The 112,918-nt window shown below is 51.7% G+C and overlaps 7 protein-coding genes and 4 long non-coding RNA genes across 25 annotated transcripts; 4 read left to right on the top strand and 7 right to left on the bottom strand.

Moving 5' to 3' along the window:
• The first annotated feature begins 10,726 nt into the window (after positions 1-10,726).
• LOC148129365 (uncharacterized) lies at positions 10,727-14,733 on the top strand. Its single transcript, XR_015745479.1, has 2 exons — positions 10,727-11,515; positions 13,106-14,733. It is a non-coding gene; the product is annotated as an uncharacterized LOC148129365 (long non-coding RNA).
• A 2,553-nt stretch (positions 14,734-17,286) lies between these two features.
• LOC148129364 (uncharacterized) lies at positions 17,287-20,627 on the bottom strand. Its single transcript, XR_015745517.1, has 2 exons — positions 20,427-20,627; positions 17,287-19,423 (listed from the first exon to the last, which is right to left on the bottom strand). It is a non-coding gene; the product is annotated as an uncharacterized LOC148129364 (long non-coding RNA).
• Positions 20,628-21,603: 976 nt separating this feature from the next.
• On the top strand, positions 21,604-22,705 carry LOC148129363 (complement C1q subcomponent subunit A-like). Its single transcript, XM_087944702.1, has 2 exons — positions 21,604-21,810; positions 21,939-22,705. Exons 1-2 carry the CDS (start codon positions 21,648-21,650, stop codon positions 22,508-22,510), a joined length of 735 nt encoding a protein of 244 aa, XP_087800828.1. The 5' UTR covers positions 21,604-21,647; the 3' UTR covers positions 22,511-22,705.
• Positions 22,549-23,953, bottom strand: LOC148129362 (uncharacterized). Its single transcript, XR_015745518.1, has 2 exons — positions 23,828-23,953; positions 22,549-22,756 (listed from the first exon to the last, which is right to left on the bottom strand). It is a non-coding gene; the product is annotated as an uncharacterized LOC148129362 (long non-coding RNA).
• Positions 23,954-32,548: 8,595 nt separating this feature from the next.
• PHC2 (polyhomeotic homolog 2) lies at positions 32,549-52,734 on the top strand. Of its 5 annotated transcripts, XM_087944463.1 has the most exons (14): positions 32,549-32,724; positions 35,952-36,110; positions 36,306-36,404; positions 36,495-36,638; positions 37,463-37,612; positions 37,710-38,028; positions 38,148-38,467; positions 38,654-38,760; positions 48,116-48,344; positions 48,460-48,583; positions 49,065-49,179; positions 49,986-50,127; positions 50,603-50,894; positions 51,470-52,734. In XM_087944463.1, exons 1-14 carry the CDS (start codon positions 32,563-32,565, stop codon positions 51,622-51,624), a joined length of 2,517 nt encoding a protein of 838 aa, XP_087800589.1. In that variant the 5' UTR covers positions 32,549-32,562; the 3' UTR covers positions 51,625-52,734. The 5 variants fall into 5 exon arrangements, with proteins under 5 accessions (XP_087800589.1, XP_087800587.1, XP_087800586.1 ...); XM_087944461.1 differs by lacking the exons at positions 32,549-32,724; positions 35,952-36,110; positions 36,306-36,404; ... (3 more) ...; positions 38,148-38,467; positions 38,654-38,760 and adding an exon at positions 42,209-42,458 and having other exon boundaries at positions 48,136-48,344; XM_087944460.1 differs by lacking the exons at positions 32,549-32,724; positions 35,952-36,110; positions 36,306-36,404; ... (3 more) ...; positions 38,148-38,467; positions 38,654-38,760 and adding an exon at positions 42,209-42,467 and having other exon boundaries at positions 48,136-48,344.
• On the bottom strand, positions 34,872-35,746 carry LOC148129361 (uncharacterized). The gene is made up of 2 exons (XR_015745478.1): positions 35,028-35,746; positions 34,872-34,991 (listed from the first exon to the last, which is right to left on the bottom strand). It is a non-coding gene; the product is annotated as an uncharacterized LOC148129361 (long non-coding RNA).
• A 2,900-nt stretch (positions 52,735-55,634) lies between the features above and the next one.
• Positions 55,635-72,254, bottom strand: ZNF362 (zinc finger protein 362). Of its 10 annotated transcripts, none has more exons than XM_087944457.1 (10): positions 72,196-72,254; positions 66,631-66,665; positions 64,366-64,571; positions 61,635-61,698; positions 60,724-60,970; positions 60,106-60,427; positions 59,246-59,470; positions 58,137-58,215; positions 56,701-56,859; positions 55,635-56,190 (listed from the first exon to the last, which is right to left on the bottom strand). In XM_087944457.1, exons 4-10 carry the CDS (start codon positions 61,695-61,697, stop codon positions 56,074-56,076), a joined length of 1,212 nt encoding a protein of 403 aa, XP_087800583.1. In that variant the 5' UTR covers position 61,698; positions 64,366-64,571; positions 66,631-66,665; positions 72,196-72,254; the 3' UTR covers positions 55,635-56,073. The 10 variants fall into 10 exon arrangements, with proteins under 10 accessions (XP_087800583.1, XP_087800580.1, XP_087800581.1 ...); XM_087944454.1 differs by lacking the exon at positions 72,196-72,254 and adding an exon at positions 68,274-68,790; XM_087944455.1 differs by lacking the exon at positions 72,196-72,254 and adding an exon at positions 67,382-67,676.
• A 1,389-nt stretch (positions 72,255-73,643) lies between these two features.
• Positions 73,644-78,783, bottom strand: LRRC47 (leucine rich repeat containing 47). Its single transcript, XM_026685557.2, has 7 exons — positions 78,019-78,783; positions 77,420-77,854; positions 77,136-77,252; positions 76,738-76,853; positions 76,109-76,211; positions 75,625-75,714; positions 73,644-74,894 (listed from the first exon to the last, which is right to left on the bottom strand). Exons 1-7 carry the CDS (start codon positions 78,706-78,708, stop codon positions 74,688-74,690), a joined length of 1,758 nt encoding a protein of 585 aa, XP_026541342.1. The 5' UTR covers positions 78,709-78,783; the 3' UTR covers positions 73,644-74,687.
• Positions 78,784-80,004: 1,221 nt separating this feature from the next.
• On the bottom strand, positions 80,005-94,692 carry CEP104 (centrosomal protein 104). Its single transcript, XM_087944576.1, is given in 24 exon segments — positions 80,005-82,318; positions 82,829-82,858; positions 82,861-82,918; positions 83,685-83,752; positions 83,841-83,979; positions 84,158-84,266; positions 84,602-84,683; positions 85,186-85,222; positions 85,505-85,621; positions 85,885-86,091; positions 86,511-86,687; positions 87,162-87,335; positions 87,516-87,683; positions 88,025-88,228; positions 88,743-88,979; positions 89,411-89,569; positions 89,909-90,077; positions 90,198-90,274; positions 90,924-90,986; positions 91,656-91,794; positions 92,266-92,439; positions 93,070-93,200; positions 94,160-94,235; positions 94,565-94,692. Coding segments are annotated over 22 exon segments (2,844 nt in total). The 5' UTR covers positions 93,183-93,200; positions 94,160-94,235; positions 94,565-94,692; the 3' UTR covers positions 80,005-82,175.
• Positions 94,625-98,002, top strand: DFFB (DNA fragmentation factor subunit beta). The gene is made up of 7 exons (XM_026685566.2): positions 94,625-94,898; positions 94,992-95,121; positions 95,525-95,713; positions 95,904-95,983; positions 96,605-96,775; positions 97,156-97,256; positions 97,498-98,002. Exons 1-7 carry the CDS (start codon positions 94,680-94,682, stop codon positions 97,838-97,840), a joined length of 1,233 nt encoding a protein of 410 aa, XP_026541351.2. The 5' UTR covers positions 94,625-94,679; the 3' UTR covers positions 97,841-98,002.
• Positions 98,003-98,342: 340 nt separating this feature from the next.
• C16H1orf174 (chromosome 16 C1orf174 homolog) lies at positions 98,343-100,844 on the bottom strand. Of its 2 annotated transcripts, XM_087944563.1 has the most exons (4): positions 100,723-100,844; positions 99,687-99,827; positions 99,420-99,539; positions 98,343-99,216 (listed from the first exon to the last, which is right to left on the bottom strand). In XM_087944563.1, exons 1-4 carry the CDS (start codon positions 100,735-100,737, stop codon positions 99,097-99,099), a joined length of 396 nt encoding a protein of 131 aa, XP_087800689.1. In that variant the 5' UTR covers positions 100,738-100,844; the 3' UTR covers positions 98,343-99,096. The 2 variants fall into 2 exon arrangements, with proteins under 2 accessions (XP_087800689.1, XP_026541354.2); XM_026685569.2 differs by having other exon boundaries at positions 99,420-99,827.
• Positions 100,845-112,918: the final 12,074 nt, after the last annotated feature.

Below are 112,918 nucleotides of genomic sequence, written 5' to 3'. Positions count from 1 at the left end.
TCTTTCTTTGTCTCTTTATCTTTCTTTCCCTTTTTCTTTTCTTCCTTCTCTCTTTCTTTTCTCTGTCTCTCTTTCCCTCTCTCACCCCATTGACTTGGTGCACCGCTTCGCTCAGACTTGCTTGGGCAGGTCCCTTTGGTGCAGTGGGGTGGACCTGTGGGGCCGGCACCTAGAACACGCCAGTGGCGGCATGTTTGAAAAGTAGAGCAAAGCCAGAGGTCAGTAATTTTTGCTGCAAAGAATCAAAAGCTTCTGAGTTGTGCACAAGAAGGGACACACATGTCAATGCAATTCAGCAACATAAAATAAATACAAATAAAAATCAACAAGAATTGGCAAAGCATCTCTGATTAGATTCTATTCACTACTAGAATCAATCAGAGATGCTTTGCCGATTCTAGTGCAATGACCTGCTGCAGCAGGGTTAGAAGGGAGTGTGTGTGTGTGTATGTCTGTGCATGACTGTCAAAACTCCAAAAACAGGCCAAGTAGCTCTGGGGAGGCCAGTGGTATATTAGAACACTTGCTAAACAACTGGCCATTAAGTGAGGACCACTTGTATTTGGTTTGCCAGTTACCTGGCCACGCCCACCCAGTCATGTGACCTGCAAGTCATGCGCTCAAATTAGGTCACGCCCATAGAAATTTGAATCCCACCCCTGGGTGGGGGGCACCGAGGATGAGTTTGTAGCACCAAGGGGTGGTGGACTGAAAAAGTTTGGGAACCACTGGTTTATGGCTTTAAACCTGATTTTTTTTCAGCTGGTGGGAAGACAGCGGTTGCTGAGGGGTTGCCAGAATTATTCTTTAGGAAAAAAAAACTTTGAAAAGTTGAGAAGAGAGAAATCAGCTGGAATTAAGCCAGATTTCATGTTCTAATAGGTTTTTTTGGGGGGGGCGGTGTTCAGGATAAATGAAAGGCATAAGGAATTTTTCTGTGTGTTGGTTTTCTGCTATGTTTTCTTTAAGCCATTAAATCAGAGTTGAACTGAATTAATTCTAGAGATTTCTCATGAAATGGGGACAGAGAGACTTAAGAAAATGTTTATTGAAAAATTACGGCATAAATTTGATCCATAAATTTCTTAAAAAGAGCGGAAGTAGAAGCGAAGGGATGGAAAAAGAGAAAGGAAGATGACAGAGAAAGAAAGAGAGGAGAGTGAGAGAATGAGAAAAAGAGAAAGAGTGAGACAGAAAGAGAAAGAAAAAGGAGGATAAAAAGAAAGAGACAGAGACAGAAAAAATAGGATTTGGAAAAACAGCCATTCATTTAGCAAAAAATCCCAACATCTCTCTTTCTCCAACCCTTCCCTGCTGTCAGGACTTCTGACAGCCATTTATCAAGCATGTGTCGGGCAGTTCCGCAGGCGCTCTGTGAATTTTTGGATGCCGCCTTCCTTGTGCACTGTCACCTCTTTCTAGAAACAACCTGTAATTGCTTTTTGATGGCTCACTTGGGAGGTTTCAAAAGCAGACAGGTAATTAATTGCCTTGGGCAGAGAACCGCACCTCTCTCTCTCTCTGTCTTTCTCTCTCTCTCTCTCCTTCCATTTCTCTGTTTTCTGTCTACTGTCTCTCTCTTTTTCTTTCTTTCTTTCTTTCTCTTTCTGCCTCTCTGTCTCTTTCCATCTCTTTTTTCTATCTTTTCTTTCCTTTTTCCTCTTTATCTTTCTGTCTCTCTTTCTCTGCCTCTTTCTGTCATTCTTTCTCTACCTCTGTCTTTTTCTCTCTTTTTTCTCACTCTTTTTTCTGTCTTTTTATCTTTCTGTCTCCCTCTGCCTCTTTTCCTGTCATTCTTTCTCTGTCTTTCCCCCCCTTTTTCTTTCTGTCTCTTTCTCTGCCTCATTTTCTTTCTTTTGCTTTTTTCTCACCATTTTTTTCTGTCCCTCTCTTTATTTTTCTTTATCTTTCTGTCTTTCTTTCTCTGCCTTTTTCTCTCATTCTTTTTCTTTCCGTCTTTTTTCTTTCTCCCTTTCTCTCTTTGTTTTCATCTCTTTCTCTTTTTTGCCTCTCTTTTTTCCTTTCCATCTCTTTTTTCTATACCTCTCTCTCTTTCTTTTTTCTTTTTATCTTCTTGTCTCTTTCTCTGCTTTTCTTTTTTTCTTTCTCTTTCCTCACTATCTTTTTTGTTTTTTATCTTTCTTTCTGCTTCTCTTTCTCTGCCTCTGTCTTTTTCTCTCTTTCTCTTTCTTTTTTCTCACTATCTTTTTTCTGTCTTTTTATCTTTTTTTCTGTCTCCCTCTGCCTCTCTTTCTGTCATTCTTTCTCTACCTCTGTCTTTTTCCCTCTTTCTCTTTCTGTCTCTCTGCCTCTTTTGCTTTTGCTTTTTTCTCACCGTCTTTTTTCTGTCTCTTCCTCTCTTTATCTATCTTTATCTTTCTGTCTTTCTTTCTCTGCCTTTTTCTCTCATTCTTTTTCTCTCCATCTTTTTTCTCTCTCTCTCTTTTTCTTCCTCTTTCTCCCTCCCTGCCCCCTCTCTCCGTTGAACAGCACCTGGGCTGCTCGGATAAGTTCTTAAGGAGATTCAGACAGTCCTTGACTTAGAACAGTTCATTTACTGACTGTTCAAAACTACAACGGCATTGAAACAAGAAGACTTAGGAGTGCTTTTCACACTTATAACCGTTGCATTCCTCCGTGGCCACGTGGTTAATATTGTGGTCGCAAAGTGAGAACTTCGTGTTTTGAGCACACATAAAACAAATTGGAGCATTGCTTCCACCCTGAGATTCCATTCGAACCCGGAGCCCCTGAGGCTCCAGTCTCATTTTTTGGGGGTGGGGGGATTTTTCCACTGTCTCAACAGGAAAGCCTCGCAGCCTGCAAAAGTTTTTGCAGCTGATTTTCAGGACCGACCCCGCTCATTTTAAAGGCCTTTCAGAAAACCTGGTGAACCCAGAGCCAGGGGATGTTCCAAACGTCCAATTAGCGGCTGCCAATCTGGTTCCTCTTAATTGGGACACCGAGGGATGACTGCAGCCAAATGACAGGGAGATTAAAACACCCGGCAAATATTTTTCTCCCCCTTCATGTAAATTTGTCGCCGGATCGAGCGCCGGGAAAGAGAGTCACAGTTGTTTAATTACTGACTGGAAACCCTGGGTTGGCTGACGCAAACACATTCCCCAAATCCAGAAAGGCAGCAGGGAAGGAGCCGAACCTGTTGAAAAGGATTAGAAAATTAAAAGTTAAAAAAGAAGCTCTCATCAGTCCCCGAAAGGTCTGGGCTTAAGGAGCGATACTCTTTAGGCAGGGATTCCGAGGCAAGCCCTCTCGGCCACGGCAATTTTCGATTGTGTGGAATTTGCCTTGTCTCGGTTTGGAGGCCAGCGGAGGCTTTGGTGTTGGAGATCGGGATCCTTAGAGAGAATGAGAGAAATAGAGAGAAAGAGGGAGAGAAAGAGGGAGAGAGAGGGAGAAAGAAAGAGAGGTGGGTAGGTAGGTAGGTGGATGGATGGATAATGATAGATAGATGGATGGATGATGATAGATGGAGAGATAAGAGAGAGTGATGGAGAGATAGATAGAGATAGAGGGAGAGAGAGATGGAGAGAGAGTGCTAGATAGCTGGATGGATAGATAATATGACAGATAGATGATATAGATACAAAAATAGACAGATAGATAGATAAATAGATATGACAGATGATATAGATAGATGATGGATTGACAGATAGATGACACAGAAAGTCAGAGAGAGTGGATGGATGGATGAATAGATGATAGAAAGAAAAAGAAAGAAAGAAAGAAGGAAGGAAGGGAGGAAGGAAATAATACAGGGTCTCAGGGGGATCCTCCCTGGTTTCTTGGGCTATAAAGGAGAGGGGTGGGGGAGAGAGGGACTTTGAGACGTTCTGTCCATGCAACCTCCCCATAAAAATGGCCTTTCCACCCTCCGTCTCAGAGACCAGGAGTTTCTCTTCAGCTGTCTGCCAAGTGGAAGGAGCCCCAGAGACCCCTCAGGGCAGGGAGAAGCATCTCAAAGGTTGGCCTCCGGTTGACGCCTTCCTCTTTCTTCTCTGGAGCTCCAGGAAAATACTTGAGCCTTTTTGTCAGGCTGAGTTTCTCCCTTCAGCGAAGGAAAAAAAAAAAAACCCTGGGAGGTTTTTTGTTTTTTTTTAAAGGCTGGCATTTTTATTAACCTTCCCAGGGGACTATCCTGTAAAGTTTTAAAAAAAAACTTTTAAAGAGTTTTTAAAAAGTTTTTTAAAAGTTTTAATGAAAGCAGTTTAAAGTTAGTTTAAAAAAGCGTTTTAAAGTTCGTTTTTAAAGTTTTAAAGTTTCAAAAGTTTTTAAAGTTTTTAAAAAGTATTTTTTTTAAAGTATTTTCTAAAAAAGTTTTAAAGAAAGTGTTTTAAAATTACTTTAAAGAAGTTTTAAAGCTTTCAAAAGTTTTAAAGGCTTAAAAAAAGTTTTCAAGCCATTCGAAAAGGTTCAATATTTTTTAAAAAAGTTTTGAACTTTTTTTTTTAAAAAAAGGGTTTGCTCGTCACAAGGTCGCAAAAGGGGACCACACAACTCTGGGACGCTGCAACTGTCATAAATATGAGTCAGTTGCAAAGTGTCTGAATGTTGGTCTTGTGCTGCAACAGTCAAAAGTGCAAAAAACCATCCCAAGTCACTTTTTTGTGGTGTTGTAACTTTGAACGGCCACTAAACAAACAGTTGTAAGTTGAGAACCACCTGTACTTTGCAGAGCTGCTGAACCAAGACACAAACCTTGTTTGCAGAGGGGCGTGTTACCCCAAGAAACAAACCATGGTTGAATGGTTCTGCTTGAATCATAGCTGACTAAGTGCTGACTTTGGAGAAACTCTCCCTATCTGTTGCTGGTTCCTTGACGGAAACCATGTGAGGGCTGGAAACTTAGCTTTTGCCGAAGGTAGAAAGCAGGACCCTAGAGTGGGGCCCCTGGAGATCATCTAATCCAACCCCCAACTTTGAGCAAGGGGGGTGGGCTAGAAGGCCTCCCAGGTCCCTTCGACTGCTGGGTTTCCACTAGCAATCAAGCCAAGATAGTAGCATCTCCTTGTGGTTTTTGCTTTTTTTTCCCCCCCTGACCTTGGGGAAACCGAGTCACGTGCCTGAGCCACAACACACAAGCCAGCCAGCCGCCTGGACTTGTTCCACACAAACCCCGTGCTCAGCTCAGCCACCCACCTGGCTCGCGGCGGGGTGAATAAGCAGTTTCGCTGAGTGGTTGCAGAGACCGGGCGAGGCCTCCAAGCCCTGAGGAGCCTGGCATCCGACGGCCGCCGTGTGGTGCTCCTGCCCGAGAAGCGTGGGAAAAGGGGCCCTTTGGCCCTCCGTGGGGCTGGGCGGAGGCCTCGCTGGGATGGCCCCAGGCCAACCCTGTGCTCGGCATTCCTGGGAGAGAGTTATGGGGCTGCGATCCAAGGCCTCGGGCATCCTGCTTGCAAAAGGGATTTACCGACAGCTCAGAAATAGGTGCAAGGAATTGTTTGCATAGTTTCTCTGGGTTTTTTTTTTTTTTTTTTTGTTGTTGTTGTTTTGCAAGTCCCTGGGTGGGTGAGCAAGTTGCAAATGAGAATTTTAAAAAGGCAAAAATTGGTGCTTGCACCCGCCTGCATTTTTGTCCGTCTCTTAATTCGCTCTCTGAAATTAGCAAAAATAAAAAATAAAAAAAATCCCAGCTGGAAACAGCAGAGAGTTTGGTTTCGCTCCTTTTGGGATTTTCCAATTCTGACCTTCCAGCCGGAGACTCCAGAATGAAAATGTTGGTTCGAAGGGGTTTCGCTGAATCTTAGAAAGCAAGTTGTGCACAAAACATGGTTGGTTTGTTAAGGGAAGCACCCAGGGCTGGTGGTGTCAGGGGGGAAAAAACGATGGAGAAATTTCAAACGGAAGGATGGATTGGATGGTGGGGAAGCGGTACCAGAAGAATCTCTTGTAGGGTTTGGCATGAAGGTGGAATGAAAAGCTACAAAGACAAAGTGTTTAAATTTGAGATGAAGGAAGGAAGGAGAGATGGGGGAAAAGAAGGGAAGGGAGGGAGGGAGGGAGGAAGGATGGATGGATGGAAAGAACAGAAAAAGAGAAAATGAAGGGAGGATAGAAGGGAGGGAGGAGTAAAGGAAGGAGGAGGGAGGAAAGGAAGAGAGAAGGAAGGAAAATGAAGGGAGGGAGAGAGGATAGAAGGGAGAGAGGAAGGAAGACTTGAAAGAAAGAAAGGGAGGAATGAAGAAAGGAAAAAAGGGAGAAAAAAGAAGGAAAAGAAGAAGAAAGGAAGGAACCAAGGAAGGAAGGAAGGAAAAGAGGGACAGAAGAAGGAAGTGAGGGAGGAGGGAAGGGGAATAGAGGGAGAGAAATGAAATAAGGAAAAGAAGGATAGAAGAAGGGAGTACAGAATGAAGGAATGTAAAAAAAAGAACGGAACGAAGTGGGTGAGATGAAAGGAGAGAACACACATCTCCAGGTAAGTGAAAGGAGAAGCTGAAATGCAGAGATTTGTAAACACAAAACAAGGAAAATAAACAGGTATTTTTGCACCAGCCCAACCTCCAACACGGGAATGTCCCCCCCACACACACACCCCTCCGGAGAGCCCCTGCCCACCCCAAGTCAGAGGCAGGGCCCCCTACCCCCCCCACACACCCTGTGGCTGCCCCGGGTGCCAGCTGCTTCCCACCAGAGGCGGGATGAGGTATGCGCCCTGCAGCCCGAGAACGTCTCCCCGGCCCCGGGGGCCAGGGCCGGCTCCCAGTTTCGATCTGGCTGCAGCCCAGCAGGTGCTGTGAGTCATTCCAGGCTTCCTCTGGCTTCCCCACCCGTCTCCGGGCAGTGTGGCCATCTTCGCTGCTCTGGTTTGCCCAGGACGGGAGAGAGGAGGGTGGGAGAGGGCAGCGAGGAGAGGGAAGTGGGTGGGAGGAGGGAAGCCAGCTTACAATTTGAGGAAAGTCACCCCTGGTTTCTCCCAGGGCCTGGGGAGGAATTGGCGTCTTTGCAGGATCCTCAAGTGTGAACGAAAACGTTCCTTTTGCCAGCTCAGATCTTCCCGTGGAAATTTCCATGGGGTGCCCCTTTCCAAAGAATTGGGGGACTTGGGGAGGCAGAGCGGAACACGCTGCTTCCTCATTTTACACACACACACACACACATATATAGTCAAGCCGCTCCACCAAGCAAAGGGGAAATCCCAGCTGGGATAAAGTTAGTTCATTTGGGGTTCAGCAGATCCTGGGTTCTAATCAAGGCCATGGATGGACCCTAAGAGAGCCTAACTTTCTTCTCAAATCAATAAAAGAATGATGCAATAGGTAGGTAGGTAGATATAGATGATATAATAGATATAGATCATACATACACAGAATAATAGAAATAGAAAGATGGATAGTTAATCAGATAGATAGATAGATAGATGATAGATAGATAGATAGATAGATAGATAGATAGATAGATAGATAGATAGATAGATAGATAGATAGATATGGATGGAGGGTGATAAGTAGATAGGGATAGATACTGGTAGATAGACATAGAGATGATAGATGGATAGAGACAAGATGGATGGATAGATATAAATGTAGATGGATGTTGATAGGTATAGATAACTATAGATAAATGATATAAATACACAATAAAGATGATAGCTAAAAGATTAGATGGATACATAGATATAAATGCAAGAATAGATGGATAAATCGATAGAGATAGAAACTTCCTAGTCGGATTTCGCCACATTTGTAACGCGATTATTTTTATTTATATTAACTGTTGCGATTCCTTCCCTACACCTGCCATAACGAAAAACCCCCACCAGGTGGCAGGCTGTTATTTCTGTGCAATTTCTTTACTCCACCTGCAATGACGCAATTTCCCATAGACTTCGTTTTTCGTTATGGCAGGCGCAGGGAAGGAATCGCGAAAGTTAATAGAAATAAAAATAATCACGTTACAAATGTGGCGAAATCCGACGTGGGGTCTTACTCTGAGTCCCCCATCACTCTAGGGGGAAAACGGGGTGAAAATAGACCTCAAATTACGTGAAAACCGCGGTTTTCTAAGTCTATGGGAAATTGCATTGACAATAATAGCCCGCCGTCTCGTGGCCATTTTGCGTCATTGCAGGTGGAGGAAAGAACTTAATAATAATAGCCCGCCGTCTCGTGGCCATTTTGCGTCATGGCAGGTGGAGGAAAGAACAATAATAATAGCCCGCCGTCTGGTGGCCATTTTGCGTCATGGCAGATAGAGGAAAGAACTTATAATAATAGCCCGCCGTCTCGTGGCCATTTTGCGTCATTGCAGGTGGAGGAAAGAACTTAATAATAGCCCGCCGTCTCGTGGCCATTTTGCGCATGGCAGGTGGAGGAAAGAACTTAATAATAATAGCCCGCCATCTCGTGGCCATTTTGCGTCATTGCAGGTGGAGGAAAGAACTTAATAATAATAGCCGCGTCCGTGGCCATTTTGCCTGCAGGAGAAAACTCTCGTGGCCATTTTGCGCATGGCAGGTGGAGGTGAGGAAGAACTTAATAATAATAGCCGCCGTCTCGTGCCATTTTGCGCATGGCAGAGAGGAGGAAAGAACTTAATAATAATAGCCCGCCGTCTCGTGGCCATTTTGCGTCATTGCAGGTGGAGGAAAGAACTTAATAATAATAGCCCGCCGTCTCGTGGCCATTTTGCGCATGGCAGGTGGAGGAAAGAACTTAATAATAATAGCCCGCCGTCTCGTGGCCATTTTGCGTCATTGCAGGTGGAGGAAAGAACTTAATAATAATAGCCCGCCGTCTCGTGGCCATTTTGCGTCATTGCAGGTGGAGGAAAGAACTTAATAATAATAGCCCGCCGTCTCGTGGCCATTTTGCGTCATTGCAGGTGGAGGAAAGAACTTAATAATAATAGCCTGCCGTCTCGTGGCCATTTTGCGTCATTGCAGGTGGAGGAAAGAACTTAATAATAATAGCCTGCCTCTCGTGGCCATTTTGCGCATGGCAGGTGGAGGAAAGAACTTAATAATAATAGCCGCCGTCTCGTGGCCATTTTGCGATTGCAGGTGGAGGAAAGAACTTAATAATAATAGCCCGCCGTCTCGTGGCCCTTTTGCGTCATTGCAGGTGGAGGAAAGAACTTAATAATAATAGCCTGCCCTCTCGTGGCCATTTTGCGTCATTGCAGGTGGAGGAAAGAACTTAATAATAATAGCCGCCGTCTCGTGCCATTTGCGCATCAGGTGAGGAAAGAACTTAATAGCCGCCTCTCGTGGCCATTTTGCGTCATTGCAGGTGGAGGAAAGAACTTAATAATAATAGCCTGCCGCTCTCGTGGCCATTTTGCGTCATTGCAGGTGGAGGAAAGAACTTAATAATAATAGCCCGCCTTCTCGTGGCCATTTTGCGCATGGCAGGTGGAGGAAAGAACTTAATAATAATAGCCCGCCATCTCGTGGCCATTTTGCGTCATTGCAGGTGGAGGAAAGAACTTAATAATAATAGCCCGCCGTCTCGTGGCCATTTTGCGTCATTGCAGGTGGAGGAAAAACTTAATAATAATAGCCCGCCATCTCGTGGCCATTTTGCGCATGGCAGGAGGAGGAAAGAACTTAATAATAATAGCCCGCCGTCTCGTGGCCATTTTGCGTCATTGCAGGTGGAGGAAAGAACATAATAATAGCCGCATTCGGGCCATTTTGCGATGGCAGGTGGAGGAAAGAACTTAATAATAATAGCCCGCCGTCTCGTGGCCATTTTCATTGCAGGTGGAGGAAAGAACTTAATAATAATAGCATTCGTGGCAGGCATGGCAGGAAAGAACTTAATAATAATAGCCCGCCGTCTCGTGGCCATTTTGCGTCATTGCAGGTGGAGGAAAAACTTATAATAATAGCCCCCTCTCGTGGCATCTCGTGGCCATTTTGCGCATGGCAGGTGGAGGAAAGAACTTAATAATAATAGCCTGCCGTCTCGTGGCCATTTTGCGCATGGCAGGTGGAGAAGAACTAATAATAGCCTTCTCTCGTGGCCATTTGCGCATGTGGAGGAAAGAACTTAATAATAATAGCCTGCCGTCTGTGGCCATTTTGCGCATGGCAGTGGAGGAAAGAACTTAATAATAATAGCCCGCCGTCTCGTGGCCATTTTGCGTCATGGCAGGTGGAGGAAAGAACTTAATAATAATAGCCCGCCGTCTCGTGGCCATTTTGCGTCATTGCAGGTGGAGGAAAGAACTTAATAATAATAGCCGCCGTCTCGTATTGGCGTCATTTTGCGTCATTGCAGGTGGAGGAAGAACTTAATAATAATAGCCCGCATTTCGTGGCTTTGCGCATGGCAGGTGGATTTTGCGCATGGCAGGTGGAGGAAAGAACTTAATAATAATAGCCCGCCGTCTCGTGGCCATTTTGCGTCATTGCAGGTGGAGGAAAGAACTTGGAATAATAATAGCCTTCCATCTCGTGGCCATTTTGCGTCATGGCAGGTGGAGGAAAGAACTTAATAATAATAGCCCGCCGTCTGGTGGCCATTTTGCGCATGGCAGATGGAGGAAAGAACTTAATAATAATAGCCCGCCGTCTCGTAGCCATTTTGCGCATGGCAGGTGGAGGAAAGAACTTAATAATAAAAGCCCGCCGTCTCGTGGCCATTTTCCGCATGGCAGGTGGAGGAAAGAACTTAATAATAAAGCCCGCCGTCTCCTGGCCATTTTGCGTCATAGCAGGTGAAGTACAGAAATTTCTACACCTGCCATAACGCAAAATGACCACGAGATGGCGGGCTATTATTGTTAATGCAATTTCCCATAGACTTTGAAAACCGCGGTTTTCACGTAATTTGAGGTCTATTTTCACCCCGTTTTCCCCCTAGAGTGATGGGGGACTCAGAGTAAGATATTTTCCCCGAGTCCCTTCGACAAAAGCTCCGGCTGTCCCTTTAAAAGGCGGGTTACAATCAAGGCGCGACGTCTCCCCCCTTTAGGCCCCCTTGCAATCGCCCTATCTTTTCCAATAGAAGCGAATTGAGGCGGCCGGCTGACTGCCTGCAAGGGACAACCGGTTGGGGCAGGGAAAATATCCAATTGCCGGGCCCGGGGAGGAAGGGAAGGGAAATTATCATCACGCGAGAGAGAAACATCAGCTTTGAAAACGGTCCAGCTAAAAGTGTATTGGAGCGGGGCAGGCAATCGGATAGACACCTCCTTGCAAGGGGCCTTTCTCTCCAGCAGCCTAGAGCGTCGAACAAAGTCCTATTAGGGGGAAAGGCAGCAGCTGGGAGATTGCCTGGCTTCGCTAACAATCCACTTTTAAGGGCAAAAAAAAGGGGGAGAAAAGCATTTTTAGAGGCGAGGCTCCACATTTGCAAAGCGATACTTCTTTTGCTCGAGCCAGAGCCGCTTCTGCCGCCCCTGGGCATGAGTTTCTTTTCTTTTTTGCAGGTGCGACTATCAAGTCGAAATTGCCATTTAATTTTTTTGGGCGGGGTGCAAAGCTGCAATGAACTGGGCCAGAACCCGCTGCTGAATTAATATTCTTCCAGGGCTTCGGGGCCAAACAGAGGTAAGTGAACAGCTTGCATGCACAGGGCAGCCTTTAAAATAATGGGGTGGTGGTGGAGGGAAATAAAAATACTAGAAATGGGGGGTGGAAACACACAAAGAAAGGCAAGAAATGGAAGTTTTTCATGGCAAGTGCATTAAGGGCCCTTATTCTCTTGTGCTCTATTCTATTCTTATTCCTATATTCTATTTAATTCTGTTCTATTCTTATTCTTGGGGTAGGGTGGGGTGGGGTGTAGTCTGGTCTGGTCTGGGTTTAAACCTTGGAAGGGCCTCCCTGTGTGTCTTAAGACTGGATTTCTGGGGGTGCCACCCCCCAAATCTTCAAAGGCCTTTGTCCTTTGCCCCACAATCCCAATTTCTCCTTGTGTGCTGTTAAAACCCACCCGTGCAGGTGCCTTGAGCCAATCTCTGCATGCCAAAAAAAAAAGGGCTTCCTGGTTGTTTTTGTCCTATTTCTCTTTTTAAATGCTCTGGCTTCCAAATTTCTTCCCACTTCCCCCCTCAACAAAACCAGATAGAGATTCCCTTCTCGGCCTGTTTTAGATCCTGTAGACCTCTCAGTTCTCCCTCCTTTCTCTGAATCGGGTTTATTTCCAGCACAAATCGTTCCCCAGGGAACCATGGCCCAAAGAACCTTTTTATGAGATCCCTGGTAAAGAGCCCAGGTTGGGGGGGAAGTAATAGTGCTGCCCTGATCCGTTTAACATAATAAAACAAATGCGTATGATGGGGAGGGAATTGGGTGGGTTGGAGAGCAAGGTTTTTTTGTGTTTTTTTTTGCATTGGTAAACAATGTTTATTGCTCTGTGCGTGGTTTGCGACCATTTAGAGAGGGCCAGAAACTGCACCATTTGAGATGCAGGCAGTACGACATGACCTGGAAGTCCCCCCTTCACCTACAAGCGTTGAAGGGTGGCAGTTCCCAGGGCCCCTTCACCTGTTCAGGTATAAGACCCAAGAAGGCACCAAGAACTCCACAGTCCTCCTCCTCTCCTCCTCCTTCCCCTCCCCTCCTCCTCCTCCCCTCCTCCTCCTCTCCACAAACCCCATTTCCTTCCAACACTGATGATGTTACTTAGTTTGGTTTTGAAACGTCTACAACGAAACCACCCAGCTTGGCGAGCCCCAAGGACCTCTGAGCTACAAATATTCTTGTCAATATCCCAAAGTTGCTTTTCCAAGGGAGAACTGAACTTTCCTGGGTTTTCTTTGAAGACGTTTCGCTTCCCATCCAAGAAGCTTCTTCAGTTCTATCGATGTCCTATCGATACCTTCCTTCATTCTCCACTTGGAGGTTGAGTCCCTTAAGGTTTGCTCCTCCCTCTTCTTCCCATCAAGCTTCCCGTCCTGCAGGGGCCACGCGTAAGGCTTTAAAGCCCGTGGCACATACCACGCAGGCTCCTCCTTAGTGCCAGGGCTGTTAACTCCTCTGTGCTCTGGAAGAAAGGTTGCATTTCAGCTTTTCTTTTTGAAATGGTTTGCACCCTCCGCTTGGTTTGGCTCTCGGTTTCCCAAATCCCCGGCTCTCGGCCCTGTGCTCAAATCCCCCCAGGTGCTTCATTTGCTTTCCTTGCTGTTTCTCCTCCAGGTAGCCAAGAGGTGGGCCGGGTGTTGCGTATGCCCAGTTTCCTGGCGGCTTCCCCAGTGCAACCTTCCTCCCACGGAGCTTCACTCAACCCTCCACCGGAAGCGTGGCCTCGTCCCCCTACGGAGGGAAGCTTCTCCCCAGCCGGGTCTCCCCCAAGCAGGAAAATGGGACCTCTCTCCCTTGGAGGCCCTGGGCGATGCCCCCAAGCCCCCTTCGTAACGCCTGGATTCTCCGCCGTCGGACATCTCACTGAAGAAGGAAGTTCCCTCCCCAAAGAGGCCTGTGGAAATCTGCTAAAATATTCGTATTGGGGGAGGAAATAAAGACTCGGCGGGATGGGGTTTTAAAAGTTTATTTATTAGGAAGACACACTTGGAGAAGGAGAAACGGCTCTGCAAACCAGCCATGGAGGGGCAAGGACCCCCTCCCTCTTCCTTTTTTGCAGGGGGGAAACACCTCCTGGCTGGAACCGGTACAGTGTTCTTTTCTTGTGGGGGAGGTCTATGCATCGCTAGCAGCTTTTGAGACCGACAAAGTGATCCAGTGTCTAAACTCCATGTCCTTTTTTAAATTTTTATTATTTTTATTTGGATGGTAGAGCACAGCCTGTCTGTGTGGGGCTATCTTCTTCCCTTTTTTCCTCTCCTTTGACTTCCTGTGGTTTCTCTCTCTGATGGGCATCGTTGGTTGGTTTGCTCGCTCGTTTGTTTCCATCCTGGCCTTTCTGGGCATTTGGTTGACTCGGGACTCCCGTCCTTCCGAGGTCGGTAAAACGAGGACCCGGATTGTTTGGGGGGTGCAATGCTTTGCTGACTGTGTAAATCACTTACAGACGGCCGTAAAAGCCCTGTGAAGCGGCATTAAGTCTTTTTAAGTGCTATTGCAGCTTAGAGGCTGCAGGGAGGCCCATCAGCCGCGGGTTTGGCTGCCTGGGAATTGTTGGGAAGGAGGCAGAAAGGAAGCAGGAAGGATATTGTGCTTGGGGGAATGGGGGTAACCCATTGCTTCCCTTCTGGAAGTCTTTCTGTGTGTGTGTGGGGGGTCCTTGGTGCTCTCTGAGCTTGGTTTTCTTGCAGACGTCTCATTACCCAATTAGGTAACATCATCAGTGCAGTGAGGATGGGATGATCAGGGCACTGATGACGTTACCAAGCTGGGTGATGAAATGTTTGTGAGAAAACCCAACTTTGGAGGGCACCAAAGACCCCACAGTTCAACCCTGAGCTGTATTCTCCTATGTGTGTGTGTGTGTGCATACAAAACACAGATATGCTCCGTTTTAATTGGCTTTTGTGCCCAAAGGATGCAGTGTTTTCTTTTAAGGCAGGGCAGCCTGGGTGAGGATACAGAATTGCACATTTCCACACCCAGGCAACCAACATGGGAGCCCTTGCCAGCTTTCAACCAATGTGTGTCTGTGTGTGTTTGTGTGTTTGCCCAATTTGGGGTGGGGGAAAGAATGCAGGGGCCAAATTTTGAAGACACCCCTGCTGTGTCTGTGTTTGTTCCCTCCCCTGGTGCATTAATCCAAGATAGCTCAGTTGGTATCCTAGCTTCTTGTTAAAAGCTTCCTATCCACTTGAAGGCTTTCCAGCAAAGCAGTTGAAATAAAACAAAAAGAGAATTCACTCCCTTTGTAAAACAGGTAGGGGTGTCGGGGTGAGTCCTTCAGAACTTACAATTCCTTTTTTGGGTGGGTGGGGAGACATTAAAGTATTGGTGGGTAAACAGCCCAGCTTATTAGATGAAATCCTGGCCTCATCAGCCAGCAAAGGGGTAAGTATGAAATAAAAGTGCGACCAGTTGTGGGAACCACCAGATGGCAAGGAGGACAACGAGGACAGGTGACAACAGGTAAGAACAGGTAAGTGGAGGGCACAGGTGCTGGGAAGATGGGGGCAGGCAGGCCTTAGCCAGAGTGGGTTGGCAAGAGCCCCCAAGAGCTGGCCTGCCTGCAGCCCCCATCTTCCCAGCGCCTGCATTTCCTCCCTCCTCTTGGCCCCCATCTTTGGCCTCAAGGGGGACCGAGGTAGGGAGGGGCAGGCCCTGGGTGCCCCCCTTCCAGGTCTGCAGGGTTGGGGTGGCCCCTGCCATCTTCCCAGGGCCATCATCCTCTTCCTCCTCCCCCCGTGCCCCAGGAGGGCTGCTGGGGGCTGAGTGGAGGTGGGGAGAGGAAGGCACTTGGGAGGATGCTAGAGGCTGGCTGGGGAGGGGCTCCTTGGCAACGCCCCTCCTCTTCCCTTCCCAGCTCCCCTGGTGCCAGGCAATGGGGGAATGGGAGGTCCTGGGCTGGAGGGTGGGGAGATTGGCAGGCCAGGGGCAAAGGCCTCCCTTGAAAAGCCAGGGAGAGCCTGCCAATCCCCCCCCCTCTCTGGGCCTCCCTTTCCCTGCTGAGCCTGCCAGCATGGCACCAAGGGGGCTGGGAAGAGGAGAGGAGGAGGGCAAGGAGCCCCTCCCCAGCCTCCTCTGACGTCCTTCCAGGGCCTGCCTTGCCCACCTCCTCCAGCAGCCCTCCTGGGGGAGGAGAAGAGGAAAGCCCTGGGAAGATGGGGAGGGGCCCCTCAGCCCAGTAGACCGGGGGCACCCAGGGTCTGCCCCTCCCCCCCTTGGGGTCATAGATGGGAGGGGCAAAAGGAGGGAGGGAAATGGGGGAGGGGAGGGTTGGAAGGGGAGGGGTGTAGGCGGGGAAAGAAACACACCCAGGATGGCAGAAGAGACAAACTTTATTAAAGTTCAAAAAAACAAGCAATACACCCCCCCTCTGATCCCAGCCCACCCACCTGCCCCCCTCCCCACACCCACCCCCATCCCCCACCCGCCCCCTCCCCTATCCCCCCACTGCCTTTGGCTTCAGTCCTGGCTTAAAGGGGCCCAGGGGGAGGGAGGTCCTAGGAAGAGGGGGGGTTATATGCTCCCCCCTCCTCCCAGGGCCCCCCCTTACCCCCCCCAGGCCCCTTTTAGGCCAGGATTGAAGCCAAAGGCATTGATGGGGGCTGAGGGAGGCCCATGGGACATGGGTGGGTGTGATGGGCCAGAGAACGGTCGCCCAGTCTCCCTTGGCTTGGAGTGGCCAAACTGCCACCCTGAGAGCCAAGGACATTGGGCAGCCGCTCTCTGCCCAGCCCACCTGCACCCCAGCCCCATCTCTCGGCCTCCCCCAGTCCCCACCAACCCTCAGCTTCAACCGTGGCACAAGGGAAGCTGGCAAGAGGCTCTGGGGAGGCCCAGGGCTGCTTGGATGCCCAGGCCTCCCTAGGGCCTCCCTGCCAGCCTCCCTGATGCCATGGCTGGCTCCTGGCCTTTCTCCCCCCTCCTGAGGGTGACCCACCATGCACAGAGATTTTCTCTGTGCACCCATTGCTATAAGTAGGCATGCACAAATGTATATTATTTGAAATTAACTCCAAGATTTGGAATAAATTGTGCACACCTGCTTAGAACAAGGGGAGGAACTGCAGACTTGACACACCTGGGCTTTCTGGCTCACCTGCCTAGGTGCCGGGAAGATTGGGGGAGGGAGCATGCATGACACCCAATGAAGCACAAGGAAGACCTTACACATAAAAAGGTTTCAACTTTGACAAGTTTAAGTTGTGCAGACTTCTAACTAGAGCTGAAGTTTGCCAAGGCCAAGAACCACTGGAGACCCTAAAATGGGGGTCTTCAAACTTGACAGCTTTAAGACTTGTGGACTTCAACTCCCAGAATTCCTCCTCCAGTTGTGTTAGCTCAGGAAATCTGGGGGTTGAAGTCCACAAGTCTTAAACTTGCCAAGTTTGAAGACCCTTGATCTATCTCTATCACCTATCAATCATCTATATCATCTCTCTATCCTCTACATCGGGGCTCTTCAAACTTGACAGCTTTAAGACTTGTGAACTTCAACTCCCAGAATTCATGTTAGCTCAGGAATTCTGAGCCAAGCTTTGCTGGCTGAGGAATTCTGGGAGTTGAAGTCCACAAGTCTTCAAGTGGCCAAGGTTGGAGACCTCTGCTCTAGGGCATCCTATGGAGATAGGATTCTGCCCTCTGTGTGAAGAACTCAACACAGAATCCAGAAGAACTGGAGACCCAACACCTGCAGGGCCTGGCACTTGTCCCAAGTGCCAGATTTCTGAACACAGGACTGAGAAGAATTGGGGGCCACCACCAAGTGAAGGCATGGAGCTCTCTGGTCTCCAAAGAATGGTGAACTTCAGTTTCCAGAAGTCTCCAATCCACGGGATGGAGAACGCTGGGAACTGAATTGCAGCTATCTGGTGTCTTGGGGAGAAAGGGGACATCTTAAGCTTCTCTAGCCACCATTGCTAAGGATTCTGGGAGCTAAAATCCCTCCCTTTGAAAGTTGCACCTTTCAATGGATGGACTACAGCTCCCCAAACTCTTAACTGTTTTAAATGGGAGTTGAGTGGGAACCATCTAGTGCCTTCCACTCTGGAGGACTCCAATTCCCATAATTCTGAGAGTTGAAGTCCACACCCTTCTAAAGGCCAATTGGCTTTCTGAAAGCAAGTCCAGACCTACTTAGGGGGAGGTATAGATGACCCTCTTAGATCAGGGTTTCCCACCCTTAGCAAGATGTGTGGATATCAACACCCAGGATTCCCCAAACCGATTGGCTGGGGAATTCTGGGATTTGCAGTCCACACACCTTCAAGTTTGAAAAACGCTGATCTAAGTTCTTCCAACACCTCAACTCTGTCCAAACATCTGAACTTGCTCTACACGATCCTACCAGATAAACACTCCTGGTCCTAAAGGCTGACAACAGCCATGATTCCTTGACCCTACCAGCCACAGCTTAAAACTTACCACTTAAATCAAATTTACCACTTAAGGGCTCTTGGGCCTCAAGAGTATCTCCACAAACCACCAAACATTGTTAGCCAACCTGAAGACTTGACTCCCTTTACCTAACTTGCAAATTACAGAGAGATCCTGGCTACGTTGTGGATCAATAATAATAATAACAATAAGACTTGCTAACTCCTTATCCACTCATGACCAACAATAAGACTTGCTAACTCCTTATCCACTCACAACCAACAATAAGACTTGCTAACTCCTTATCCACTCACAACCAACAATAAGACTTGCTAACTCCTTATCCACTCATGACCAACAATAAGACTTGCTATCTCCTTATCCACTCACGACCAACAATAAGACTTGCTAACTCCTTATCCACTCATGACCAACAATAAGACTTGCTAACTCCTTATCCACTCACAACCAACAATAAGACTTGCTAACTCCTTATCCACTCACAACCAACAATAAGACTTGCTAACTCCTTATCCACTCATGACCAACAATAAGACTTGCTATCTCCTTATCCACTCACGACCAACAATAAGACTTGCTAACTCCTTATCCACTCAGAACCAACAATAAGACTTGCTAACTCTTATCCACTCACGAGCAACAATAAGACTTGCTAACTCCTTATTCTAGACCTGATCTGTCCGGTGACCTCAAGCAACAAGTGTGTGTGTGTTGGGGGGTCTCAGTTCCTGGTGGGCACCACCCAGGCGGCGAAGAAAGGCGTGCGTGGGTCACAATGCAGTAAAAGCCGCAGGGAAGAACGTTTCTCCATCGGGATCTGGCCGTTTTGCCCGCTGCGGTTTCGGTGCAGAGCGATCCAGGCCTCCGAAAGAAATGCACAAGAGGCTGTTTTTACAAGCCGAGAACCGACACACACGATCCCTTCCCATACAGAGATAAAAATAAGAGGAATTGGGGGGAGTGGGGGATTCAAAGCATGCATTGTGCTGCCAGTCCAACTCTTCCTGCTGTTGTTTGGTCCCAAGAGTTTTAAATAAGGTCACTTGCAGGAAAAGAGCCAAGCCACAAAATGTGGTGGCACGTTGGTCTTCCATCACTCCGTCTCCAGCGCTGGGTGGGTGGGATTGGCCTCCCGAAGAGGAAGGGGCAGCATGGAAGGCTGGCCTGGCTTTTTAATTTTTAAAGAAGGTTTTGTTTTGAGATGGTTTTAAGAACCCACATTATTATTCTTCTAAAGAGGCAGGGTTTTTTTTCCAGCCATCATGGTCTTTTTAGGCTCCCCTGTTGTAGGATAAAATTTTCTGGAATTTCCCTCCAGTGCCCTCAGGACCAGCTGGAACAATGCAGCCCCTTCCTCGGCCCTCCACAAGTGGCAACAGCTGTCCAGTTAACCCCCCCCAAAAAAATCTGTCCATCCATCAGTCTCATCATCGGAAAAATCCAAGTCTTCCACCACGTCCTCTTCTCCTCTTGCCAGCTGTTGCAACTCTGCCCGAGGCAGCGGTTTCTGACGGGGCATGGCCCTCTCGCCTCCTGGAGAAGGAAGAAAAACAGGGGTGTCAATCCATCTGGGTGCTAATTAATCATCTGTGCTAATTAAAGGATCGTCTGCAGGGCGCAGGAGGGGGCGAGATGGAAATGGGAAGGTGGGCCGGATACAAGTTTAATAATAAGTAAAGCAATAAATAAACCAAAGCACCTGGGTGTTTACAATGGGGATGGAGGATCAAGGAGAAGAAAATTTTTATTTCCCTTTCCCATTTTATTTGGGGGGGGGGACACAACAACTCTATAAAGGCTTCCAAAACTCACATCCTAGAAATAAGGGGGGAATTGGGCTCTTCTCCAAACTGACCAGAATTCAGATGTTCGGCAACCGACTCGTATTTATGACAGTTGCAGAGTCCCCGGGGTTACATCATCCCCTTTGGTGGCCTTCTGACAAGGAAGCCAGATTCACTTGACAAACTAACAAACTGCAGTGATTCACTTAACAAATGTGGCAAGGAAGGTTGTAAAATGGGACAAAATTAACTTTATATGCGTCTCTCGCTTAAGCAACAGATATTTTCGGGCTCAACTGTGGTCATAAGTCAAGGACTTGCTATATGACATTAACTTCTACTTTAAAATAGATACACTCCCTTCCCAGGCCATGTTTCCATAAGGACTGCTCATAAAACAGCCCACTTCCAAGTTTGCAAAGCTTTTCACGCACACAATACATTTAAATCAACTTTCCAACAGGCCCATAAATGACCCATAAACTGCACACAAAAAAAACCCCACAACCCCCCATCCCTTGGACAAGGCCTGCAAGAAGAAATGACGCAACACACACACACACCCACCCACCCAGGGCCCCTGGTCCCCCTCACCCACCACCTGCAACCCCCCAGCCCCTCACCTGTGCAGCCCCCTCCCCCCCCACAAACGAGGCAGGCGAGCCAGCGCCATTGCCTCCCCGGGCGCCACTCCGAAGCGGCTCCCGTTGGCCAACAGAGGGAGGGGACGGGACGGAGGAGGCCTCCCTTACCGGAACCGGGCCCGGGAAACCCTCCAGGCGCTTCCCGAGTTCCACCGACCTCGCGGCCGTCGCGGAAGGCAGCGAGAGGCCGCCCACAAGCCGCGCACGCGCCTCTCCAACCGCCACCGCCCAGCAGCTGCGCCGAAGGCCGGGCACGCCTGCGCAAGGCGCACGTGGCTGCAGGGGGGGTCACGTGGCTTGGTGGGCGTGGCTTGGTGGCCATCTCACGGGGTGGGCGCGGCCTGGTGGTCATGTGACGGGATGAGCGTGGCTTGACGGCCAGGTCGCGGTGGGCGCGGCCTGGTGGTCACGTGTTTGCGTGGGCGTGGCTTGTCGGCCATGTGATGGGTGGGCGCGGCCTGGTGGTCATGTGGCTGGGTGGGCGTGCCCAACTTAATGATTATTCATATTTCTATTAACTGTTGCGATTCCTTCCCTGCGCCTGCAATGACGCAAAACGACCACGAGATGGCGGCCTATTATAGTCAATGCAATTTCCCATAGACTTAGAAAACCGCGGTTTTCACGTAATTTGAGGTCTATTTTCGCCCCGTTTCCCCCCCTAGAGTGATAGGGGGCTCAGTGTAAGACCTCTCGTCGGATTTCACCACATTTTTAACCTGATTATTTTTATTTATATTAAATTTCGCGATTCCTTCCCTGCGCCTGCCATAACGAAAAATATCCATCAGGTGGCAGGCTGTTATTGCTGTGCAATTTCTTTCCTCCACCTCCACCTGCAATGACGCAAAATGGCCACGAGACGGCGGGCTATTATTATTAAGTTCTTTCCTCCACCTGCAATGACGCAAAATGGCCACGAGACGGCGGGCTATTATTATTAAGTTCTTTCCTCTACCTGCCATACGCAAAATGGCCACGAGACGGCGGGCTATTATTATTAAGTTCTTTCTTCCACCTGCAATGACGCAGAATGGCCACGAGAGGGCGGGCTATTATTGTTAATGCAATTTAGTGCAGGGAAGGACGACCCCCCGCCTTATTCCTTATGGTCGTAACTTGTAAAGCGGCTTGTCCAGAAAATAAATCACCCACAATTGCAAACGGGAGGTCTTGAAAACTGTCTCTGGCCCCGTGTGAGAAGTTCCTGGGAGGTGGGGAATTCCCCCCCCTTTCCTCCCCCCACCTCCATAGAAGGGAAAAAAGGTGGGGGGGGTTGGAAAGGAGGGCCTGACACCCCCTTTCTCTGCTCACAGCTACAGAGTCAAGATGGGGAGCCCCCTGTGGTTTGCAGCGGCTGCCCTGATCCTGACGTTGGAGATCGTGGTTGGCCAGCAAAACGTTTGCAAAGCGTCCGACGGCAGAGACGGCCATCCGGGAGCCCCGGGCCGGAATGGAAGACCGGGCCAAAAAGGAGACCTGGGTGCCCCAGGTAAAATTAAAAACGACGCCCGCCTCCCCTCAACTTGGCTCCAGCAGGGGGGGTTGGACTAGATGACCTCCGAGGGACCCTTCCCACCTGATTTTTCTCTCTCTCTCTCACTTTTTCCCCTGTTCCAGGCTTGGGGACACGGAGCAGCGGCATCCGGGGCCCGAAAGGAGAACCGGGGGAGCCCGGCCTCTCGGGAGAGCCGGGCAGCCAAGGTTTCCGAGGCCTGGATGGCCCCCCGGGCCCCCCCGGAGAACAGGGGGACCGTGGCCCCAAAGGCCAAGTGGGGAACCTCCAGGACCAGCCCAAGACGGCCTTCTCGGCGTCCCGCAAGAACCCGTCTCCGGGCGTCTCCCCCAAAACCGTGGTGTTCGACCACAGCATCACCAACCAGGATAACGCCTACAGCACCCAGACGGGGAAATTCACCTGCCGGGTGCCGGGCTATTATTACTTCACCTTCCAGGTGGTCTCCAAGGGCAGCCTCTGCCTGGACCTGATGCACAGGGACCAGTCGGTGGCCACCTTCTGCGACCAGAGCCAGGGCCTCCTGCAGGTCAACTCGGGGGGCAGCGTCCTGAACCTGGCTCCGGGCGACCAGGTGTGGCTGGACAGCAATCCGCCAGGGGCGGCCAACATCTACGCCGGGATGGAAGCCGACAGCGTCTTCAGCGGCTTCCTCTTGTTCCCCACCAAGGCTTGATCGGCCTTCGGAGGAGGAGGAGGGGGCTTTCATTTCCTTTTCAGGCTGGGGTGGGGGGTAGGCCTTGGGCTGAACTGCCATGCTTCGCTTGCCTACGCTCCCCCTGCGAGGGAGGCCGCCAGGCCCCCCCCGGATGGAGCTGCGGGGTCCTTCTTGCTGCCCAATAAAAGTTTTCTCCAGGTCAAAAGTCAAAAAGTCTGCTGTTTTGCGGTGTGTGGGTGCCTTTCGGTGGGCTTTCAGCTCCCCCTATTTCGGAGGCCCTTAAAGGGGGAGGGAGGGAGGGAAGGAGGGAGGGGCACGTAATTATAGGTTTTAATTCTGTACGTCTTGCTTGTTCTTGTTTGAGAGGAAGGAAGGAAGGAGGGAAGAAAAAGAAACAAAGAAAGAAACAAAGAAAAGGAAGAAGGGAGGGAGGAAAAATGGAAGGACGGAGGGAGGAAGAAAGAAAGAGAAAGAAAGAAGGGAGGGAGGGAAGGAAAATGGAAGGAAGGAAGGAGGGAGGGAGGGAGAAAGAAACAAAAAAGCAAGAAAGAAAGAAGGGAGGGAGGGGGGGAGGGAGGGAGGGAGGAAGAAAGGAAGAAAGAAAGAAAGAAGGAAAGAAAGAAAGGGAGGGAAGGAAGGAAAAATGGAGGGAGGAAGGAAGGAAGAGAGAAAGAAAGAAGGGAGGGAGGGAGGGAGGGAAGGAAGGAAGGAAAAATGAAGGAAGGGAAGGCTGAGGGGGGCCCCTGAAAACAGCCCCCTCCTCCCGGCTGCTTGGCCACACAATGGAAAACCCACCAAGGGAAATGGCTGAACACGGGGAAAGCTTGCTCAGCCCTCCCTCCCTTTCTCCTTCTTTCTTTTCTTCCTTCCTTCGTTCCATCAATCCCTTTTTCCCTCCCCTCCCTCCCTCCTTTCCTTCCTCCCCATTACTTAAGGGTTGTTAAGCGAAACTGCAGTAAGCCACACAGTTGTTAAGTGAACCCAGCTTCCCCCTTGCTCCTCAGGTCACAAAAGGGGATCACCTGACCCCAGGACACGACAACCGTCGTAAGTACAGGTCAGTGGCCAAGCATTTGAATTTTGATCACAGGATCAGACAGAAAACCCACCGTTGCATGAGCCTCACGCCTCTGCTGGGAACCTTAATGCTGCTTAGAGAATTGGGGGTCTGTGCCCCCCGCCCCCCAGGTTCTCACTGGGGGGGGCACATTCTGCTTTCAGGCTTTGGGGAAATGAGGCGTGGATGGAGTTGGCTTTTCTTCCTTTCCTCGCTTTCTCATTATTTGAGAATTAGCAAATTCTTGGCAGTAATTCACTAATCCTGCAATTTTACACACACACACACACAGACATCGGGTTGACCTTCAGCCTCCCAGCAGGGCCAGGCTCCGAAATGGGTGGAGGACGCCCACCTGTGCCAGCCTGGCCAGAAGGAAACGGGAGAGCCGGGTGAGGAGAAGAGGCTCCAAGAGGCTCCTGCGGGAAAGAGGGCTGGGGAGGCACCTCTGCTCTCTGGGATGAGTTTCACCCCTTGGCAAAAAAAGGAGGGGGGAGAAAAGATTTCTTTTTTAAAAAAAAGGGGGGGAAAGGTGATTTTTTAAAAGAAAGGCAGGTGAGCTCATGGCTATGAAAATATTCTATCGCCACCTGGTGGTCAACCTTGGCAGGGGAAAAAGAGAGACAGACAGAGAAGATATTTTTTGATTTGATCTGATTTGATTTGTCAATCGCTTAGAAGATAATAGGTCTAAGTATAAACATGAGGAAGAATACAGGAAATAGGTACAAATAAATGGGGACAATAGGACAGGGACGGGAGGCAGGATGGTGCGCTTATGCACGCCCCTGACCGACCTCTTAGGAATGGGGTGAGGTCAACGGTGGATAGTTTGAGGTTAAAGGTTAAAGTTTTGGGGGTTAGAGGACGTAACAACAGAGTCAGGTAGTGCATTCCAGGCATGGACCAGTCGCTTGCTGAAGTTGTACTTTCTGCAATTGAGTCTGAAACGGTTTACATTCAGTTTGTATCTGTTGTGTGTATAGATAGATGGAGGGAGGGATAGATAAAGGGATAGAGAGATAAGGAGAGATATGGATAGAGATAGATAAAGGGATAGATTAGATAGAGATAGAGGGATGGATAGATACAGTGATAAAGGGATAGATAAGTAGAGAGATAGACGGATAGATAGGTAATAGATAAGTACATAAATAGATATAGATATATAGTTACAGTGATAGATGAGAGGCTGCCAGCCAGGCGTGGGTGTGTTTGTGTGTGTGTGTGTGTGTGTGTGTGTGTGTGTGTGTGTGTGTATTTGCCTGGGCATTTCCCATGAGCCAAATTGGGGGTCCATTGGGGGTCTCTGCCTCTCCCCCTTCTAGTCCTTTGTAAATTAGAAGTCAATTCAAAGGATCATTTTTTATCCTTTTAGCAGCCGGTTGGGACCAAAAGTATCGAACAAAAGGCTCTGTCTCCCTTAAACGCCTCTTGGGGGAAACCTGGAATTATCATCAGAAATTTTAAATGTTGCAATGGTCGTAAGTGTGAAAAACGGCCACAAGTCGGGTTTTTTTTTTCAGTGCCGCTGTAACTCTGAACGCTCACTGAATGAACGTCGGTGAGTGGAGGCCTACCTGTAGTCCTTAGGTTACGACCATCAAGGGAGCCTGCTCATCACGGTCGTCCCCCACATAATGGGCTGGCTCTAAGTCCCTTCCTTCTGCGTTGAATGGTCCCTAAACGAACGGTTATAAGTCGAGGCCTCCCTGTACAGGCGGTCATATAGGTGAATCCATAGGGACGCCTCCTGGCCTTGGCTGCTCTGCAGGGGCGTCGTTGGGTAACCTGGGGGCGGCTTTCCTCCAGGACTCCCCAAGCCCCCCCCAGCCCTCCCAGCCCAGCCCCCCAGCTGCACCCCACATCTGGCGCCCGCCCCTCCCTCCCTCCCTCCCCCGCCTGCTTGCAGCCTCCCTTGCCTTTGCACCGCCGCCCCCCCCGCCCCACTTTCATTTTCGATCTGGCCCGGACTCTCCTCACCCCCCCCCCAGGATGCCAGGCGGGCGGAGACGGCGCCCCCCCGTTTCTTCGTTGCTATGGCAACCGCCCGGGTCATGCCTGGCCTTCCCTCTCCTCCCCCTCGGCGAGTCCCGGGCGGGCGGCTGCCATTGGCGGGGGCGCGCACGTGACGGCCGCTGGAATGAGCCCTGGCATTGCTCCGCTTTGCGGCGGGGATCGGGGCTGCTGCTGCTGCTGCTGCGCGTCCGGCTGGCCGGGCTGGCTGGCGGCGGGGGCGATCGGGAGGGCAGGTAAGCTCCAGCGGGGCGGCCGGAGGGGGGCGGCGGGCGGCGGGGCGCTGCGGGCTCCCGGGGCTGCTGCTCCGGGCCTGGCACGGCCAAGGCGGGCGGCGGACGGGGGTCCCTAGCGGAGATCTCCGGGGACCGGGCTGCCAGCTCCATCCGCCGCTTCTTCCCTGGTGGGGACCCCGATTCCCATCAGCCGCGGCCTGCCGGCGGGAAGGGACGATCCCCATCTCGGCGCCGGGCGAGAAAAGCCCCTTTGCCAGCAGCTGGGAGAAACGGCGACACGCGGGTTGGGGGCTTCGCACGAGCAGAAAAGGGATCGACCCCCCGTCCCCGGTTGGCCTCCGTCCCTAGCGGCGGGGGAGGATGATGGGTGTGGAGGTCCGGAAGGTGGAGGTTGGGCAGAGCAGCCGAGGAGCAGGAAGTTGGGGAGAAGGAAGAGGGGTCCCTCCTCCTCTGCAAAGGAAGACTGCTCTTGGACGGGGAGGCTCTCCATAGAAGGCAGCCCGAGCAGTCGACGGAGGAGGGTCTTTGGGGGGGGGGTGTCCCAAATGCAGCGTGCAATGGGGGGGGGCAGCGGGAGGAGGGATTGAACCCGACCCCCCCCCCAAGAGGCTGCTTTTGAGGTCCAGGAAGCTGCAGGTTCTAATAGATGCCCATCGACTTTTGCCCCCTGGCCCTTGAGGGTAGACCCTGACTGACCTTGGAGGATCCACCCTGCCGCCTTGAGCCCACAGCTCCCTCCAGCTCAGCCAAATCAGAGGAGGAGCTTGAACCCCCTTTTGCCAGCTCTCCAAATGTGGCCAACTACAATACCCAGCCTTCCCAGCAGCTGGGAATCAGGGGGGGCTGTTGTCTCAACGTCCCTGGAGGGTGTCAGGGAGGTGCCCCTCCTCTCGACCTCTCTCCCTTTGTTTCTCTTGGATGCCTTGTGGCGGGGAGTTCCACTGATGAACGAGCCACAAACGGGGTCCCTTTCCTGCCATGTGGCCGAATCGTCGGTTGTTCTTAACCAGAGACCCCCACACACCCCCTGCCATCTCCCGAAACCTACCTGTGTGTGTGTGTGTGTGTGTGTGTTTAGTGGCTAACCAGAAACCAAGAGTTGGCCTAGCTTTGGTGTTGTGCATTTGTTTCAAAATGAGACACCAGCCAACCGACTGGAAAGTCCCTTTTGAAGTTCTTGGGTGGGGGGGGCTGTTGCTGGGCCAGCCACTCACTCTTAGCCTCCCTGTCCCGTCTGCATCCAACCCCCCCACCCTTGACTGCCAGGGCTCCCCAGAGGGATTGGGACTACATATCCCAAGATCCTTAGCCAGGTGGGGGATTCATAGGCCCCTCTCGTCTGGGGTGTCCAACCTTGGCAACTATAAGACTTGTGGACTTCAACTCCCAGAATCCCCCAGCCACGCAGGCCTGTTTTCTCGGTCTCCCCCTCCCCACCGTGGAGGGATGGCAGAGGAAGGGGCCACAAGAGAGTCGGGGGGGGGGGATGCTCAGCAAAAGGGATTCTGGGAATCGAAGTCCACAAGCCTTTTAAACGTTGCCAGGGTTGGGCAGGTCGGTTTTGAACCAAAAATGAGGGAAAATAAGGAAACCCCAAGTGAAAAATAAAAACAAACCAACAGCAAAACCAAAGTTTACATCAGGGTGTCCAACCTGGCAACTTTAAGACTTGTGGACTTCAACTCCCAGAATTCCTCAGCCAGCAAAGCTGGCTGAGGAATTCTGGGAGTTGAAGTCCACAAGTCTTAAAGTTGCCAGGTTGGAGACCCCTGGTTTACATTTTGAAATAGATACAAATAGGTGGAGAGAAAAAATACAAAGACATTTCAGGCCCATTTTTAAAGAGGAAAAAAAAGTCAGACCAACTTTGCTCTCACACAAGAGGAGCTCGCATCATAACACAGGCCTGTCTCTCTTAACGGCAGTAAGTGGGACTGACGACTCCATCATACGGCCTGCAGTTGCCGTTGTTAGGTGAACGCTGCGCAGTTGCAGCGTCCCACAGGCAATCCTCGACTTACAACGGTTCATTCAGTGACGGTTCGAAGTTCCAACGGCACTGAAAAAAGGGACGTGGGGCCACTTTTCACGCCGCAGCAGCTTAAAAATGGCAGCGAGCCACTTAACAAACGCGGGAAAGAAAGCTTGTAAAATGGGGCCAAACTCACTGAACGACGGCCTCGCTTAGCAGCAGAATTTTTGGGCTCATTTGTGGCCGTAAGTTGAGGACCCCTGAACTAAACTGTAGTGCCCCTTGGGATGAAGTGAAATGGAGATGAGATTGGGGGGGGAATTTTTAATTTTTTCCAGATGCTTCCCCCCCTAAATGGAGAGCTAATTGCACCAAGGGACCACAACCAAGAATGCTGCGGCGCCTAGAAAACCGCCATGCTGGCGGCCCGGCACCCACTTTGGGGACTGCGGGAAAATCGGGCCCGGGAATTAGCGGGGGGGAGGAGGGAGACTTCAATTCCCAGCATTCCCCAGCAAGGGGGGGGGATTCTGGGAGTTGATGCTGCCTCCCACGCCGCCCCTTTGAGTGGCCAAGGCTGAGGGACAGAATTCTGGATCCTCCCTTTCGTTCTTTTCAGCAAATCACTGCCGTTGTTAAGTGAATCAGATGGTCATTAAGCAAATCCAGCTCCCCCTCATCGATTTGGCATGTTGAAATCCGGCTAGGAAGGTCGCAAATGGGGATCACGTGACCTGGAACGCTGCAACCGTCCTAAGTACATGCCAGTTGCCAAGCGCTGGAATTCTGATCCCTCCACCGTGGGGATACTGCAGCGGTCGTAAATGCGAGGATTGCTGGTCCATCGGTCACTTTTTTCGGTGCTGTTGTAACTCAAAACGGTCTCTCAACGAACGGTTTGTGCATCGAGGTCTGCCTGCTTTAGGGCAGAGGCCTAATTCGTATCCTGGGTGGGGGGGTCAGTTGGATTTGTAATCGTTCACCATAATTCCTTTGAATGGCAAAGCTCAGAGCGGAGACGCGTGCAGAAATCGAAAAAGGGCTTTAGTTCCAAGGTGGGGCAGCGGATTTAACCCCCTCGAAGCGCATCCCCCTTGGAGAAGGGGGCCTCTGGGGTCGTGTGTTTCATTGCTTCACTTCACGGCCCGGAGGGTCTTCAGAACAGCCATCCCAACAGGGATCCATCCATCCATCAGCATAGAGCTGGAGGGGACCTGGGAGGTCTTCTAGTCCAGCCCCCGCTCAAGCAGGTGATTCTATCCCGTTCCAGACAGGCGGCTGTCTGGTCTCTTCTTAGAAACCTCCAGTGGTTTTCTTGTTAGGGGATTCGGCTCGGCCGGAGTGTCCCCTTGCGTCGTAACTTAGGAACGGGGGGCACGGAGTTTTCCTCTGCTCCCCCCCCTTCTCCCTTCCATATCCTGCTTATTGAACCCTGTGACTGTCCTGAGGTTTTTGTACCTGATGAGTCTGGACTCTTGGCAAGTGTGCCCTGAGAGCATTTGCACCAAGACAAAGTCCTTGTGTGTCCAGTCACACTTGGCCAATAAAAGAATTCTATTCTATGGCTCTTAATTTTCCTTATATTCTCCTTAATTTTCCTTAATATTCCTTATCTCTGTGTCTGCTCATCCTACCCTCTTGGGGGCTTGTGGGGGGGTGTCATATATTCAATATATACATACCAATCCCCCCTTCTACGTCCAGCAGTGTTTTTCTTGGGCATCTCCCTCTTCCTAGGATGTAAACAAAGGCAGAAGACGCGGCATCTGGCTTGGATCAGGGAGCTACCCTCCATTTCCCTGATGTTTAATCATCATTAAATTGCAGGAGCAGCTGGCCAAGCACAGAGGCTCCCCCGTTTGAGGTGAACGGCTTTTTTTTTTGCAAAATGTACAGGCGGGGGTGAGGGGGGTCCCCCCAAAGGAGAGGCTTGGCAGGAAGGCAGAGAGCTTCACCCCCCCTTAAGCCTCGTCTCGTTTGCCTGCATTGGGGGGGGACCCAGGACCACAATTTCCGTGGCTGAGCCTGACCGTTGTTCACAACCCCTCAGACTTCACAGGGACGCTGAAGAAAGCGAGTTACAATCTGTCCTCGCAATTATGACCGTCACGATGTTCCCCTTGATGGCGATTCCGTCGTTGGGCAACTGGCACGTTATTGGCCAAAGGGGAGGCGTCCCAGCCTCCCCTGATCCCCTTAAGGTCTCTCTTTAACGACGGTGGCCAAAAACGTCGCCCAATCGGACGCGGGGATGACCCACTTAACAGCAGCCTTGCTTAGCGACAGAATGTCTGGTTCCCAACTGTGGTCGTAAGTCGAGGACTTATTGCGTATTGCGGTCGGCAGACACAGCTCCCTCCTGTTCAAAGGGCCTGTTTTGCTTTCAAGACACCTGTGTCTGTGTGTCGGGGTGTCCTGCGCCTCTCCAAGCCCCCAGCCTCCATTCCCCGATGGGGTGAGAAGTGGGGGTGCCCCGTTTAGGGGAGACATGGAAAAGTCCCCTAAATCCACCTCAATTTACCTCTGGCGGGTGCCCCTCCCCCCTCCCTCATATCTTCCCTCAAATGGCTAATTGATATGCTAATGAACCTGCTGGAAATAGGAGGAGGAGGAGGAGGAGGAGGAGGGAAGATTCGGCCACCCCCACGAGTGACCAGGGGATCCTTTCCAGGCGACGCCAGCCGTAAAAACGAAACCATTAGGGGAGATAAATGGGCTGGCATGGGGGAGGGAGGGGGGGCTGAGCGCTTCCTGTTCCAGTGGTCGGAATTAATGCAGGACCCCCCCCCCCGTCTCCCACCGCCGCCGTCTCTTCCCTCTTCATTTGGTGACGCCTTCTCCATACTTGCCCCCCAGTGGGCTTCTCCCCCCCCCCACCTGTCCTGTGGCAAAGTGGGGAGGGGGATGAAATCCATCCCACGGCTGCCAAACTTTGAGAAACCTTCAGGCTGCTTTGGAGGCATTGCTGGGTGGGTATTTATTTCTGCAAAACGGGGGTGGGTGGGAATTTGTCTGAAAGGGTCCAGGGTCTCTTGCTGGGGCAAGGGGTTGGACTAGAGGACCTCCGAGCTCCCTTCCAGCTCGGTTGTTTTGTCATTCTGCCGTTCTGTTGTTATTCTCTCATTCGGTCGTTCTATTGTTCCGCCGCTTCTGTCATTCATTCTCTTGTTCGGTTGTTCTGCTATTCTGATGTTATTCTCACATTCTCTTGTTCTGCTGTTCTGTTCCTCTGTCGTTCTATCGTTCCGCTGTTTCTGTCATTCTCTTATTCTGTTCTGTTATTCGGCTATTCCGTCAATCTGCCGTTCTGTCAATCTGTCGTTCTGTTGTCCCTCTGTCCATTGATCCGCGAAGGTGCCCATCTTTGCCCTGGCGTGGGCTTTTAAAGGGGGCGCCCGGTCCGCCAAGGACTTTTTGTGGGGGGTGGGGTCCTCCCGCCCCCTTTCCCGCATCCCCATCCATGCCCCCTTGCGTCTCCCGGGGGAGGTGCATAAATTCCCTGGCATGCAAAATCCCCTCTTGGTCTCTGGCAATCGTGCCCAGGCGATGCCGCTTGGCTGACCCGGCGTGATTAAAAAAGGGGGTGGGGGAGTGGAGACCCCCCAGAACTTATTTGCATGAAATACGGCAGGCAAAAAGGGGCCGGCCCTGATTGGCCGTTGCTAGGAAATGCCATAATCATCAGGAAATTAGTTCCCACCCGCCGCCCCCCTGTCGCCGTCTTTCTTCCCAGCCTCTATTGCCGGCTGGGGCTGAGCGGAACAAAGGCTTGCTGGGGGGACGGGGGGACGGACGAGCCCTGAGACAGACCCCTCCCCAAAAGGTGGCCGGGCACAGCCTCTGCAGCATCCCTGGTTGGAGGGGGGTGCCTGTGTGTGTGGCTGCTGGAATTTGGCCGGGGAGGGGGTCCAATGGGGGTGCGGGATGCCTTGGAGCCCCCTTTGGGGGTGCAAGATTGAGGGGTCTTGCCAGGGGGGATGAGCGGGGGTCTTGCCCCACCCCTCTCGGCTGCACCCGCCTTCTGCAAATGCCCAGATCCCTGACAATGGCCGGGTCCTGAAGGTAAGGGGGCAAACAGGTGCTGGGGGAGGGGGACGAGGGGGTCGGGGAGCAAGGCCATGAGACCCCCCCCCACCACACACCCTCTTTCCCATAATTGTCCTTCTAGCAATGGGGAGGAGGGGGCTTTGTCTTGCTCTGGCATTTCCTGGATGCGCTGGACTTGCTTTTGGGTGGATCTGAGAGGATTTATCTTATCGGACTGGGCAAGTTTGTAGTCCTCATGGCCGGGAGAGCAGATGCTTGGGGTGGCGGAGGGTCATTTCCAGGGGGGAACTTCTAGGCTCCAGGTGACCAGGTGATGCTGGCTACGGAGGGAAGAGATGGCGTGGGAAGAGCCGGGTTCTAGTCCTCCCGTTGGCACCGGAGATGTGGGGCCGGTCCCTATAAACATGTCCCAAAGGGGGTGGGTGGGTGGAGAGTATCTGAGCCCATCCTCCCTTTTCTCTGGGGCTTTTGTGGAAGGGACAACCTCCCCCCTCGTGGAGAGGGTCAGGTTGTGGCTTTACAAACTGTGTGTGTTGTGTGTTTGTGTGCGTTTGTGCGTTCACTGTAGACCAAGCCCCACCTAGGTGGAAAACCTGCAAATGCTGTGCGTCTGCAATGGGGCTTCCTTTCCAGGCGGCATCCACGGGGCGGGATTCAAACTCGGGACTGAACTCTTGCTCCACACACACACCCTTTCCTCTTTCCCGCAGGGTCTGCTTGGCCGTAACTCCTGACGGTCACCATGGAGAACGAGCAGATCCAGACTCCGCCGCCGCTCAGCAACCCGGGGGCCACCAGTACCACGGCCACCACAGCCCCCAGCAGCAGCGGCAGCAACAGTGGCCGGCAGGCAGGGGCCCCCATCTCCGTCTACAGTGGGATCCCCGACCGGCAGACCGTCCAGGTGAGGGGGAGAGCAGCCGGGCCTGTGACTGGGGGGCGGGGGGGGGCAGAGTTCTGGAAGGAAACCAACTGCACGTTCCCACCGCTGGGACCGGTAGCCTTAAGGGCGGGTCAGACTAGATGGCCTTGGAGATCCAACCTCCGCAGTTTCCGACAATACAATTCCTGCATGCTCTCCAGCCCCCTGACACGATTAGAGGGGATTCTCTCTGCCACGGGGGCATTTGAATCAAGGTTAGAATCTGAATCTCTCTGGTGGGGCTGGGCCAGATGACCTCCAGGGCCCCTTCCAAGGATCCTGTAACGGGTTTGGAACCTTTTGGTGAATATCGCCCTCTAGTGGCTTTTTGGGGCAAACCCGTGTGACAAACAGAGGCTAATGAACCCTTGCAGAAGTAATTAAATAACGTTAATTAAGAAGCTGCCCAGGTGACCTTATTATTACCTTCCTGACGACCTGCGGGGGGGGGGCTGTCGCCACGCTCCGCCCGAGTTCCCTTTCGGGACGGGCCTCCTGGTTAGAAAGAGCCTGGCATCATCCGGCTTGTAACGTTGCTGGCTTAATCGTGGCTTGGTGCAAATCACACGGTATGCAAATGACCAAGGGTTACAATAGGCCAAATCACTGCCGTCTATAAACCATGGTTTGTTATGGTCTCTTGGGTCCCTCTGGCTGATTTTCAAATCACGCCATACAGAAAGTCCTCGACTTACAAAATTCATTTAGTGACTGTTGGACATTACAATGACCCTGAAAAAAGGGGGACTTGGGGGCGTTTTTCACTCTGGTGACTGATGCAGCATCTCCGCCGTCACACGTGATCCACGTTTGGAAGCTTGGCAACTGGCATGTTGTCAGTAGGGTCCTATTAACGACCGTGACACTTAACGACCGTGTTAGTAGCTTAACAATCCCAGCCTTTCCCTTAAGGATTGTGGCAAGAAAAGTTGTAAAACGGAGCAAACATCCAACCTGTTTTCTTGATTCCCGCAAGCTCCACAATTAAATTGTGGAAACTTTGAAGTTGCATATCCGTTTGAAGCGTTGGACGACTCTATTTAAGTTCCTGGCCTTGTTTTTTTGTTTTTTTAAAGGCGTCAAAACTGGATAAAACTGCCCCAGATTTATCATTCTCACACACCCGACAAAAATGCTTGCGACAATCACTTTGCGTTTTTCGTCTGGTGTCCCCCCCCAAATCCCTCCAGCCCTTTGGACGGTGCCAAACGCTAAACCTTCAGGCCACAAGGGAGGGTCCTTTCCACCCCCACTCTTCCTCAGCCTGTTGGACTACAATTACCATCATCCTTCAGCAGGAAGGACGGAGGAACATGGGAAGGATGGAGAATGCAGCCCCCCAGGTGGAAGGAAACCCCTGGTTGGCCGGAAGTTTTGGAAGGGATGCAGAGGAGAGGAGAGGAGAGGAGGGGAGAGGAGGGGTGCGCTTTGAGTATGTGTTTGTGTTTCTCTGTGTGTGTGTGTGTGAGAGAGAGAGAGGGGGTGTGTGTGTGTGTGTTTCTCCAGGATCTGGCAGGGGACGGGCGGGCGGCTCCTTTCTGATGCAGAAACTTTATTCCAGGAGCAAACCTTTGTCCTTCCGGATTTAGAGAGCCCCGTAGCCCCTCCCTCCCTCCCTCCACAAGCCCCCCCCCCCAAGACTTACTCCTTGGCAGTGGATCCCCATCCTCGCCTACGCGAAGGAGCTCTGCCTCCAAGGACCAAAGCGAAGGTATTTTTTTTTATCCCGAAGCTCTTTTAAAGCCAACAAAACCCACAATCTGAGTTTCTCCCTGCAGCGTGGGAACGGCCTTGTTGTGTTGCATTGTTTGTGAGCCCCTTTCGGGGTTGCTTTTCATCCCGGGGAGATTCCGCTGGTTCCTTGGGGTGATCTCCGGAGTTTGCAAGGACTGTGTAGGGAATTTCCCATCCAGGTTTCGGTTTAATCGGGGTTTGTGTTGTTGTGGTTTGTTATGGGAGAACGAGTTCCCTGCTCTTGCACTCTGGGGCTGAATTCGCCCACCTTCTGGGTGTGCACGGCAACCAAACTTGACACCACAAGCTCAGCCAGGGACCTTTGCAGGTGCGCTGCCACACCCCCAAACTTACACACACCTGCTGACTGGGCTCAAAAGCCACCGTCCTTCACCGGTCGGGTTCACACACATCACACCAAGTGTGCTTTAGGGCGGAAACCGGTCTTGTACACCAACGGATGTGCGTTAGTTTTGTGATTGTGTCTCAAAGTTCTCTGCTTTTATGGTGTGTGACTGTGTGTGTGTGTGTATATGTGTGTGTGTGTGTACTGATGATGATGATGATGCAAAAGAAAAAATAATAATTGAAGTTACAGCTGGAATTCTGTAACTGAAGTCCAAGAAAACCCCAAACAGCTGGTCCTTGACTTAAGACCGCAATGGAGCTCCAAATTCATGTTGCTAAGTGAGACAGCTGTTAAGTGAGAGCTTTGCCCCCTTTTACAAATGTTAAGTGAATCATGGCAGTTCTTAAGTTTAGTAACATGGTTGTTTACCGAATCCGCCTTCCCGCTCGTCGGAAGGTCGTAGATGGGATCACGTGCCCCTCAACCATCATAAGTACATGCCAGTTTCCATCACCTGACCACGGGGTGCTGCAATGGTCATAAGTGTGAAAAAGTCCCTTGTTTCAGTGCCGTTGTAACTCTGAACGAACGGTTATAAGTCCAGGGCTGCCGCCCTTATTTCCTGCCCTGAGGGATTTTCCTTCCCCAAAATCATTTAAAGGTATATTCATTTCAGGGGTGGGAAAAAGTCAAAATAAAAACGGGGTGTGTGTGTGTGTGTGTTTCCTACCACTGAGGGGAAGGCAGAGCGTCCCACCGGTGTTGTGTCCCTCGAAGAAGAGTCGTGTGCCGCTGTGGAAACAAAATGCACAAAGTTGTTTAAGTAGCACTGCGAAGGATTCCTTTCGGGTTTCTCTGACACACCCGTGAGGATGTCAGGGGGATGATTGATGACTCCTTTTGATGGCTGCCCCGGGACCCCTTGCAACCCCCCCCTACAAGGTCAAAGCATTGAGGCCCCCATTAACCTTTGATCGGACCCCCTCCTCTCCCTCCCCCCATTTATGGGGAGGGGGCGAGGATGCCGTCAGGTATTTAGATAGCAGCAACTTTTCTTTTGCCTTCCCTTCCTCCGTTTGCAAACTTCTTCCTTCTTCCTTCCTTCCTTCTCCTCCTTCCTGGGCAGGTGATCCAGCAAGCTTTGCACCGGCAACCCAACACAGCTGCCCAATACCTGCAACAGATGTACGCTGCCCAACAACAGCATTTGATGCTGCAGACGGCCGCGCTCCAGCAGCAGCACCTGGGGAGCAGCCAGCTGCAGAGCCTGGCCGCCATCCAACAGGTCTGTCGCTCTGGGGGGGGAGGGGGGGAAAGGGGGGGCGAGGCCACCCAAAAAGGCAGGGACTCAACCACGCCGAAAGGACACGGATTTAGTTTTATTTTCCTGGTTGGTTTATTGGTCAAGGGTTTAACCGGGGTTGCGGGAATGCCCCCTTGACGCAGTGGGGGTCCCGCTGCCCCCTGCCCCCTTTTGCAGGCCAGCTTGGCAGCCAATCGGCAGGGCGCCTCCCCCTCCTCCAACGGGGCCACGCAGAGCCCCCCACAGCAGCAGCCGCAGCCGCCGCAGCCGCCCACGGTAAGACGGAGCCTGCCTCGGTCCCTCCCTAGCAGCCCCCCTTTCCTCCGGCGCAGCCGGGCTCACTGACTCGCTCGTCTCTCGGTCCAGATCAACCTGGCCACCTCTCCGGCGGCGGCCCAGCTCATCAACCGGGCGCAGAGTGCGAATTCTCAGCAAGCCGTCCTTTTGGGCAACACCAGCAACCCGACTCTGAGTGCCAGCCAGGCGCAGATGTACCTCCAGGCCCAGATGGTAAGCGAGGCTCCGTTGGGGGTGGCCACGGGGGGAGGGGGGGGTCCCAGTCTGGCCCGAGGAGGGGAGGGGTCCTTCCACAGCGGGTTGCCTCTGCCTCCAGGGAGGGTGCCAAGCTGCGTGGCCAGGGGGTCTGTGAGAAAATGCAACCACAGATTCCTCCGAGTGGCTTAATTGCAGGCAGGCCTCGACTTACGGCCACAGTTGAGCCCCCCCAACTCTCCGTCACTAAGTGAGGCAGTGGTGAAAATGAGTTCTGTCCCGTTTTTTGAGCTTCCATGGTTAAGGGAATCCCTGCCGTTGTAAGGTTAGCCACACCGTCGTTAAGTGAATCTGGCTTCCCCATTGCCTGTCAGAAGGTCACAAAACGGGATCCTGGGACAGTGAAGAAGGTAGAACAGAGGAAGCTTCTTGGATGAGAAGCGAAACGTTTTAAGAAACACCAGGACGTCCGGTTGCCTTTTGGGATAATCACGGCCTGGATGACTGAGAGCCTCCGCAGACGTTTGTCTGGAAGGGCCGAGGGTCCCCTGCTTGGACGGGGGGTTGGACTAGGAGACCTCCAGGGTCCCTTCCAATTCCACTTTACTGCCTTCTGAGACCCCCACTCCAAACAATTGATCACGGCGGCTGCTCCACCCCTGGAGGCTTTCGGCTGGGCAGCCCTTGGACCGGGGGTGGCATAGGGTCTCCTGCTGGAGCTCGGGGGCTGGACTAGAGGGCCTCCGGGGTCCCTCCCAGCCCGGGGGCCCTGTCTTCTGGGCTCTGCTGGGCTTGGCTGGCTGGGACCCGCAACGGGGGAATCCCATTTGCTGTGATTTCAGGCCCAGCAGACAAGTTTAATGCAAGTAGCTAGGAGCCTAGGACGTGCTGTTCCTTTGTCCCCCCAGCTCATCTTCACGCCCACCGTGGCCGCCGTCCAGCCCGAGGGCAGCACCAGCACCATGCAGCCTCCCGCCCCCCCCGCCCCCCAGGTAAGGGCGGCTTTGGGCTGAACGGGAGGCGGGGAGTCCGGGAGGGACGGGAGCCGGAAGCTCCCCCTGACACGGAGCCCCCCCCTTCTCCCCCCAGGTGCAGAGTTCGGCCCTCCGGATGCCTCAGCAGCCAGGGGTGGGCCAGGCGCTCAGCTGCCCGCCGACTCAGCCGCCCGGCCCAGTGGCTATCAGACCCGCTCTGAATAACGGCGGCCACTCCTGCCCGGCCCCCTCCTTCGTGGCCCCCTCCACCCCCCCTGCCACTCAGGTGAAGGGCGCCAAGGAAGGCCTGGCCGAGCACCTGAGGAAAGGGGGAGGGGGCGGCAGCAACGGGACAGCGGGCGCCTTGGACGGACGAGGCGGCGCCCCCAACCGGACAGGCCCCCCGGCCTCCGCTCACTCGCTGATTGCCCCAGGTGAGCACGTCCGACCGGGGCCTGGCCAGAGGGTGGCGAAAGGACCAGGGGAGGGGGCCTTCTGTGGGGACCCAGGCAGCCCTGGTGGGAGAGTGATGGTCTCCCCCGTTCTTCTCCAGCCTTCTCCCAAGGCCAGACTCAGCCGCAACAGCCACCGCCTCCAGCAAAGCCCCTCCCACACCAGTTGGTCATCCAGCAGCACCTCCAGCCCAAAGCGCCCCACCTGCCAGCCTTCAGCCCCCGGCCCCCGCTGGCCTGCCAGCCTCCCACCCAGCACAAGCCGAACGCCAGCCGCACATCGCCCCCCCTTCCTGGCCCTCCGGCCCTGGGGCTGCAGCGGACGGACGGACGTCCCACCGGGTGTCCGAACCACGCCACTCCGCACAAGTTCCAACACACCTCGGCGGTCATTCTCCAGCTGCAGCCGCCCGTTGGGACGGTGAGTGCGTAAAAGAGGCGCGGGATTTCCAGGTGGGGCCCCTGCCTTTGGCTTCCAGGGAGCTTCTTGCTTGGAGCCCTGAGTTGGAAGGGTGCCTTAAGGCCATCCAGTCCAACCCCTGCTACAAATTGCCCTTGTCTATTTTGGCCTCTGACGCTTCTCTTTGCTTCCTTTCTCCGTCTGCAGCTGCCCCTGAGCGTCCCGGAGGGTCCCCGGAAAGAGGCGGCCCTTGTGCCCCCCGAGGCTGCCTGCCCGTCTCCGTCAGCCCCTCCCAAAGGTCCAGCTCCCGAGGGCACCGCCCCCCCCGCCACACGGTAGGACCCCCCCCCCTCCCGGAGGAAGCTCCTTCCCGTCATTGGGGACCCCTCGGAGGAACCTCCCCGTTCAGGGCAGTCCACCTGCAGTTAAGCCAGCCCCCTTGGCTCTGGGGAGCTTTGGACGGGGATTATGGGCTCTAATGGTCCGGCCAGAATGGGGAGCCCTGGTCAGAAGGTTGCAAAAGGGGACCGCCATTAAATGCGAGTCCGTTGCCAGGAGTTTTAACCACGTGACCTCGGGGAGGCTGCCATGGCCATTAAGTGTGACAAATGGTCATAGGTCCCTTTGGTCACTAAGTGAACCGGTGTATGTCCAGGGCTGCCTGTGATTTGCTTTCTTTCTTTTTCCTCACAATTTGAGAGCCTTGTTTTTTTAAATCCAGCTGCTCAGGGTGTGATTTGCGGGGGGGGGGCTATAAAACCCCCATTTTGGGCTCCGTTGTGGTCATAAGTCGAGGACTATCTGTGTCCAGGTGGTCCTTGACTTATAACCATTCATTTTGGGACCGTCCGAAGGGGTGAAGTAAAGGGGCCGTGCCCCACGGAGGAGGAGTTGGGCCTTAGCCACCTTAAGGAAAGAGCGAAACGGGGCTCCTTGAGGTCCTCCCCCCACCCCTGAGGAAAACCGGGGTCCCTTTTGCCGCTCTTTTACCCAGCTTCCTGTGGGGCTGCCCCTCCCCGGTCCCTGGGTGGGGAGGGGCCCCGGAAGGCCTTTGTCTGCTCTCCAGACGTTTTTCGGGGAAGGAGGGGGTGCGACCGTCCCAGAGACAATGGGGCTGCCCTCTGCGCTTCACCCCACGGTTGGACCCCTGACCTGCCTCCCCGTCCCCCCTTCACGGCCAGTTCAATGGAGCGGAGCCCCCAGGAGGGGTGAGGTCACATCTGCATCCCCCTCCCCAACCAGGCTGGACAATACGACTTGCAAGGAGGACCAGGCCTTTGTGGAAAATGGAAGGGGAGGGGGCCCTGCTGAGAAGGGTGGGTGGGTGGGTGGGCCCTCTGTGTGGCATTCTGGGAGTTGAAGTCCTCCAGGCTTAAAGTTGCTAAGGTTGCGGGCCTCTCTGACATATAGAGCGTATCTGCCCCCCCAGCAGCAGCTGTTTTTCTCTCGTGCAAACTCCCATTTCACACACACACACACACACACACACACACAGCCTCCTCCCTCGCCTCCAGCTGCTGCTTGGTGGAAACACGCAAAGACATCTGGGGAAAGCTTTACAAAGGCGGTGGCGTCCTGTTCCCCCCAAACCCCCCAAAAACCTCCAACCGGTCGTCTTTGCAACAAATAAGATTATGGGTTTTGCAGGAAAGACGGCGAATTTTTGCACCCGTAGTAGCCACGATGCTTGGGTGCCACGAGGCGAAAAATAGCCCCCTCCCTGAAGCCAATTGGGCCCTGAGCGTCATTTCCCCCTTGCGGTAGTCCTCGACTTACGACAGCGCTGGGGACAGAATTTCCCTTGCTAAGGCGGTTCTGCCCGATTTACGACTTTTTCTTCCATGGATGTTGAAGTTCTCACTGCTGTTGTTGTGATTTACGGCCGCAAAAGAGCCTCAAATCTCCGTTGCTAAACAAGGCGGCTGTTGTCCAATAGGTTTTGTTTGCCCTGTTTTACGACTTTGGCCAAGGTTCTCAAAGGGATCACCGCCGTTAAGCAGATCATGCAGTCGTTAAGCAAACCTGGCTTCCCCACGGACGTGCCTTGTCAGGCAGGCGCTTCCTTCGGTGCTCCCGTTCACTTTTAAATGTAAATCTGAGAAGAAGGAGAGAAACTAAATTTAACCTTAGATTTAAATATTTAGGTTAAGGTTAACTCAGCCCCCCCTGCAGAGCGACAGAAAAAGTCAAACAATTTCCAGAATGAAGCGGAATAAATATAAAGTATTTATAGGGTTTGCCTGCTTTGTTTGCCTTCCCAGCTCAGCCCTTTGTCCTGGATCCTGGGAGGGGGCACGTGTTTGGGCAGGACCCCCCCCCCCGTTTGGAGGCAGAGGGTGACCTTTGACCCTCCCCAAACAAAGGAGGTTCCTTCTTGCTGGATTCGCTGGCAGTGTTGGGATTTGTAGTCCCGATGTGAGATGGGTGTCATTTGGAGGGGGGAGGGCGGGGGTTACAATTTGGAAACTGGTTTTTTTGGTGGGGGGGGGCTCTTTAGGGGGAGGGCTCAACAAGGCAACCCTCCCTCTCATTCCACCTGGTTCAAATGCGTAGGTGGGTTACAGACCCTCCAGAACTGTTCTTGGCTTTTGTTGCAGTGCAAACCCTCCCCCCCCCCCAAATGTCTGTCTGTGTGTGTGTCTGTCTGTGTGTGTGTGTATAAAAAAACCGGCATCTGTCTTACCGTGTGGAGGGCAGAAGGTGATTGGCGGGCCTAATAAGATTAAGCCAAATGGAGACAAAGGAGAATTTACCGGCCGTTCCTTCTGCGAATCTCCCCCCCCCCCCTCCAAAAATCTAAAATTTAACCCCCCATGGTTGAAATCTGGTTTGGAGCAACCAGCCCCCTCCCCCTGCCCCCTCCCGTACCATGAGTCCAGCCCTGGCACTTGGGGAGGGGGTCTTTCCGTTGTTTGGGGCAGCCCACCACACTGCAGGAGTCCCAATAAGGAAGTTTTCCGGATAGGCGAAAGTTTTCCTTTTCTTTTTTTTCTGCACAAAAATGGCCGGTCTAGGAAAGTCTCCTGCTTGAGCAGCGGGTTGGACTAGAAGACCTCTGAGGTCCCTTCCAGCCCTGTTATTCTAATTGAGGGCCACCCCAAGTGAGGGATGGAGGGGAGCAATGGGTCCTGCGAGGGTTTCCCCTAATTTTCCAGCCGGGATGGTCTGGGGGTGTCTCTGCCAGACCAGGAAGGGTTGGAATGAGGGTCTCTGACCTCGGGGGTTGCAGACGTTTCACGACCCAACCAGATAACATGGTCAGTGCTACAGTGGTGGTGGGGTGGGGAGGTTGCGAAGAGGAAGAGGACTGTGGGGTCCTTGGTTCTTTCTGAACTTGGTTGTTTTCTTGCAGGCGTTTCATGACCCAACTAAAGAACCACTGAGGGTGTTACCTAGTTGGGTCATGAAACGTCTGCAACCCCCCAAGTCCCTCCCAGCCCTGTTCTTCTAACCGGGACCCCCCAGTGAGGGACAACGCAGCCTGAGGGGACCTAAGAAGGGTCCCCCTTAACTCTCCAGCATAGCCTGTGCTGCGGGATGGACTAGAAGACCTCCAGGGACCCTCCCCACCTGCTCAAGGCGTCGCTGCCCCCGGTTTCCCGGCGCCGAGGGGAAAGAGGCCCGGGGAAGCGGTCCGAGGAGGCGGAGGCGGCGGCGGCGGCCCCGGGAGGGCTGTCCGGCCAGGGCGCCCCTGTGGGCGGCGCTGCGCGGCGCTGGATCCGGGCGCGGCGGCCAATGAGCGGCGGCGGCGGGGCGGGGGCGGGGGCGGAGGGGACCGTCGGCCCGGCGCCTCCCCGTCCGGCTTCTCCTCCCGCGGCGCGGCGGGCGGCATTGTTCGCGCCCCGAGCCCCGAGAGCCGGCCCCGCCGAGCGGCCGCGACGCCCCTTCGCGCCTCCCTCGCCGCGGCTGCCCCCGCGGCTCTTCTGCTGCCGCCGCCCGGGCCGGGCCCGACCGGAGGCGGATGGGGCTGGGCGGGCCGGGCGGCGCGGCGGCGGCGGCGCAGGTGACTCAGGTAAGGCAGGTGAGCGGCTCCCGGGCGGGGCGGGGGGGCTTGGCCTCGCCCCTTGGGGTCCCCCTTTGGGAGAGGCCCCCACGGGCCCCTTGCCGCGCCTTCGGCCCCGGGGGGTCCCGGGGATCCCAGCCGGTTCTCTGCCCCCACCCGCCTGCTTCACCTGGCTCGTGAAACGGTCGTCTCCCCCACGGGCTCCTTTGGGACTCCAGCGCCCATGCTCCCCTGCCAGCCGCCTTCTGGGTCTGGGTCTCCCGAATTACGCGGAGGGCGCGCCCGGTTGCCAGTTTGGTCGCGGGGCCATTTGGGGCTCTTGGAAATGCGTGTTTGAGGACCGGCAGTTCTGGGTGTGCGACTTGGGGGACCCCGTTCGGGTGGCTTGGACTACAAATCCCATCCCAGATGCACTTGGTGTTATCCTGTTAGGGGGCAAGAGGGGGTGATGGGGGATATGGTTTCAAACGGCTTTCGTTTGGCCCAGGAATTCATCTAATGTTTTGAGACTACAAGTCCCATTGTGCTTTTCTCGAGCCTTCTCTTGGGCTGGAAGTGCCTCGTGGGGGTGGATCATGGGTTGGTGGGGGGTGTAGCCGGTCGGGGTCCCTGCCCCCAGCTGTGCTGCCTGTAAATCTCCCCCCCCCCATCTGCCTAACCTTTCACACAGCCCCCCAGGCCTAACCCAGGTTATCAAAACACCCCGGTGTTGACATTAGTTGCAAAGGGATCTACCAGATGGCGTCCTTGTTCTTTGGAGGCTTATAACTGAATCGTCTCCCTTGAACTCTCCGCCAGCCCTTTGAGGTAGGCCAAGTTGAGACGCTGGAGAGAATCGGGGTGTGTGTGTGTGTCAGGAATGTCGTTTATTGCGGGTTACAGAAATTTGCAAGCCTCTTTCTCTTTATTCCCTCTTACACCCAGCAGATTCTAGGTGGGTAAGATTGTTTTGGGTTTCTTTTGCAAACTTTTTGGCTGGGAAATTCTGGGAGTTGAAGGCCTCCCACCTGAAAGGTGGCATAGCAGTGCTGCTGAGGGGGGGGGGCACCCTGGGTGTGGGAATGGGTGGGGGGGCTCAGGGCCCCACGGATTTCCCTTCTCTCCCTTCCTGCCCAAGGGAGCCCCCTCCCCCCAGGGGTGGAGCTCCCCCTTCGCCTGGTTTGGCTTCCAAACTTCTTCCAGTGGTTCCTGGGAGTAGCCCTCTTTCCTTCCCCAAGGGACGGGGGGGGGCTGCCGGAAAAGGAAACGGGGAAGGGGGGGTCGTTTTCTGGTGACAGATGGTGTGTGTGTGTGTGTGTGCGTCCCTGTTGTGCATCCCTCCACAAGTTGTCTCTTAAAAGAATGTGAAGGCAAAGTTGCTTTTGAGTCCCCCTATGGACGAAGCTCCCTCTGCAGAGACCACCGGGAAGGAGGGAGGGGTGGCTGGCTCAAAATCGCCCTCCTCGCCCTCCTTCGTGGCTGAAGTTTGCTTGGCTTTCCCGGAGGGAGGTTGTCCCTCCGCTGGCTGCTCGTCTTGAGGGCGACCCCCCGATTCAATATGTCCAGGGCTGGGTGTGGGTCAGAGGACTCTGGTTTCCAGGAAGTGGCGTGTGGCGGAGGAGGGCGGGAAGGACACAAAGGCAGCTGTTTATGGCTGTAAACTGTCGCTCAGCAGAGCCCCCCCCCCGGGGTTTCCCTTCCTTCTGCTCCTCTACTCCGGAAATCAACCTTGAATTCAGTTCCAGCAACCTGGAACCAGGGAGAAGCTTCCCAAGAGGCAGGACGATTAACCAGGCGGGCAGCTGCCTCCAGAAGCTCCGACACTGGAGCCTTTCACGAAGAGGCTGGACAGGCCCCTGCCTGAAATGGTCTGGGGGTCTCCTGCTTGAGCAGAGGGCTGGACTAGAAGACCTCCAAGGTCCCTTCCAACCCAACTACTTGATCGTCTTAAGAGATGGCCCTGAGAGGATGGATGTTCCCAGTGGCAAGTTAAGTGGGGATGAATCCTCCTCCTCCTCCTCCTCTCAGAAAAGAGACCCTCCCCCCATTTCTTTTGGGGGTCGCTGCCTGTGAGATGCCTTCAGCTACCCCCCCAGATTCCCTCCGCAGATAAACAGTAAGAATCGGTGAGGGGGCGGTGACTCCTGCAGAGAGGCAGCGATTAGGAGGACCCTGGAAAAAATCACCCCAGGGCTTATTTTCCAGTTAGGCCTTATTTTGGGGGGGGGGAAATATAGTCACTAAATGCCTCCGTCTGGCTGACAACCTCAACGGGGGTTTATTTTGGGGGTGGGGGCCGGTCCTTCCGGTGGGAGCACCACATGGCCTGGAGTTCCCAGTGGGGGGGTGGCGGGCCTGGTGGGTGATGGGTTTCCGTCGCTTTCCAAGCCAGCTTGAATTGGCATTGTGAGTCCAGATGGCGTCTCAAAGGAGGCAGGCTGGGTCTGATGGGATTAGGGCCACGCTCGGGGGTGGGGTGGGGGCTTCCACCCTCATCTGGAGGTCTGTGTGTGTGTGTGTGTGTGTGTGTGTGGAGGGGGTTTGGAGCCCAGCCTGGCTGGATCTGCACCAAGAGTGTGCAAGTGGGGGAGCAAAGCCAGCTCCCCAAACCCTGAGCGTGAGAACAGAAAACCACAACAATTCCAGGCTCACAGCCGAGGGAGGGGCGGGGTTGGCTCTCTTTGTGTTGTGACTCGGTGGCCACCCCCCCTGCCTCCCTGCCAGGGTTTCCGTGCCACCACTGCTTCCTTCCCTGCGCATGGGCCGTGGTGAGGCTCCGTTTCGTGGAGAGCAGAAAAACAGAAGAATAAAGCTGGAAGGGACCTCAGAGGTCTTCTAGTCCGACTCCCTTTGTGGAACCATAGTTAATCCAAACCCTGGGTTCTGGTTTTGCAGGCACAGCCTCCCACTCACCAGCTGGGTGTAAACTAACTTTGGGGGCCAAGGGGAAGTGAACTCTGCCCTTGTGGTTTGCCGCTCGTGGCTTGTCAACTCTTGGGGGTTTGACGAACAAAACACGGCTCAGCCCTGGCCTGGGAATTTATCCGCCTCCGCCAGCTGCTGCTCGCTTCCCCAAGTGTAAATCAGAATATTTGGGGATTCCTCTCAGTTTGGAAACCAACCTTGTCCCTTTTGTTGTGCTGCGATAACAAATCTTTCCTGTAAACCTTAGATAAGATTTATGTGAGTTTTGCATGCATCGGAGTTCCCGGAATATTTCTGTCTGCTTAAATCTTTTAGAGGCAGCGCTAACTTTTGCTTTGAAGGATCAGTTTTCAAATGCTTTCCTTGCAGCTATTTTATTTGCTTAGAGATATTCTGTGGTTTAGTGGGGATTTTGAACCTTGGCTAATCAAGTAACCTCGATTCAGCATTCACACACACGTCCACAAACTCTTGTTTGGAAAGCGCCTTTCTCTTTGAGTTTGTTAGTAGGACAGAGAGTCCTTGAATTACAACCTCACCTTGTTCCTAAGTCACAAAAACAGAATATGCGAGTTGGAAAAGACCTTAGAGGTCTTCTAGTCCACCCCCCCCCCCCGCTCAAGCATGGTATGAACCAATCCCACCTGGGGTACAACACAGATAAGAGTTGGGTCCCCCACTTGGCCTCTGTCTGAGCTGGACTTCGGGGTGTCCTCCAGGTTGCCACAAGGCAAGAACCGCGTGGGATTCACGGACAAGGATAGGGACTCATCCAGGGCTCCAGCGGGCTCCCTCCTTGGCCCCCTTTCCCTTTGGAAATGCAAGCAGGCCGAAGGGCAACTGGCGAAGCTCCTTTGCTGCAGGAGTGGTAGGCAGCTGGACGCCTTTTGTTGACCCAGGCTGCTCCCAGCGTGCCTTGCAAAGTGTGCCTTCTGTTGTGAAGCGTTGCTGCTGCTGCTGCTGCGACGGGGAGGCAGGCAGGCGGGCGGAGGGGGGGGAGGCGCCTGAGCAGGGAGTGCCGCCGCGTCTCCGGGGCATTGCAAAAGCGGGCAGGCGAGCAACAAGCTCCCTCATGCGTGTGTGTGTCGCCAGGCGGCTTGGCGTGCGAAGCCTTGTGCGTGTCACATCAAGACAATAATCTCCTTTTCGGTTAAACAGCTTGGAACTCCTGCGCGATAGAAACAGGCCTGAACGGCTCGCTCGGCTTTCTGCAAAATCTTTTTTTTAAAAAAAAAATTGGCTTCTTTCTCCTGTTAGCTAATTTGGGTATTTTTTGAGCAGAAAATCCTGTCCGCGAGCATCGTAACCATGCGAGGCCCCGTTCCTCATTTTTTGCACAAGTCCTTGTGGATACGATTGTGATGTCTTCAGCAAAGGCCATTATTGTTGGCCTAAATTTGTCTTGTTTACAAACGGTGCTTTCTGCCTGTGTAAACATCCTGCTTGAGACATCATGAGGTCCAGAAACCTGGGTGGCTTTGTTATTTTTACCCTACTTTGCAAAGCCCAAGAATTCTTCCTTCTTTGCCAAGTTATTGCTGGATAACTTGGGTTATATGTATTGTTTCGGGGAGAGAAAGAGATAAGAGATAAAAAGATATGTGTTTTTGGAACATAACAAAAGCAGTTTTTTGGACCCTGGAATTCCCTTCCCTAGCTCTACCTTTGTAAACGATGAACACAACCCCAGAAGCTCTTCCAAAGCTCACTCTGGGTTCCTCCAAATGTCTTTAGTTTGTTATACTTCCTTCGTTTTATTTCTTATTTAGCTATTTGGGCACGTGTGCCGTGGTTTTCTGCTTGTTTGCTTCTATACAACCATTTACTCGACTTAAGTCAGCAAACAGAGGAAGGAAAACGTTAGCCACTCAGGTAGGAAGCAAACAGGTAGGAGCTGTGCTTTGTGTCCTTTCCACAGCCTCCTGAAGCTTCTAGTCCTCAGTGAGTTCACGAATCCCCTCCTTATCCAGAAATAACCGTCCTCATAATGTCCAAAAATCCTGTAACTTTCCATGAGTTCGATCATGACAGAATGTCGTAATAAAAAAAAGTTTATTGGTTTGATATCTGGGCCCTGCTGAAGTTTGCATCCTTGAGTTGCAAATGTGAAGTGATGAGCGTTACGCATCCCTTGGTGATGCGTAAATTTGGGGTACCCATTTGCCAATCCTTTCTCACCAGTTTGGATCCTGGAAGCAGGATGGAAAACCTGCCTGGTTTCATTTCAGGGTTGCATTTAGCCCGAATTCAAGTCTCGCTTAGATGTGATGGTTGTATAATTAGTTTTTTCCCCCCTTTTGGTTATTTTGGGGTGGGGGAGAAAGCGATGCATAGGGGTTGCGACAAAGGAGAATATTCGGAATGAGTTTGGTGTTTTTTTTTGCAGACGTTTCATGACCCAACTAGGTGACATCATCAAGGCTAATAAGCTAGCTGGTTTTACTAATTTATTAGGGCTTGGTAGACTTCCTAGCAGTGATGATGTTCCTGAATTTGGGCCATGAGACCCCTGCAAGGAAGCCCCCCTGCAAGGAGGGCGCCAGGGATTGTGCAGCTCCAGGGCCGCTGGGCGTTGCGCTCCCCTGGCCCCTTAAGCGAGGGCTGTCCAGCGGGGTCTCTGGCTCTGGCGGGGTGTGTGTGGGGGGAGTCAGCTGTATGGTAATCAGGGCAGGGGCGGGAGGGGCAGGGCTGCCTTGCGCCCGGGGCCTCCTCTCCCTTTGTCTCCGAACCCTGCCTGCCTGACTGCCGGCCCCTCCTCGCTCTCCCCACCCCCCTCCCGCAGAGGCCTCCCCCGGCAGCCTTCGCACACCCCCAGAGCCCATCAGCCCCGGCATGACATCAGGAAACGGCAGTGCTGCCTCCTCCACCGTTCCCAGCGCCGTGCCCCAAAACGGGGAGAACAAGCTGCCCCCGCAAGCCATCGTGAAGCCCCAGATCCTGACCCACCTGATCGAGGGGTTCGTCATCCAGGAAGGGGCTGAACCGTTCCCGGTACGTCCGTCTCTCTCTCTCTCTCTCTCTTCTGCCTGAAATTGGGGGGTGGGGGTGTTTCTCCTGAGGGTGGGGTGGGGGCTCTCTAAATCCCGCCTTGCTCTTCCCTGGGCAGGTGGGCCGCTCCTCCCTGCTGGTGGGGAGCCTGAAGAAGAAGTATGCGCAGGCAGTCCTGGCAGAGAAGCCTCCGCTGCAAGAGACCACCACCGACTCCGAGATGGAAGACCCCTACCTTCAAGGTGGGTCTGGGCCCAGGCGGGGAGATGGGGACTCTGAGCATGCGCAGAGCGCCTCTCCGGTGTCCTTGGAGGGCCTGGGGGGCGAGCTCAGGCAGGAGAAGGAAAACCCCCCTTTTTTTTCACCAACTCTCAGATGGAGAGGGTGAGTCCTGGGGAAAGAAGGGGAGATGGGGACTCTGAGCATGCGCAGAAAGCCTTCGGCTGGACATGGGGTGATGCCTCTGGAGGGGTCGGGCAGGAGAAGGAAAACCTTTTGTTACAAGGGCCCCAATCCCCATTTCCTGCACCCGCCAACTTAACTTCTCCAGAGGCTTTTAACTGCACATGAATTCTAGAGCTGAGGGTCACTTCTAAAATTGGGGGTTCCAGGGGTGTCCCCGTGTTGCCCCCCGCCGTTCCTTCCTTTCTCCTGGAGGGGCCTGCCGCAAGGCCGCCTTCTTCCCTGGCCTGGCCTGAAATATGTTGCTCTCTCCTCCCGCAGAATCCAAAGACGAGGCGTCTCCCCCAAAACTGAAATGCGAGCTTTGCGGCCGCCTCGACTTTGCGTACAAATTCAAGCGTTCGAAGCGTTTCTGTTCCATGGCGTGTGCGAAGAGGTACCTCCGGACCCCAAGGCCCGTGGGAGGTTGGGCCCCTTGGACTGTCTGCAGTCGCAAGGCAAACCCTAAACCAGGTTTAACTCTGGGAAGGGCAGCCTTACTATTGCGATTGGCGGCAGAGATTCGGCAATTGACTGACGGGGATTTTGTCAATGCCTGCAGTCATTCAAGGGCAGCTCCAGATGTTCTGGGGTTGCACCTGACGGAGTCCTCGACTTACAGTAACAATGGAGCCCCAAATTTCTTGTTGCTAAGTGCGATATTTAGGTCAGTTTTGCCCCATTCTACGACCACCTGTTGATAAGTGAATCACTGCAGTTGTTAGTCACGCGTTTGTGAAGTGAATCTGGTTCTCCCCGTTGACTTCGCTGGTCAGAAGGTCACCAAAGGGGTTCAGGACACTGTGACCATCATAAATATGAGTCAGTTGCCAATCACCCTTTGGATCACGTGACTGTACGACGGTCGTAAGGGTGAAAAACGGTCCTAAGTCACTTTTTTCACTGCCGTTTTAAGTTTGAACAGTCCCTAAACTCACCCTTGTAACTGAAGGATTACCGGCAATTATCAGATTTATTTCCTACCCACCTCTCGGTTTGAGTTGACTCGTCCTTCCTCTCTTGGACACGTCACCCAGAATGTCCGGACATCTGTAGGGAGCGAAGTTGGGTTTTCCTGGCCCGTCCGGGGCCACCCGGCTCTCCAAGCTAAGCAGGGTCGCACCTGGCTTCGATTCGGATGGGAGACTCGGCCTTCCTTCTCCTCAGCGCCGTATTAACCTCTCTGTCCCCCCCCCCCCGCAGGTATAACGTGGGTTGCACCAAGCGAGTGGGACTCTTCCATCCGGACCGCAGCAAGCTGCAGAAACCGAACCCGTCCGCGCACTGCAGACGCCGACCCTGCAAGGGGGCCCTTCCCCCGCTCACGAAAGAAAGCAAAAAAACGGTTAGCCTGGAGGGGGGGGGATGGGCGGGACCTTTGGGGTGTTTTCTTCAGAAAGGGAAATTCAGGCGATTATGGCTCTGTCCTTTTCGGTCTAATAGGTAGTCCTCAATTTACAACTGTTTAGCGACCTCTTGAAGTTACAACGGCACTGAAGAAAGTGACTTACAACCGTTTTTCACACATGCAGCCCCTCCTTGGTCACATGATCAAGATTTGCACACTTGGTGTCTAATTCGCTTAACCGTGTTACTAATTGAACACAGTTTCGGTGATTCCCTTAACAAACATGGCAAGGAAAGTCGTAAAATGGGGCAAAATGCAAATTTCTCCCTTAACAACATAAATTTTGAGCTCCGTTGTGGTCGTACGTTGAGGACTACCTGTCATTCCGTCCAGAGGGCGTAGTTCTGGGCTAGAAGGGGTGTGTGGAGGCAGCTCTTGTCAATGTGGCTTGTTATCCCGTTTGGGCCCGTAGGCACCGGCCTCCTTGCCCCCCAGTTCTGCCCCCATGGCGGTGCCCAGCTCTCTCCAGCTCAGCCACGGACAGGAGGACTCCAGCCGCTGCTCGGACAACTCCAGCTACGAGGAGCCTCTTTCCCCCATCTCGGCCAGCTCGTCCGCCTCCCGCCGGCGCCAGGGCGAGCGAGACATGGAACTGCCGGATGTCCACCTGCGGGATCTGGTGGGCATGGAGCGCCACTTCCTGCCGAGCGAGCCTACCAAGTGGAATGTGGAGGACGTGTACGAATTCATCCACTCCCTGCCCGGTAAGCGTCTGCCGCTAAGCGACGGGCCAACCTCGGCCCAAGAGGAGGAGCCCCATCTCCTTGCCCCATGTTGGGCTACTTAATGGCCTGTGAGATATCCTCTCCCCCAACGAAAAGGGGGATTGAAGGACTTTCAGAGAACGCTAGAAGTTAAATGAGTGCCACAAACTCAAACTATAACCCTGCCTCAGTTTCGTTAGGCAGAGCCATAGCCATAGCCCTTAGACTTATAGACCGCTTCACGATGTTTTCCAGCCCTCTCTAAGCGGTTTCCAGAGTCAGCCTCTGGACAATTTTGGGTCCTCATTTTACCCACCTCGGAAGGACGGCAGGCTGAGTCAACTTTGAGCCTGGTGAGATTCGAACTGCCAAATTGCAGGCAGCCGCCAGTCACAGAAGTAGCCCTGCAGTACCGCACTCTAACCACTGCGCCACATCAATCTTTCGTACCCCCTGTCGTTCCTTTTATGTCAGGGAATCTGCCCGTCCTCCAGGTTGGGTCACGGGGGGGTTGTGGAGTTGGGGGTGCTGGAGAGTCTCTTGAGCTGATGGGTTTGGGTCTCCCCGCCTTGCAGGCTGCCAAGAGATCGCCGACGAGTTCCGTGCCCAGGAGATCGATGGCCAGGCGCTGCTGCTGCTGAAGGAAGACCACCTCATGAGTGCCATGAACATCAAACTGGGGCCAGCCCTGAAGATTTACGCCCGCATCTGCATGCTGAAGGACTCCTAGGAGCCAGGGCTGGTGCTGGGCTGGCGGACGATGAGCGTGGGGGAGGGAGGGGAGGGCTCAGGTGGATCAGGCCCTTGGGCCAGGACTCCCTCTTCTCCCCAGGTCACTTGAGCACAAAGAGCCCCCGCTGACGGAGGGGAAGGGGAGAAGAGGCAGACCCCCATCTTGGTGGCCTGATGCCCTGAGGGCAGGGCTGTGGGGCCGTGTACATACGACGACGATGAGGACGATGACGTAGTAGTCTGTAGCTCCCCCGCCTGCTCCTCCCCCTGCCCCAGGAGGGGAGGAAAGTGGTGCCCCTTGGACAGAGGAGAAGAGCCACCAGGCCCTCTTTGGCCCCCACCCCCCACCCCCATTTTGCATTGGACAAAGCCTCTCGGGAACCTCAAAGCCAAACAGGACCGTTGCCTTAAACTTTTGTGTAGCTAAGTGTGTGTGTGTGTGTGTGTGATATTGGTGCCACATAGTGCACTTCCCCATCTCTCTGGCCCCACCCAGCCCCCTGCAACTCCTTCGGGCTCACCGGGGCCCCCACCGTCCTTCCTAGGCAGAAACGGCACCTCGCCAGAAATCCAGACAAGGCTCCCCTCCTCGTTGTCACGCGTCTTTTCTTTCTGCCGTCCCTCCTTTTTTTGACCCCCCTCCATTTTTGAAATGGGGAGCGGCCAGGTTGGAGCCACAAACGTGGGCTGTCCCCCCCAAAAAAAATCCGCTTGGGAGGCGATTCCATTGATCTGAAAAAAAAAAAGTTTCCCGGCTGCCTTAAGAAACATTTTGTGTTTGTTACGAGCGTCAATTCACACACACACACCCCCGTTTGGAGAAACGCAGCCCACCAGGGAGGGCAGGAGGGGCTGGTTTTCTCTCTGGAAGATGGGGCAGGCCTCAGGGGTGTCCGGAGTGGGTGGACTCGCCCCGGGCAATCAGGGACGGAAAGGGGCGCAAGCGGGAGTGCAGCTGAGCTGTGTCCCTCTGTGGTCGCCAGGTTGCAATGCCTCGTTTTCCCGTGTGCTGGACACGCCCCAAAGCCTCCCGGGCTGCAGGAAAAGGACTTTCTCTGGATTCTTCCAACACCTGGTTTTTAATAAACATCTTTGGGAAAAAAACAAAGTGTCTTAAAAATGATGGTCGGCTGAGCCTCGAGGGCTGAAAATATCCAAAATAGCACAAAATAGGTTGTAAAAATCGGGTCGCTCACAGGGGTGACTTACTTCACGATTTATGCCTGTAACGGGGAAGCTCCATTACGGTCGTAAGTGGAGGATTACCTGCAATTCCTTTGGTCTGACGGGCATCATGGTGGCACAGGCGCTGTTGGCCGCTTCAAGGTTTCGGTAGCTGAACCTTCTGTGTGCGAATGCAGGCCTTGGCCTTGGGGGGGGGCTTCCTTGGGTCGCACCCCCCCCCTTCCTAGGCGCAAGAACAGCCTCCCAGCTTCAACCACGAAAAGGAGACCAACCTACGCCAAGTCCAGCCCAAGATTGAAAAGACATTTTATTATTTGCTTTCCACAACAGAGAATACAAAGCAACTTTTAAAAAGTGATCATTTCTCATATATTGGTAATATTTTTTAATTTTCTTAAACGATGCAAACAGTTGCCCGGGACAAGGGAGAGTCTCTGCTCTTTCCACAACATGAAAGTTTTAGAAATTGGGAGGAAGGATGTTCCCTCTTTATATATTTTTAAAAATTCCTTTCCCTCCCCCCACCCACCCCCATTAACAAGGGCACTAGCTAGATGCTTCCTGGGCTTTTATATAGAAAAAAAAAAGATGTTAACAATATGTATAAGAGTCTTATTTACAGAGTTATTAACATGCCAAAAAAAAAAAAAAGAAGATACAATATTGAATATCATACAACATCAATTCAAAACCGAGAAAGAAAAGTATTTTTTTAAAAGGAGGGAAAGGACCAAATCCGTATAAATGGCAAGAAACAACTTGCTTAAAAAAAACAGCGATTCTTTAAGGCGTAAAAATATTTTTCCTTTTTTTAAAAAGAAAGTTAAAATCTTTCAACAACAAAAAATAACAGGGAACGCAAAGGGGGGATTAGAGAGGTGGATTTTCAGTTGTGTTGGTGGGGCTGGAGCGGAGGCCACAAACATTTTGAGGTGTGACTGAAAACCAGGCAAGAGGGCCAAGTTGCATCTGGGTCTGCCTGCAAGGGGTGGCAGAGGCAACCGTCGGTCTGGGCGTATGGTGTACTTTCCGAAGGATGGAAGCAAAACTCAGCCAGGGATGAGCAATGGCATTTTTTAAATTATTATTATTTTTGAGGAGGGGATTGAAAAGGCAGCCTCCGGCTATTTTCCTTGGAACCGTGCCTCCCCCAAGGCAAAAACCAAGCCAGAAACAAGGAGAGGAGATACGGAAGACAGGTGGACTTCAACTCCGTCCATTCCCTGGCGTTCTTTTTCACGTGCTTTGTGTCCTGCTTACTCTCTTAGAGTCCCTTCCTCTGCAATCTCTCTGCTCTGGGAGGAGATGGGAGAAAAAGGAAACGGGGCTAGTCGGGGAATTTGGGGGAGTCGAAGTCCTCAGGTCTTCAAGTTGAGAAAGACCTGCCCTCCAGACTTTGGGTGGGTTCGGGATGCCGGCAGGCTGGGAATGGTGTCAACCAAAGTCCTGCCTGAAAATTGATGGGGGGGTTGTTGCTTTTTTTGGTCTGATGCAAGCGATGCCTCTTACAAGCTCATGTGGTTATGCCAGAGCCCACTTGCATGTGGAAGGCAGGCCGGCCCCGATTGCTATCGGGTGATCCAGGCCTACGAGGGGTGGGGATGACTCCTTAGGTTGTCCCTGACCTTTGACTGGTCGCTGAGTGAACAGTGAGGTTGCTATAACAGCGGCGTACACTTAATGAGTACAATGTTCGTTTCCTAAGACCATGCGTGCTTAGCAACCACCATGAAAAAGATTGCAAGATTGGGCGGGTCCTGTGAGGGACCCATTTTACGACTGTTACACAACAAGTGTGTTGGGCAGGTTCCACCACAGTTGTAAGGACTAACCAGTAGGCCTGAGATGGAAAAGCTGCATAACCTCTCTCTGCCTGGGGAAGACCCCTTCTAAGGCTCCTGGATGACCCCCCCCCCCACTCTCCGGTAAGATAAATGGGTTCCCTGCAAGTGGCTTCTTCTCATCTTCCGTCCTTCACGTGCCAACCAGGAGGAGCGTAGCAGCGTCCGTTGATGCGTCTTTGGGTCTAGAGATGAATTGGGGCGACCACAAAGTGGGAGACTTGATGATTTGGGGGGAAGAAATGGCAAAGCAAGGGACCCTGCTGTCCTCCCCCTCAAAGACTCACTTGCCCAGGTTGCACGCCCATCGACCAAAGACAGTGGGAATGTAACATCCCAACCACCTAGTTGGAGCTTGGGCATGGCTAAAACACGTGCATGGAGGCAACCGCCCCCAAGTGCACGTCCCCTGGAGCTGGGCCCTCTCTTCTGCTGCCAGCACAGGTGCCAACCTTGTCTCCCCTACATGACGGCTCTCGTCCAACGGTTGCTCTCGTCCCAACAGGCCACCAGGGTGTCAAACCCGTGTCTGATGCAGCGGACGTTCCTGACGTACTCTGACAAGTGCTCTGGTTCTGTTGTCTCCCGCCCCCTCCCCCTCCCCCCCCCGGTGCCCCAGTGCATACAGGATTTTCCCCACTGAGTTTTGCAAACTTCCCCAAACTTTCCCCCTCTCGAAAAGGACCAGCGGTTGGTTCCGTTTTCCGCCCATGAATTCTCCCTGACGCTGAGCCAGCCGTGAGTGGATCTAGGCTTACAACATTTGGCGTGCAGCCTTGTTGCGTCCGCCAGACTGTGCCTCTCTTGACGCTTCCGGGGTGTCGGGTCTCCTTCCAATTTAGCACCAAAATACTTCGCGGTACTGTCCTTGTCCAAGAAGACCGACAATGGCTTCAGGGTGGAGTCCAGAGAATTGTGTGCTCCGTTGTGAGAGAGGGCTCCGAAGTCTGCGCCAATGTTTTCTTTTGGGGAGGGAGAGGGAGGGGAGGGGGGAAAATGATCCGAATTGAGAAAAGGGAGGGAACACAGGAAAAAACAGGACACTGCAATCCCAGAAAACGGGGCTCCTGGAGAAGCGAGGAAGGGAGGGTGAAAGTGCTGTGGAATCGTCTTTGGTTGTCCCCAACATCGACGAGGACACGTCCCTCCACAAACAGAGTCCAGGCCCGAGGCTGCTCGGGGGTGAGGGAGGGGCGGGGGGGGGCAGAGGGGAGTATGGGGGCGGGGGTCTCTTGGTCCTCCTGAGCACAGTGTGCTGTACACTGTCAAGAAATCTGAGTAAACGGCCCAGGGGGAGCCCTGCGGCCGTTTTGCATAATCCGAAGGTCTGTCCGTCCTGCTCCCTCCTTTTCTCGTTTCGGGCGTTTGCGAAGGTCCGTCACAAATGGGGGGAGGGGCGGCTGCGGCTGCTTCTCTGCGTCTCAGATGAGGGATATCCGAACGGGGATGCCGGGGGACTCCGTCCTCTGGGGCGAGTGCTGGTTCACCAGGTGCTCCACCACCGTGTGTTTCGACATGTGCTTCATCAGATACGTCTCCTGCGGAAAGAGGCGGCAGGCACACAAGTCAGCCTCCACGTCGGTCTGTTTAACGGCCACTGGGAAAAAGGGACCGTTTTCACCCTTACAACCCTTGGGGCACCCCAGCAGTCACTGGGTCAACGCTTGGGACACTTGGCAACTGGCATGCACTCGCGACTGTTGCAGTGTCCTGGGGCCACGTGAGCCCCTTTTGCAGCCTTCTGACGGGCAGAGCCAATGAGGAGGCCCGATCCACTTAGTGGTGCTACAAACCGCAGTGACTTAACAAATGTGGCAAGAAAGGGGCACAAAACCATCACTTCGCAATGTTTGCTTTAGCAGTGGAAACTCTGGGGGAATCGCCCTCCAAACCTCGGCCCCTTCCCGCCTGGTGCCTGGCAGCCCCACCCCAAGTTTAAGGGCGGCGCTCTGGGCAGCCGTGACTTAGCCCCCCCCTGGGGGTTTGGGGTTCGCCAACTCTCTTGCTCCCCACGACGTCCGCAGCCTGGCTGAGAGGGGCTCACTTACTGACGTATACGCTCGTCCGCACATGCTGCAGCAGTAGGCCTTGGCGTGCTTGATTGCGTGCGCCGAGAGGTGGATCTGGAGCGAAGCCGAATCCGAGTACGCCCGGTAGCAGTTGGGACACTTGTAGGGTTTGTCTTTGTTATGCTGCCGTTGGTGGGACTGCGGGGAGTGGAAAGGGGGAGGAGTCGGGGTGATCCCAAGGCCCCCCTCGGCCCCTGGAGGCAGCCAGACGCCAGGGCCAGTGGCAGTCTACCAGGAAGCCTCCCGTGCGCTTCTTCCCGCCTCCCCCCAACCTGAACAAGAGGCGGGACATTTTGATACACAACCGTCCGTTCAGTTATTGTTCCAATTTACAACGGTGCTGAAAAGGGGGACTGAGGGCCGTTTCCCCCGCTAACGACCGTTGTAGCATCCCCAGGGTCACGTGATCAAAATTCAAACATTCAGCAACTGGCATGAACTTATGACGGTTTCGGTGTCCCGGGGTCCCATGATCTCCTTTTGCGACCATCCGACGAGCAACGTCAGTGGAGAAGCCGAATTTGCTAAACCAGGGATCCCCAACCTTTTTGACGCTGCGCGCCCAGTACCGGCATCAGCTGGGCGCCGCGGCCCGGTACCGCGGCATCAACTGGCGCCGCCATCTTTTTGACGAAAAAGTGCTTCCGGTGACCTCACCGAAGCACTTTTTCGTCCAAAAAGATGGCGGCGCTAGCGCTTTCGGTGAGCTTTTCGGCAGAAATGGCTTTCTGCCAGAAAAGCTCACGAGCGCTGGTGCCGCCATCTTTTTGATGAAAAAGTGCTTCCGGTGAGCTTTCTACCCGGAAAAGCTCACCGGAAGCACTTTTTACCAAAAAGATGGCGGCGCCAGCAACCAGCGGCCCGGTAAGAGTTGTTCCACGGACCGGTGCATCGGTCCGCGGGACCGGTGGTTGGGGACCCCTGTGCTAAACAACTGTGTTACTAACTTAACAAGGGCAGCGATTCACTTTGTAAGTGTGGCAGGGAAGGTCGTAAAACGGGACAAAATTCACTTAACAAATGTATTCCTTAGCAACGGAAATTTTGGGCTCAGTTGTGGCCCTAGACCGAGGACTCCCCGTAACAGATCCAGGGAAATTGTCCCTAATCTCTCTCCCTTCCTCAACTGCTTTCACAGTTACAAAGAAAATCAAAGGAACATCAAAGTGAAAGATTTAGGTCAATGCTTTTCAAGTTTGGCCGCTGCAAGATGTGTGGACTTCATCTCCCAGAATCCCCCCCCCGCCAGGACAGGAATTCTGGGAGTTGAAGTCCACCCAGCTTACAGTGACCCAATCTGAACCACAGCTGACTTATGTGCTGGGAAGCGGATGCTCTGCATCCACGTTGTGGCCTCGACTTCCCACGTACGTCTCCCTCCGCTCCACCTGGGCCTCCCCCATCCCTCCCCTCACCTGGAGGTTAGAGAGCTGCGTGAAGGCCTTTTCACAGCCAGCATGCGGGCACTTGTACGGTCTGTCTCCGGTGTGGATTCTGAAAGGCAGCAAGACACGGGAAGCCTTTCACAAAGCGTCTCCAAACGCCAGCTAAAAGCCACGGCTCACGCGGAGGCCCCCCCTCCACCCCGAGACTCGCATTCTGTGCTGTGGCTTTGAGGGACAAAGATTTAGATTCTATGGAGAACCTGAGACACAAAAGGTGACAAGATTTGGGTGACCCGCCAGCGTTCACCAACACCCAACAACTATTCTTGAAACTCCATTCATGCAGGAGTTTCCAAGGCTTGGGGGACGCAAAAGACTGGACTGCGCTGTCACGGGGAGCTGCCGGAGCCTAAAAATCATGCGGGTTATGGAGATTGTCTGTACGTGGCTTTCAGGGGCTGCCGAGGCAGCAGAAAAGCATCGTCCAAAGCCACTTCAGCAACCAAAACCTTGTGCAACCCAGAGTGGCCTTCAACAGAGAAAGAACCCCCACCTGAAAGTAAGGGACCTGCAGCAGATCCCAGGCATTGTCGACAACTGGACTGTGTTTTTAAAAAATACAGTGGATTCTTAAAGAATTGCTTCTCTTTTGTGTGATTTATGTGTGTGTGTGTGTGTGTGTGTGTGTGACATGCCAACAGAGTCAAGTTAGGCATTTTAAAAAACTTTTTGAAGCACCCCAGTCCAAACCTTTCAGCATCACTGATTTTAAATGGTCCCAGTGGAGAATGGAAGCCTTTTTTGGCCCAACATATAAATAATCAATGAAATGGTGTGTAAACGTACGTAGGAACTAATAAAATGACGCAGAGTGCTTAAACTCAGGACTGAATTCTAGGGATTGATCCCTTCACACCCCCTACAACGCAACAAGATGTTGCTATAAACGCCCCTTCCCTCTGGCTGCCCACCCTGGGCAGTGGCACGAGAGCCCAGGCTGCGTAGAGGCTGTGATTCCACAGGGCTGCGTTACTCTGGCCTTGCCACCCTGCCCCTCCCTTGTAACCCCACTTTTCCCATGGAGCCCCACCCCGCATGAGGGAGGGGGCCCCGGGGCCTCCGTGCTGGGTGAGCCTTACCTGGTGTGCTGCTGGAGGTGGGAGAGCTGGCGGAAGGACTTCTCGCAGTAGGAACAGTGGTAGGGCTTGACACCCAGGTGGATGCGCAGGTGCTGTGCCAGGTAGGAGGCGTTGGCAAAGGACTTGGAGCAATGGGGGCACTTATGCGGCTTGGCCTCGGTGTGTGACTTGGAGTGGATCTGCATCTCCGACTTGGTGAAGAAGGTGAGCGGGCAGACTTTACACCTGAGGAGCAAGGAAGGGGGGGGTTAGGGACACCGCCAAGCCCCAAACTCAGGGGAGCTGCCCAGAGCATGGATTTGACTCCGGCGCCGTGGTGGAGGGCGAAAGTCTTGGAGCTGGAGGAGAACGCACCGCCCCCGGGTGCAAAAAATGGGAGGCTCAGATTTCAAGGCTTGGAACGGAAAGTAAAAGGAAGCCCCAGGCAGAAAAACAAGCTGGAGGTTGATCTCTGGAACTCGCTGCCACAAGATGCAGCAACATTATTATCAAGCATGACTCTGCAATGCAGAGAGTGCCAGAGCCACAAAGCTATTGGGAGCCTCAGGGCTTGGTGAAAAACCCCATTCTTTACGGGCAGCGTCCCCCCCTGAACCCCCAACACAGGCACAAGAGTTGAAGCAAGAGAGGGCAGGTATGCCAGGTGCTGGGTTTGAGATGAGTTGCGCCTGTGACAGCAACCCTTTTGTGGGGGCAGCCCTTAATCAAACCCAAAAGTGCTGGGTAGGACATGGAAATTTAAGCACCACCGTTTCCCACGTGGCTTCGGAAGCTAAACGTGGCATTCGCTGTCTACCGTGAACCGCCGTTGATTTCAAGGGGAGCCCGCGAAGGCTGGGAGCCCCGTTTCCTTGACCCACCTGTATGTCTTCCCTTCTTTGCCGATGTCGCCCGAGGCTAAAATGGGATAGGGGACCACGAGGACCGGGGGCCCCGAGGGGTTCTCGGCCTTGATCTTCTTGCGGCCTCGTTCGCTCTTGGGCGCCCCCAGCAGGCTGTGGCCCTGGATTGTCTTGATGGAGTCCAGCAGCGGAGGGCTGGTGATGCCCGAAATGAGGGTGGGCGAGGAGGCAATGAGGTGGCTCTGGCTGGAGGAGGTGGGCGTGGAGGGGGTGCTGGTCCCCGTCCCCGTACTGGATTCGGAAGTGCTGACAGCAGGAGTGCGGGACCCCAGCCCCAAACCTGGAAGTCAGGGAGAAAAGGCTAAGCAAAATCCTGCACCGGAGGAAGAGGAAGGAGCGTCTACATTCAGCCCGGCCCTCCTCTCTCAATCGTTTTTCAAAAGAGAGAACAAATTATAAACACCAAGCAGTGCGGCCCCCTTAATGCCTCGCTTAATGACTGCACCCCTCAATGGTGAACTTTCTGGGTGGTTACGGTGGTTGTAAGACGGGGAATGCCTACAGCTCTCTCCCCTTTAGCCTTGGTTTCCCCCGAGACCATGAGAACTAGCACCCAAGCCCTTTTGTTTTCCCTACCTGTGACGGTGCTGGTGGCAGGACGCGCGTGGAGGGCCACGTCCGGCTGGGGCACCGCCTGGGGGTGAAGCCCCGGGACTTGCTGGAGCTTAGGAATGGACATGATCGACGGGCTGCTCTCCGCGGGAGAGGGAGGCACCAGCAGGGGCTGCTGGGAAGACACTGAGGTAGGCGGCAGATGATGGGGACGGATCTTCTCCGCCATGAGCTGCTCCTTGATTTTGTTGATCAGGACTAGATTGTCCAGCTGGGGACAGAAGGGAAGAGAATGACCCACGGAGAACGACCGACAATCGTGGCTTAAAAGCGACAGGAGGCCAAGGAACAGGGGGGTCAGGCTAGATGACCTTCAAACATCCCTGCAATTCAGGCACTCGATAGCAGCAGCCAAGGCATATTTAAGGACCAACAGTGGAAAAAACTGTGGCCTAATCCTGATTCAATGGAACTGAGGCATTTCTGCCCAAACTTCATCTGGACTTCAGAGCTAAGTGGAGTCAGACCAGTTCGTCTTGGAGTGGAGGCCACTAGGAGATCTTGGATAGCGTAGCAGGAGAAAGCTTTCCCGAAGAAGAGGACGGCACCAGGACCGTGAATCTTCATCCGTTACCTGCCTCCCATTGCCTCAAAATTAATGGAATTTGGACGATGATTTGAGGGGGGAAAATAGCCCTTTTTCTAACCGACACCAGGATGGCTGAAAGTAATATAATTAAGGCAGGGGCTGCTCCTCCTCTTTCTTAAAATGTATGTAATTAAAATTTTTAGAAGAACATAAAAAACACAAATTATAAAAGAGAGAAAGGAAGGAAGGAAGGAAGGACCTGCCGTGTGAACTTTGGTTCTTGAGGGCTAGAAACTTTTGAGGAGGGGGAGAAATCTAACCAGTAACCGGACGTCGCAGTTCTTACCTGACTGGGCATGGTGGGAGGCGGTGGCCAAAAATAGGTGTTGTTAAAGCGCGGCTCCGCCATTCTGGAGAGAAAAGGGGAGGGAAGAGGGGAGGATGGGTCAGGCCAGATGTTCTCCTGCATCCCCGGGGTCCCTTTTCCTCCCCCAAAACCCCCCGGGGGGGCTGCAGAAAAGAGGGAGGAGCTCAGCAGAAGCCCAAATAAACCCCCAAACAGAAAAATAAACCGCAGGGGGGAAAAACAGTTGAAGAGCCCTGGAAATTCTGCTCCCCCCCCCCCCGTCGCTCTTCGGTTAGTCCTCGACTTACAACAATTCATTTAGTGACCAAAGTTATAACGGCACTGAAAAAAAAGGGACTTGGGGTTGGCTTTTCACACTGATGACGGCTGCAGCCTCCTGGTCTCAAAATGTGGATGCCTGGCAACCGACTCGTATTTATGATGGCCGCAGTGCCCCTTTTGCGACCTTCAGACCATTAGAGTTGAGGAGGAAGCCAGATTCATTCAGCAACTATGTGACTAGCTGAACGACTGCCGTGATTCACTTAACAACGGTGCCGAGAAAGGTCGTAAAATGGGGCAAAACTAACTTGACACAACTGAGTCACCTAGCAACATACATTCTGGCTCCATTTTAGTTGTAAGTTGAGGGCTTTCTGGTTTTGGAGCAAGAGAAGCAGCTAAATTATATTTTTGGAAGACCGGTTAAGACCACAAGCCTCTTTTAAACCCAGTTTCAGGTAGAAAAGCAAGAGAGGAACCTCACAGAGACTCCCACTTAAATCCAAAGAGACCAGATTGGAGACCAGCCAAACTCTTGACTGAAGGCTTGCCAGCACCCCCAAATTTGTGGCACCCGCAAATCCTGGTCCCTGAATGGATAAAAGGACTGTTTGTTTGTTTTTACTGGTGGAGTTGGGAGGGACTGGGAAAAAAAACTCCCATCAAAAATAAACACAGACTCAAAATCTTTCAATCTCCACCAAAGTTTAATACTTGCGGATAACTTAAAAAATATATTTTTAAAACACGCCCACAAAACAAAGGGTTGGCTTTAATTTGGACCCACTTTTAAACCTTTCACACTTTGCCTTGGTGGTGGTAAATTCAAGGCAGGGGAAAACTGGAACACGAAACCACAAGGAAGAAATGGCTTTTTCTTTCCTTTCTTTTTGACCCGTTGGGAAATTTTTCCCGTTCTGGAGTTACTGATAAGCTGCGACGTCCATCCAAAACTCCTAAGCAATCTCCAGCAATAATAAACAACAATAACAAACCATCCAGCAGAGAGGATTGCAGCGCTTGTGGATTAAACGACACAAATAATTTAGACTGAGAAAACACACTTCAAATCAGCCACCACAGCCAGAGAGAAACCTCATTTTAAAGGACGGCAAAGAAATTTTGGTTGTTTGGGGTTGGAAATGACAACATTGTTGTTAACAGGACTAGTAGCAAATGCAGGGAAAAGGTGATGCGATTTGTACCATAGTTTATGTCAATTTTTATTGTGGTGGGACATTGTAGCAAAACCCTGAAATCCTGCCAGAATTTCTCACGACTTCGTCTTATATGTATCTAAACCAAGACGCATCCGGATGTCAACCTCTCTCTCTCTCTCTCTCTCTTTCATGCTTTCCTCTTTCTTGCTATCTTTTCTGCCAAAAATCTTTCCTTGATTCCCCCGCAAGATCCGCCCATCGCCCACAAAGTCGGTGTGAATCCAGCTCCACTTTGGGTCCCACCCCAGAGGTTCAGCATCAAGCCTTCTTTGAATCACGATTGGTCAAACTGCCCAGCATCTGAGTCACACAGATGCATCCTGGTCACTTATTTTTTAAGGGTCTTAACTTAACTGGGATGGTTGGGGTGAAGAATCATGTGAGGTGGCAAAGAAAAAAAAAGGAAGGATGGAGTTTAAAAAGAAAGCAAACACCCTCCTGATAATTATTACTGAGTTCGGCCATGAAACGCCTGCAAGAAAGCAACAATACTCAGAGAGCAACCAAGGACCCCACAGTCCTCCTCTTCCTTCCCCGCTCCCCATCTTCCCCTCTGCAAACCCTTACTCCCTTCTAGCACTGATGGTGTTGCCTAGCTGGGTCACGAAACGTCTGCAAGAAGACAGCCAAGGTCAGAGAGCACCCAGGACCCCACATTCCTCCTCCTCCTCCTCTCTGCAAACCTTACTCCCTTCTAGCACTGATGGTGTTACCTAGCTGGGTCACGAAACGTCTGCAAGAAGACAGCCAAGGTCAGAGAGCACCCAGGACCCCACATTTCTCCTCCTCCTCTCTGCAAACCTTACTCCCTTCTAGCACTGATGGTGTTACCTAGCTGGGTCACGAGACGTCTGCAAGGAAACCACCAAGCTCAGAGAGCCACCAAGGAGCCCTCACCTTTTCAACCCAGGTTTGCAATCCCTCCAAGTGACCGTCAGAAGCCAGATAAAATCACCCCTGGGTACCAGGGGGTCCCAGAACCAGAAGGGGGCACGTATCCCCCTTGGAAAGGAGGAGCCGCAGGCGTATTCTCGGACCCCCTGCTTCCTCCGTAGCCCTGAGCCAGGAAAGCGGGGATAGGACATGAAGTCCCAGCCGCCTGGGGAAGGAGGCAGGAGGCAGGCCGGGGTGGAGAGGTGGATGGACAGGCCTGGCCACTGCTGGGGCGCTGCAGGGTCCGATCGCAGCCCTGCAAGAAGGGAAGACGTTAACCGGAGCTGGGTACTCACGGGGTATCTTGAACCCTGGCAAGAAGGGTGTTGCTGTGACTCCAAACCGTCCCTTCTGGTGCAGGCAGGGACCAGCACCGGCCGCTGGGCTCAGGCCGGGGGGGCTGCCCGGCCTCCGCCAGATCCTACCCCACTGCAGTTAATACAAGCTACGGCCCCTGGCAGGGGGAGGCTGTGCCTGGGAGGCCGCCCGGCCTCTCGACTGGCTGAAACAAAGAGAAATAAGAAATGGTTCACATGGAAGCAGCGGCCGAGCACTGAGCGTGGCCCTGGGCGGGAGGGTGGAGCCTCCTGTGGAGGGGCAGTCTACCTCAGAAGAGCCAAAGGGCGCCTGGGAAGACGCCCAGAAGCCATTCTTGATCCAACCTCTCTGGGGAAACCTCACGGCCTGCTCCAGTCACCTAATCCACTGAACCTGGTTAACCTGGGCCAGCTGTGCTCGGAAAGAACGGGGGGGTTCTGCACTAGGGGAGGCGGGATGCACCCCGAGGCTTCCGGCTTCCAATAAAGAGAAGGGAGAAGTGAAAGAAAAAAGCAAAAATGCAGAAAGGAAGGGAAGGAAGGAAGGAAGGAAGGAAGGAAGGAAGGAAGGAAGGAAGGAAGGAAGGAAGGAAGGAAGGAAGGAAGGACAAAATAGAGGAAGGAAAGAAGGAAGGAAGGAAAGAAGGAAGGAAGGAATTTTATTTGGGCTGGCTTTCAACACTCAGAAGCTACTTTTCCCATCAAGAAGGGAAAAATTCACAAAAATTGACAAATCCTTCTATTCTTAAAATAAAGCACAACCCTTCTATCGCATCCTCACAACACTACAGTTCTGTTCCCAACACACACAGTGTGGTTTTCTATTCCCCTCCAGCATCACAATAAAACAACCTCCTCAGGTGCCACAGAAGCTGTCAAAACTGAAAGCAACAGCTGAAGTAAGGAGCCGCTTGCAGGTAGTCCTCACTTAGTGACCGTTCCAAGTTATGACAGGCCTTACCCAGTGCTACTTACAACCTGGTTTTAAAGTTGTAACGGCCATCTCTCCAGTCAGGTGATTGCATTTTCAACATTCGACAACCAGCCCGCATTTATGGATATTTGCAGAGTCACAAAGTTATGTGACTGTAATGTACAACCTTTTTTATTGCTGGAAACTGTGGTTTAATTCTAGTTTCTGGCCAAAACACACCATGATTTCTATTAATCATGGTCTATTGAATAGTCCAACATGAGCTGGATTCACCTATTATATTACACCACAAATTCTGCTTTATAAATCTCAGCGCTTGACTCAATATGCTAAGGAGTTATTTGCTTTTAACCACAATCCGTTTACAAAACACACTGAACCACAAACAAACCATGTTTTCAAATACAAATAAACTGTAGCACATACAGCAAGGAGCTTTTGTTATTTATATTTTTCCCTGTTTAAAAGTTTCAAACTAACTTGGATTTTCAAAACATTTCAGATGCGAGTTTAGCAGACCTGACATTTTAAAATGTTTGCTTTGCTTCATTAAAAAAATTAAATAAGCGAGCAAAATCAAATACATTTCCTTTGATTTAAGGCCACAGGAGGGAGAGAAAAATCCCCTAAAATTCACATTTCTAACTTTGCTGGAAAGTTGGGAAAACAAAAGACTCAAACAGATCGGTGTTGGGCGGGGGTGGTGGTGGAAAACCCTCAATTTATCTAACAAAAAACTGCAAAGCCCTCAAGACTGTAGTTTTCTGATATTAAAAACTGGACCCTGCATTTCTCCAAACGAAAATCAGAGATCCCACTAGGTATATTTTAGGGGAAAGTCTTTTTCAAATGTACATATTTAGATATTTCTCCAGGGTTTCCCCCCCGCCCCTTCCATCTTAGGGAGCTGTTGACTTATTTTGTCAGGTACAAGGCAGATAGATGGCCGGCCTGGGGAACTCACTGCCACAAGTTGCTGACATAATTGCCATTCGGGCCGAGTCAAATTAGTAACGACAACTGTAAAGGTTCTAGTCCTCAAGGCTACAGGTGAAGGCCAGATGTAGGAGACCCAAGAAAATTGTGTTTGTGTAGAGAGGCCTTTGGTCTGATAAAGGCTCTCTCTAAATCTACGATAAGTTCCCTCAAACAATATAAAACTGAATAAAATGGAACCAAATACCTGAAAAACTTTTTAAGACAGGGCTCTCCAAACTTGGGAAACGTTAAGATGGATGGACTTCAACGCCCAGAATTCCCTGGCAATAAGGCATCCTTTGGATACGTATTCCCATTGTGTGCCTACTTACTCTCTGGCGGTCCCTTTCTCTGCAATCTCTCCGCTCTAGACAGTGGAAGAAAAGAAACAGGCATGGGTGTCTGAGGGATTCTGGGAGTGGAAGTCCACAAAGGCTTAAAGTTGCCAAGGACGGAGAGCCCTCAGTGCAGAGGAGGTGGGAAAACTCACTTGGTTCCACATTTGGAGCAGCTAGTGGTCCTTCACGGAGGGGTGTGGGACTCAAGCTGGCTGAAAAGAAGGTCTGACAGGGAGGCAGAACTTCGGGCCTCTGTCGCAGCCCTCCCATTTCCCAGCCAGTTGACTTTCCACGTGCCCCAATTTCAGCATGTGGGGGGTCCCTCTTTAGTCCTAGGGCTCAAAGGGATCTTGGAGGTCATCTAGTCCTGCCCCCTTACATCAGGAGCCCTACTACCACCCCGGACAAATGGCCACCCAACCTTCTCTCGAAGGGAGAGCTTGGAGGGTGGCGTGACTCAAACCCAACCTCTCCAGACACAAAGCCACATTTTAGCCCCAAAACACAGCTTAACAACTCAGCAATCATGATTAGGGCAAGCGAGGGGTCCCTCTGCCCCCTCCCCCACGCCTTGTTGAAGCCTCCCCCCCAAATTGTGCCACTCGCAGCTCACCAAACCCCACTCCTCTCCAAAGGGAAAACACCTGCAATGACAGGCAGTCCTCGAGTTATGGCCACAACGGACCCTGAAATTCCCGTTGCTAAACAATGCCGTCATTAAGTGACTTTTGGCCCTTTTTACGACCTTTCTGGCCACTGTTGTTAAGTGAATCTCTGCCACTGTTCAGTCAGGAACCCGGTCAGAAGGTCGCAAAAGGGGACCATGCGACCCCAGGACAACGCAACCGTCATAAATATGAGTCAGTTGCCAAACGTCTGCATTTTGATCCCGTGATGGTCCTAGGTCCCTTTTTTCAGGGTCATTGTAACTTCAGTCACCAAATGAACCGCTGTAAGTTGAGAACTACCTGTGTTGTAGGGGATTTCAGATTGACGTTTTGCCCCCTTCCTTCCCAGCCACCCAAACAGGCCTAAACCGAGAACATCCCCCCCCTCCCCCCCCAAGGCCTGGAGCGGCAGGACCCCAGACCCCAAAGTTTTATCTGGAGTTGGCGGCTAAGGACACCAAGCACAATTTCAGATTATGGATGGAGACCCCCCACCCACCCACCCACCCAGGCTGCCCCAAACTGCTGGAAAATAACACAAAGGCAACACACAAACAACACCTCCTGGAGATTCCATGCAGGCAGTGGAAAAAAAGCATTTCCAGCACTTCCCCCAAATAGCTACTGCACATACACACACACACACAGAGATCATCCTAGCCCCTCCCCTCTGCCCCCACCCCAAGAAATTCCTGCTGGACCCCCTTTCCTGCCATCCCAGGCAAACAAACTCCGATATACACCAGGGATCGCATAAGTAGAGGGGAAAAAGGCGAACGAAGCCTCTCCATAAATACATATCCACATATATCTATTTAACACAAAGGCCAACACTTCTTCCAAAGTCAGAAAATCCGCGAAAAGCGCAGGAAACCCCAACACAACACAGCCCACACCGGGGAGGCAAAATCCCCCCCGTTTGTAAAGCTCTCGCCCCCCCCCCCCGTGCAACCCCCCCTCCCCACGAACCGTGCCAAGTTCCCCGGTTATTCCTCAGCAAACGTGGCATCCTCCTTCAAGGGAGAGCTCGCTCTTTTCGCAGGAAGAAAGGAAGAAAAGAGAAACGGATTCCCACCATTTTGGAGCAAGGAAGGAGGAAAATAAATAAATAAATAAACACCCAGCCAACCAACTACCCGAAAAGATACATTTTGCATTTCCTGTGGTTTTTTTTTTTCCTTTCCTCTGCCCGAGATTCCGGCTCTCCTTTGCCTCGACCGCGGGTTCGGTTCCCCGCGCCCTCCGCGACACGCGTGGAAAGAAAGAGGCGGAATTCCAGAGGCGGCAGCGGGGGTGGGTGGGTGGGGGGGCTGCTCGCCGCCTCGGCCCCTTTTTTACATCGCCGGCTCGGGCCCGGTTGCCCCCCAAGCCCCGAGGTCTGCACCCCCCCGCGAGGAAATCCCGATGCCAAAGCGGAGCAGGGCGAACTCCGCCGCCAATTGCAAAACAAAAATAAAATAAATCCGATTTTTTTTCCCCTTTGGGAAGGAAAAAAAAAAGATCCCTCCCGGCGCCCCCTTTCCCCGCTCCCGGCCCTCCTCCCCTCGCTCCCCCCGGCCGGGCCAGTTTTGATGAAAATTTGCAGACAAAAGAGCGCAAAAAAATGGCAGCCAGTGTTATTTTTAAAACCGGTCGGGGACGCCATATTCTGCAGATCTGGGGGGGGGGGGACCAGCCAGCCCAGAGACCCCGCCGGGGGGAGGACAGGGGGGCTCTCCCCACCGCGCCAGGCCGCCCCCCAAGCAGGCTGAACCCCAAAGGAAGAAGAAGGTCCACCTCGCTCTTCTTAGCCATCGCCTCTTATTGCTTTGGGATCGGTCCTGGCCGGAAGGCTGCGCCAAAAAGGGGCTCTTGGATCAGCATGGCTTTTTTTTTTTTTTTTGGATCTGCTTTCTCTCTCTCGATCCCCCGATCGCGGTTTTTGAATCGCCCGGCGTTTTATTTATTTAGGGAAAAAAAAAAAAAGGCGAGACTTCCTAGGCGAATAGACACGCTCGCTTTTTGCCAGTTGCCACCACTCCGCCGCCAGCCGTCTGCAAAGGAAAAGGGGCGCCCCCCCAGCCTTCCTCTTTCTCCTCCTCCTCCTCCCTCCTCTCTGGCGGGGGGCAGAGAAAAGACCCCCACCCAAAGCCAAGCCGGGTAGCCCCGCCAAAGCCCGCAGCAGCCTCCTCTGTTGCAAAGGGCCCCCCTCTGCAGAGAGAGAGGAGAGACCCCCTCGCCCCCCCAGGTTTCCTCCAGAGACTGACCTGCAGAGCAAGAGGAGGGGTCGCCGGCAAGTTTCCCCAAACGGGCACATTTTTCCAAACTCTATTTCTCCTTCCGACCCCTCCCTTCCCACGCCCCCCCACCCCGCCTTCTGGAGTTCAAGAAGTCAAGGGAAGAAATAAGAAATAAGGGGCCCAGGTACCTTCACGGGAGGAGGAGGGGCTCTTTGCAAAGAGGGGGGCAGGGAGGGAGGTCTTGTTATTTTTGCCCCCTCAAACATTCATCCGTTCAGGGCTTTTTGGGGGGAGGGAGGGGTGGCGGTGGAAGAGCGGCTGGTGGGGGGTTTGGCCCCTCTGGGCTGAAGGTAGGATGGTGGTACATCTATTGTCCCCCTCCCTCACTTCTGGGTGTCCCCCCTTTCGCTGGGTGGTTAGTTCAAATCTTCCGGGTTGGAGGACGGTTCCTTCTGGGTCCGCTTGGAGATCTGGGTAGATCCCTCAAGAGGGTCTTTTTTTTTTTTTTAGAAAGGAGTGGGGGCACAGAGGAAAAATCTTTTCCTTTGCAGGAAAAAAAAATCAGGAAACTTTGCAAAATCTTTTTAAGAGTGGAAGGTCGTTTCTTTTTCACTTCTGTTTTCTCACTCCTTTTTCTCTTTTGTCTCTTCCAACAATTTTCTCTTTCTGTCTGTTTCTCTTTCTCTCTTTCCTTTCTTTCTTTCTCTCTCTTTTACTCTTTCAGTCTTTCTTTTCTCTTTCGCTCGTTCTTTCTCTTATTCTCTCTCCCCCTTTCTCTCTCTCTCTCTCTCTCTCCACACACACACACACCCCCTCCCTCAGCTTGGCAGGGTGTCTTCCTCTTTGCCCCCCCTTTTCAAAACACTTTGGAAGCTTCCTACTGTACAGGAGAAGGGGGAAAGGGCAGGAGGGTTGCAGCCAAGAAAACACAGGGGGTGGGGGGTGAATTCTGGGTGGGAGGGGCCAGTCAAGGGCAGTCACCCCCCTTGCATCTCCAGATTTTGCAGAGCATCTAAGAAGAGGCTGAGGGGGGGGGGAGTGGGGGCTTCTCTTTCCACAACCCTGCTGGGATGCCTGCATTCCTGGGCTGGACTTTGCCGCCCCCAGACCCAAAAGAGGTCTTTAAGTGAATAAAGGGACTCTTAGCTCTCCCCACCATCCAGCAAATAGCAACCTCAGGATCCCTCTTTGGATTGCTGACCCCCCCTCCCCTTTTAATCCAGCCCCCTCCCAAGTTAAGAGGGGGATATGGGCCTCTTTGAGGAGGGGGCTGCAAGGAGAGAAATAACAAGGGGGGCACTAAGCTCGGATAGGTAAATCCAAGGGAACAGCCCCCCCCAAAATCAGGGTTAGTTTGTTACTTTATTATAGTGTTTTTTTTAAAAAACACCCATTTTTTGATTATTTGAAAGTTTGTTACTCTCCTTTGTTACTTTGCTGGAGAATCACACAAAGCGATATTGCAGGTGGTTCTCGAGTTACAACGGTTCGTTTAGTGACCATTTGAAGTCACAACGGTGCTGACAAAAGCCACTTAGGGCCGCTTTTCACACTTAACGACCGTTGCGGCATTCCCCAGGGTCACATGACCCAAACCCAGAGGTTCGGCAACTGGCACGGACTTACGACAGTCGCATTTGATCCCCTCTTGCGACCTTCTGACCCACAAAGTCAGTGGGGGAGCCAGATCCGCTTAACGACTGGGTGACTAACTTCACAACTGCAGTGATTCACTTAATGACAGTGACAGGAAAGGTCATAAAACGGAGCAAAACTCGCATCACGACTGTCTCACTGAGCAGCGGAAACGTTGGGCTCCGTTGGGGTCGTATTAAGTTGCGTTTTCTGTCCTGGGGGAGGCTGGTGGGTAGAATCCAGTCATTGGGGATGATGGGAGCTGGAGTTCAGGTGGGAGGAAGCTCAGGGCTGCCCTGTTCTCAGCTGAGCGCCTTTTGAGTGGTGGGATTCGAACCCGTTCCCTCCCCAGCCAAAAACGTCTGGAGGGCGGATTGTGGCTGAAGACTTCCCAGCTCTGGTTTCCTCTCCTCATCCCAGGTGGGCAGAGACCCCCCAAACTCCCCCTCCCCTGAGCCGATTCTGGAAGGAGAGAAGCTGCTGATCCGAGCGCCCGGCCTCTGCCAAGCCAAACAGGAGGGGAAGCTTGGCAGCTGGCCAGGAGCAACAAGGGAGGGGCCCTCTGCCTTGCAGCCCACCCCCCCCTTGCACGGCAGGCAGGCCGGCCGGACCCCCCCCCTCAGGGAGGGGAGGCCTTTGCTATGGGGCTGGGTTTGCAGTTTTCTCCCTGCAGCTGGAAGGGGAGGGGGGGGATGAGCCCAAAGACCTCCTTCCCATTTCCTCCAGCAGGGAGAAGGGGGGGCTGAAAGCGGGCCTGGGTCTCAGAGGCCCCCTCCCCCCCAGACTCCAGGGCTCTCCAAACACGGGCGTTAAGGCTTCCCCCTGGGGAATCCTGGGAGTTGAAGTCCACAAGTCTTAAAGGGGCCACATTTGGAGACCCCCACCCAGCTCCACCCGGAAGGCTCCTGGGAAGCATCTCCCCCTCCCCAAATTCCACTCTTTCTCTGCAACACATCCACACAACGTAGTTAAACCTGCGGAATCCCGTTGCTCCTTTAAGGCTTGTTAGTTGCTTTGCAATCCTTGGGTTTTCTTACCAGTTTGCTCTCCTTTGCCATCCCATAATTGTCTGCCTTTCCCTTTGCAGCTTCACTGCTGGCCCTGAAATTAAAAATAAATTATCCAATTGAAATTGCAGGTTCCCATGAGGCTGGGAACTGCCCTCCCTGCTGGAGGAATTTATTATTAGACAGTATTAGATTGCTGCCCTCCTGTGGCTCTTCTGGGCTATTGCAGCTCAAGGCGGCAGCCCTCTGGTGGTGCCTTGGGGCAATTACACCCAGCAAAGGCGTTTTCACCAGTTCAACTTCAAAAGGACTGCAAAATATTTGTTGTGGTCAGTTTATTATTGTTATGAACTGCTGTTTTGCTCTACAAATATCCGAGATGCACAATAAACTTAAAAAAGGATATTTGTTTTATTTATTAGATGTACGATATAAATATTTAAAAATGAAAAGGCCATTCTAGTTCTAGTTGAAGTCCCATAAAACTATTTTGGGATACTATAATAGTCTTCTATTCATCCCCTAGTTTTGTGACACCCTTCCCTGAACCTATGGGTCATACTGCCCCCTGGTGGATCACTGAACTGCTGCAGGCACAGCAGGGAGAAGAAATATGACCGTCCTATATTTTCAATGCTTTGTCCTAGTTCTTTATTTAGCCTGTAACATTCAAGTCCTCCACCAGGGGCAGTATGTCCTATGGTCTAAACACATTGCAATATTTTTCATATTTATTACGGGCAATATTTATTTATTCATTGATTTATTTAATCAATTTGTCATTCAATGACTCTGGGTGGGTTACAGCTCAAAAATATATATGAATAAAATTGCAAAAACCCCACCCCAATTCAATATACATAGGAGCAAGAGACAACGTGTATTCAGATTGTAGGTTGCAGCGCCCCCTTTGGCTGCTGTGGGTCCTGCAGACCCCCAAGGGGGAGTCTGGGCAATGCAATTCCTCCCCCTCCCTCTCTGGAACAGTGTCCCTCCCCAGGGCTCAGGGGGTATTTCTGGGAGCTCAGTCTAATGGTCACAGGATGAAAATCCGAGTTTTAAGAGCCTTGTGGCGACCTCTCTTGAGCCCAAAGGGATTCCGTAGAAATCATTCCCCTCTGAAAACGAAAGTGAAACTAAGCCATGCACCTTCCAAGGCTGTGGGAAGTTTCTCAGCCTTGCAAGTGGCTCTAGAGCGCCTCCGGTTGGAATGTAGAAGGGATTGCGGATAGAAGTCATAATGAATGCAGGCCAGCTGGTCAAGCTCTTTGGCTTCTGCATAAACCCCAAACCTTGGGTCACAGTAGAAACAAGCCCGTAGCACGTCAGCATTTTGGGGCACTCTGGTTGAAAGCCCCCCATCCTTGGACTCTGTTTGTCCTTACTGGGTGTGACACCACCCCCCCCCATTCGCTGCAGGCTGTTAACTCCAACCCCACCCCCACGACTGCCAACTGCTGAACAAAAGAGGCCAAAACTGAGATTTTGAACATTTTTATTCCTTTTTTAGGGTGGCGGGGAATGATCAATGCCCCAAAGCCGGAGGTCCAGACAGTCTTAATTTCCAGTAAAACTAGCAGGCCTAATGCCTGACATTCGGAAGCGTATCTTTTGGGGGATTTTAAAAACCTTTTGCGCTGTGCTGAAGACCCGGTTTGTATCTCTACGACCTGGAACGTGAGCGCAACTCTCGGCCGGCATTGGTGAAACAGAAAACAATGGATGGAGCACCGTCTGTCACCCACGCAAGAGGTCTATAGACCGGGGTTGAATTTGGGGCGGCGGGGGGGTCCATGGTACTTTCTCTGAATTTTCTGGCAGACGTTTCGTGGCCCAACCAGGTAACATCATTGCTAGAAACCAGAAAACCCCTCTCCCTGCTAGCATTGATGTTGTTCCCTAGCGGGGTCATGAAACATCTGCAAGAAAACCCTCAAGCTCAGGGGGCACCAAGGACCCCACAGTCCTCTTCCTCTGTACAGACCCCCCTCCATTCTAGCACTGATGATGTTATCTAGTTGGGTCGTGAAACGTCTGCAGAAAGACGCCAAGCTTTGAGGCCACCAAGCACCCCACCGTTGGGAGGGAGCAAAGGCTGGGGGCCATTTGGCCCACCCCAAAGTCCCAGGGCCAAGCTGGGGCAGGCACGGCACCCCTGTTCTCTTGGGAGAATCCACATTGCAGGGAAGGGAAGGGGAACGCCACCCTCCCCGTAGGACAATCCTTGAGACCACCAACCCTCCCCTCTCCCACGGAAGGAACACAGTCACACAGCACAGCAAAATTATGTCCCCAGCGAGGGATCACTTGGCGAAAATAACTTCGTCTGATGCACGCTCATTGGCAAGGGATCAAGAGTGACACCGCCCCGGCCGTCTGAGGAGGGGGGGTTTAAAGCAAGCTGACCCCAAATTCATGCGACCTCCCATAATAGCTCAAGGCTTCCAGCTGCGGCTGGCGAAAGGAGCCGAGCGCCGGGACCCCCCGAAAACCTTTATGAAAAGCCCCCGGGGGAGGGGCGCTTAGTGGAGGACGGTGAGGAGGGAGGTGTGGAGATCCGTCTTCGACGGGTAGAGGACTTTTAGGCTGCCTTCTGCGTCCACAACCCGGACCTGTTCCAAGGTCAGGGGGGCATTGGGGGGGCCGCCTTCGGGCCGGAGGATTTCGGGATCCAAGTCCCCCTCCCCGTCTTTGCTGACTGTACTCAGCCGGTTCATCTCGGCCATTTTCTGCAATTCATATAAATAATAATAATAATAACCACCACCACCACAGTAAAGGAGATTATTTTAGCTTCCTGAAAAGAGCAGAATCCAACACAGAAGCGGGGTTGGTCCTGGGCTCCATGACAATCAGGAGCCAGGAGGGGAAGGCGTTCTCGGCTGAGAAGAGCTGCGCCTCGAGTTACGACCAGCCATCTAATCATGATGGACCCCATCCCCCAAAGTATTTTAAGGCCTGATTCTGGAGTCCCCCCACCCTTGTGTTCGTAGGATCACATTTTGGGTGCTTGGCAATTGGCCCGCATTCATGACTGACTGACGTCCTGCAGTCACCTAGCCAGGATTTAGGGCTTTTTTTTTTTGCTGAAATCCAGTTTTTCCTTCTGGGCTTTGGCCAAAACACCCCCTGTGAATAACGGGTTCACTTAATGACCGCCGAGTTTACTTTACAATCATCATGATCACTGCAAAAAAGGCCATAAAATGGGGCCGGTCCTGTGATTGACTTGTTTTATGACTCTCACACCTTTTGACTTTTTAATTGGCAGGTTCCATTACGGCCGTAAGTTGAGGACTACCTGTAAACCTGCTACCAGCCAGTCACAGATGTAACGTGTCCCAGCTGCCAGCTGCGATCAGATGCCCTGTTGCAATTCCTGACAGCCCCAAGGCCCATGGTTCCCAGCCTGAGGTGAGAGGCGGGGAAGGGGGTGGGGGTGGGGGAAGGAGGACATACCACAATGAGCGTGTCCATCACGTCTTTGCACAGCTGAAGACTAGAGGCACTGGTCACTTCCAGAAGCAAGTCGGTGGTCGTTTTCCCAAGCTTGAAAAGACCAAAAAGAAAACATTAACCGCTTTCCCAAAGCAATCCCTGCGAGAAGCCGTCCTCAATTGACATGACCCAACTACGTAACACCATCAGTGCTAGATGGGAAGGGGAAGTGCTAGATTTGAGGAAAACAGGAGGAGGAAGAGGACTGTGGGGTCCTTGGTGCTCTCTCAGCTTGGCGATTTTCTTGCAGACGTTTTATGACCCAACTAGGTATCATCATCAGTACACCCTAGTCCCGACTGTGGTTGTAAGGACTCCTCCTCGATCGTAATTTATTTATATGCAAAGCTGCCTCGATTGTGTGATTGGCAGCTTGAAGGACTGGTCTTAATAGTGCAGGAATCCCAGCCCCTTCCCCACCCACTGCTCAGCCAAGCCCCCTTACCTTCGTTTTCTCACTGTTCGTAATAGGAGGGAAAGAAATCACGGCGCCTTCAGCATCAACCAGGCAGGGATAACTCTCCTTCCCATCCAGCAAGTGAAGGTACCTGCCCAAATTGAAAGGAAGGAGGTCCACGTTATTAGGATGCTGTGACAGTCAGATAAACACGAAACAACATGGAAGTCCCAAGCAACTGCCCTAGATTGATCCACTGCCTAAAAAATAAAATTAAAAAACTTGCATGAGACATCTTTAAAAACAGCAGCCGAGAGGCAGATCAAAACGCGTATTTAAGCATTTAATTTGAGCCACAAGAGGCTTTGTGGCAGAGTCATCAGTGCTGGGTTTTTAAATCCACGTTTGGGTTTTTCAATTCCTTTGTAAAACACCTGGGTTTAATTTGTGTACACAATCTTGGGAGTTTTTCTTAGGAAACCCTGCTGCTAATCCTGGGATAAACAGGTAAAATAATTTATTTTAAAACTAAATTTTAATGTAAATTCTGGGTTTATTTCGTTGGGTTTTTTTTTTAGGAAACCTTGCCAGCAACCCTGTTTAGTCTGCAGTCGTGGTAGCTCTTGAACTCGTGCTCCAGCCTATTTTCTCTCCTCTGCCTCAAACTTATGACGTACTTGTACAATCCAGAGATGTTCTGTCTTTTCTTCTGCTTCCGCTGTTCCTCAGCTTCGGCCTGCAACTGGCGAAGGAGGTCGTTGGCCTTGGTCTCCTTCCGGCCCAGGGGGATGATCTGAAAAACGGGAAACCGTTTCAAGATGGGGAGCTTCGGAGAGAGGGGAGAAAGACCGAGGAAGAAACAGGCAAGCAACTTATAGCTGTGGGGTCCTTGGTGCTCTCTGAGCTGGGTTGTTTTGCTATCTATGTTTCATGACCCAACTAGGGAACATCATCAGGGCTAGAACAGAGAGGGAGTTTGCTCCTAGCATTGGATGACGTTCCCTACTTGGGTCATGAAACGTCTGCAAGGACTCCGCCTTCCCTCCACAAACCCCTCTGCTGGAGGATATCCCACCTTCAACTCCTCTGGGGCCCGAACCTCGTAGACAAGTGGCCCTTTCACCAGCTGCAGGTCGTGAGTCGCAATGGTGGCTGCTGTTCGTTTCTCACAAATGTCCTCGTGGAGCTTTGTCTGTTTATGGGATTAAAAGAAAAAAAACAGATTTAGACTTATTCTGAACTATTCCTTTCCAGCATTTCAAGCCGAATTCCTGCTGCCTGATCAGGAACAGCCAGACTTGAGAACAGAAGAGGGACAGGAGGGTCCATAACGGCTTAGCGTCCCTTTTGGAACCCCACCTGAACGGAGAGGAACCTCTTCAGAGCGTTGCCAGTGCTGAAATCCATGCCTTTCACCACACAACACACAATGTAAGGACGGACATCTTTCGCACTAGGGCTGGCTTTCACCACCAACGGCGCTGGGCTCTCAGAGATGTGAAGGATTTTCACAAGCAGTTTTTGGGCGTCTTCCAGTTCGTCATCGCTGCCTCCTTTCTTCTTGTTCTTCTCTCGCTTCTTCTTCCGGCTTTCTTCTCTCTCAGTGCCACCCTCCTGCTTGCCTCTCCCCCGGCGCAGATACTCCAGGATCGATTTGGTCTGGCAGCCATTCACCATCTTCTCCAGCCGCTTGTCCTTCAGGGCGTTGCCTTTCAGGTTGACGTCCTTAAGCTTCGGGCAGTCGGCCAGCTCCGCTGGGATTTCGGAGAGCTTGTTATTGGAGACATCCAAAGTCTGAAAAAAAGGACACAGAGCTGGTTGTTTTCCATCAAGAAAAGAGAGCAAATCCCTAGGAACAAGTCTTGCCCTCTCAGTCAGGCATGACAGCCTCAGCTGAAAAACATGTGCATTTGCTGGGTTGGGCCTGCCTTGTTTGGCTCCTCTGGTCTTTCGCTCACCTTCAGCCCGGCCAGGCGGGCCACCTCTGCGCCCAGCACCTCCAGCTCGTTCCCGGCCGCTTCCAGCAGGCCCAGCAGCGGCAGAGGCGAGGGTGGAGGGGCGGGCCGGCGACCCCCGTGGGCGGCCGGCGGTGGCGGCGGCGGGGGCAGCATCGTCCCCGGGAGGGCGCGTAGCCGGTTCCCGCCCAGCAGCAGCTCCAGCAGCGCGGGGGCCGAGCGGGCCAGCCCGGGGCCCAGCGCGCGCAGCCGGTTGCGGCGCAGGTTCAGCACCCGCAGCTCGGGCAGGGCTGCCACCGCCGGCCCCGTCTCCACCTCGGGGCCCTCCAGGCCGCCCAGCTGCGGCGGCAGCTCCTCCAGGCCGTTGTCCGACAGGTCGAGCGAGCGCAGCGCGGCAGGTAGCAGCCGCCCGGCCAGGGACAGCCCCGCCGGGCCCAGCGCGCAGCCGGGCAGCGCCAGCGCCTGCAGGCCCGAGAGGAGGCCCAGCGCTGCGCCGGGCTCACGTAACTCCGGGCAGCCGCGGACCTCCAGGGAGCGAAGCGCTGCGCCCAGCTCGCCCAACGCGGCGGGGAGGCGACCTCCGGCCGCTCGGACCCTCCGCTCCAGCGCCTCGCCGGCTTCCAGCCGCAGCTCCCGCCGGCCGCCCGCCGCCAGCTCGGGCCAGCTCTCCTCGTCTCCCTCAGGTGCCGCCATGTTTACTTGCCCGGCCGCTTCCGGCGCGCGCGGGACGTCCTGTGAGGAGCGCGGCGGCGCAGCCGTCCCTTTCCCCTTACGTCACAGTTCCCGCCCTCGCCTTTTGCGCAGGCGCCGAGACATTTTAAGAGCGGCCTTTCTCAAGCTGGGTTCTTTTTTTAAGATGGGCGGACTTCCCGCCTGGGGAATGCTGGGAGCTGAAGTCCATCCATCTTGAAGGGGCTCAGATTGAAAAAGTTTTTTGGCCTTTAAGAGGTATTTCCAGTGGTGGGATTCAAATACAGCTCACCAAACTGCTCAGAAACTTAACAACCGGTTCTCCCAAAGGGGTGCAAACTGGCTGAATCCCACCACTGGGTATTTCCCCCCCCCCCTTCTCGGGTCTTCCAGTGCTGCTCCTGCTGCTCCACTTCTCCAATAGTTGATTCGAGCCAGGGGTCTCCTTGGGGCGGACGTGAGGAATTCTGGGAGTTGAAGTCCCCAAGTCTTAAAAGTTGCCCACTTTGGAGAGACCCCTGGATTGGCAGCATCAAGGAAGCACCAACCCTACCTAGACCTTTTCCAGGGCAAGTGTCCCTAACTTGGTCATCCATCGTGATCTCTTTCTGGTTAATGTAGACATCAATGATTCTGAAGCACCAAAGACCTTTTCCCAAAGGATCTGTCTCTTACCTTGTCAGTCCTCCTGGTCTCCCAACGGCGTCCTCCTCACTGCTGTGATGGACTCTGTCTACCCTGTTGCCGGGGAACTTCTTCTGTGGGGTCCTCGGTTGTCTCCTCGCAGATGCTTCACAACCCAACCGGGGAACATTGTCAGCGCTTCTGTGGATCCACCTTCTCCAGCACTGATGATGTTCCCTAGTTGGGTCATGAAATATTTGCAAGACAACGACCAATCTCGGAGAGCACCAAGGACCCCACAGTTCCCCTCTTCCCCTCCGCACACCCCACTCCCTTCTAGCACTGATGATGTTCCCTAGCTGGGTTATGGCCTGGACAAATGGCTGTCCTTCTCTAGGGCAAGATTCCATGGTTGGCCATTGCCTCCTTCCTAGGGCTGAGAGGGAGGGACTGGCCCAACCTGGCCCATCTGACCCTGTGTCCAAGTGGCACTAGAACTCACGCCCCCCGGTTTCTAACCTGAGGCCTTAAGAGCGACACTCAAATGATTCTTGGTTCTAAGGTACCAAATTTTAATCTCCCTTCTGAGCCAAGAAGGATGCTGCAAAAATAGTAATAACAAAAGAAGAATTGAATGAGCAGAAAACAAGACGTAGAAAAAGGAGCGATCACCTATCAGCTGAAATTCAGAGTTTTATTATCATTTAAGTACAAACAGGAGCGTAACACATTTCTACATAGCAGAGACCCTGCAGGGCTCTGGAATCAGACCTGCTATCCAGCTTATTTGCTCTTTAGATTAAAACAGTCGGAATGAAAATGGCCCCGATCCCTTCGAGGCCTCAAAGGATTCCTCTGAGGTAGGACTCGACTTTGGCGGATCTAAAGGAATTCCCCCCACAAAAAAATGTGCTTTTGCAAGCCTCGAGACGAGCCAGAGATTTCTACACGAGGCCCGCAGAGGATGCAGAAGGCGATTTTTGAATTTCTGTTTTTTCCAAAACCTTCTTTTCCCATCTTAGAGGAAAAGAAAATCAAAACCCGGGAAAAGAGGTTTGGGAGCATGTGATGAGTGCAGCGAGGGTCCTCCTTGCCCCTCTCCTTCCCAGACAGGGCTGGGATCTGCCAGCTAATGCATCGGTCTGTCCTGTATACAGGCAGTCCTCGACTTACAACATTTAGTGACCGCTCAGTTACAATGGCACTGGAAAAAAGTGACGGATGACCATTTTTCACACTTTCCACCATTGCAACATCCCGATCACGTGGCCAAAATTCAGACATGTGGCGTGGCATTTGCACAGCCGTGGCCCTCCACTCCGGGTCTGAATTCAGCCCTCACTTGCACCTTCTATTCTATGGAACTGAAACACGTTTGAATTTCTCTACAATTTCATTTTTAAAAAAATAATACGCACTACAATTAAAAAAAAAACAGTTTGCAAGTGCCTACACAGTGTACATTTGTGCATCTACAGGTATCGAGGGGGGTGGACTGCATAGTAGAAAGTGCTCAAGTTATTCATGCCTACGTGTGGCTCTTGGCCCAAACCGAATTGGCTCGGCTGGGGTCTCCAGGGGGTGCCCTTTAAAAAGGAAAAAGGAGAGCTGGTATCCTGCAACCTGGTTTGTTTTTGTAAGTCTTTTAAAGTAAGGTTCTTGCCTGTCCTGAGCAAATTAAGGTAGGATAGGGAGATGATATATGGCTGCTTGGCTGTCTGTCAAAAAAGCGTATCTTTTTCTGTATACTGGTGCATCTCAGAAGGCTGTGCGTAAGCCCTTGGTTAAGACATCTCAAAAGGAGATGCAAATCAATTCGTTTAAAAAAAGGTACATTAAAAAAAAACACTGCCCATCTTTTCCAATGAGGGTTGGAAGGATAAGATCAAGAATGGTTTTTCTTTTTTAAAAAGGATTCTGTGACTGTTTTCTACTTCCTTGCCCAGTTGTTTATAAACTTCTGTTATTTCCAAAGGTTTTTTTTTTTTAATGATTCCTTTGCCCTTTTCTCTGAATGCCACCCCCACCCCCCACCTCCCCCCCAGCCCCCAGTGGGCTGCAATCCTGAACAAAGTGAATTCCATTTTGATGACTTTCGGGGCATCCAAGTAACTTGCTCAGCTCGGCTCTTTGAGGCATAAAAAGTCAGAGTGAAGCCCCCAAAAGCTGCCAGGTTTTTTTCCTTCCCCCTTTTTGGAGGATTTCACAGCACAGCTTCAGCGATCAAGCATGCAAGGGGAAAAAAAAAAACCCCCCAGATTTTGCTAGGCTGGGCGAAGGGGAGAACTGGACGCTGAGGGTGGAGGAGTTTGGCCAGGTCTCTGCTTGGCCTCCCTTCCATCCCTGGAGGTTTTAAGAAGAGACCGGACAGTTTATATGGGAGGCTATAAGGGGTCTCCTGCCTTGAGTCAGGGGGTTGGACTAGAAGACCTCCAGGGTCCCTTTCATCCCTGTGTCCGAATCAGAGGGAAGACCATGAAAGAGAGATCCAATCTAGAACTACGGAGAAATCTCCTGATGGGTGAGAAGAGCTAATCCAGTGGAATAACTTCCCTCCAGGAGTTGTGGCTGCTCCATCAAGAGATGGGACCGACATTTGACCGGGATGGCCTGGGGTCTCCTGCTTGACCGGGGGGGCTGGGCTAGGAGACCTCCAGGGTCCCTTCCAACTCTGTGATTCTGCATAGAGCGCGAAATGCAGCGATTGCAAATGAGGGGAGGGGGCGACTGGCAGAGAATCAGGACGGCCCCCTGCCGGACCGCCGAGGGCTCCCCCACCGCCAGGCCTCCTCCGGCAGCGGAAGCAGGGGGCGCGTGGCCCCCGGGAGGGAAAGAAGGGACCCGCCTCATCGCTTTGCATACGTTCTGCCAGTGTTTTTATTCAGGCCTCCGCGGGGGGTGGGGATTTTGCTCCCCACCGTGGGCGACCGCAGCTTCGTTCCCAGGGGGCCCGACCGGTTCAGGATGCTCCCGCCAGCCCGGCCTGCAAGGAAAGAGAAGAAGAGGGTGTGAGTTTAGCCCCCTTCGGAGGAAGAGATGGGAAGGGGAGAGGGGCTGCCGCCTCCACCCTTCAGGGTCTGCTGCCAGCAAGGGGCGGGGTGTGTGTCTGTGTGTGTGTGTGTGTGTGTGTAGCTGAAATCACAGGCAGTCCTCAGCTTACGACCTCAATGGGGACAGGATTCCCCACTGAAATCTTTCGGTGAAGTCATGCCGGATCCCACCATCTTTTGGTCTTTAAGCAAATCGCCTGGTTATTATTCATCATTTCAATTTTGAGGCTATATATATATAATATATTATATAATAATATATTATATATATATTATTTATTATTTATTTATTCATTAAATTTATTTGCCACCACTCTATAGGCGATTATGGCCAGTAAGACATGGATTCCCAGCCAGTAGTGCCAGGTGTGATTTCTGGGGAGAAGGGAGGTCACCCCAGTTTATGAAGCGGGGGTGGGAGGGGTGGGGAAACACGAGAGGGTCTTTACTGGTCTGCGCCGGCAGGCTCTTGTTCAGGAATGTGTGCGCCTCGGGTTCACGCGGCAGCCGTCCTGGCCCATCAGGTGCACCTTCCAGGCCTGCAGGTGGGGGGAGAGAGAGGGCGAAAGAAAAGGCTCAGCGACGGCAGAGAGAGAGGAGCAGCAATGGAGGATGGACTCACAACCCCGGGGAAGAATGGAGGCTCGGCAGCAGTGGGGTTTCCCCTTGTGGCCTGTCTCACAAGAGGGCGAGCAAATACGGCGGGGAAGTGGGGGGCAGGAAGGAAAAGCGGAATTAAAACGAAAGCCAAAAATAAGTGAATGGGATAATCCACCCGGGGGGGGGGAACGCTGTGACTATTTGGGGGCCAAGACCCTGACCCGGTGCCCTTATTCTTGCGCTATTTGGAGTCGGAGACCTTTTCTTCATCCTTCTGTATATATACAATGTGTTTGCATAGCTTTATATCTTGACACATGCAATCAGCTGTTAATAAGCACCCAGGGCAGCGTGTGGCTCAGCCACTTTAAGAGGGGAGGACTTCAACTCCCAGCATTCATTTGTGCTCTTAAAGTGGAGAAGGTTGCAAATGCTGCCTTGCCAAGACCCTGAATTTTGATCAATGGAGAAATATAAGCAAGGTAGAAACATAAAAAGGAACGTGGAAATACAGGGAATTTATAGCTCTGCCAGTGTGCCGGATTGCCCCCACACCACCTTCCCCTCTTAAAGCAAGTCAGGCGCTCTCCTTGGTCGCCTAGGGCAGGAAGGGGACCCTTCCCTCTGTCCCCCCCCACCCCCCCTTAATTGGACCATCAAATTCCTCTTGAGGAGCAACCTCCGCTTAATGCCCGCAGCTCTCACCTCCTCGCCCGGTGTAAAATTCTCGTGGCACAAGGGGCAACGGTTGGCCACTTTCTCAGGCTTGGCGGCTGGAGAGAGGAGAGAGGGAGAACGTCAGCCGGGGAGGGTCCCAGGTGCCAACGTAATGTCCCGGGTGGGCATAAACGAAGGACTTACGGTTGCAAGACCTGCTCTTGACGTGCCGGGCCAGCTCGTCCTTCGGCAGGGCCTCGCAACAACGAGAACACTTGGCAAAATTGTCCTTTTTCTCACACTCTGTCAGCAAATGCTCGGTCAGGCTGGCGATTTCCACCACCTGCCCCGGTGGGAAGAGAAGAGAGCCTCGGCCTGAGAGGATGGCAAACTGGTTGGTGTGTGTGTGTGTGTGTGTGTGTGTGTGTGTGTGGACTGTCCAACCTTTTCCTGAAACCTCCAGCAACGGAGCACCCCCAACCTCAGGAGGGGAGCCACTCAGGGACGGAGGGAAGGCTCACCTGCTTGCAGAAGTCGCACCTGGTCAGCATGGGGCAGTGCTTCCAGTAATGGAGGTCCAGGCCTTCCTCAGTGAAGGATTCGTCCCTCTCCCCACAGAAGATGCACAGGCTGATGTGGGAAAAGAACGGGGGGGGGGGGGACCCACCAATTGAGCCACGGGAGCCGCTGAGGCCCTTTCGGAGTTGGCAAAAGTTCTAAGGCCACAAACAGTCCAACCCCTCTTGAGTTCCATTGCCTCTTATATCTAGCGCCAATTCAGGGCTGACCGTAAGCGGACAAGATTCTTCTGGCTATTTGTGAGCAAATGAATCAGCTCGACTGGACTTTAATATTTGCTCACCGGACAGGAGGGGCAGAATCCTTGCCCTCCTTAAAGGCAGCTAATTTGGACACACTACCTGCCAGCCATCCTGCCCCCCCAACCCCAACCCCCAGCTACTTACTTGTCCAGGTAGTTCGCGACCGAGGAATGGTCATCAAGGGCATCGGCCGGAACGGCTTGGGCAGCCTTCTTGGACGCTTCAGCTTTGGAGAGGAAGAAGAGAGAGAGGAGGCTTCCAGGAGGAGGAACCACTTGCCCAGTGGCCGGATTTGGATCCCGTGGCCACAGGGGGGCCTGTAACGGCCCTAAGTGTGGAAAACGGCCCTAACTTCCATTTTTTTCAGTGCTGTCGTAACTTTGAGCGGTCATTAAACAGACGGCTGTAAGGCAAGGATTACCTATACAACTCAATCTATTGAAAAATTAAAAGGCCTTTCTTTTTGTAAGTTGCCTGTCTGAAAAGAGTTGGATGCTCCCTCCTTGTTTTTGTTAGGATTAAATCACAGCGCAGCCGGATTTAGTCAGGGCAAACGCTCCTCGGGTGCTCTACAAAAGCCTTAAAATAATAATAATAATAATAATAATAATAATAATAATAATAATAATAATAATAATAATAATAATAATAATAATAATAATAATAATAATAATAATAATAATAATAATAATAATAATAATAATAATAATAATAATAGTAGGCAGTACCTTGATTCTTTGATTTCTGGAAATCGCTGTCTTTTTCCTAAAAGTCAAAAGAAACAGAAAGGCTGGATCTTTGTGGAGAGCCCGGTTTAGTTAACAAGGCAGAAAAGAGGGGGGGGGGGCTAATTGGGTCCCCCCGAATCCTGCATGGCCGTTGACAATTTGGGGCTCCCCTGAGGAACAGCAGGAGGCAGGAGCGGCCCTTCTCAGGCTGACCCCCCCAAAGACGTGCTGGAGGGCGACCTCCGGTGAGACCCATGCTGGCTGGGGGGGGGGGGGCGGGGGCGTTGGGTCATGGGGGGTCCTGAAACCCCTGGGGTACCTTGTCCGCTTGGGCCTCTGCCTGCATCTCCTTCAGGGCTGCCACTTGGCCTTGTAAGGCTTTGATCTCCTCTTTCTTCTCCTTCTCCGCTTCCTCGGTTGCCGACTTCTTCTGGGCCTGTGGAGAGAACCAGCTGACCGCCATGGGGCCTCCCTCCTCTTCCTCCTCCCTGCAGCCCCTCCTTCCTTCTAGCACGGAGGACGTTACCTAGCTGGGTCATGGGACGTCTGTCTATAAGAAAGCCACCAAGCTCAGGGAGGACCCCGCTGCCTCTTCCTTGTCCTCCTCTAGCAAACCTGGGCTGGGAGAAGCTAAACCCAGGACGTGCCCCCCCCGAGGCTTTCGAAGGGGCAGGATCCCGACGGAGGCCCCTCCCTTACTTTGAGCTCGGCCTCAGTGAGTCGCCCGTCGATTTTCGCAAAGCCATCGAACAGGGACTTGTACAGCACGTTCTTGCGTGTGTTGGCGTCGTCGGGGGGCAGATAATCCAGGATGTTGTCTTGGTGCTGCCGGTACATGTCCAAGATGATCCGGAGAGCCGTTTCCCGCACCTCGAAAACGCGGTGCTCCAAAGCTCCTGTTGCAAACTGAGACGGAAAAGCTTTCGGGTCAGACTCAAATGGGGGAGTGTGGAGCGCAATCATTCAGATCCTGGAGCGACCTCAAGATATGCCGCAGGGAGCCGGTAATCGGGGGCTCCTCCTCCAGCCTGGCAACCGGAAGAGGTCCAAGGCCTTTCCTTTGAGGCCTATCCCCATGGCGGCTGGGTTACTCTCTGGCAGTCCCTTTCTCTGCAGGGGAAAAAATGAGCAGGCCGGCCGGGGAGCTCTGGGAGTTGAAGCCCACACACACCTTCCAGCTGCCAAGGTGGAGAAACACCAGTTGTAAGTGTGCAAAGAGAGAGATTTGGTTGGGACGGGATACGAAGAATGCAAAGGGAAAGGCCTGGGTTGCGTTTTGCAGGACTGGCTCAAAGGAGGAGGCTGTAGGGCCTCGCGGTTCTTACTCGCATGACGTTATCCACGGTGAAGCCGGAGTTCTCGGTGCCCAGGTGTTTCAGCAAGCGCTCCACCAGCTCCACCTGGCTCATGGCAAGGTGCGTGGGGCAGTTGGGCCTCAGGGGCTGCACCAGGTGGGCAGGGATGATCTGCAGAGGCTTCACTTCGTTGCAAAGGGCCATCTCCTGCAAGGAGGCGGGGCGGGTTAGCAGCAGGCGGGGGGGCAGCCAGGTTCTCCTGAACTACGAGAGACTCGATTGGGAGCATAAAATGGTTTATTTACAGGTAGTCCTGGACTTACAACCATTCGTTTAGTGACTGCTTCAAGGACTCCTTATTCCTTTATTTATTATATACGAGGCAACTCTAGGGGGCTTACCGCGTCCAAATGAAACCATAAATATATGAAGAAATGTATGAAACCGCATTGAAATTAATTTCATCCATCATTTTTTTTTATTTTATTCAGAAGATCCAAATACAAAACCCAACAGGAAAAAAAAATTAACGCAAAAAAAAATAAATATCCCAGACTAGACAAAAACATTAAAAAAACACAGTGAATTTTTAAATTGCATTTGGGATCACAATGAAAGGCGAGCCTCCAGCTGCAGCCCCGTCGTGGCCCAGCACGGATTCCTCCCTGCCGGCAGACTGACCTGGATGAAGTTGGCAGCGGTCATCCGCAGGCGGGCCGAGGAGTCCCCGGTCCGGGCGAGGAGGTTGGGGAAGCTCCGCTCCACGCAGAAGACGGTCTCCTGCCTGCCCAGTTTGTGCCTGGGGATGTACTGCGTGAGGCTCATGTTCAGCAGCTTCAAGGAGGCCTGGAAGACCTGCCAGATTGGACAAGAGGAAGCAGCCCCACCCAGGGGAGTCCTTCTCAAGGCCCCTCCAGCCACTGCTCTCCTCCTTGGGGCCGGGGGGGGGGGGGAGACGGAGCTCTGAGGAACCAGGGGCGGTGGGATAAAGAGGCGACCCTCCCCCTCGACCTCCCCGATTTCCCCTCCGCTCACCGAAGAGACGATGTCTTTGATGGCCCTCACGATGAGGAAGACGGCCCCCCGGAGCATGTTCTTCAGCTCCTCCTTCGGCGTGCTGGTGGGGGCCTCCGTCATTTTCTTGTAGATGGCCAGCAACGAGTCCTCGCGATACGACCAGGTTTTGGAATAGGCGCCGGCCACCTGGGGAAAGCAAGGCCCAGGGAGGAAGGTGACGAGGGACGTGGCTGGAGACCAGCATCTCCACCAAAGCTGCCCTCCCACTCCTGGGGGGCAAGTTGCTTCCCTCTCTTCAACAGGGAGTCCTCAACTTATGACCGTGCGTTTGGAGTTTACAAGGGCCCTGAAACGGTGAGTTCAGGGCCGCCTCCCACGCTTACCGCCGCCGCCGCATCCCCAGGGCCGTGTCCCGACTCACTCTCATCTCTCCTGACCCCTGGACCGTCCCGTCTGACCTCCCCCCTCCCCCAAAAGCCAGAGAGCTCAAGAGGCCCCTCAACTGAGCCGCCTCCCTCTTTGGTTACCAGAGTTTCCCCGAAAACGTCTATGGAGGTGCTGGCCTCCCGCAGGGCCTTCTCGGTCAGGGGCTCCGGATCGCCAACCACCCCACTCCTGGGCGTGTCTCCGGGCTCCTCCTCGTTCGCCTCGGGCTCCAGCAAGGGAAAACCTTCCTCCTGCTGCTTGCGGATGGCCGGGAGGGGCCGCTCGTCGTAAGGTAAGAACTCCACCTGGAAGGGAAGGGCCCCGCAGTCAAAGGTGAGTGGCCGGGTGACGTCCCTCCTCCTCCTCCTCGGTTCGATGCCCTCCCCCCCCCACCAGCAAGGAACCCAAGTGGGAAGTGTCCTTGCCCAGGGCCAGAAGGGGAGGGAGGGAGGGAGGGTTTGCGTCTGGGGCCAGAGATGGGAAGGGCAGGAGATATTTGCTGAAAGGGTTCTCCCAGGAGAACTGGGTATTTGAGGAAGGAAAGAAGGACAGAGAGCAAAAGGAGACAAGGGGAAAGAAAGGAAGGAGAAAAAGAGAGAAAGGGAGAAGGAAAAGAATGGAAGAAAAAAGGAAAGAGAAGAAAGAGAAGAAAGAGAAGAAAGAGAGAAAGAAAGAAAGAAAGAAAGAAAGAAAGAAAGAAAGAAAGAAAGAAAGAAAGAAAGAAAGAAAGAAAGAAAGAAAGAAAGAAAGAAAGGGGGAGGAGGAAAAACCAGGTGAAAAGGGGGCAGGAGGAGCAGGACAGAGTCGAGCCAGACTTACACTGATCTTGGGGAAGGTCTCTGCAGCGATGGGAGCCGCCTGGGCCAGCGGGGAAGAGAAGGCCTGAGAGGGGGCCGGCTCAGGCGAGGGGATTTCCGGGGGCTTCTCAGGGGGCAACGAGGCCGGACTCTCTGGCTCGGCTTTCTCCCGCCAGGGAGAGGGCAGGGGCTTCTTCTGCTGGAGAGTCGTGGTGGGCTGAGCCACGGGGTCCAGTGGCAGGTCGGGTAGTCGCCGGATCTGAGTGAATGAGATGTCCAGAGATTCATTCATCCATTCATTCATCCATCCATCCATTCATTCATTCATTCGTCTGCCCCTTCTGCTTTCAGACAACCCACGCAAGAGACAAGCGGGATGCAAAGTCTCCAGTGGTTTATTTCTCTCTATGGGGTGCAAAAATTGGCTGCCCTTTGACTCTTCCTAAGTCACTAGAATGGTTCGTGGACACAGCCCAGGGTGCAAGCTGGCAAGGGAAAGAAAACCAGCTTCTATGGCACTTTATCTAAACCACGGTTTCTCCAGCTCAGACACTTGAAGGTAGAGGGACTTCAACTCCCAGAATTCCCCCACAAGCCCCACTTATTCCCCCCCTTCCCCCGGAGCAAAGGGATTAGAAGAGAGTAAGCAAGCCACCCTGGGGAGAGACGTTCCTTCCTGGGATCACTCACGGCGAGATCTGGGTCCAAGAGATTATGAAGCTCCAGCTGCTGGTAGACCTTGAGACGATAGTCCTCCATCTGCTGTTTCTTCTGCTTGGCCAAGTCGTAGTCCTCCCTCTTGACGGCACACCGTTTCTCCACCTCGTAGCGTCCCAACCGCTCCCCAACCTGAAACAGGAGCCCCTTGGAGGTCTTCTAGTCCAACCCACTGGCTCAAGGCAGGGGCAATCGGTCACGACAGAGAAAGCCTCTAAGCACAGAGCGAATGAGGGCCCGATGAACGAATTGGGTATCGCGTCAAGTCTACATTCAAAGCCATGAGAAACTAAACCGCAACTGGTTTAAGAAACTGGGTTACCCCAATCCCAACAAGGAGACCTTTTTGATATTCAACATCGTTCCATGCCCAGAAGGGGAAAAGCCTCCACACATTTCAGGTGTTTGGAGGGAACAAGAAAGGGAGCCCCTTTCCACGTCTTCCCCACCCCGCCCGGCCGCCCCCTCTACCTTCTGCAGATCCGCGATGGCCTGCTTGAGCTTCTTGGCGTGATCGTAGTGTTCCAGGTGCACCGCTTCGTGCTTCTTCTCGTCCAGCTTCCGGATGATCTGGGCCACTTCCGGGTCTTGGTACATGTCAAAGGCCAGATCGTCCAGCGGAGAAATGGCGTCGGCCTTCCTGGAATGAAGGGGAGAATGGCAGTTTGGGGCGAGGCCCCCGTGCCCACGGCGGGCGTGGGGAGGGAGGGGAGGGGAGGGAAAGGGGGAGGGGGAGGCTTCCCCGTTAGGCCCTTCTCACCCAGGGTAGCTCCCCTCCAGGGCCGACTCATCCGAATTGCTCCCTAGGTAATGGTCGATCAGCTTCTCCCTGGAAGGCTTGATAACAGAACCACAACAGGTAGAACTTTTGACTCAAATGGGCCGAATGCAGGTGAACAACAGCAAGACCGAAGTACAGGCGGCCCTCGACTTACAGCAGTCCGTGCAGTGACGACCGGCTGAACTTGTAACTACGCTGGGAAAAGCGACTCACAGACCATTTTTCACCCAACAGTTGCAGCCTCCCCAGGGTCCCGTGATCACAATCCAGACGCTTGGCAACTGCCTCAGAGTTATGATGGTCGCAGGGTCGTCCCGGGGGTGGTGGTCCCGTGATCCCCTTTTGTGACCTTCTGACCAGCAAAGTCAGTGGGGAAGCTGGATTCATTTAACGACCGTGTGACTAACTTAACAATGGCAGAGATTCACTTACCAATTGCAAGAAAGGTCGTAAAATGGGGCAAAACTCACTTGTGAACTATCTCACTTAACAGGAGAAACTTTGAGCTCAATTGTGGTCGTAAGTCAAGGACTACCTCTATACAGATATACAGGTGGTCCTTGAGTTACGACCTCTATATCTGTACCCCTGTATCAAGGTCTACCTGTACATTGGTACTCCTTGAGTTACGACTGTAATGGAGTCTGCCTATCACAGTTGTAACTTATGACGGTTGCAAATCTTTGTTTAATTTCCCAGACGCACCTGGCTGTTCTCATGGCTCAAATCTGCAGGTTCCCCAATGATGTTTATTGCCACAAGAGCAACCTGGAGAAACAAGAGGGAGAAAAAGAGAGCGGAAGTTCTGACGTCCTTTGACCTCTTTTCTTTTGTTTCAAGAAAACGAGAGAAGAATACAAAGGGCAGCAGAAACAGGGTCAGCTACTTCCCATTCTGTTTTTAGTTATCCATGTAGGAAAGTCAACGTATGCATTCTATATTAATTATTTTTATTAATAAGAAACAATAATTTCTATTTTTTTCCAGACAAGGTTGTGGAACTATAGACAGGTTCTCTCTGGCCATTCAAAATCAGAATATTACTATCAACTTCAATGACTTTTATACTGTGTTCCCTTCAGTTAGTGCTTCCAAACACATTGGGTAACTATTACTAGAGTAATTAATAGCTAATAGAGAACTAATACAGTGTTTCACCATGGCAGCAATGTGTCTAGATCAGTGTTTCACAACCTGGACAACTTTAAGACGTGTGGACTTTAATTCCCAATTCCCTGGCACCAATGCACTCCTTTTAATATGTATCCAAACGGTGTCCTGCTTATTCTCTTACAACCCCTTTCTCTGCACTCTCTCTCCTCTGGCAAGGGGTGGGTGGACAAGCATGGCTGGCTGGGGAATTCTGGGAATTGAAGTCTACACATCTTAAAGTTGCCAAGGCTTGGAAATATTGATCTAGAGAGACCCAGTTTTTACCTGGCTGTACAGGTTGTACCGATTGGCGTAGTTTTTGTGGAAAGTCAACTTTAGATATTGGCCAACTGCATCCACGTAGACGGATTTCAATTCCCGGGCCCTGTAGTTGGTCTTTTCGTTATCGGAAAGGGAGACATAACTGTAGAAGAGGGAAAAAAGAGAGAGAGGTTGAATGCAGATGATGCTTTACAAGTATTGTGAACCCTTTGGCGCTGATGAACTATCAATATTCTATTCTAAGAAAAGGATTCCTGCAATGAATTAGTGGACTGTCCATAGGTTCGTATGCGTGTATTGGATGGGCCTCCGTCTTTTTCACAGACGCACTCCAAATTTTAAATTATTGGCTTAGAATCCTAAGTTAGGCACAAACTCTCTCAAATTCCAGAGGAAAGGAGAACAAGCAAAGGGTCAGCCAACATTCACAAACACGTCCTTTAGGATCTGTGGCTGCTTATCTGGAGTTGCACCTTGCTTTATACGGTCGGTCTGGAATCAGCCAGGGGGCTGGGCAAATCCCACGTGCCTACTGACAACCCGCTTCTGCTGGGTTGCTGAGTCTGCTGAGAGACAGAAAACTGACACGCGTATCAAGGAAGAGAAAGCTCACCCCAGCCTCTGGAACTGCTCCGTTTTATAGGGCGCAAAATAATCGGGCAAGTTTTCGCTGATGAAGAACTCAATTTTGCTGGAGATCATATATTGGTGAGCCAGGAGCTGCAGCTTTCGAATCCTGCACCTTTCCACCATCTGGAGGACTATTTCTTGGGGATACTGGCAGAGTCTGAAAATAGAGAAAAGGGAAGTCTTTGGTTTCCCACGCCAGGGTTGAAATGGCGGGAATATTTTATTACACTCAGTGACCAGGGGAAGGAAGGAAGGAAAAGAGAGGAAAGAAGGGAGAGAGAAGAAAGGAGAGAGAGGGAGAGAAGAAAAAAGCAAGGAAAATGTCAGAAACTCCCACATCTCTATAAACCTAAGCTATCTGAGTATACCTAATTCAATATGGATAAATTTAACGCTACACAAAATATTGCAGCCATAGGACTCTAAAAACCTATAAAGCTAAAAGTAAATGCATGAAACTTTTGAAGCAACTTTCTTGGCTGACTGCTTTACAATCCTGGGCTTGAATTACGATCTTTTCAAAATTCTGATCTCCTAACAGTGGGGATGAAAGACACGCTGTTCAATTTTTAAGAATTCCTCTGACTGAGAAGTTGTAATTTTTTCGAATTGCTTTATTAACCTTTTTTTGCGGGGGGAGAACCTTTTGTTGAACAGTGGAAAACAAGAGGGGCTGCATATAAATTTATTTATTTGTTAAATTTATTTAAATTGATGAACATTTTCTGGATTCTTGCAAGATGCCCCCAAGAGCACGTGAAGTATCTAGAGTTTCTTAGGGACTGACCTTGGTGACCTCCATCCGTTGACCGTTGGCGCGTGAACCATCAGCTCCTTGGCACTGAAGCCATCCTCATGTCCGGATGAACTTATAACAATAAACCCAATCTTGTGTGGCATCCTGCCCTCTTGTGCTAACTGGGAAGAAACAACAGCCAGCTTTTGCAAAAGGTTTCTCTCCAGCAAAGATTACGGTGTTTTAACTCTTGAACCCAAGCAACTTTGAAAGTTAGCCAAAGTTCCATCTCAAACATTCACATTTGTGGTCTTTATTTATTGACTTTATTCATTCTGTTTATACAACCACCCAACTCAATTAGCAGTTGTGGGAAACAAACCACAATAAAAGTAAAAATAAAAACAAACAGGAGATTGGGCTCTTCACACATTTGGGGCCTCAGGCACACGGATATGCATTTCTTATATTTGCACCCAATGAATTTGCATTATTATTTTGAGTCACCCAGGGCTGCTTTTAAGATATAAATTATTGGCATGTTCTGAACGCATTGGGTCTGCATGCACATGTGTTTTGCATGTATTGGATCGGCATGTTTTATTTATTTATTTGATCTGTGTGGTGGCCTAGTGGTGGAGATGACTGCTTCCCGCTCGCGAAGGCTGAGAGTTCAATCTTAGGTGGCAGCAGATGTTTCTCTCTCTGGGCACAAAGATAAAATATCTGCTGCCAACCCTGCATAGGCATCCAGCTAGTCAACGCTCAGCTCCATTCAAGCTGCTCCAAATTCACCCGGAATTACGGAAGGGGGAAAATATTTGTTTGATCTCTGTAGCTGTCCCTCTCAAGAAGTGACTCTGGGGAGCTACAGAAATTGAACCAATTTTGTTTGTAGAGCATTAGCATGCACAAATGTTCTGCATCTATTGGAATGGCATGCTTTGCATGTACTGGGCTTGCGTCCTCGTGTGTTTTGCACGTGTGGGAATGGCATGACCTTTGCACGTAGTGTTTGCATGCCCATGCTTTGCATCTGTTGGACGGGCATGACTTTGCTTGCGCAGTTTTGCATGCATTAGATTAGCACGTTTTGCATGTCCTGGGCTCGCATGCATATCCCCCCCACCCCCCAGCCCACCTGGAGCCGATCCGTCCGTCGTGGCAGGCGGGGGCGGCCTCTTCTGCTCGCGCGTCCTTCACCACCATGAAGACGCCTGCGGGGGGGGGGACAAAAGAGGGGGAGGGGGGCACCGGTCACCTTGACTGGCTCCTCTCCGGTCCGCCGATGCTTCCCTCCCCACGTCCCCGCTAAGAAGAGCCATACATCCCCATGGTCATAATGAGACCGCGGCTCCCGCTCTATTAGCCCCCCTCCCTGGTGCCCCCATCTAGTCTCGGGCAGTCCCACCGGCCCCGCACCCGGGAGAGGCTCCGCCCCTTTTCCCCCGTCCCAAGGGAGTACCCCCAGCCCCCACGGTTGGGGAGAGGGAGCCTAAAGAGAAGGGGAGCCCCCTCCGCGCCCCTCGCCCCCCTCGCCTCCTACTTTATTCCGGCTCCATCACTAGGGCCTCTGTTCCCTTAGCAACCGCTGCGATGCGACTGCGCAGGCGCGAGCGCGGCGGCACAGTGGCGGCCGGCGGGAGGGGAAGGGCGAGCGAATGGGATGCTCGCAGCGGGTCCTTCCGCACATGCGCCGTCGCGACTCGGCCACGGATTCGCCGCGCGCCGGGCCAATCAGGGCGCGGGGGGCGCCGGGCGCGTTTTCCGGGGCAATGGCGGCCAAGGCCTTCAAAGTGCGGACCGGGCCCGGAGGGAGCAAATACGGGCTGGCGGCCGGGAGCCTCGCGGAGCTGCTGCGGAAGGCCTCCCTGCTGGAGGTGGGTGGGAGGGTGGGCGGGGAGGGGGAGGGTGGCCGGCGCGTCTCTGTCCGAGTACCGGTTCCTTTGACGGGCTCTTCCGCTTCCCCACAGCCGCCCTTGGTCGCGGGCTGCCGACTGGGCCGCTACGAGGACGGCGTCGAAATCAGCGAGGAGGCTTTCCGTGCCCTGCCCGAGGACGCCGAGCTGATCCTGTTGCGGCCCGGAGAGGAATGGAGCGGATGTAAGTGGGGGTGACACACACACAACACACACAACACACAGCCTCCGCCCTCCAGCTCCTCTTCCAACCAACCCCAAATAGGTCAGTTTAGGGTCGGTTTTTTGCGCTGCCAGAAATTTAGAAAAAGCTTTGCCTCAATGAGGACTAGCGCCTTGCAAACGCTGTCCAAGGACTAGCAATATAATAGGAAATGTGCAAACCTCAAAGATCCAATATATAGATATATACACGTACATATATAACACATGCATATATACACATCTATGTATGTATCTATATGTATATATACATACACACGCACAGACCTATACGTTATAAACACACACCCAGAGAGATTGCCATGAAAGCTGATCGTCTGCAAGAATGAACCATCCTTGGTTTTCTCGTCTTTTCCTCCCGGCAGACGTCAGTGAGATCGAGCGCTTCCTGCGTGCTTTCTCCAACTGCTCCTCTGGCGTGCTCCACGCAGCTCAGGGGCTCCTGTCAGGCGAGGAGGCTCCCAAGAGGTGCAAACTCCTGTCTGACCTGATTCAGAACCTCAGTGAAAATATTTCTGCAGAAAGCCGGAAGGAAGACGAGGTGTGGTTTGAAGGTCAGTTCTAAGCTGATGTCCTGTGGCTCTGCCTGGCGTTTGGTCTGTGGGTGAAAAATGCTCAGGATGTCGAGAGTTTTGGGAAGCACAGTCTTATGGACTGGAAACTTGAAAAATCTCACTTAGGTTTGGAAGGTGGCTCCAAGAGGCTTTTTGGGGACTGATGGCATTCATTTCCCACCATTCCTAGGGGTTGAATCTCGGTTTAAGACCAAGTCCAGTTATATGCGCCATAGTTGTGAGAACAGAATCCGTGGATACATGAAAGAGGTAACGTGGCTTGCAAAACTCCCTACGTAGTCTTTATTTTGATCTTAGATGTTTGCCTTCACAATACCTACTATATTACTCAACCATTGGTTATGATGATTAGGCATTTGGGAAGTGATTGATCAACCCCTTCCTCATCGAGAGAACCGACTAGCACTTAACAGTCAAAAAAGTTTATTGAAAATGGAAGGCTTAAAATTTGAAGTGAACCACAGTTTGGTACACATCATTAATATTTGTAATTCTAACTTTCCATTTTGTGCTTTTAATTATATGGAAACATCAAGTGTTTTTTTTTTTTTTGTGTGGACTGCAACTCACAAAGGCTACACAGACACGAATCTCTATTACACGAATGGGATTTCCTTCCTTTTATGTTATGGGCAAGGCAACCTCCATAATTCCCTGCATTTTTGCCATCCTATTTCTTAGTTTAGTTTGGTTTTCTTTCACCATTCGTATTCAGGGTTTGAATTAGCTTTTGATCTACCAGGTTTCAGCTCGGTTTGTAAAAATCACTGAAGTTTGCCTTGTGGGAACAGACTGGCAAGGAAACTCAATTATCTTTAAATAATATTTTTAAATAAGATGTTGAAAGCTTGTGTGTTTCTCTCTCCAAAGGTTGGGGCTTACATTTCTGCCGTCCCTCCCGCCCTCCAAATGAAATTCAGCGGGGTCGCTGAAGCCATGCTGGAGAAACTGAAGTTGGAGAAGTACAATGGTTTCTATTTCGACCGGAAGGAAGAGACCAAAGACCGCCTCTGCACACCGGAAGGCTGGTTCTCGTGCCAAGTAAGTTGTGAGAAAATCAAACGTATAAAAGCAAAGACGTTAAGCATTTTTATTTTCCTTTTTGAGTGGCATTGAGTGATTCACGCATTCCCAAGTTGAACCTTTGGTCAGGCATTGCAGGAAACATGGGGGGAGGGAGTGTCTTTCTGGCTGGTGCCTACCGGCACGGGGTTGCTTACCTTTACAGAGAGGCCAACAACTATCCCAATATATAGCGACTGCCAAAATAAAACCTACAGGTAAGTCTCAACTTACAACAATTCATTCAAATGGTCCCAAGTCCTCTTTTTCTGTGCCGTCAGTACTTCAAATGGTCACTAAACAAATTGTTGTAAGTTGAGGACGACTAGTATCCAGCTTTGTGTGTCTCTTGTCCACAGGGCCCCTTTGACACCGAAGACTGCTGCTGGAGACACTCCATCAACCCTTACGGGAACAAAGAAAGCCGAATTCTGTTCAGCACGTGGAACCTCGACCACATGTGAGTCCTGGAACGCAATCCCACCCTGTCCGTTTGGTCATTATTTTTGGCCCCTCCCGGTGATAGATCAGTTGTGTGTAAACAAAAAATATCTCTTGAATTTTAAACTCCCTGGATCCACTTACACAGCTGGATAACTGGCTGCTGTATGTACAGGTGGGGAAGAATTTCAAAAGAAACAGCAATATCATTAAATGTACATGTTCAGTTGAAAATACTTCAGCCTTCCTTTCTGTTTCAGAATTGAGAAGAAACGGGCTGTCCTGCCCACCTTAGTCGAGGCCGTGAAAGGCTGCGACGGGAAGGAAATTGACTGGGAATATTTTTACCGGCTCTTGTTCACCACGGACAATTTGAAACTGGTGCACATTGTGTGTCACAAGAAAACAGTCCACAACCTCGGCTGCGACCGGACAAAAATCTACCGTAAACGAAAGACAGGCCGGAAGGACAGGCCTCTTTGCAGCCACACCCCGAGATCCTGGGTTCAAACGTCAAAAACTAAACAAAAAAATGACTCGAAACTTCCTAAAAATAGAACAACGAAAACCCCCCATCCTATAGCCAAGAAGGGATCCGCTTAACGGCTGTGCCGTTTGCTTAACAACCACTGCAAAAGAGGTCGAATCAAATTTGCCTGGCCAGGGAGTCATTTTTGTTATTTAAAATTTTAAATGATTGTTTTTACTCCATATTTTTTAAAAAGAGTAAAAATGAAAAATAAGATTTTTAAGAAGTTACAAAAATTAATTAGTGAATATTATAGCTGTTTTTTCCCCACCTCATTAAAGGCATTCATTGAAGGCTGCAACTTGGTTAGCCACCTTGTGAAATCACCCTGCAAGCTGGAATTGTTTCATTGCGGGTTGTGTGAACCCAGAAAAACTGTTCACTAGCCAGGTTTAGCTGTGAAAAATAAGGGCAGGAGGTGCTGACATGTTTTCATCCATTTTTGGACCTCTTCCTGGGTTTAAGTATCCGCCTACTAGATTATATAAATAATAAATTTTAGTTTCTCATTACTGATGTAAGTGCACCAATTCAGCCCTCAGGGATGAAATCAATTCCTTTCATTCATCGTGATGATTTAATTTCAGCAAAAAAAAAAAAAAGCTTTATTATTGCAGTGGTAATCTTGGGCACCAAGGGGCAAAATCTCGTGAACATTTGTATCTTTTAAAAAATGCCGTGTTCCGAACTCTGCAAGAGATCCTTTTATTCATAGTTAGGGGCAGATGTACCCAAACTGGGAGGGCACACACATCTGCCATCATGGTTTTTTTAAAACCTCCAACATCTGTGTTCATAGAACATAATAAACTAGTTTTTAATGTGCAGTCCACAGCTTAGGCAGGTTTTACAAATTTCAAAACAGCTCTGAATGAACTCAGAATATGGTTAAAAAAATGAGCTTTTGGATAAAGAAAGAAACAATGTGCCTGGAGAAAGAAGCATACAGAATAACAGTTGGACGGGACCTCTGAGGTCATCTAATCCAACCCCCTGCTCAAGCAGGAGTCCTTATTCCATCCTGGTCAAGTGGCTGTCCAATCTCTTTGAAGACCTCCAGTGATAGAGCACCCACCACTTCTGGGTGGCTGGTTGTCGCTTCCTCAAGTCCAAGGCTCTTGTTGGTGGGGATGGCCGTAGTGGGCGCTGTGACCCACGGGCTTCGCCAGAAACAGGGAGCTTGGAGTGGCTCAACGTCCATCACCGTCACGGCGATGGTTCTTTCCGAAGAACACACACTCTAGAAGATGCTACGGTGGCGAGGAACATTGTTAGTCTTGGCTGCATCTGGAAAAGGTACAATTCGCCTGTGACTGATTCTCTCTGGCCTTCAGGCTACCTCTTCTCCACTCTCCTCATCCTCCTCCTCCTCCTCTTTGGCAATAAAATGCATTCTTCGGAACTCCCGCCTGCTGGTGTTGGTCCGCGAGAAGGAGGCCGGTGGGAGGTCCTAGAAGAAAGAGGCCCCTGGTGAGGGCCTTCAGAGCCAGCCCGGCAGCCCTCCACTCCCCATTCCCCCCAATGAAGAGGAGGAACCGTCCGCCGTTTTTGCTCCAAAGAAACGAGGCCGTTCTTTTCCCTCTTCCCCACCCGCCCAACCTTGCGGACTCCCAGAGTCCCCCCGCCAGCCTTGCGGTTGGCACCTACCCTTACCTGTGTGAACGCCATGCTTCCGAAGAACCGGTCCATGGGCAGCGGCTGGTTGCTGTCCTCATTCAAGAAGACGCTGTTGTCCAGCTCGCCGATTTGACTGGACACCTCCTCCGGCTCCATCTGCACAGAGGTGGACGTGCTACCCATGTCGGTCTCTTCTCCTTCGTCCTGGTCCTCCCCTTCCTCAGCCCTCCTGGGCTCCCTGTTCTCATCAGCTACATCTTGGGGGTCTTCTGAAGGCCCCTTCTCTCCGCTCTGCAGTCTCACCTCCAGGTCCAGGGCGGATGCTCCCAAGGGGGCTTCATCAGCTGGCCCCACCTGGGATCCTGCCTTCTGCCTGGGCCCCTGTTTCCTTTCACACCTCGGCTTCTTTGAGGGACGCCTGGAGGTCCCGTTTTGCAAAGGACCCTGCGGAAGGAGGAGGAGGAGGAGAAAGAAAGGCCATCAAGGACCCCAGAAACCAGGAGAAAATTTCCTATCGGAGAGAACAATCCACCCGTGAAAGGGAGGTTAAGTCTGCAGAAGCTGTGGCTGCTCCACCCCTGGAGCTCTTCAAGAAGAGGCTGGGCAGCCACTTGTCCGGGATGGTTCTAGGGTCTCTTGCTTGAGCAGGGGGTTGGGCTAGAAGACCTCCAAGGTCCCCCCCCCCGACTCTTGTGATTCTGCATTCTCTTAAATGGCTAGCAAATCAACGCTCGACTTAGAAACCAGTGGAGACCAGCCTGATGCTCTTCAGAGGTCCCAAAATGCAGGAAGGGGAAGCCTGCCTCGCTATAGCCCATGCACTCCAATAGGCACTTGCATCAACATTGGCATAAGCTCATTAGGCAAGTAATCCGTGTAATACCAGAAATACTCAACTGCACCTCCTGCCGATTCATTCATGTAAATATCTACTTGCATAGGATAAGGATGTTTTGGGCCGCGACTAATGTACATAAGAACAAGTACCTATGTTAATATATTGGTTTTATAGTATGTTACTTACAGTTCATATAAAATATAAATAAAATTGATGTACATTTTTAAATTATATAAGTATATGCATAAGTATATAATGTATGTATAGATGCATGTATATATGTATATATATCATACTTAATGACATGCGTATATATATATATCCACACCCACATAACTATCCCAAGTAATCCTTAAAATTAATAATGTATTTACACAAATATTAGTATGTATTTGCATAAATTAGCATACTCTCCCCCCCCAGTTCCTGCAAACCTGATTTGCATAGATCCATAGACAAATCGCGGCTAGGGAGGCCCCACCCCCCGCCTGCGCCACTCACCCGCCGGGCTCGCATGGAAGAAGCCGCAGGACCCTCACCACACCGATCTCACCTGCTCCCCGCCAGCACTTCCGCTTTCCGCAGCATTACATTTCCGGTGAAATTGCCCAATTAAAATGCAGAGCGGGGAACGCCCTCTCTCTTCCGTCGTTGCCTGGCAACAGAACTTCCCCCCCCTTTTCCGACGCCCCGCTGTGAGCACCGTCGCCATCTTTCTTTTGGGCACCGTTATATGACAGTCCTTCCCAAGCCTAGGAACTCCTTAACCGTGAACCTTTTTTTTTATTCCACTTAATCTCTTAATCGCCCAAGGATTAGGGTTCGGTGCTTCACTGCCCTCAGTGCTGCGTTTCCTAAGAATTTTAAACAATAGGTTAGGGTTGAGGTAGGAACGGCCATCTTTAGAGAGGGTAAGCCCACTTTACCTCCAGGGTGGAAAGTAGATGTAGCATGTTTTGAACTTTTTTGCACAATTGCAAAAAGAAAAATGCACAACCTGCAACCTGGATTAAAAGTAGCCCTCGACTTATGACCGTAATTGGGATTGGAATGTAAATTGCTAGACGATCTTGTCATTAAATGAATCACAGCCAATTTTTCAACCCTTTCTCCCCCATGGACGTTAAATTAATCCACTTTCCGCAACCGATGTTGCTGATCAGAAGTCAGCTGCGAATGGCGACACACAGAGGTGGGTCTTCAGCAGGTTCTGGCCAGTTCTGGAGAACCAGTAGCGGAAATTCAGAGCTGTTCGGAGAACCGGCAAATACCACCTCTGACTGGAGATTTAACGCTATCCTTCCCCTGCCACGCCCACCAAGCCACGCCCAACAGAACTGCTAGTAAAAAAAATTGAATCCCACCACTGGCGACATGGGAGTGCGGGATGCTGCAACTGTCATAAATGCGAGTCAGTTGCCAAGCACCTGGATGGCAATCACGCAATACTGGGAGGCGACATTGCAATGGTCATAAGTACAAGGACTGGTTGCAATTCACTTTTTTCAGCCCCAACTTTGAATTTTTGCTAAATTGATGGTTCTGAACTGAGGACTACATTTGTGCTGCTTATTATATGCCTCTAAACCGGTCTATAAATTTGCCATTTGGGCAGTGTTCCACCCTGCCGGGTTGTTGTAGACTTCTTCTAAGCCCCAACACCCCCTTCGTTCGTTCCCCCCCCCGGCCCCCCCCTGTGGTTGCCTTGAAAGGCTTAGGATGTTCTTGTGTTGAAGAAAGCAAAATCAATACGAATCCTATTAGCAAGGATTTGTTTTGCCTTCCACAATTCATCATAGAAATTGCTCCATCCTCTTTTACAAGCGAAGGGAGGGGGGAAATCCCCCTTTTTTAAAAAAAAACCCAAGGTATGGAGTCATTCTCTCCCTCGTGAAATGTTTATAATTGAGAAATGCTCTTAAAAAGCTGGAAGGGACAAAATTTTTTTTAAAAAAACCCCAAAGGAAACAAACAAATGCACACTGGCCAGTCATCAAATATCAGCCTGGACTTGGTTCAATCAAGAGTCAAAGGATGAAAATGCGGCTCTTATTTCACTGAGAAAATAAAACCAGAACACAGAAGATAGAATGACAGGGATGGAAGGGACCTCCGAGGTCTTCTAGTCCAACCCCTGCTCAAGCACGAGACCCTATAGCATTCCAGACAAATGGCTGTCCAGTCTCTTCCGAGCCTTGAAGAAGAGAAGTTGCTGAAAGTAGAAGACTTTGAATTTGACTGTTTTGAAATTTGGGCTTGCCAGATGATGGGAAGCAGGAAGACTGTCATATATCTTTTGACCAGCAGAGGGCAACCATCGCCCAGAAATGAAATGCCTGATCTCTCTTCCCTCAAGGTCCTTCTCCATCTAGGCAAGCCAGCATTTCATCTTGGCTAAAGAAAACCACCATGAGGAAAGAAGAATGCCACAACAGACACACAGAAGGCTTCCTTCCTTCCTTCCTTCCTTCCTTCCTTCCTTCCTTCCTTTTCCTCCTCTATATCATCCATCCATCCATCCATCCATCATCTCTCATCTATCTATCTATCTATCTATCTATCTATCTATCTATCTATCTACCTACCTACCGTTCCTTCCTTCCTTCCTTCCTTCCTTCCTTCCTTCCTTCCTTCCTTCCTTCCTTCCTTCCTTCCTTCCTTCCTTCTCTCCCTCTTTTTTTATCATTTCCTTCCTTCTTTCCTCCCCTTCTCCCTCCCTTTCTCCCTCTCTCCCTTTTCTCATTTCCTCCTTTCTTCCTCTTCCCTCTTCTTTTACTTTCTCCCTCTCCCTTCCTTTCCATAATAAAATAACACCTCTCCTTCCTTCCTTCCTTCCTCCCTCCCTCCCTTTTCATCTAGTTGCTTGGAAAGTGCAGAGATTCAAGGCCAGCGGAGGTCCAGGGGGCCAAAGATTCAGCCCTGGACTTGGCCGTATTTGGCTTTCAAGAAAGGCTGCCTGGCACGGAGGGAAGTTTCTGCTCCACTAACACCGAAAAAAGAGAGTTGGGTGGCTGTGATTTGGCCGTGACGTCAGCCAAAGGAAAGAGTTTGAGGGTGTTTCTGCTCTTTGCCAAACACGGGCAGCAGCCTCCGATTCAGAGAGGATGCTGGGTTTACGGGTGGCCTCAAATAAACTCAGCTCCAGCCCCCCCCTCCTCCTTCCTTCCTTCTTTCCTTCCTTCCTTTTTTAAAATTTCCTTTCCATCACTCTTTCCCACTCTTTCTTCTTCTTCTTCCTCCCTCCCTCTCCCTCCATCTTTTCTCTCCCTCCCTTTCTTTCCATTCTCCCCCTTTCTTCTCTCCCCTTCCTCCCTTTCCTCCCCCTTTCTTCCTCTTTCCTTTTCCTCCTTCCCTCCCTCTCCTCCCACCTTTTACCCCTTTCTTCTTCCCTTCCTTCCTCTTCCTCCTCCCTCCCTCCAAGCAACCCAAGCTCCTTGGTTTCCCTAACCTAGTTCCAACCTCTCCCCCTTCCTTATTACAGAGATGCCACCATACTCCTTGCAGGAGACACCCCCCCGCCCTCTTCCAGACAAATATAGCATTTCGGCCAGCCCTTCCCTGCAGGAGCGGCCTCTCTCGGGAGCCCCCTTTGGGCGACTGGACAATTAAGAAGGGACGTGGGAGGCTTTGAGCTCTCCAGAAGGACTCCGGTGTGATAAAAAACCCACTTTTGAGACCCTGCCTTACGGGGAGAGGCTAATTTCCAAGGCTTTCCTTTGCCCCACCTTCCAAGCTGGGTAACCGGCCTCTCCGTTTGCCCAGTGCCAATTGGTGTGTGTGTGGGGGGGGCACCGCTTGGTAGGAGAAGAAGCAAAGCCCTGGCCTTATTTAGGGGCAATTTGTGTGGGGGGTTGGATGCTTCTCACACCCCACAGGTGGTGCAAACGGTGCCCGGTCTTCAGTGCTGCGCGAGGTGCCTGTTTTACAGTCGCCTCATGAAAAATGAAGAGGCCGGGCTGGATTTTGGCAAGTGAGAATGACTTAACCCGGTGTAAAAGCAATGAATATTTGATGCTGGAGTTTATTGAATTTCTACAAGCATCAAGCTTCAACACAACACTGAGTACATAGATTTTCCCTAGCTGGAAAAATAGGTGGAGGGAGGGTAGATTCACCCTCGACTTACGACCACAATGGAACCCCCCCAAATTCCTGTTGCTAAGTGAGACATTCGCGAAGGGACTTTGGTAAATCACTTTGGACCATTTTGAGGCATCCTTGAAGAACGCTTGACTCATATTTATGACGGTCTCGATGTTCCCAGGATCACATGACCCCCTTCTGACAAGCAAAGTCCGTGGGGGAACCCGGGCTCACTCAACTTCTGTGATTCACTTAACAACCATGGACAGTAAGGTCGCAAAATGGGGCAAAACTCACAACAACTCTCTGACTTAGCAACCTAAGTGGTTGTTAAGTCAAGGACTACCATCCACGCCAGTTGCCAGCCCCCACAGTATGTTGATCGCACGACCACGGGGGATGCTCCAATGGTTGTAAGTGCAAGGACCGGCTGTAAATGGGAGGACCAGTTGCAAATCACTTTTTCAATGCTGCTGTAACTTTGAACCACCGTTAAAAGAATCATCGTAAGTCAAGGACTGCCCATGATAACCTGAGATCAGGTTCACAACCTTCTGTAAGTTTTTAATCACTTTGGGACATTTCAAAGGCTTAATTCCCCCCCTTATTTGGTGGGTTCAGAGGCTGGGGGAAACGCCTGGCATCTGATGCCAAACTCTGCCCACCATTTGCCCTAATTTTCCCACAAAAGGACCTGCTGAAGCCAATTTGGAGAAGGACTCCGAGTCCCCCATATAAAAATCACATTTGGCCAGTCCAGATGGCCGAGGTTATAAATTTTATTCTATTTTTATTATTCTTCTCCCCCCCCCACCCAATTTATATACCATCCCTTCCTCTCTGCCATTTGAAATAATGGCTTCCTTCATCTTCCTTCTCGTAATATATAAGGCCTCGTGTTGCTGCAATGGGATTGCCAAGCTCATTTGTCACATAGGCCTTGCTCCGTGTGTTTGTGTGTGTGTGTGTGCGTGTGTGTGTTGTGCCTCTGTTTTTGTGTAGAGCCATTGAGCCGCATTCAAACCTTCCTCTAATTGCAACCCTAAAAACCTCACATTTTGCAGCTCGGATCCCAGGTTTTTCCTTTCGAAATGGCGGATGAAGGCGCAGGGGATGACTTGGGAAGGGAGGGCGCAGGGGCCCCGGGGGGCCCCGTTAACTTAAAACGAGTTGCCGCCTGTGCGGAGGAGCAGCTTCCCCCCCCCTCCGTGTCTTGTGGGGAGGGGGGGGGGAGAGGGAAGAAAACCGGTGCCAGGCCTCTCTTCCAATTAAAATGGTTGTGATCGATCTCGGGTGTCGGTGGGGATGTTTGGAACCTAATAAATGGCTGTGTTTTCCTTTCCTGAAATTATTTTTGAAAAAAAAGAAATGAAGAAAAGGCTTGCTTAAAAGTTTGATGGCTTATTTTTCCGTGGAGGGGAGGTTTTAGAGATCGTTTGCATTCCAGACTGAGAGATAGTCGGCCATTTCCTCCTGAAGGTGTCCAAGAGGCAATGGGTCCATGGTTCTTTTTCTTTCTTTTTCAAATTATACTTTCCTAATGAGTGACACATCTCCTCCTCCTCCTCCTCCTCCTCCTCTCTGCCAACCCCATTCCTTTCCAACACTGATGATGTTACCTAATTTGGTAATAAAATATCTGCAAGAAAACAGTCAAATTCAGGGAGCACCAAGGACTCCACAGTCCATTTCCTTCTCCTCTTCTTCCCTCCTTCCTCCTTCTCCTCTTCTTCCCTCCTTCTCCTTCTCCTCCTCTCTCCCTTCTTCCTTCTCCTCCATCTTCTGCAGGATTTTGATGAAATCTTGCCAAGAGAAGAATCCCATTTCCGAGACCCAGGCAGGCCGAAGGGCCCTTCCATAGTGCAATGACATGCTCACTTGGAAGGAGGCCTCCAGGCGGGGACTTTAAGGTTAGACCCGCTGAAGAACCGCCTTCTCCGAAAGTCTGTTGTTTTTTCCCCCAAAATGCTTCTCTGGCTCCAAATCTCCCGAAACAGCCACCACCGAGAACCTATTTAAAAATGTATTTTTAAAAATGCCTTCCCAAAATAGACGGCGGTGCAAATAGGAGGCATCTGATGAATAAGGGAAACCTGGCCAGTATTCACTTCAGCAAGAGGTCACTAATGGATTTCAACCAAGATTCGGTTGGGCAAACTGCGTCAGCTAAAAAGCTCTCTCCGTTCAAGGCTCCGGGTCAGAGAAACGGCCTGCTGGGGTTCTTGTTTTCCCTGTCCTTAAAAACCGGCCCAGGGCTTTCAATTCTCCATTTAATTCTCATCTTCTTCTTCTTCTTCGAGGCTTTGTCTCCGTGGTGAACCTGGTGGACTTGGGCGGCAGTTAAATCCTGGGCCGCTCAGGAACACAATCGGGGGAGTTTCCTGCAACGACAGACCCAGAAAGATCCCCTCATCTGAGATCTGCAAGGGAGAATTTGCCCAGGGCAAGAAGCCACTTTAAAACTTGGCCTGGATATCAAAGTGTTAAAAGTTTGGCCGAGAAAAAAAAATCCTCCCGTGGTTAATATATCACACAGAGGCTGACAGTCAATACCAGAAGGATGCAAAATGTTTGTGAACAAATCATAAAACAAATACAGATAGTCCTTGACTTACAGCAATTCATTCAGTGACCGTGTGAAGATAGAACAGCAGTGGAAAAAGTAGCTCTCGATCAAGGGGTTGAACTAGAAGACCTCCAAGGTCCCTTCCAACCCTGTTATTCTGTTGTGGGGAGGGGAGCAAGTCCCCACTTTGGATGGCCCTTTGTGTGCTCGCACCCGTGTGACGTGGTCGGCAGAATCCTTCCTGGAATGACCAATGGACGTTGTGATTCCACGCTCAGTCCAGGAAGGGCCAGCAGAAGAGGATCCAGTTCGTGTGTGTGCGTCGTTTTGACAGCTTAAAGAGACACCAAAGCAAAGGACCATTCCTGGTGCCTTTCCAAATTCGGGATGTCAGTGAGTTGGACTAGAAGAAATCCGAGGTCCCCTCCAGCCCTCTCGTTCTACAATTGTACTTGAAAGTTGTCACTTCTTATTACATCGATTCCCTTCCTGGCGCTGCTCGCTTCCCCCCCCCCCAGCTCTCCCTGGATCAATTTGCAAGATCCTAAATAAACTCATCACTTCCATGATCCCCGATAAATCTTCATTACCATTCACTTCAGAGGCGGCTGCGCTAAATGTTCCTCCCCTGCCTTGATCAGTCCCAAATTGGCTGTTTATTTGTGCTCGGATTGAGAAGTTAATATCTCGTCTCTAGTAAGCGGAGCCCCCTGGATTTTATTATCCACTGAAGTGGGGGGGGGGCAGGGAAATTGTAGGTAGTCCTCAACATACAACAGTTCGTTTAGTGGCCCCTGTTTCCGGGGGATTTGGCTGCTGCAGCAGAAAAGTCGGAGCGCATTTGAGTCAGCTCCTCTGAGCCTGGCGCTGGCTGACTCTGAACACACTGGTGCCGTTTTCTTCGCAACGAGGCAGAAGGGGCTTGTCACGGCCTGTTTCCCCGCTTGCTTTGGCTGCCCAAGGCAGGGGTCTCCTTCAAGGACCAACCGGGGAGGGGGGGCCATCTTGCTGAGCTGCTGCTCAAGGCCAGCAGAGTTTGCCTGATATTCCAACTAGCTGGAATATATCAAAATATTATCCCTCCCTCCTTCCCTTCCCTGAGCTCTGTTGTTTTCCTGTAGATGTTTTATGATCAAAGTAGATAACGTAGTCAATGCAAACCCCACTCCCTTCTAGCATTGATGATGTTACTTAGTTGGGTCATGAAACATCTGCTAGAAAACCACCAAGCTCGGAGAGCACCCAGGACCCCACAGGTCAACCCTGAGCCACAGAGTTTCTCTTCCTTGGAGGCTCCGTTTGTACACATTGCATCACAACACAAGAATCCCATCAACCGCCGTTGCAGTGGGGCACAACCTCTGGCCGTTCGCCCCAACCGCATTGATGTGGAGAGTTCTCCATCCCGGAGACTAAATTAAAGCTCGCCTTCTCTGCACAGAGAAACTCTGCAGTTCTGCAGGTCGCTGGGTTCACTGTGAAATTGCTTTTCCTCCCCTGATATTCCATCAGATCTGTGTCGATCTAATTTGGTCCATTATTGTGTGTCCTGCACTTTGCTAGAGGAGAAGATTCCCCATCATTGACATAATGGAGATCCAGATACTGGAAGAGAGGAAGTTGGATTTTTCTTCAAGACAAAAGAACTCACCTGTAAACTACGATCCGATTTTTTGGAAACAGAAGTTTTAACCCTCCCGACAGGGAATTTGGGTCTGTCGTGCATAAGGGCAGGCTCCACTATGGTCGTACCTCAAGGACTATCTGTACAGTCATTAACTTTGCATCTGAGGCAGATTTTCACCCTTGTGGAATACATAATAGGGCATAACAGAGTTGGAAGGGATCTTGGAGGTCTTCTAGTCTGATCCCTTTGCTCAAGCAGGAGATCCTTCCTTATTGAACATAGAATAACAGATGCAGAATGCAGAACAACAGATACAGAACAACACATACAGAATGCAGAACAACAGATGCAGAATGCAGAATAACAGATGCAGATTAACAGATACAGCATGCAGATTTTCTCCCCATAACCAGGGGTGACCCTGGTTATTCAATTGTGGCACCCCCTCCCCATTCACAAAAGCTCTCCGCCCCCTTGTGGGGCTTTTCAGAGACCCAGAATGCCATGACAAAAGCCTCAAAAGTCACTTGCTGCCACCTGAAGTGGCGCGACAGTTAATACCCACCTAAGTAATTGCTTCCATCCAACCCCATTATGCTTAATAAATATTTAAACCCCGGGATGAAGTGCACTCCTTCACAGTGCCAAGCACAAAGGGCAGCAGGGCCGAGAGATGGCAGCCACCCCACGGGCACCCGCTAAGTGAGAGAGGCTCTGCCCAGGCCCCACACACCTCCACCCACAACCGCCGGCTTCCTCTCCCATTGTGACGACACAATTCACAGGCAACATTTTGCAGGAATTGGCTTCCACGTCTCTCTCAGAGTGAAGTGGGAGGAGGAAGAGGAGGAGAAGGCAGGCGCTGCTATGAGAAAAACACTCTAAAACTTTTTAAAAGTGAGCATACTAGCAAAAAAATAAATAAATGCAGAACGCAGGTGGCCCTCTCTTGCTTGGCTGGGGGTTGGACTAGAAGACCTCCGAGGTCCCTTCCAACTCTGTCATTTTGTTACAGGGGGTCCTTGACTTACAGCAATTCATTTAGTGACCATTCGAAGTTACAGTGGTATGACCGTTTTTCACACTTACAAACAATGCAGCCTCCCCGCAGTCCCCTGATCAAAATTCATATTTATGACGGATGCAGTGTCCCCCTTTTGCGACCTACTGACAAGCCAAGTCAATTAGGGAAGCCAGATTCACTTAACAACTGTGTGATTCACTTGATAACCATGGCAACAAAGGCCCTAAAATGGGCCGAAAACTCAAATGTCTCGCTTGTGAGAAGAAGGGGCTGCAGGAAAGGTTAGGGCAGGTTCTTAAAACTGGTTTGATGTTGGACTGGGACAACCATCATGGCTAACTCCAGGTCAGGGCCCCCAAGTTTGTTTTAATCTGGTTTAGAGGGGGGGGGGCATGGCCAAAATAAGTCTGCCCCCCCATATACTGTTCATCATGAAACCACAGACTTAGGTCTAAAGCTGGTTTGATTCCCTGAGGGAAAAATTCAACGTTTTCGCCATCTCTCTTCCCCTTGGCTTTGAAAACAAGAGCTGGAGCTAAAAACACATATTTTGGAACCTTTTTGAGGAGTGGGGGATCTAAAGCCCGGCCCCATCCCCGCCATTTCCTTTTCTATTCCTGAGGAGGATTGTGAGGAAAAGCAGGGCAAACCCAGCTGTACAACCGACACTTACTTGCAAATGGCGGAAGGCTTGAAATGAAGGGAAAAGGAAAGCTGAGGAAAAGCAGGGAGCCTCCATTTTCCTGCCCCTTTCCCCCTCCTATTTTCAGGAAAGGGGGTCCCTCAAGGGCCCAAGCAAACATGGCTGCTGTTTTTCTGGGGCTCCTGAGGTTATTTTTTGCGGGGGGGAAACAAACTTCGTTAGGCCTCAGCCTGACTTGATTTTGACTGAGGGAAGAAAGGGCCCCTTTGCGGCCAGAAGGCCAGAAATGGGCTGGTGCCCTGGGGCTCAAAGCAGCCCCCACAAAAAACTAGTTGTAATGGGGACTTGCTTGACTTTTGTTTCTCTGGCGTGTCATATAGACAATTTTGGGGCTATAAAACGCTGAAAAATGTATTTCTTGGCTGTAGTTTATTTTGGCCCTTCTAAGCATGGGGGCCCTTCACAGCTAGGCCCCAATACAGATTTAGCTCTTGTGGGAACCAATAAACCTAATATTATGTCAAAAAGACATTTAATTTCTGCAAAGCAAAACTTGGTGGCTAAGACTTGGTCAACTATTTGTTATTTTTCTTTCTGGGAAATTGGGGAACCCCCAAATTTGCTTTATTCCAAGAAGCCCCCCAAAACTGGCTTGACTCAGAGAAGAATGGGCTGTGATTGACATTAAGCCAGGCCATGAATGCTGGCTAATATTGGGCCCAGAAGACAGGACTCGCTTTGCCGGTGTCTGCGGGTTCTTTTGCCAAGCGGGAAGATTGCCAGCAAGGCTAAACTGCTGTGTAAAGACATTGAAGCTGGCTTTCCTTGCCAGCCAGATGCTCCATCCTCCCGGCAACCTTGGAAAACATGGGGGATAGCAACATTAAACTGTGCCATGCTACCCCCACTCCAAAACCTGGTTTGTCCCAGCAGAGACCAAGATTTGCTAAAGTGCATCACGGAAACGGGTCCCCCCCCCCATCAAAACTTCCAGCGAGGGGGTCCTTCCAAGATTGCCAACAAGCTGCGCCAGCCCTCTGAGCCAACCAAGGTCGCTCCAGAAGGATAAAAAGAAGACGGTGGAAAGGTAAGGTGGTTTTTCCTTTTTAAACCAGGTTTTGCAAACTGGGGTTTGAACGTCGCAGTTAAAGTTGGGCACTGCATGGCTTTACAGTTTCTTGGGAGACCTAGAAGAGAGATTTCGAAAACACGGGTAGTCCACGGCCATGAATGAACCCCAAATTTCCAAGGTGGTTGTTTCACTGAACTGCTTTGCTCAGTTTTACGACCTTTCTTAACGCGGTTGTTAAACGAATCATTGCCATTGTTCAGTCAGGAACACAGTTGTTAAGTGAATCTGGCTCCCTCAATGACTGCTCCTCAGAAGGCTGTAAAAGGGGAATCACGCTGCAACCGTCATAAGTACCTGCCAGTTGCCAAGATTTTGATCATGTGGCCCCGGGGATTCTGCGGCAGTCGTAAGTGTGAAACACGGTCCTACGTCCCTTTTTTCCGGGCCGTCGTAACTCCAAACAGCCACGGAATGAACTGTTGTAGGTTGAGGACTACCTGCAGTGTGCCAGATCCACGGGATTCATTCCTTTTCATGGGGTTTTTCCTTCCCTTTATTGGGATCCCAAATAGAAAAATCTGCAGAATGGTGAAGTTTATGGAGAAAGCAACATAACGAGATGCAGGGAATTAGAACTAAGGTGATACCATGAGATTTATTTATTTATTTATTTTTACAAAAAAACCCATGCTCTCAAACAGCGGCAGCATTCAGGTAGAATACCTTTGTATTTTAAGTATAAAAGGGCAGCGGGAAGGCAAGAAAAAAGGCATAAAATCCCTTTCATTCCTTCCTCGTTTCTAAAACCCGCTGGCTCCCCAGGGAAGGCCATGAGGTTCGTGATGGTAAGTTAGGCTCTCCTCCCTCCCCCTCCCCCCCCCCGCATTTAAAATTTGAATGTGCGGTCATTCTGCGGCCTCCAGAGTTGTTAACAATAGCATTTTGTGTGCATGGGTTTGTGTGCATATTCCATAGTTTAGATTTTAGATTAAACTTTAATGCCTGTTTAATTTATTTGGTTTGGAATTTAATAACAATATCTTATTTTAAAATGTATGGGGGTTTCCTGTAGAATACTTGAAACGGTCTGAAGTCTTGTTCAATAGACTTTTTATTTATTTACTGGGGATAAAATATATTTTATATATGCATGCATTGTGGATCTATCTATCTATCTATCTATCTATCTATCTATCTGTCTGTCTGTCTGTCTATCTATCTATCTATCTATCTATCTACCTACCTACCTACCTACCTACCTACCTATCTACCTATCTACCTATCTACCTTCTCTGTCCATCCATTTATCGATCTTCCATTCATCCATCCATCCATCCATTTATCTATCTATCCATCCATCCATCCATTCATTTATCCATCCATCCTGCTATCCATCCATCCTTACATCCATCCATCCTTCCATATAATTTACTTATTTATTTATTTATTTATTCATGTATTCATTCATTTATTTGTCAATCGCTTACAAGATAACAGGTATAAGTATAAACATAGTTATGAATACATGAAATGGATACATATAAGAGAAATAAAAAAATAAAAACCTGAATCCGTGGCCAAATGCCTGTATTTTGATCACATGACCACAGGAATGCTGCAATGGTCGTAAGTGTGAAAAATGGTCATATAAGTCACTTTTTTCATTGTAACTTTGAAGTTGT

This window comes from Notechis scutatus, chromosome 16, assembly GCF_049901735.1.
Source record: "Notechis scutatus isolate UNSWTSFEM ecotype Mainland chromosome 16, rNotScu1.2, whole genome shotgun sequence".
Lineage (NCBI taxonomy): Eukaryota > Metazoa > Chordata > Lepidosauria > Squamata > Elapidae > Notechis > Notechis scutatus.
Note: the sequence above shows the minus strand (reverse complement) of the source record. Positions and strands in the feature narration are given on the sequence as shown.

Bases quoted from the DNA above. Each gene is read 5' to 3' on its own strand.
- LOC148129363 (XM_087944702.1), top strand. From the start codon at position 21,648: ATGGGGAGCCCCCTGTGGTTTGCAGCGGCTGCCCTGATCCTGACGTTG. The intron at 21,811-21,938 runs GTAAAATTAAAA...CCCCTGTTCCAG, and splicing joins AGGAGACCTGGGTGCCCCAG to GCTTGGGGACACGGAGCAGC.
- PHC2 (XM_087944463.1), top strand. From the start codon at position 32,563: ATGGAGAACGAGCAGATCCAGACTCCGCCGCCGCTCAGCAACCCGGGG. The intron at 37,613-37,709 runs GTAAGGGCGGCT...TTCTCCCCCCAG, and splicing joins CCGCCCCCCCCGCCCCCCAG to GTGCAGAGTTCGGCCCTCCG. The intron at 38,029-38,147 runs GTGAGCACGTCC...GTTCTTCTCCAG, and splicing joins TCACTCGCTGATTGCCCCAG to CCTTCTCCCAAGGCCAGACT.
- ZNF362 (XM_087944452.1), bottom strand. From the start codon at position 64,221: ATGTCCTATCCCCGCTTTCCTGGCTCAGGGCTACGGAGGAAGCAGGGG. The intron at 60,428-60,723 runs GTAGGGAAAACA...CCTGACTTCCAG, and splicing joins TGCCACCAGCACCGTCACAG to GTTTGGGGCTGGGGTCCCGC. The intron at 56,191-56,700 runs GTAAGTGAGCCC...CTCTTTCCGCAG, and splicing joins GCGGACGAGCGTATACGTCA to GAGACGTATCTGATGAAGCA.
- LRRC47 (XM_026685557.2), bottom strand. From the start codon at position 78,708: ATGGCGGCACCTGAGGGAGACGAGGAGAGCTGGCCCGAGCTGGCGGCG. The intron at 76,854-77,135 runs GTGGGATATCCT...CCCGTTTTTCAG, and splicing joins GGGCCCCAGAGGAGTTGAAG to ATCATCCCCCTGGGCCGGAA. The intron at 74,895-75,624 runs GTATGTCCTCCT...TATGAATTGCAG, and splicing joins TGATGGACACGCTCATTGTG to AAAATGGCCGAGATGAACCG.
- DFFB (XM_026685566.2), top strand. From the start codon at position 94,680: ATGGGATGCTCGCAGCGGGTCCTTCCGCACATGCGCCGTCGCGACTCG. The intron at 95,714-95,903 runs GTCAGTTCTAAG...CACCATTCCTAG, and splicing joins AGACGAGGTGTGGTTTGAAG to GGGTTGAATCTCGGTTTAAG. The intron at 97,257-97,497 runs GTGAGTCCTGGA...TTTCTGTTTCAG, and splicing joins ACGTGGAACCTCGACCACAT to AATTGAGAAGAAACGGGCTG.
- C16H1orf174 (XM_026685569.2), bottom strand. The intron at 99,217-99,419 runs GTAAGGGTAGGT...TCTTTCTTCTAG, and splicing joins GAAGCATGGCGTTCACACAG to GACCTCCCACCGGCCTCCTT.